The 144,179-nt window shown below is 43.7% G+C and overlaps 3 protein-coding genes across 5 annotated transcripts; all 3 read right to left on the bottom strand.

The window, feature by feature from the left end:
* Window positions 1-58,850: 58,850 nt before the first annotated feature.
* LOC128891738 (keratin-associated protein 16-1-like) lies at window positions 58,851-59,906 on the bottom strand. Its single transcript, XM_054151481.1, has 2 exons — window positions 59,843-59,906; window positions 58,851-59,402 (listed from the first exon to the last, which is right to left on the bottom strand). Exons 1-2 carry the CDS (start codon window positions 59,904-59,906, stop codon window positions 58,882-58,884), a joined length of 585 nt encoding a protein of 194 aa, XP_054007456.1. The 3' UTR covers window positions 58,851-58,881.
* On the bottom strand, window positions 59,249-78,237 carry LOC128887816 (putative aminopeptidase W07G4.4). Of its 2 annotated transcripts, none has more exons than XM_054144175.1 (7): window positions 76,164-78,237; window positions 73,709-73,990; window positions 71,334-71,442; window positions 64,966-65,113; window positions 62,005-62,357; window positions 60,685-60,963; window positions 59,249-60,362 (listed from the first exon to the last, which is right to left on the bottom strand). In XM_054144175.1, the coding sequence occupies exons 1-7, from the start codon at window positions 76,178-76,180 to the stop codon at window positions 59,991-59,993; spliced, it is 1,560 nt and encodes a 519-aa protein (XP_054000150.1). In that variant the 5' UTR covers window positions 76,181-78,237; the 3' UTR covers window positions 59,249-59,990. The 2 variants fall into 2 exon arrangements, with proteins under 2 accessions (XP_054000150.1, XP_054000160.1); XM_054144185.1 differs by lacking the exon at window positions 76,164-78,237 and adding an exon at window positions 74,058-74,130.
* A 139-nt stretch (window positions 78,238-78,376) lies between these two features.
* LOC128887772 (sodium-coupled monocarboxylate transporter 2) lies at window positions 78,377-134,747 on the bottom strand. 2 transcript variants are annotated; one of them, XM_054144095.1, is made up of 7 exons: window positions 134,641-134,747; window positions 130,330-130,496; window positions 92,729-93,131; window positions 89,073-89,247; window positions 87,469-87,620; window positions 86,595-86,735; window positions 78,377-82,295 (listed from the first exon to the last, which is right to left on the bottom strand). In XM_054144095.1, exons 3-7 carry the CDS (start codon window positions 93,085-93,087, stop codon window positions 81,164-81,166), a joined length of 1,959 nt encoding a protein of 652 aa, XP_054000070.1. In that variant the 5' UTR covers window positions 93,088-93,131; window positions 130,330-130,496; window positions 134,641-134,747; the 3' UTR covers window positions 78,377-81,163. The 2 variants fall into 2 exon arrangements, with proteins under 2 accessions (XP_054000070.1, XP_054000061.1); XM_054144086.1 differs by having other exon boundaries at window positions 134,544-134,737.
* Between the last annotated feature and the right edge of the window lie 9,432 nt (window positions 134,748-144,179).

Genomic DNA, 144,179 nt, shown 5'->3' with positions numbered 1-144,179 from the left:
CCTCTCTCGATCCATCGACGAAGACATCCTCCGGAACAGTCCGCCAATTGATCTTCCTCAAATCCCCGGACGGTTCGGAGCAAGATGTGACGAGGAACAGAGGGGGACATGGCTAACGCGGAGAAAAGACGGGAAGAAGGAATGTGCGAATATACTCGAGGGGGCAAGAGAGAAACGATTGGCATGCAGGTCGCGCGGTATGTTGTCCTAGGTCACGCGTAATCCTGCTCTCTCTTTTCTCTCTCTTTCTCTCTCTCATCTCGTCGAAGTCTCTGGAAGGATGCATTCTCCCGCGGCTGTCGTCTTTCCGTCATTTTCATAATAAGATCATGGCAGAAGGGGCAGAGAGGTATCCCGGGGGAGAAGGGGGGGGGGGGCTGCGCTCGTCGCGAATCGGGGAACCGAGTGATTTACGACCGGCAGCCGCAGCGCCTTCGCGGATTTCTATGGTTCTGCGGTGGTTCGTTGGCTCTTTTGCTAAACACGCCGGATGAATATCGATTAGAGGCGAGCCTGAACACCTCGCGGAGGAGACACGCGAGAACGCGACGATAAAAATAATTTTGTGTCGTCCCCTGCCTTCTGGCGCCTTTCGCGTACCTGTTAGGCCACGGAGGAATTTCGGAGCCGGTGGCAGAGAAATGATTTTCGGATTTTTCAAATTTCTATCTCGTCTTATCAGAATTACGGAGGAAACGAGTTATGTAATACGGGAGGAATGCCGGAGGCGGAAGAATGACTCAGAAGTAATACAGCCGTCTTACGCCTCGGGATCAAATGCAATCCGACTTGGGGAAGAGATTTCTACATTTTCGATTCCACGAAGTGTTACGGAGTTTCATGGAGTACTTAATTCAGGATGATACTAGAGGAGTTAGGCAAGGATAATGAGCTATCATAAAGAGAATGCTTCGATAAATATGTTGTATTCTTTAATACACCACTATAAATCTCAGCCTCTTTTATCGATCAAAACAATTGTACAACACACGGGGGGGGGGGGGGGGGGGAATAAAGATACGAGCCACCGTGTCGTCGTACAACTCGCTGAGGTTACGTGAACGGTTTTCGTGAATGCTTCAGTCCCTCTGTTCAGCCAGTCTGAGCTTCAAGGAATTTGGTACATTTTTATCGCGAATTTTCTTCGAAAAAATTTGGTAAAGTTCGAGCAGTTATTCTCATTTGCCCGTTATGAAATATTTAATCCAGAGTAACAAGGAATAATGAACAAATATAATTCAGACTGTAAAAAATGACATTGAAGAGAGTCAGAACATCAGCTATGTTAAAGTCTTAATTACAGATATTAATTAATATAGCCCGACTATTCTTCGAGTCTCTCAACAACTACTCGTACAGCAAACTAGGAGTATTTCCGCTCAATTTCATTCCACAATTAAAGCTCCAATTTCTATTCAACCAGCGAATTCGCGTCGAACTCATACTTCATTCGCTGCTCGAAATTTGTATCTAGATAAGAATTTCGCCGGTGTCTGGTCGAGCGAGACCTGCGCCGACTGTACGGTGGAACGAACGAACGAACGATCGCTTATTCCTGACGAAGAGGGCATGATCGCGGGACCCGCGCGCGCAAACGGGACGGTGAATGCCCAAAACTCAGCTGGTGTCAATGAACTCGGCCATGTGAGGAGTCGGACGAGGCCTCCGCGGGCTTGTACACTCACTATCGGGGTCTTGTCTTTCCCATGGTACCGAGACTAATTTCGTGACTTTGCGAAAGCCTCCAGCGCCAGGGAAGCGCGCTGGGAATCCCCTCCCTATCACGGATTTTCGGGTTTCCAAGATTGACCATCTGTCTATTTCTAACTGCTCGAGGAAGAAATCGAAAGCAACGATATCTCTATTCTCGTCCGTACTATAACGTACGCAGTACGAGCCGATGGATTCTCGAGCTTCTTCGATGGTCTTTACATTCATAATCTCAGTATTAGATCGTTTTTAACAGACTTAGAAGAGGAGGAGATTACTCGATACGACGTGTATATTTTTTTTATAATGTTTAATCTATCGGAGGTGCTTGAGAGATAATTCAGTCGTCGTTGAACAAGCCTGAATTGCGCTATGGAACTTATATGGAAAAATGTAACAGTGGAAGTAAAGCGAGTATAAACGATGCAAAAAAGAAAATAGGAATACCGTATTTTTCCCGACAAGCTAGAATCGAGCTTAAAATTTGTATTCGTGAAAGGACGCGAAGCTCGGCGGAGTTCCCCTAATTACGCGCGGCAGCGACATATTCGGCTCTACCCGTCGAGGGTACAGAGGTGAACGTTCTAGCCTGACGGGGCACCTGTTCGCAGCGGCGACAGGGAAACCTAGCTTCGGAGATGGGTAAATTTTTCATCTAGATAAACGTTTCTATTAAATAACGCAAGACGAACAATTCTCCAGCCATTTGGTTCAATAAAAATCGAGAACATCACGTTATACGAATATATGATCAGTTGCATTAATATTCGTACCTTCTATGTCTGTTAAAGAAATCTATTTGAAACAAACGATAGGTTTGATATTTTCAAATAAATGTTTCATTATCAATATGTACATGAATAAACACTTGTATGTATCAATAATTAAATATTTAATTTAATAATAAATTTAATAGACATAGATAGTACGAATTTTTATGGGACTGACTGTAAATCCATTTATAATAATTCTAATTGAGTGAACATTTCTAAAACGTTTATAAAGACGGAGAGGTTCTTTTATACCTATTAAAAAATTCTGTCCAAATTAAATGATAGGTTTGATATTTAAATAAATTTTACAGATGTGTGTATCAATAATTAAATGTTTAATTGAAAATATCAAGCCTAGTATTTAGTTTAGAGAAATTTCTTTAATAGACATAGAAGGTACGAATATTTATGGGACCGACTGTAAATGCATTTTTAATCATTCCTGAACATTTCCAAAACGTTTATAAAGAAGGTTCTGTATGAGAGATAAGGTATAAATAGGTCAAGCACCAATATGGGATCAGTACACAATCATCTACCTACAATTCGTTACTTCATTTCCATCTAGCAATTTGGCCCCACGCGAAGATTCACAAGATCCGAAATGGAATACGAGAAAAATCGAGCTGGATCGATGGAGCGGAGGTAAAGAATTCGGCTGCCATATGTCGAGGCCAGTATTATACAAGGGACGAGCACAGGTGGTTCTCTCCCAGGGGTGAACCTGTTCCTATCGACAGCGTCTATCGATGACAAGAAACATCGCGGCCGGCGAACTCGCCGTTGGAATTAACGCGTCGAAGAGATATGTAAGTCGAGTCCGCGAAGAAGAAACCATGGTGGAAAGGGACGCCCGATGAATTCCGCGATCGATGAGCCGGTCAGAATCACCTGGACGGTTGAAAGAGCGAGAGACGTTCCCGCTCTATAAATACATCGCGGGAAGAAGTAATTAACCGACCACCTTCGTCATTTACAATCTGGGAAACTATCCGAGGAATATCCCAGTTGGAAACACTCCTCGAAACTCGTGAAACGACGCGGTTAGCTTCGATTGGGTTGTAATGCAATTATACGTTGCAAGTTAAGGTATATTAATATCTTCTAATATATTAATAATAGTTCTTAATTACTAGATAAGTAAATTACTAGATTGAGATGTCGCTACAAAATTCAGGATTTTTTTTAAACTAGTTAGATACACAAAGAATCGAACGGGATCCTCCAGAATAATATTCTCGAGAGCAGCCTGACAATTTTCAATAAGATTCACCGAGTACACCATATGGGGATCTCTGACACGCCGATAAAGTATGTTAATATCTCCCTCCATTCCCTCGTCAATTTTTTTTTTCATTAAAAGTTAATGGCCTCTACGTCTCAAACATCCAAGTCATCCTGCCAAACTTCGTGATTCTCCGATAAACCCCGTCGTACAAAGAATTCAATAAGAACGCAACTCTAATGTAGTTCAATTTTATTAAGATCCCATCCCCGAAAAACTTGATAATTCCCCTCTTCCTACTCGAACCTCTTCGAAACTTCAAATCACATATACGAATCGCTATCCCAAATCTCCTAACGCTTCGATGTTTTAACTCTCGACAAAAGAATAGCAACATTCGTGTATCCGCACAACCTCGCGTACAGAATCTTGTAACCGGTTCTCCTGCATTTTTGGACACGTGAAAAACTCAGAGAAACGCGAAACCGCGGGAGTAGTCGAAGCCCCGACGAATAGGTAAAAACGAATAATCGACTCACCTCTCAGGTGCAGGCGGTGACAGTCGCCACGCGCTCTTCATTGACGAGCATCATCGGACGAGAACGGCCGATGTCTTCCCTTCCGTATGTGGATGCTCCACACCGATCTCCTCAAATTCGAGGACGAGGTCTCCTCTCTGCCCCTCACGCGCTCCATCGTCGATCGAACGTCTTCTTCGTCGTATTCTTCTCGGATAACCAGAGACAGAGGTCTTCAATACTGGCCGGTGGGATCGAGGCCCGTGCTGGCAGCCATGTCGCGACCTTGAGGAATTCTCGACTCTATCGCTTCCTCGTTTCTTCCGGAGTCTCCTCGACCTACCTCTCCGCTTCCTTCAGTACTGACCGGTCGGGTCCAGTCCAGCCATTGTTCCAAGATTAGACGCGTACCAACAAAACCGACCACCGAGGTACTCGAACGATTAAGAATCGGAGATAGTCTCCGTACGTCGGTTCCAACGTCGCGTTGATCGCCTCAGTAGAGCCCGGTGGGGTCCAATCCGGCTGCCATGTCGACGATAATCTCGGCAAAAACGGAAGTGCGAGGTTCGACTCTTCGTTGGTCGTCGGCTTCTTGAACTTGGCACTCCGTTCAGTAGAGACCGGTGGGGTCCAACTGATGAGCCATAATCTCGTCTCCCAGAAATCTCGGACGAAATCCTCGCCTGGCTACTTCGTCCGATGATCAGCGACGACGTCCTGGGATCTCGTGGCTACACTCAGGCTGAGAACTCCACGAGCGATGAATAAGAAAAAAAAAAAAACAACCAGAAACCCGCGACAAAGTTCGACGTGCGTTCAAGCCGGGACGATACCCGTACGGAATCGCCTACGAGAAAAACGACGATAACCAAATCGAACAGGTGGAGAGGAAAAAAAGGAACCAACACGCGAGAACCCGAAAAAAGACCAGCTGCTGCGTGCGTGACCGTGCCCCACAGAGCTCTGACAGCTCCACGGCGAGTGGCCTCGCTTAAGTCTCGGCTGGCCCCCACTTGCTCGACCGGGGGCGACGCTGATTGGTCGACGCCACCGGCTACACCGGCAATCGGCACTCCGATCAAGCTTTCGGAAAATTTCCCCCGATATATCGTCCGTCCTGGACGAGCCCAACCCCCACGAGACGGCTGTCCCCTGGGGCCCACTACGTGGGGAGGAAAGTGGGATTCGTTGGTCACCTCGAGGAAGGGAGAGAACACTTCCCGAACGACGGACGCTCCTCCCGTGGTTCCAGCAGAATATTTTCGGCCCCGATTGGCTACGATCGACGGGGGCCCTGTCAGGGGGAGAGACTGTCATCTTCGACAGGGGGGACGTTGGAAAAATGAGCAACTACGTGGCTAACAAAGTGGACGAGTTGTCCTGGCTTTATTGGCAACGAGAGCGAGGCTCTCGTCTAGTCGCTTGGCGCGATGATCGATGCGAGGAGATGCGAGGTATGGGACGGAATAACATCTCTCCGAATGTTACATCTTGTTTAGCGACGATCGGAACAGGACGAGAGATCGTATTTAGATATTATATTACTTTGATCTAAGACTGGTTAACACGTTAGTCGACACGTCAGCCAGAAATGGGTGACAGGACTTTCCATTAAGGGACTAAAAAAATTAATTTCGAAGGTCAGGCGGTAACAAAATTAAATTTGGTTAGAATTCGTGAATTTGGCGAGGTTGGTGTGGTTACAGAAATTAAATACTAGGACAAGTATTAAATTATCTAATCCTTGATAGTCTCGTGACAAAATTTTTATTTCGCAGACATTTCCACGAGTTTCAGTCTGGCAGCCAACGTGTTAAAAAGTGGAGGGTTTGGTGATACTATAGTTTGGTAAGGAATTTTTACCCTTAAAGTATTACTCTGAAATATTACTCTGAATTTAACCAAGAATTTGATAGGGAGCAAGATATCGTGCTTAGAAACCGTGTTACTTTGATCCATCCTGTGGCTCCAGGAATCGCCATCTTTCGTCTCGCAAAAATTTACGTTGGGAAGGAAACCTGTACAGTTCTCGTATCGTATTTTTATTTGTGGAGAGATTATCATCTTCGACAGTTAGACTATTGAAAAAATGGGTAATTATGTGGTAGCCAGAACGCGAAGAAGTTGTCCAAGCTTGATTAGAAATAAGAGCAATCCTCGCGACTAGTAGTTCGTAGTTGAGAGAAGGATGCAGTCCTCGTGGTTGCTTTCCTTCTTCGATAACACTTGGATGTTATAGTATTTTCATTCTCAAGAGTTTTTCGTACTATATAAATAAATGACTTCAATTAATTAGTCGCTTAAATAATAAACACGTTTGAAAGACTTAGATAGCTTGGGCGTGGATGAATGAATTAAATCGTCGAGTGGAAAAATGACAGCACGGTTGGAAATGGTGGACGACAGAATTTTGCATCGTCGAACGTCAGCGGTAACGGAACGTCGTCTGAACGCAGCGATTTCTGCTGCTTCGAACGGAACAGCGAATTCATTGACCTCGTGTAAAATCGATTCCGTCGTTATCGTCTTGCGACCAGGCGTGCTCAGTCCCACGGGACGGAGCGTTATCGCCGAACTTGACATTTTTTTTTCCCTCGACTCCTCGTTACAGCACGCCTGACGATTAAATCCACTACCGTTCTTCTGTTATTACCCCAACTTGATATAAAATCATCTACAAGTCTCTGTTTTCATTACGTTGTTATTTTTACTCCAAAAATGACATTGTTGCAGGTTGGTACGGAAAATTACGAGTCACCCTACATGCAGGATATTTGCGTAATTCGCGGTTTAAAAACAAATTGAAAATGTGGAGTGAACATTTTTCGTAGCAGGTTTCCTTTCTGAGATAATAAACCTTGAAATTTGTTGGGTCACGTGTTGATTGTGAATAAAATTTGAAGACGATGTTTATTTAGATACTATGTGTGCGTAAAGTGTTTTTCGTACGTAAATATCTACAAGAATTTGCAATCAAAAGAAAGAATAAGCTGATGGTCAATGTGCTCCAAATACAAAAATAAATAATTTAAAATGGAGCCTCGTAACAAACAAATTTATTTTACGTTTTCGTCTCATATTTGTATTAACTAAAATTCTATGATTCTAAAACTCTGGAATTCAAGAATTTAGAAGAAACTTAGCCGTGGCAATTTCTCTAAACAAATTAGAGCGCAACGGCGAGTGCCAGAATCGCATCAGCGACATGCTAATGGCGTGAAAATAAACTCCAGCGGGCATTAAATCATCGGTGCCGCGGCGGGACTAGTCAGTCGCATCCTACGTTCGTCCTACGAACTGGAATTCTGCGACTTCCCTTCGTTCCAGCCCTAATCCTCTCGATAAGGAAGCTCGTTAGCTAATAGGCTCTATATCTCGAATCGACTAGGATGGCCAGACGCTTACGCAATCGCTTAGAAATGTCGGGAAATCGACAAAGTCCTCGTTCCCGAACGATCACACCCCGTGACCTACCCCGAAGATGGACAAAATTCTTCCCTAAATAACAATTACACATAAAGAGCTTCTGTTTTATAACAAAAACAAATTAAAGTCTAAATTGTAAACGGAAAGTGTAATGTCACGAAAATAAATTAACGTTTCTCGTTCAGGTATTGCTGGTGGACAGGCCGACGATTCTGACGAATACCTGGAGGACACACCAATATATTTCCAAGCCCATTATTCGTCCGGTAGACTAAATAATATACAACACGAACAAAATTTGCGTGCGCCACAAATTTCCTGCGGGGTTTAAATTGGTCCCAAAATGGACAACAATTGTGTGGGCTATGGAACGGCGAGGAGGCGGCGACTCGAGGCTACCGTGTCACCGATGAAATACGAGCCTTTCACGGTGTAACCCTTTACGTTTAATCCCCCCTGGGTGGCGTGACGACGCGCGACGTTCGAGTAATAAACACGTCGGGGCGTTTTCGGGGCCCTCTGACCCGTTCCTCGCCGTCCAAAGACGCTTCCTCGAGTCAGGTACGAACAATCCACGTTGATATTCGAATACGTGGAAGGATCGCGGATCGCGGATGGCTGAAGCGTTTATTGCGCATCGCAGCTATTCTTGAGTGCCGCCACGGATTAAGGGTGTGGCCCACCGCAGTTACCGTTCTGGCCCCATTAAGACAACAGGCGATGCCGTGGCTCCTCGTTTGAACGGGAGACAATGACCGGTGGCCCCAGACGGCCTACCTTCCGCGTCCCACCTCTGGAACCCCCGTATCGGATCAGGGATTGCGGACTCTTGGACCTTCCGATCGCACGAGACCCCCATTTCGCTTTGTGCAGACCCTAATTCGTGTCAAAGTATATAGCGGACGCGATCCAATTATTATCCTTCAACCTAGAATGCGTTCGAGTTAGTGCCTTGTCTTGCCACCTTGGGAACTTGGGTGTAAAGTTTGCTATTTTTGAGGACACGTCTTTTAAGTATCGCAATTTTTTTTTTTTTTTTTTTTTTTAGGGGTAGTGTACTCATTTTTACGTTTTTCTTACCCAGTGTAACAATTCTTAGATATGGGAATTATTTATTTTATTTTTTTTGGGGGGGGGAGGTCATTATAATGATTTGTGTAACAACAGAAATAAATTGAAAGTGGCTAGTGACTAGCACAGGTATGAAAACTAATTTTAGTTTAATTATTCCTCACTTGTTTAAAAAGAGATGCTATTCGTGGCACGAAAGTTGATCTCGCACAAGAGCTGCTGAGACTCGAAGCTTTTGACCGCGTTGACCTTCTTCCTGGCTCCAGAGGAGCTCCTAATTTGTATTTAAGGAAAGAACACATGGCTCGTGATTATTCGTGGAACATGTTCGGAGCCTTTGACCGCGCCGAACATTTTTTTTTTAATGTACTAGTGGTAGAAATGGCATTAAAGATTCAATTTTCGTGCCAAGTTTTGTTTTCTTACGGGTTTGCTGGGGACTTCTGACCACGCACCATTTTTTGTTAATCATAGAGCCATCAAAAATTGCACGAAGAATATAGAATATTCCTCTTGATAATTTTTGGAAACACATGGCATATAATTAATTACTAAAATAAACACAATTTCGGAAGCCATATCTATGAATTCCTGAGTCCACAACGGGGGGTTGGAAGCACAATTAAGGATGAAATGAAATCAATAACGGAAAATATTGACCAATAAATTTTCCAGGCCCAAAGCAATTAATCACGAATAAATACACCGTTTTACAACAACCCCCCACGATCAGACCCACTTAAAAATACAATTGCGCAGTTGTACAAGATGCTCGACAAATTGAGAAGAAGATTATTATTACGCGATAGAAAAATAAAAAGGGGAGGGGGGGGGAGAAGGAAAAGGAAGGGACGCGATGAACATCTGATCGGCCGATGCAAATAAAGCACAGCCCCGGCCAATCGAGTGGTGTAGATATACCGCGAGAACGTGCAGTTTGTAGTTTGTCGCCCGTCGTCGCTCGCGGCTACGACTTCGTGTTACTGGGATAAAAGGTGAACGACTCGTTGGTACTCGCTTTGCTCGTCTCACCAGCAGCATCCCGCTGAACGTTTGGAGGGGTAGCGTCCTTCTGCGAAGTCTAACTGAGAGATACACCTGGACACGAGGGGCAGGGAGGGGAACGAAGAGGGGCAGGGGAAGCAGGGAAAGAGCGAGAGAGAGAGAGAGAAGGAGACGAAATGAGGAGCCACGGAGGGAGAAGGGGGAACCATAAATTACTTGATCATCCTCAAGGTTCGATTCGCCGACTGCGTGCACCTTCTCGCTGCGCCGCGCGGTGTCATTAAAGCGATTTTTGCCGCGGAAATGTAAATTCCCCCGGTATTGCTGGGCTTGACCGTCGGTCTGCCACCGCGTGGGCGTAATCGATCCACCCAGTAACCATAATTTCATTGTTTTCGACTGCCACGAAGGTGGCGAGCCCTTTCAATACGCCTGAATGAAGGAAGCACTCGAGAATAAATGAGTCATTTATAAAAAAAAAATTCCTCGATATTGATTTGAATTAGTTTGGATTATTCATATAAAAATAAGCCGAAAATGTTAAATGCATTTTTCTCGTAGGATTCTTCGTTCCTGGGATAATCGAGTTTGAAACTGTGCGGGGCACGCGTGTACTTGATTGATGGACTTTCCCATCCTCGACTGTCTTCTACTTACAATTTATTTTCAATATTCCAGTGTATGAGATGAGGTATTGTTTAAAATTACATCCATTTGATGAGATCCGTTCACTCCAGAACCGCTCCACGCCGGTGCTCCAAATATATTCAGAATTAATTATCTTAGGAAGGTATGCCTCTACGACAACATTTTATTCGACAATTTCGGTTCATATTTTTATGAAAAATCAGCCCATGTACGGTTCGATCAATTATTTGTTAAAGATAATATGTTGACAAACAGAAAATATACTCCCAATTAAGACTGACGCAATAATTCGAAGATTTACGTTGTCCTTTGTTCGATACAAAAGATTTTCATTGGAAAATGATCGTTTCTCTTGACGGGAGGCTTTGACGCAGTTTAGTTGGAAAATGGAACGCAACGGACAAGGAATTTTTCATGACGGTAAATTTTTTCTAAGGTGACGACAACAAGCAGAATTTCATTGGTGGAACTGTTCGCGAGTGCGGTGTTGCAACTGCTCCAATACACGGGAGTACGATGGAAAGGATCAACTAATCTTTTTCTATATGCTGAGTCACACGGTGGATTCCTTTACTAGACAGTAAGTCACAGTATTATATGTTCACTAGGTCAATAATAATTTTTCAGATTCGATTTATTAAATTAAATGGTACTGGTGAATTGGACGCAAGTCACTACACAACTTTATTCAGCATAAATTAAAAAAGGATGTAGAAAAGTGGTCAGCTGTTAAAAAGTGAATAGACAGTTATGTGCTGGTATTCCTGAACAGGTTTAACGAGTCTCTGAATTAGACATTCACCAGAAATATTAATTCAGATGGTGCATGCTTGGCCAGAAATTATAACACTCGGTAATTCCAGTCAAACCAAGTGAGATAACCTTAAACATTTCGGTCTTACTAGATAGTTAATAAATTTAAAAACTTTCTTGCTTTATAGGCAAGAATAATAAATATGAATTTCAGTTTATTTCTATTAAAATACATATTCACCGTGAAACTCCCAGCTTGTCGATTTTTATCCCGCGACAAAATTAGTATGATTGTCATTCGTTCCTCGACACTACCCAAAACTGTGTTGCGAGTTTATGAGGCTTAAGAACCATAAAATAAGGACAAATACGCGTCAAAATTGGGCATAAATATTCCCAAATTAAATACTGAGCATTTCGTTTCTATTGCGTACAATTTACCGAAGCGTCCGCAATCCTAATCCCTCGATTGTTTGCAAGAGGATAATAGCACCCACCATGGCCGTACAAACGAAGAAAGGGGAATGGGTATAATTCAGGCTCCCTCTGACAGGTTACCGATTTCCGTTTTACAGCCAATGCACCGAATGTCGAAATTTCATTAGGCTCGTGGACTGCCGCATAGTTCCGAGGTATGCTATGCCACCACGATCAAGGTGATTCGTTAGTCTCTTGCAGCCGTTCGGAACTTCCTTTTTTTCTTCTCGTCTCTCTGTCCCTTTCTATCTTATTTTAACGCGTCAGTGCCGTAACCGTACGACAGAGAAAGATTGTGCAAGAAACGAACAACCTACCTACTTATCCGTTTGCGCAACCGGACAATTTCGAAAAGACGTTCCAGCGTGGAGCTGGTCTTCTTCGGAGAATGCAGCATGCGCGCGTGCAGTCGGACACTTGGGGCCCACATCCCGATTGGGCCCTGAGCAATTAAAAGAGGGAACCTATCGGGTCGACGAGGAATCCGATATTTGGAAATTTTTTCCGAAGACACCGAATGACCAGCTTTAATAGCATAAACGTGTAGTAAAAGTACACGCTTTGAAGAGTATTTCTGCCAATTTTCATTGGACTGTGTTAATTTGTTTAGAAAGCATAATGTTCTCGTATGAGAGTGTATGGAATCTTCTAGTCGCAGAAAATTAAATGTAGTAAATTCACAATGGGAAGCAACAATTCTTAAAGAGTATTTTTAAAAGTGCTTCCAATGAATTATATAATTACTATATTGAATCTTTCGATATCCAGATATCTCATTTAGAAGCCCCAAACCCGGAACGAATTATGTAATTTATCGGAGACGTGATTACGCTTCTAGAGTTAAAATTCTGGAGGCGTAGTCGTGTCAGCAGCAATAAAATGCTCGTTAAGAACCATTCCGTTTAAGTGTCGAGATTATTATTCCGTGAGTGTAGCTCTTGGCTGAACCAGAAAAAATTTGAACAACTTTAAAATTTCGAAAATGGCAGCACTTCAAAGGGATGAAACGCGACTTGCTGCTTCTGCGAGTTAAATACTCGAAAACGGTGACTTCAAAAGTACTGGTTGCGCGCCTCTGGAGAGGTCTTGTTGGCCCAGGGGTCGATCCACGTAGCCGATGAAACGACTTTAATTACACCTGGCTACCTACGGTTGGCCCCTTTGTGCCCGTGGCTCGTATACCATGGTTTTACTTTGCGCGTTGACAGCGTGGACAGCCCCATTAGACGGTTAATGACGGAGCCAAAGGATGGGCGCCAGACCTGGGCGAAATTCTTGTTTAAATAAAAATTTCGAATATCGAATAAAGGATAAACAATCGCGTATCGATCATTTGTTAAATATTTCGAATAAATTATGAATCAATTCATATGTATTTTCTTTATTCGTTATTTGAATAAAATTTTACTTTTGTAAAACTTTGTGTTTTAGAATGGCTAATAAAATAAGAAAAATTATAGCGATGCTGTTACGTCTCTCTCGTGGTCGCGAAAAAATGGTCAGGAAAAAAAAATTGCTCGGCTCCAAGGAGGAAATATTACGATCATTCGTTTCAAGGTTACCTTTTTCGAGATTTGAAAATTTATGTTGACAGAGAGCAACGTTCCGAACCGGTTGCCAGCAGTTTCCAAAGCGTCACTTCAGAATGTCACGTTGTGGCGATATTTAATTTTTACATTCAGTGTCATTCGAAGGTCGTGTTCTTATAGCTGGTCGAATTCCTCTCGCAGGCAAAATAGGCGTTGAGATCCGAGTCGAAGTTCGTATTATTCAGAAGTCGTCGAAATTTTTAATAATTATTATCCACAAAAGTGTACAATTTTTTCATCGCGAGTCATATAGTTACTGCCCTACTTCGCCACGCACCCTAATCACTGGCTACGAGGTAAAGATGACCAACTTCAGCCAAGATTCAAAATTCGTTCACCTCTGAAAATCACTGCAACCACCCCTAACCATCGAGTATAATTAGAATTGCAAAGGTAGCTGAAATCTTGGTAGTATTTAGCCCTCGAATCAGAGGGTTCCAATGAGACTTCAAGCACAACCAAATTGTACTACCAGTGTTTAGACGAAAATTGCATTGCTGGACGGAAATAAACACGTGTACCTAGTGTCTCAGCTAACGAAATCGATTGGCATTGAGGAAACCTGTTGTATTTCGGTGAATTCAAGATTTTGTGTATGCTACTCCACTTTTCGCAAAGGGTTCAGGAGAAAATCGCACCACTGGACGAACATGAACACGTTTATTTAGTGTTCCAACGAACGGAATCGTTGGGCACTGAGGAAAACTATCGTATTTCGGTGTATTCAAGATTTTGTGTATGCTACTCCACTTTTCGCAAAGGGTTCAGGAGAAAATCGCACCGCTGGCCGAACATGAACACGTTTATCTACTGTTCCAGCGAACGGAATCGATCGACACTGTGAAAGCTGTCGTATTTCGGTCTATTCTAGAGCTGTGGTAGACCCTCTATCCTCACCCAAAAACTTCAGGACCACGACTTCTATAAAAACTCTAGCCCTCGAATCAGAGGGTCCCAGGCAGATTCCAAGCGCAACCAAACTGTGCTACCAGTGGTAGACCCTCTATCCTCAACCGAAATCTCAGGACCACTACTTTGACCAAAGCTTCTCCCCGAGTACTCACGAGTCCTTGAGGACCATGGGGGCCATTAGGGTACCCCGAGCCAGCTGGAAGGATTTTGGTATCTGCCAGACGGCGTACGGGAAGCGGCTGACCAACGATGGCTCGAGACGAGCCGAGTCGAGCCGAGTCGAGAGAGGCGGAGTGGTTAGGTCAGGGAGAGCCCAGCGCAAAACTTTGCCACGCACATCGGCACAATCGCCTCGACAACTCGAGCGAGTGATTCTCCTCCTCTTCCTCTCGACCATCTATCTCACGTTCCCTCCATAACCCTCTCGCTCTTGTATCGTACGCTCCCGACGTCCTGCTCGCTCTTGCTAGCACACCCTATCTCTCTTCAGCGTTAGGTTCGCTTCCTCCTGTCCTCCCTCACCTTCGCACCTTTCCACCGACGTCACCCTCCCGCGTCGTCTCCTCTTCCTCGTTGCCTCTCTGTCTCCACGGTCGCGATGTCACCCTCTGTCTCCGTCCCACGAACTCTCCCCACCCCGCGATCTCTTTCTTTCGCATCCTCCTCTCATAGTGTCTTTCACTTTTTCCCAGCCGCTAGTGGAGCAAGCGGAGGCTTGCACGGCTCAGCGTGACGGCGTTACCGCGCGCCACGACTTCCGAGTCCTTCGACGACCTAGGATCACGTCCGCGGCGCGCGATTGAGATCGCTGGCTCGCTTCTTCTTCTTCTGCTTCTTCCTCTTCTTCTTCTACTTCCGCTCTTTCTGCTAGCGCCGTTTTTTATACCCAGTTGGGACTTCTTCGCTCGTCCTCTTGTTTGGTCCCATCGGTTATCATTATCCGAGGGTTGGCTGGAGAATCTTCTGAAAGCCTCTATAACATCGATGTCCCATTTTAGAGAAGTCACCATGATTGATTCCATGATTTTCTAGAGAGCGAAATGCACAGAAAGTCAGAAGTCAGAAGATCTTCTCAAAACTGCAACGACGAGAAGTCACTCCAAGAAGTTTAACGATCTTGCTTAGCCACTTTTGCTTCGATTGCGAGAGATTTTAACGATAAACTTAAGCCGAACACGCGTGTCGATTGAGAGAGAGAGAGAGAGAGAGGGAGATTGCGAAGTAGGATGCGTAAGCCGTGACGAATCGAGAATCCTGGCTGTGACGGGTTCGCTAAGTCTTTGAGTAATTAATTCCTGGAATTAATTTGTTGGATTAGGAGGCAGTTTATTCGGCTTTGCTTCTGGCCATTTGTGCACCTATTTTTAGAAGAACTGAGAGTGGCCGTTTTGTAACTGTATATAAACATTTTAGTGATTCATGCTGTGCTACAAAACAGTCCATCGCAGTCATCGAGGTCACACGTGATAGGGTCTCCATTATTTGCGATTAAAATTAGTCGTTTCCGATCAGTTTGGCGAGGGAATTAGGGGAACGCAAAAGTACCTGACTTACGATCATTAACGAGGTTAGATTGGACGTGTCGGTATCTCGATTAATCGAAATGTTAGGACCTTGGATGCAAGGTGCGTGCTACAATTGCATCGAATGTATTGTTTCGTTAATGGTAGAATTTCAATGATTACACTGTTGTCAGGAATGCAACGATGGCAAGTGCAACTTTCATTTCCAGATGGAATTATGTATTCTTCTTTGAACGACTTTAGCGTCAGCGAGAAAGGACTCGTTAAAAAAAGTTGATAACTCGATTGAAAAATTATTTAAAGTTCGATTCTTCTTGGGTCCAAGGGAATATAAACTTCTGAAGCATTGAAAATTTATGTTATTGTCGGACGCTTAGCGAATAAGCAGCTGCAATGGCCGAAAGAGGCGCGAACGAAACCCTAATTAGGAAGTAGAGACCGCGACGAAACGTCCGACCGCGGCGTTCCATGACGAGAGTTTCTCAGCCGCGATGATTCAGGGTTCCTAGCGCGTTCGTTTAGCGATCCGTCAGATGCTCAAATTTCTCCGTCGTGGCAACTCCCTCGAATCCCAGCGATCTCGCCTCGCTGTGGGCATCAGCGAGCCAATTAGCCCAATTGCTCCCAATTAGACCCTAAATAAATATTCTTAATGAACCATTTCACCGAAACAGACGTTGGAAGTATACCGAGTATAGTGGAAAAGGCCAAGAAGACTAATTTTAAGAGCAATAATTTTTTTGCCCAATGCAATCAGTCAGAAGCCAGCTGATAATAATAACTGAGTTTAATACAGCAGCATCAATTAAAAAGTTTAAAGCTTGAGAGTATCGAGCTTCTGATAACCTCTTAGGTTCGAGGACCGCTGTTACCATTTTCTCACCTCTAACCGAACAAATCTAGTCCTCTGGAGGACTTGAAGACCAATCCAAGACTTCAGTGAGGAGGACCTTCTCTCTTATATCGTGAAGTGCTTGCAAAATCAAGCTCATGTCAGGAACACTATCCACACGTCATCGTTAAAGTAACCGTAGCGGCCGATCTGCTCGCAAGACGAACCATTCCTGCCCCATCATCTCTCGATGGGACTGAACAGACCCAATAAGTGCTGTAACATCTTGTAGAACTCGTGGAGTTTAATACAGCACCATCGAGGGTATGACCTTTCGATGGAGGATGGCGAGAGTCGACGGCGTTCGTCGGCCTACCAGCCTTCCAGGCTCCATTTTCTCAGCAGCTTTCCCGGAAGCGGGTTTCCCGTCGATTACACGGTCGCTCGCGGCGAACGGGCGAAATTCGATCGAGTTTCAGCATTCCCGGGCACGAGTCTCGGGCGGATCGTCGGGACAGGGTGAACGGCCGACCTAGAGGCTGCGCGCTGCGTCTTGCTGCGCGCGACCGCCAGGCTCTCGCGGGAGTTTCAGTTTCGAGTTGGCCTGGAACTGCTCCAGCAGTTCAATTTTCCAACATTTTATGCCCACTTGAATATGCTTTGAACATCTGAGTACTCGAGTAGTACCAGTCGAAGGCTATTTAAATCTTAAGTGAAGGTGAAGTTCAAGAAGGAGCGATGAACATGTTGATAGCATCGCACTATTCAAACATTAAATTGGCCAAAAGGTTCGGTTGGATTTTAACGTATACAAAAACAGCGATTTTTCTTAGACAAAAAAATATATTTACTCTATAACATATTGTTTATTTTGTTGTATGAGTTTTCCACATCTTTTGGGCAAGTTCACGATTCCTCGTTTCTGGAAGTCCTCATGGGAGTTAGTAACTATTCGAATTGCAACCATCACGACAACCCAATGAAGATTTTGGTCAATCTAATAGTAGGGACATGTAGGTACTTGGTCACTGTGTATAAAATGCTTGAAGAGGTATTCGAGTAGTGCTATTGAAATCGCCATGTATTTGAATAGTATTCGAGTAGTCAAGTATTAGAGTGGAATTTCAGTACTCAAGTACCTAAACAGTATTCGAGTAATCTTAATAAAATCGCCAAATATCTGAATAGTATTCGAGTAGTCAAGTACCTAAACAATATTCGAGTAATCCTATTGGAATCGCCAAGTATCTGAATATTATTCGAGTAGTCAAGAATTAAAGTGGTGTTCGAATAGTCAAGTACCTAAACAGTATTCGAGTAGTGCAATTGAAATCGCCAAGTATCTGAATAGTATTCGAGTAGTCAAGCATTAGTGCCTGAACAGTATTCGAGTAGTCTAGGCTAGAGTGGCGTTCACACGTCAACAATGGCCGAGGAAGGCGTCCAGATTCAACAGAGGCTGACCCGCTCGTCGTTAATCGGGGTCCGGCGGCCCGATACTCCTTTTCAAGGTAAAAAAAGCTCCTGACCGTGTGATACCTTTCCCCCACCCCAGCGTACCACCGTCCCCGTGCCCCGTTGTCCGCCGAGCGGAGCCCGTTTCTTGCGAATCGATTCCGCTGGATCAGTGACCTGACGCGGGGCGCCGTGCCGTGTTCCATCGATAGGGGGCTCACGAATTATCACCAATCCTCTCTATCTCTCTCGCACTCCCAATCTCTGACTCCTCTTACGTCCCAACTCACACACCGGACTTTGATTGTACCAGCGACATTATGACACCGACGCCTAAAGGCTGCCTCTGTAAAAGCCTTCGTCGCTTTCTGATAGGGAAGAGACTATCACGAAGAATAGGGATTGAGTTTATAAACTTTGCATTGTTTTAAATTTCATGGGAAGTCATGATAATCAGGTCTCTCTTATCACGGCTGCGTTAAAATAGCAAGCCCATTGGACTCTCTTTTGATACTCTACCCAGGGACACTCAATCTAATAAACTTCTCGGATTAAGGAACCTTCGGTTACTCTATTATTTATAATCAGATCATAGGATACTTCATCCCCTAGCATAGCCCCCTCAGGGGAACTCCCAAAGGAACAGAAGATTTCCCGCAATCAACCAAGAACAAAGGCACTTTACCTATTTAGCTCATCGTTACCTATCGAACCTACATTACCAATCTTCACTCATCATTGTTGAATTACCCACAGCTCAAGATCTCCCAGCGAGTCCATTCCTGCTCCCATCATTCTCCTCTCGATGGGACCGAAGTCTCGTCTAGACCCAATAAGTAGCCTTTCTGAGCGACGCCCGCCTGTCGGGCAGCTTCGTGGGTCCCGGGCGAAAGGAACGCGTCTCGATTCACCAATTCGGGATTCCACGGTCGGAGCGGGTCCGTGGAACTGGCGAATAAGTGACGATAAGTAGGTAGATGGGTAGGTAGGTAGGCAGAATGGATAGGTTGGCTGGCTGGTCGCTCGTTAGGCTAGGTGCGTTGACCCGCCTGGCGTGTTCACTGTTCAGCTAGAGACAGATAGGCAGAGACTGAGAGAGCCCAGGCGGGGGAGAGCAAGAGAGACGCATGGGGATCGGCAGATAGCGATAGACGGAGAGGGCCCGAGCCCGCGCGAGGAGGAGGGGGGTTGCCAACACGTCAAGTCCGCGATCCTCCTTCCGCGGCCCGATCGCTCGAGCCGAAAACCGAACAAAGAACGTTGAACCCAGGCCCTCTTTCGGGCCCAGCGTTCGCACGTTCGACCCAACTCTCCGGGGGATACGGTCATCGTGTCACGATCGAGGCCACCGGTTCTCCCAGCGACCGGCACGCGTCTCTTGCTCGACGATCGCTTCCTCGATAGGATTTATCGCCAGCTACGAGATACCTTGGCCTTATCAGGCCTTCCTCGGTCACCAGGAAGCGACTTGTACCTGTTATCCGGGTCTTGGACAGGAGTTTTGGGCCCAGTGGCCAGGAATGGATGAATTTTTAACGAAACACGTCTTTGGTTTCCTGAAGACACTTCTCGAAGATGTCGAGGACTAGCGACTTTTGAACCTATGGAATTTGCATTTAGCGTGAACTGGGATTGAGAGTTCATGAAGGCTATATATAAGAGAAGAAGAGTCCACTCAAAGGAATTTTTCTTCGATAGAGGAGTTGGTCTTCACTATGCTTTGCACCCTTCAGGAGTGGTCAATTAAAACACCACGAAGTTTGGTACTGGTAACGCAAGGTGTCCTACACAGGTGTGATCCTGCATCCACGAGCCACCAGTCTGGATTGAGAAATCTGAATTTAAAGCCCTTTTTTCCAAGTCTTTAATCGCGAAAGATAGACGCAAGTGGTGTCCGAAATGAGGTGGCTTAACAGTTGACGCACTCCAAGGACAGAACCGTCGCCACCTGGAAGGACTCACTTATCAATTGGCGTAATAACCGACGACATGATGCAATACCGCTACAATTCTGACTAATGCAGTTGAATTTCACACGTCAATGTTACCATTGATCGAACCTAGATTTCTGACTCCAAGGTCGTTTCGAGATTGCAATGTATCATGACGTTAATCACGATTTGACGTCAGCTAGTTAACTACGAAGTTAAAAATACATGAAGTTATTTAATATACTTCAATGACATTTAAATAACCTTGGCGATAACGCGACACAGAAGATCAACGGAACCACTTTCTTCCATGACATTTCTCGTATCTTCTATCTTAGCAGAGGTATAAAAGTATCCTGTTTCTCGTAACTCATCTTGCACATGCTGGCCTCTGATTCCCTTTGTATTCCTGGAGTGCTTCGTCAGGTCATGTAACAGTTTAGAACAAAATCTCCATCCATGTCTCGCATATTGATAATTAGTGTCATCTATCTCGTTTTACATCTCAGTAGCTATTAATCAGAAAATCGTAAAATTTCTCATGCTGACTTCTACAGGCCCATCATCAACGTCGCAAAATTACCAGAAAATTTGATAAAAGGTGGGAATAAACATACATACATCATAGTTTCCTTTTCAACGAACAATTACATTCAACATCACTAGTTTCATAAAATTCAAAATAAATCGTAAACCCATTCAAGTTCATCTCTTCTCTTGACTCGACAGAAGCGTACCGCGAGCTCTCCCACGGCCCCTGCGTTTTCCCCGTGGTTTTTGTCTCCGCGAAGGCCCCGTAGGTAAATTAGCGTGTTCCATTTTATTAATGGGTAGCATCGGGGCAGGCCTCGCGTCTGATTTACGCGACAGGTAAGAGCAGCGGCGAACAAGGTGAGCACGCGTGCAGGCGTGCAGCCGTGCAGGCGACCGATTTCACTTTCCCCGACGTGGAAGGTGCCTCTCCCTCTATTCCGTCTCTTTCTTTCGCTTTTTTTTCGTTCTCTACTGCGCGGGGAAAGTAAAAGAGAACCGTGAGATATAGAGACGGAGAAGCGAGGTGTTAAAAAGTCGATCGTCGGATACGCGGAACGGACCAAAGCGTTTCTCTTTCACTATGGGCGACAGAAAATGATCGGCTGTCCGCGGGATCGCTTTCCTTTTACGCGATTAGACAGTTTCGACGTCAGATGAGGATCAAAGTCGTCCGTGGGCTTCTGCGTGTGCTGAGACCCATTACGGTTTAACCCTTTCTTTACTGGCGGGACTTATAAGTCCCGTCAATTTCTCGTGGTACTGTAATAATGAAACGCTTTGAAACCTATTGCGACCTTCAAGTCTACGTCTATAAAGTTCGTTTTTAATTGTGGGATGGCAGAACAAGCTTTTTTCTTTTGGAAGCTTGTTAGAGACAACTCTGTAAGATGATATAAGACCAAAATGGACTCCTAGATTTAAAAAACTTTTGAGAAATTCAGCGAAGAAAGGGTTAAGTTTCAAGTGTTGCATGTATCAAAGTAGATAACAATATTATTCCAGATCACAATTTTGTAATATTTGAACGAAACGCGTTCTTCTACTTTAAAACGAAATCACTTAATTTTCTTTAAAAAATTATTCAGGTTTACAAAAGCGAAGAAATGGTAAATATTTCATCAAAACGATAACTTTATACAATTTTACAAGAATTATTTTATCTTAAACAAGCAATAGTAAACAGTGATTAGTGCAGCACCTTTTCTTCACCGATTTTTTCCCTGTTTGCCGTCGCCATTGCCCAGGGGTTTAGGAAATCCTGATCCTGCCCTGTGTGGCCGCTAATTGCTAGAAAGTCCACGCGAGCTGGAAATTGCCCAACGCTCGCGTTATCAATTTTATATTGATCCGCGTTCGTATTTAGTCTAACCGTGCGATTGGTGACCACCCGAGGAAAAAAGTCGACGGTTCTCTAATTTATCGAGCCTATCGCTGGTAGGCTTGCCCAAGATCCACGCAAGAAACAGTCAGCTCGATCGCGAATTCCAGGAATCGCCGACAATCCTGATTTTCTTCGCGATCGCCGGCCCAGAATTTGTATCGCTTAATCACCGTGTCTCGAAGCGTGACTCACAGCGATCCAGAGTTTCCGAGTGATCGATCCTCGGCCAGCAGAAGCGTCTCTGGGTGGGATCACCCATCTTACGATTTTGTCATGAATGGACAGCGACCAGCGTAATGCTCCACTTATTTAAAAGGACTCGCACAAAATAAATTTGATTCTCCTGAAAATTTGTGCTATACATGATAGTTAGTATTTTCAAATATTATAAAAAAAATGAAATGAAATGATAGTAATTACTCAGAGTCTCAGTTACCACTGAGTGACTTTGAGTAGTAAAAATCAGGCTCCCTTAGCAATTAATTTAATTTAAAATTTGGGCAAGCTTCTCTTCACTGGATACCTTTTCCTACCAGTTAATAACCGATTATAGCATCCACTTCCCCCTACTGGTCGGGCAAGTATTACGTGACAGCCGTCACATTCATCGCGTATACTCCGAAAGCATCTCCTCTCGCGTGTCTGGGACCATTTATCTCCCCTTCGTCTTACGACGTAACGTCTCCACCTAACGTCATTCCCATAAAACGACCATCGAGCGTCCAAACTTCCGTGAAGCACGAATTTTCCCATAATACTCACGGACGAGCGAGCAACCAAACTTGATCGCGCATTCCTATGGAACTGGTAGCGGCGAGCGTCGAAGAAGCTACCTAACGAGACTCCTGCCAAGCTAAAGCGAGAACAAAAACGAAAAACTGGATAGACATTTTCATAGAAGCACAAACACCGAATACTCAATCTTCCCGCAGAATTAATGGAAAACGATTGAATCCTCCACGTACAGGAGAATATTTCTATGCGCTCATCAAAGATTTCTAAGTGTGACTCTAGATTTAAGCTCTCTATTTAGCTATCGATCTTAGCTTCAACTCTAGGTTGCGTAAAAATAGGGAAGTTATTCGTTATTTTTCAGGCAACCTTTTAATACTCGAAATAAGAAGTAATTATTCCATTTTGTTTTTAAACTTTCAAGCGTTGGATAATTTCTCGTTCGTATATAACTATTTAAACAAAAATTCATTTAAATAGTGGCCAACTCCGCTGGACAGAACCGGAAGCACGTACCAAAAGCTCGACCACCATGACAGAGGGGTAGCAGAACGTCAAGCGAACGTCACCCCTTTCACCCTTTCGAGGCACGTCCGCGCGAAGGCGAAGTCCATGACTCAGAACTGTTGTGCAGCGCGCATTTGCATTTCGACGGACGTGTGTGAAGCGGGCGTGCACGTGTGCGGACGTAGCCGGTCGCGTGCAACGACGCGCGAATCGTCCGAGCCGATGGTGTGCGTGCACTCGGTCGATCGTACTCGAAGACTCGAACGCGTGATCGGCACGCGAGTTGAATCTCGATCGAGCACCGCGCGTGCGCTTACGCTACGCGACCGGACAGCCGACCGCGAAACAGGGTCGACGCGAGCGCGGAGTTCGCGATCCGCGCCGCTAACGATCGCCATTGTACGAGAGTGAAAGAATCAAGAGTATATTTCGCTGTCTAACTTTTCTTTACCGTTTACTGACCTTCGCTGTTGCGACACGGTTAAAATGACGAGGTTAATGGCGATCTTGAAACGTAGATGAAGAGTTAAGAGTGGGTAGTGTTTGCTGAATTTGATATGAGTTGGATTGAATGTGTTTGGGAATGAAGGGGCTGGATGCGAAAGCATTTGGTCTTCTGATATTGAAAGGTCTGAATCGAAAGATCTTAATTTCTACAGGATTGCAGGGTGTGATTTTGATAAAAAATGTAGACTTTTCCTTGGAGACCAATTCCTTATGTTAATACGAATCGAAAAGTTCTTTTTCATTTTCTAATCAAGGGTTTTGTTATCGAGATATGAGCAGTGTGATTGAGCGTGTGCGCGGTGCGGCAAGGGATCAGCTGACTGCGATAAAGATGGCGCGCGCCGAAAGTCACATCAGTGAACTTGAATTGCTTGTATCTAAGCAAAGGAGCTTCAGATCGCAAAATGGTAAATGACTTTTAGATTGATTTTTAAACAAGAAATCAATCTTGATAGAAGATTTGATATTTAAGTTATCACTCCATATTGAATAATTCATGGAGCATTACAAGACCCCACCTACTTCTTTTTACATTGAACTGGTGACTGGACTGACTGTGATTCTCACATTCAGCAAGAATTTCTATTCCCTCTCACCGTCACCATTCGATGGTTTCTACTATCAACGCCAATTTATAAACAAAAAGAAGTCGCAGCTGACATGGAAAAAGGCAGCACCAATTACCTAGAAAGCACCCGGGGGTTTCTCATCCCCGTACCAACTGGGTTGGTGAAATGGACGACGGCTGGAAGAAACAGAATGAAAGTGCGCGGATTTCTCGCACGTCGTGGCGAGAAAAAAGAATGAACGACCGCGGTCAGGAGGCACAGAAAGAGATCGCCGTCCAGTCTAGCGAAACTGGCACAGTGTCAAGGTGCCTCGCGGGCACATTTGCGAGCAGGCGACGCGGAAGAGGGGGCGCCCGCTGGAGAAGGGGGCTCGTCACCCCCCTTCCTCGTTTCTTCGATGACTGGAGCTGGAGCGGTTCGCTAGGCTCCCTTCTCATCAACTTTCACGAGGGCTTTCTTCTTTCGCGGCCGACTCGCCATCATGTGCCACTATTTCGCGTAAACAAGCCCGAGATATCCACGCCACGGCTCGCGAACACGCCGTGCACAAACACGCCGTTTCAATTGCCATGTCCGGGGTGAAAGGCAAAAGGAACGACGAGTCGATGGATTTTCCATGGAAATGAAAACCCGGTGACGCGTTCCGGTGACGCCTTTCTCCGGCAATGCGATATTCGCTTGCGTTTCTTGTCCCGGCTTCCACTGCACTTTCTTACTTTCGTTTTGTAATACTTCGCCACGGGGAGTGGACGCCGCTTCGGGTGGCTTGGAATGCTGACAGGGAACTGTGTTGAAAATCCAACGACTCCGGGTACATAAGCCTGTTGGCACCGGTGGAAGCGACTGTTTCGAGGATGCCACGGGTACTCGTCAGGGATTCACGACGTCGATTTGTTGGTACTGGGGACGTGCGATGCTAGGTCTATAATTTTAACTCCGACCAGCGCGGCACGTCGCTTTAGAATCCGTCCTCAGCGTCGCGGTAAGGAGGCGCGCTTCGATAGAGGTGGAATGCTGCTACCTGGGAAACATGTTGCAACCGTGGACTGTGCAGTCAGGTTGACACGTGGAGGATGGTTGTTTGGAAGGCATCGTCAGAATGTAGTTGGCGGATTATCTATGAATCGGATCTTGGTGGGTGGAGTAGTTTTATTCTGGAGGACATGGTCTAGATGGACTATGAACGCAAATGGATACAACAGACTAGAAAACATGTCGCAGTCTTAGACAGTCTTAGACTGAATTAATACATTTCGATAAAGAGATGCAATTGTTTGCAGTTGGGATACTGCTACCTAGGAAGCGTTTTAAACGTAACAGTTTCGTAAACGTTGCATCAGGTTGACACGTGGCGCTTAGTTATTTGAGAGACTCGCGAAAGTCGTACGGAGTCAGTGAGTCATCTTCTGACGTGGTTGATGATGGTTGCAGTAGCTTGAATCGCACTTTCTATTGCACATAAACCAAATAGAATTTCTACCTAGCTAACTAAATACTCTACATACATATATTAGCAGATACATATATTAGCAGTTGACTATGCTTATCCATTATTCGAGGGATTCACCTATATGTAACCCTTAACTCAGGTGATAATAACCAGGTTAAGTCTTTTAGAGAACACGACCAACGTCAGTTCCGCATGTTACAGTAAATGGAACGCGATTAGTCAGAGATGCCAGAGGTCCCAGAGTCCATCTGTGACTACTGTTACCTGTGTTCACCGCTGAAACCACACAACTCGCATCAGAGTGACGCATCAAAGCCTCCAACTCCTAATCGGGGTCACGCCGGTACACTGAATCTTTCACAGAACATAACCGAAGTCTGTTCTACATATTCCAGTAAATATGCACACTTACTTACAGACAGAGTCCCGTTACTCTATCCTCGATAGTAGGTCAACTTGTCAGTTCAGTCTTCCGCAGGACATCGCCATCAAGTACGCAACGTCTCGTAAAAATGATTTGAAAGGCTCGCTCGAACGTATCGAGCGAGACAGGGCTCAAAGTTCATTTTCACGAACAGCCCACACAATGGGAGGAGCAAAAGGAAGAGAACCTTAGGGTCGAGCGCCGTTAAAGGGACGTCGTCGCGGCGTGGACTCAGGCTGCGATAAACAAGCCAATTATCGCGATGCCTCACGGAGCGGCTGTTAAAAAATTCATATCCAAACATGCCGCTGGATGCGACTGCGTTCCGTAACGCAGTCACGTAACGTCCTCGAAAATCGAATTCTTCCGTGTACCGTCGCTAAAGCATTCCGGTCGTCGTACCGGTATGTCATTCATAAAGAAATTACACCGTCCCATTACTCAACCATTATTTATAGCGAACGAGCGTGCGTAGGTAAGCCTGCAGCGACTTCCTCGACCCTTAGGGGCCCAGGGGACGAAATTCGACGTGCAGGTGCGTCGCCCGAGTGCACATGCGGGGGCACAAATTTGGGGAACGCAGGGCAACGATTCCTTGAATTCGAGGATTCGTAACTTTTTGGTCAACGCACTCTTCCCAAAGTTCTTCGTTCAAGACTCAATTGGGCCCAATGCTGTTTATCCTCAAATCAATTCAGTTAGTTTGACTACTATTTGCTAAAAAACACATCAAGGGTACGAATACATTTCCCCACAGTCCAGTAACCACGAATTATCGAATGACGATCTGAGGTTATCAAGCCCCAAGAGGGCCAAGTACATACCACTCTAATTCGTCCCTAAACTTAAGCATCTAGCTCCATCTATCAAATCCTGATATACACAAACATATCATCAATACTCTATCCCTAAGCTCTTGCAATCATGAGCTCCAATAGTACCATTACTCCTCCCCCTGCTTTCCAACGACACCACTGTCCCAATCCTTCAAATCATGGGTCCACGAAGTTTTTCGTTCTACGTCCTTCGTCTTTCGTCCGATCAACCCAGAAATTCGCTCGAGTCGCTCATCAGGTGCTCGGCTCGTATGTACCAGCAGAGCCCGTTGGAAAAGGGGGAGGCGGTGCGGGCCCCTGTTAAGCGCGGCCCCGCGGTGCCACGAAATGATATTCAGCCGAGTGTTTCGACAGGCCGGGTGTCGTTAACCTCCCGCGCGGTTCGTTCCCCGCCCAGCCGGGAAACAATTGTCCGTTCTAGGACTAGCGAGGCCCAGTCGGGACGCCCACTCCCTGGGGACTATTTCAACGCCGCTGCCGCGTCCCGTAGGTTGCGAATTGGGCGTTGGCCTCCGCCTGCTTCCTCCTGATGCCGGGTCGAGCGACGAGCATGCGTGGAATGCCACGTGGGACCCGCGGGGCCCCGAGAAAACCTTTTTCCTCCCACCTTACCGCGTCGATTTCGGTGGGCCCGAACGCTGGACGAGACATCATGCCCAGTGGCATGCGAGGAGAGGGGAGACGGGGCTCGCGAGCGAGCAACTGGTGCTCTGAAAATTCGAATGTACACGTGGACTGCTTGGGAGTGTTGCAATCTTGCATTCAGGGTTTACCTTCTATGACTGGGCCTTACGAGTCGCTCTTCGGTTCTTCGCGTGATTTCTTAAGTGATCAGAGCACACTTCTATGCGAATTGAGTTTTCTGGGACTAGCGAAAACTATGATTAGTGATTTTGTAGATGGGCCTGGATATGTTTTTCCTAAATACTAAAAGTATGAAGGTCTGAGGGAGCCAAGGCAACCAGACGTAGGCAGAAAAGAGGTGTTTGTGGCTCTGTGGTTGAGAGGCTCATATCATGCGAGGAGCTATTTAGCGGTTGGGTACCCGGCAATGGTAGCGTTTAATGGACCATTTGGAATTGAGTTTAGTAGATAGCTCTACTTGTGACCTCACTATTTAGTAGTTGACGCCCCTTTCGTTTCAGACATTCTGGACTGATGTTTACGATATGGTTACATTGCACAGTTATGCCATAGTGGCGCTACACTGTCGCTGTGTTTATTTCGTCCACTATACCATCCAGGTGATTTCAGGTTCTTTGGGCTTAGTTACGTGCCTCGATGACGTAAATCGATTGTCGGAGGCGTGTCAATGCGTGGATTGTCGTTCGAGGTCTGTCCCACGTATTTGGGACAGCATCGAGTTGAGCTTCGAGTCAATCAGTTTGAACTTAAAATACATCGTACTTACGTAGAGTACTTTTATAATATTTTTCAAAGAGTAATGATGGCACATATCGATGACTTATAGTCTTTCGAACCAAAAAATTATCGTGCCTATTATCTGGATTAGAATGTCTACATAATAATCAGAATTTTGACCATCTTTAATCCTGCGTGAGTTCTAAGTTTGAAAAGGTGGATTAGCAGTTTGAGGATCAAAAGAGGCCAAGAAGGAAGGAGGACACCGTTAGGTGCCCTTCTTTAATTCCATCCGGTATCCCACATTTTGTTCAACTTGTCACGATAACAATGTATAGTAATTTTTAAGGTGACAGAAAAGAAAATACGCGAGACAGAGGTAGCAGGTTCAGGTTAGAGCAATGCATTGTGCAACAAACTACTTGAAACATGGAACCTCATCGTGTGGAGGGGAGAGGCCGACGAAGAAGTCGTCGATGTGCTTCGAAATCAGTTAACGGTACAGTCAAAAAACATTGCTTTTCTGAGGCAGTCGAGGAACTTGTTAACACTAGAACCGAGAATAATTGTCGTTATTAATGGTGACAAAACATTGTTAATAATCCAGTGATTTTAAGAAGAAGTTCGATATGGTTAAACTGTTTGGTAGTATTAAATATTGTCAAATGACTTGTCTCTATAAACAATGGAAAATCAAAATTCGTGAAAACTTGCTATCCTCGAGTGACTCCTCACACTTATCGCAAATTTCCTAAATGTATTACTTAACATCCTCTGGGAAGCAAATATTCGATCATCCTAAATGCATCTCTCATTTCTCCTCTTCTCTTCGCGTCAGAATCCTGACCCCATGCCAATCCAATGTCAACACCTTCGCCAACAAATTATTTCTGAACTAACAGACTGTCACTGGCTTAGGTACTAAATTTCAACTAGCAGCCAGCTCGAACGCACCGTTCGAAGGCAATGCGCCTTGTGTTTACGCGTTCCGCAATACCAGTCATGGCAGACAGGTCCGAAAACCGTTTCAAACGTGAAATTTACGACTGTGTTTCCCAGACAGGACGGTAGTTCCAGCGTTCAGAGGCGATGCACAGTTGAAACGTCACGCGAGACGAGCTCGACTGTCCGTGGCAACGCGCGATAACTCGCGGCCCTGATCTACGGTGTCGGGGTCCGTGGCCGACTGATCGCTCCATTACCTTGCGGATCGACCGTTGAACTTCCTGTCCCACTTTCTTGAAAATTTGCTTCTAGAGACAGTGAAGTTCGCTTTGTTCTGAAGCTTGGTTGGTTGAGATCAGTCGAGGATTTTACTATTCCAGGAGCTGGAGTTGTTGAAAGTTCCTTTGGTTGGAAGTCACCTTTTCTCCCGGTTTGTTACGAAACTGTTCAAGTTAAGATTCATGTATTTTAAGGAGTACTTGGTCTATGGGCTTGACTTTCTTGGGATTGCATGGACACATGAGCATCTTTCACCCTTTTTGTTACTAATAAGGTAATTAATAAATCTCCCTATTTCTCAGCTGGGGTAATATCTAGTAGTTCTGTAAGTTCAGTTCCCCGCTGTTTAGTTTCAGTGTAAATACACCAACGGGTGTACTTTGGTTTACTGAATAAAGTTTTTTAATCTACTCAGTTGAAGTCATCGTAGGGCTTCTGGTCGGAGATCACGTGCTGTTCCACTTTGGTAACAACCGTTACACGTCTCCATTTCTTATGTAGCCGTGCTGTGTGTGGAATTTAGTCGTGGAGCCCCTCGACAGTGTCAATCGACGTCTTTACACGATACTCAGAAGTGATCCTCCTCACCTCCCCGTCACCAAAAACTAGACCTAATCTCTTCAACTCCTCAGCTCAACAGCCTTTTAAGAACTACCAAACTCCAAATCGAGACAAATGACTCCGATGCTGAGACCCTGACCCCTGAGACTCCGACTCTGAGTCTGAGATTCTGACTCTGAGACTCAAACCTGACACTCTGACTTTGAATCCGAGATTTTGATTGTGAGACTCTGACCCTGAGAGACTGTCTCTGCTCCTGAGCCAAACTTGTCCTCAACTTCCCAAGAGTAACGCATCTTCAATCCTCCCGTCATCGATCACCGATCCTCCGAGGTCAGCTGGCAATATCGATCACCGAAACGGCCCAAGCAAGCGCGGAAGATGCACGCGATAGCTGGCGGCCGGCGCAAACGATGTTCCCCCAGATACGTATGCAAATGACCAACAGAGAAGCGAACCGACCGAGACGGGACGAGAGAGAGGTGCCCCTCTAAAATCTGCGCGGAGGATCAGGCGGAGCGTGCAACGGTAACCCATTGTATCGAACAGCCGGTTCCTTTACGACGAGTTTCTCACGATCGGTCAGTCGGCGGATAACCCAGAGGCGAGCCGAGGCGATCCCTTCTAGCGGAGGATGTACCCCGTGCGTGCAACTGGGTTTACAGCCGGATGCGGCCGACGACGAGGTCGCGGGATGTAGCGAAGAGGCGAGCGTGAGTGCGCGCGCTCGCGCCAGGGCGCAGCCGGATCTCCTTTTTTCGTGCGGAGAGCTCAGCGCGCCAGGCGCTCGCACGCGGCTAACTGTATTTTGACTTTGTGGCCTGAATTGCGGTAACACGGTAACTGGCTCCACCGCGCGCGACACCCCGGAGTAACGGGCCCATATCTCGATGCCGCGCTCTTCTACTTCGGAGCCTTTACGCGTGTAACGCTTCCTACGTAAAAGGAGCTCTCGACGCGCGTAAACCGGGCCCCTCTTGTCCTGGTGCGCGCGGACACTGGCTCCCGAGCACGGCCGCGGCGGAGATAAATAGGCGGAGGTGCTGGGAACGAGGACTCAGGCCATTCGGTTTCACTGTGCGAGTTTGGCTGAAAATGGTGGTCGAGTTGCGGGGATGTCCCACTTAGGGATGAAGGTGAGGTGTAATATGGTAGGGGACGATACGAAGGGGGGACTAGGTTGCAGAGAATTTGAAATTTACTGTGGGAGTTTGGTTTGAGATTGCGAACATGTTTGAAGGATGTTCTTGTAGTTTGTGGGAAAGATTGGATGACCCATGGTTGGAGAGGATAATATAGGGCACGAGAGTCTTGTATTTCAGTGAATTTTTTAAAAAATTGTTAAGAATTCCCTGCTTTTCAGGGTGCCACGAGACTTTCATTCTCCTACCAGTCTACGACACAAAAAGTGAAGACTGAAATCACCAAAAGGTTACAAATAAAAATTAATTTGGTTTTAAAAAGGAATTTTCTTTAGTGAGTAATACCCCTATTTGTATGGGATAAATACATTTTTAGGTAAAAAATGGTCCAAAAATATGGAAAGGTCGGATCAGACCTAACCACAGTAAATGTGTGATCAGAAATCACCGTAGAATAGAAAGGTTAAAATCAAGAATCAACAAATACCAAAACACTCCATTGTCACAATACAGTTCGCCTAATTTCAACATCAATTTTTGAAACTCCTTGATCCCTTTACCGACCCCAAAAATCCTCCGGTCGATCTTCCACCCTATCATTTCCTCGTCCAATTTATCCTTTCCTCTCCCACAGTTTGAAATTCGTATCTGGGCGATGAGTTTGTTCATCTACGGACCAGATGCCCCCAAAGGTGGGACGGAGATGCCCCGCTGGTAGTGGAACGAGGGGACGAGGAACCCGGAACAGAAAGAGCAAGAGAGCGGATAGGAGGCAGCGCCGTTTTCAGCGTGTGAGTTCGCCGAGCTGCAGCGGCGTGAGTGTAGGTACAGTTAGGTGGAAGGTGGCCACCGACTCTGTAGGTCGGAGCCGCGGGACGAGCGGACCGACTCTGTATATCCTTCGCATCCGGGGGATCGCCTTCGAGACGACAGCAGGACCTTGGGCCTTAACCCACTCTTACTCGGAAAGGGACTAGCTGTCTAACGCTTCCTCTTCTTCTTCTCGTCTTCGCTGCGCGCGATCTTCCGCGTTCGCCGTCTCCTGGACGCTCCCTCCACCGGAGATCCTCGTACGCCTTCTAGGATTCGTGTGTTTCTTACAAAATGACGATAGAGAACGAGTATGGATCCTGGTTAACGAAACGAGTTGGGCCTGGTGACTCCAAGGTTCGTTTAACCCTTTCACTCGAGGACTTTTCTGGTAGCTATCAGCAACTCGAGACGCTTTCTCAGCATTCTATTGCCAGGAATGCTGAGCTCAGATGAAACTAATTTGAGATTTGAAAATCAGGTCGTCTTTACCTCATCGACAACCATTTTATTCGCACTTCGAGTTCCAAAATAATTAAAGCTAAATAAACATTGCTGGTTGGTTCACTGCGTCGAATCTAGTGGTGACCGAGAGTCACCTTTCGAGAGCAAAGGATTAATAATGAAGATCTTTGTCAGATAAGTGTCTTCATTATTCATAATGTACTTCACCCTTAAATCCCCTGAGTTTCAAATTTGATACCTTTTAAATCAAATTGTACACTTGCAATTGGTTTGTTTTTAATATTTGGCTGTATGTATGTTACCATTGCATAGTATTCTTTTGAACAAAAGTTAAAGAAATAAACGTCAACTGTAAAAATTGTTCAAATAATAAATCCATCGAAATTTCTTTAAATTGGAAAATCAGGCTTCAAAGAACTTATGGCGTAGGTAAAAAAATAAAGAGACTACTGAAAAGAGTACTTCTCTAACAGGTTCGCCAATATTTGATCTTTTGTCTACCTTGCCTTGCGATTATAGTCTTTCATAGTGCCAATATGTAAATACCTCAGGGTCTGAACACTTGCGCGTATCCTACATGAAATCTTAAAAGATATTTCTCTAACTTTTGGTATACGATTAGGCAACTGAACGCAAAGAAAACTATCAGAAATTTTCCCTTCATTTCAAATTGTCCAGCTTCCGCTTACCTAAATACCTACAATTTTTACCTACAAATCACCGTCAAATTCCACGCAAGCTATTTTATAAAAGCTGACAATCCCAGCACAATCGAGAAATTCGTCGAGTCTGACCAACAAAAGGGTCCTCGAGAGCTCATCCTCCTCCGAAAAAGATTTGGAACGCCCGGCATGACGCAACGCGGTCTTTCTCCTGCTACGAAGAAAGAAACTCGGCGAGGTAGCATTCGCTGAAAGAGCCCGCCGTGAATGGACGACATAATCCTTCCCGATTCTCCAGGCATTGTCGATAGGGTCCGCGAAGCGCGACGATCGACGTCGACGTCTCGCAGAGGCGTGCCGGGCGGGACGATCACGTGCCACGGCACGCGACACGTGACTCCCGTGGTCTCCGACGATCCGCAGGAGGATCAGGAAGCGCGGACGAAGAGAAAGGTATCCTGTGTCCCATGGTGCACGCACTCGTCCCTCCCTTTCCACTCTGCTCTTCATTCACCCCTTTCTTTTAGCGCGTCTTCCTGTCGGTGGAAAAAGGGGCGCAGCTGTTTCTCCCGCTTTCTCGAGAACCCTTTCACGAGCTTTCTGTCCGTGAAGACAGCAGGCCTTCTTCCGGGATCCCGTATTGCATCGAACTGGTTTTACTTCACGAAGGAGGGGGATAAAAGTGAAGGAAAAGGAAAAGGGAAAAAACGATGTTTCGGGGGGGCCCGGCTTTGTTGTCCATATGGCGATCCACGCCTCGACGGGACGACTCCACGGTAGACCGGGTACGCGCCTCCACGGGATCGATTTCTTCCTGGAAACGCACGAATTTGATCCACGTGATCGACAACCGAGCTGGAGACCCGGAAGTCGGTGCACGCCACCGCGGCCCACGCGACGCTAGACCTTTCAGCCGCGGGGATGCATGCTCGTCGCAGCCAAGGCGGAATAATCATCGGAGATATTCGATCGAACGCGTTCCGCTTTCACGACCGCGCCTCGGACTCGGCTTGCGCGTCTCTAATTGATAGACTTTGCCTTCCTCGTCGTACAACCTATAGGAATAGTTTTTAGAGGAACTGATTCTGAAGAAACGTCGCACATTTTTTGAAACATTCTATTCACAGAATGTACCACGTACATGAAATCATTCAAATACATTAGAGCATATATCACATTTAGAGCATGATAAACAATTGAATAATGCTAGTTGTCAACCATTCGTACGCAGCAGCAATTCCTCGCTCCACATTCTTACAAATCGCCAAACCCAAGGTGTTCCTCCCTCCTTTCATAAACTGGACACCGGTATACCATACGCTACCAGAAGGCAGCACAATTCCGCCATAGAATACGACTTAAAAATATATGAAAAAAATTTCTGTTCATGCAGGACCTCCGTCGATCCTCCCCCGTGGACTCGTTGACCAAAGAATGATCGAGGAATGAAAGAACCATCGTCCAGCTCGATCGACGTCCAGCCGTCCCGGAAAATCGGTAGGCAGATGTCCACGGACGAAGGAACGGTGGTCAGTCCACGAAAAATGTCTTTTTAATTGGCAATTAGCCGCGACGTAGACCCTTTCGCATCTGTCATCCTACCCTCCGGGTGATCTTTCACCGCCCGCCATCGAGTGTGTCCCTTCGACTGAATGGGGGACCAGGTTAACTAAAAAGCCCACACAGAAAGTCCAGGCATTCTCCGTTAATCCCCGGGACACGGTGCGGTGTGTATTTTTCTGGCGAGTGGCCACGCGAAAAAAGAAGAATGAGAGTCGAAAGTGGCATGAAGTGGAACTCGCCGCGGTGAACGATGGACCGTGGGCATTTTTCATCCCCTAATTTGACGGACGGGCGTGCGTCCTTTCCCTCGATAGACGAGAGAGTGATTCAGGAGCTCGTAGCCTTTTCAGTCGCGCTGTTTTACATGCCGCCGCTGCATTTTGTTCGTGCTCGCTTTCACAAGACGCGATGCCCGGGAAAAATTTTGCTAAGCTAACCGGCCGAGAGTGGCGAAAGTTTTGACGACGTTGGGTGATAGCTGTTTAGCGATAGGAGTACGTGGGGACGATTAAGCGAAGTCTTCGGATAACGTACTGGTTACTTCAAAATGTTTGGTCTAGGATTAATAGGACCGGATGATAGAGACGAGGACATATGCGGGTATGGTGATTGTAGAAACTGGGACAAGCTGTAGCTCCTTTCTAGGATATGTGAAAGATTGATGCAGAAAGAAGTTAAATTTCCACTTCATTAATACTGTAGTCAGGTTCTGTAAGACTGTGTTCGAATTAGAAGGGGGTTACTGCATGCTATCTTATATGGCGAGGACAAGGAACTGGAAAGAGTATTATTGAAAAGAGGATTTCCCTAATAAGGTTCACTATAGTGATTAATACTAATCTACATTGGCAACAAAATAACTAGTCTTATCAACTGTGCAGCGTACGTTATCACGCAGCAATCTGTTCTATCGACTAAGTGTTCTGCACTGCCAACAGAGCGACCTGTCCTATCAACTACCTGTTCTACACTACCGAGGCATGAAAGAAACAACCATTACCTCCGAATATACGTGACTTCAAAGAGAATGTACACACAAACATCGTTGCATTGAATTTACAACTCAATCTTCAACATCCTCGAGTACGTCACACTGTCCCTATGGCAAACAAACAAACTATGTCTAAAATCGAGGACACCTAAAAAATTTCAGAAGACTGCCCACGCGTTCCCATGCTCGATGGAGAAAAGACGCTGGTCCCGGAAAAGCGATATCTCCAGCACGCGTGTATAGCAGCGCCCGGCGGTCACCGGTTCGAGAAATATCGTCGAACGAACAATGGGAAGGAGCGCTTGCTTAGGAAGCGATAACAGAATCGAGGCAGCATATCACGGACCTTGAATTGCGCCTGGCACACCTCCGTTCTGCCATTACGCGGCCACTTGGCACCGACCACGGTGTGTGCGTCTACCAGCCGCATACATCGTGCTTTTTACCCCTAGTGATCTATGCGTTCTACGATTACGCGACGTTCCTCTCATTCTCGAAACGTAACGACTGTTCCGCCTGGAAGAGAGGCGAGTCGCGTCCGCCATTACCGCCTGCTTGGGACCAATCCAGGTGGCCCATTAATGGTGGTGTGGTACCAGTCCTCGAGCATCGTGAAATTGATGGTTAGGTCTGGATTAGGTCTGGAATTATAAAAAAAAAAAGTTTGATCCGAGAAGTTCCTCTGAATTTTTCTCGGACCAGTGCTAACTGGAGAATTTCCACTTGCAATGGAATCTAGTAACAAACATTGGGACGAAGCTACACCTGGTAGCTATAAGTCTTAGTAGACTCAACTTTTCTTTTTCTGATGGTCTTCAAACTCTAGCGTCATCCTTTCTCCCACATCCGCTATGAATTCCCCCCAAAACCCTGTCGTAACCCATTACCACCTCTGACATTTCAAGAATCTTTCAACGCCTCAAGCCACATCACGAAGGAACTGTATCCCTGATCAATCAATGCAATCTCCTAGATCCATCTCAACCGTTTCGCTTGGTACAATAACTTATCATACCCTTGGCCCAAAACTCGCCTAAGCGTCGAGGCGGAATGCAACTCGACGGCAGCTAGAATAAACACAGAAAGGCGACGTCTATGGCGAAGTCTAATTTCAAACACTTGCGCGACTCCGCCGAGGCGTCGCGGGAATCGTTAATACCCAGCAACGCCTGCGTGTCTTCTTCGTCCTTCTGTTCGCCGCACGGATCCGTGCATCTTCGTTCGTTTCGCAGTTGCCATCTCGCTTCCCCCACCGCCGCCAACCCCCTTCGCCACCTTATGGTCGGTCGGCTACTTTCTTTCCTTCGTCGATTCATTCGGACTGCCGATGATGTTTCGAGAACAGTTATGTGGGAGTCTGGGTCACGAGGCGTGGCTTCTATGGGGACACCGTCCACTGTCCCATAGAACCACAATCCCATTGGCCAAGAAACGCTCGCGAGGCACGACCGGAATAATTATGTAACCTGCGCTTCGCGGTACGCGTTCGCGCACGAGGGGGGTTGCAAACCACCTGGGTGGGGGCGGTAGGGGAAGGTGTCGAAGTCGGAGAGGGGGCAACGACGGCGCGAGGATGGGAGGGAGGGGAACGCCGTGACCCTTGAGCGCGAGGAAAATAGGTGCCGGTCTGCCCACGTGCGCCTCGTGTTTTTCCTCTTTTTCCTTTCTCCCTTGGCCTTTCGTCGTCGCACGGCATCGCCGACTGTCTTCTGTCGTCTCAAATGGCAGTTCGTCATTCTCTCGCGCGTGGACGTTGGAAACGATCGACGTGACCTCGCCGAGGATCCCCCGAGTATTTATTGTCTCCGCGGGCGCGCTCTTATCGACGATGGATTCGTGTCAGGGAAAAGGTTAATTATATCCAGTCACGAGCCAGGGCGGAGGGATCTTGGCTAGGGAATTGACCTTTCCGGAGAGGGGTTCGAGAGGGCATCCCATGGAGGATGAGAATTCTGGTACATGCATTTAGGAATTTTTTTTAGCGATACTTCCATACAGGGTGTCCCGTAACTGGTGTTACAAGCGTATAGAGGGTGATTCTACGTAAAAAATTGAGAACGTAGAATAACATTTTTTCATACGACGCTTTACTTTCGAAAAAAAAAAAACATAATACTACACATATGCACTAATTTTTATCAGAATATTTTTATTTGTCTCGTTACTTGGAACTTTCTATAAGAATGAATGAAAATAATAAGAATTGTAGAAGTGCTGCTATAAAATCACATCGCCACACTAATTTCTTTTTCATATCATTGTGAATGCTTTTCACTATCAATGAATATAGTATACAGTATAGTCTTATAAAACATAATTTCATTCCATGTGTAAAATTAAAATTCTACCCAATACCTACGAGTAACAAACTTTTCACCTGGACACCAATCTCGCTCGTTCCTGGCTCGGCCTACGTGGATTCCGCTATTTTCGGCCGGGTTCTAACCGGAAACGGGTAAAAAAGTGTCTACGATTACCGTCCAGAAGAGAGCAATCGTTCTCCGGAGAGTCGATGCCATCTGTGTATTTCAAAATCGACGCCCACACGACGGAGGTTGCATTCCATTGATAAACTTCCGCGGTGATGGTACAATGAATCGCATACACTCGCACGCAGGATATTATATCCTCTTACGTCAGACCGGCAAATTGATTCCACCTTTTCACGGCGAAAGACTCCGCTTGTAGCGAAGGTTCTTCCGTAACGTAGAACGAAATAAGTTTCGCGCGATTGTTGTCCCTGATTATACCCACGCGATAGTTCCTGTATTAGGCGCAGATGTTACGTGGCCAGAAGAATTCTAATTGCCATCGGTTTTCGTCCGCTGCCCGTTTCCGTGTTCCATTATTTTAACGTTACGCTCGCGCTCCTTTCTTTTTCGTTATCGATAATCGTCATCGACTTCCAGAGTCAACACTTTCCTACGAGAAAGCTAACGTTTGTATCAGCTGGGTTTCAATTACTTTATTTACTACATTCTCTCCAGTTACTCTATGTGTCGAATGTATTCGTATGCATTTATTGCATTTGTTGCATCCATAATTTATGAACTGATATAAAGTTCTTTTATTACCATTCATCCCTTATTCCTGGCTCGTTTCAAGATAGATTTAAAACGATTTCATACCAAATTGTAACAACACTGTACCAATGGTACGATTACCATCACTTCCTACTTCCCACTACAACACTTTATTCTAAACATAAATAATTTAACTTCCACACAATAGCCATTGGATTTTCCCAAAATATATTTAATTTGCATCCATATACCTTGAAATATTACTCACCTTTACCAATAATAAGAAAGTGACCACACCGGGCCCCTGTCAATATAAAACAGGATATTCCACCAACGAAAAAGAAAGGTAAAATGGTCCTCGAACGTTTCTCCCATGTTTCCCCGAACCATGAATCCTCCTCCTTTTCAAGGAACAGAAAATTCAACGGGAGTAGCAAAATGGCTCTGGTTCCTGGAGGCCCCATCGTTCCCAATTATCGTGGCTGAGGATTTTTCGAGGCACGGCCGTGCCTAATGCCCCAGTAACGGGATGACGCTTCCCTCGCAGCGAAATTTGCAATTCAAATAATTAGCGAACTCGGCGAAAAAAACGTTCTCGTTGGTCTGCCACCGACGAATGCACACAACGAACGTCTATTGGTGGCAAAATCGGACGTGGGTCGAGTCTCGCCAAGTTCCGCGACGAACGGCGAGCACACAACAGTGACTTTTTGACCTAAATTCTTTAACGACCGGCGAGAAGGTGACGTCAGTGAGTCCTTGACCGTAACCGCCGATCGCCCATGCTCCACCACCACCGCTGCCACCATCGCCATGGGATCGCCGGTGACCCTACCCGGGAATTTGATTCGCGCCAGCACTTCCTGTTTCGCGTATCTGCTCGTTTTCTCTCGCTTCGTCCACCATTTTTACACCCTTCCCCTCGTGAATGGAGAATTTTTGAAAGTTCAGTTTTGCAGTGAAAGAACATTCTTGATTTCATTTTACTTTTATTTATGCTAGTTATTTAATTTTTATGTTAATTTTACACTTGTCTGTGCCTTTAATGTACATTTCCATTTTTATGGTAACGTTTCGTTTTCAATTTTAGAGCTATTTTTTGCTACATTTAGTTATTACGCCGATCCTTATTTTTCTTACTCTCTTACCACCTTCTCATTTTTAATCTCATATCGAGCGTCCGTACGTTTCGATAAAAAATAAATATGGATACTATTGGAATTCTTACGAAGTCCCGTGCAATGGTAATAATTTATGGCAACGCGTGTTCTCCGTCCAAAGTTCGCTTCCATTATCGCGGCAGGGTTAACCGTGAAAATTGAGTTCGCAGATTCCAAAGGGTGATAATTTGACAGGACGCGATAATTTCACGGTAACCCGGTTCTTCGGGTTCGGGGAACGATTCGCGAAACGAGAAACTCTTTTTCTCGCGGAACTTGACCAGGATCCTTATCACCGGGCGAAACGAATACAACGGCTGCACACGTGCAAGGGAATAAAATACTTTTATATCTCCTGCACGGTCGGATCGAGCATTTTATTTAGTTCGTGTAACGTTCTCCTGAGGTTAAGTTTGTTCTTAGTACTCTTAAAAAATGTAGAACAATTTGAAATATTCATTTACAATTTGCATATATTAAAGATTGCTTCGAATTTCCAAAGTATTTTTCGGGATGGTTCAAACTGTGCAATTGAGTATGTTGCATGGGACATATAATTTGTTCTGTATTAGATTGGAATATCAAAAGAATGGAGACGAATATATAAATATACGTGCTTGGGTCATTTATAACTAACGTAACGAGTATAGTGTGCCATGCAATTTGTTCTTCATTCATTTTTAAGGATCAGGAAATGAAAGCATTCGTATTCCCTGCACAACCAACACCTTTTTTCGCGTAAAAAGGGGAACGATGGTCAATCGATTGCGTGGCAAAGTGGCATGTTTGATGGTTATCACTGCATACCTCGCACGGATCCGTTCAAATCCGTGGAACGTTCGCCGAACCGGTATAATTATGTCGCAGCGTGTACCACTGCGACGGGATGTTTACTTATTGAAATTGTAGGCCCACAGAAATCGGTGAGGATTACACCGAAACCGGTTCCGATTGTGTAGCTATTTTCGGCGGTTCGCAAGCTCGTAAAAGTCTTTTACGAGGACCGATGGCCTGACGCGGTCGCAGAACTGTCCACTGGACGAACCGTGTCCCTTGGAAAATCCTTTGTCTTATATCTTTTGGGCCAAAGCAGGAAAGAAAACTGAAGAAAAATTCATTAAGAACCTGTATTACGCGATTGAGACGTTTGTCATGCGGTAAACGTTTAGGGGTGGCAAATCTTCCGAAGGTCTGAAGTATTCAAAGCAAAAGAGCCTTCGTAAGTAAATGTAATATTTATACTACATATATGTAAATTAATTAATTAAATATTCATCAGTATAAAGAAGTATATAAAAATAATCAAATAATATCAACGAAATGTCAATATCACGAAGTTGCTTCAAAATGGAAATGATGTATTTTAAAAGAACGATTATTTTTTATTCGAATCTGACAGGTAGATAGAAATTGAATTCCAATAATTACACGTAATTCATGAAATCTGGTTATTATACAAAAAATTGATCCAAAAATTCTATCGTTAAAACGAAATGGAGCTTCGAGATATTCAATTATTAAGTATTGATTGCTCTAAAATTATGAAACGAATTTCTCAAGGTGAATCAGACCTCAAAGGTGAATCTGAGCCTAAGAAGACTCTACTTATCAATTACGTATCCACTATCTACTGTACCAGGAATGAATAAACACAAACCCATTGCCAACTACTTAAGCAATAAATAGACACTGTCAACTATCACAACATTCACAGAAGATTCTTGTCAAAAGTTCGTCGATAACCATAGAGGGTTAAGGTCACATCGTCCAGTGGCGCTTCGAAGAGCGGAGGGATGCGTCCCCGTCGAAACGTTGCACGCGCCAGCCGCGTAACACGAGATCCAGCGTAATCGAATACGCGACAGAGTACTCGCACAAAGGGGACCACGGGACACTGGAAAAAGAGAGGGTGGCGTATGAAGAAAGAAAAAAACGCGACGCACACACACACACATATGACGAACGGATAGGATGTTACGCGTAGGAGTGTATTCGGACTGGCCAGGCCGATCGGACGGTATCCGCGTTACCAGAATGCTCCGAGAGGTCAGGGCACAGGATGCATCGATTTTTTGCCGTGCAACATTTTTTCACCGCCGTTTCTCCCTGCTTCCCTCGTTTTTTCCTGCTTTTTCGGCCCGCTGCTCGGCCTCTCCTCCCTTTTTCCCGCTGGAAAAATGCATAACGGGACGCGCGGACCGGGTGCCCCACGAGAAACATGGCTGAACGTGCGCGGCATCGTCAAGCTGGCGAAGTTCGGCTGCGTCCTTCTGCGGAGGTCCTTCCGCGTTGGAAATTGGAAGGACACGAGGTTGGGAGTCACGAACGTTGAGGGTGTTCAGTACTGGTGGCAAATATTGAGAATGAGAAGGAACTCGGAAATTACGAAATTGTGTTTGGGGGATTTAACGAGGAGAACTATTCGCTCCTTTATAAAATATTGTCTTTGTTAAAAGAGATGGAGTGGAAACTTACATAGCTATTTTATCGAAAATTTAGATCCTTTTGAGATTTATTTGGGACACATTCTGAAATTGTCGCAAATGAGGTATGTATATCAGAAAAACAACAAGAATACTAAAAAAATAGAAACTCGTATTAGATCGCGTCGCTTCAAGAGTTGTACAAGTCGATTCATTCCATAAAAGAAAAAGTTGAGGATTGCCATGAAATGGCCTCGGAAATAAATTATTTATTATTGAATGGCAAAAAAAAAATGTTGTAATGATGTTAATCTTTATTATTCGGGAAAGTTATTACAAATATAAAAAAGTTATGACTACACCAAACGCCTCGACACTTAAATGTAAGGTTTTTTTGAAAAGTGGAGTTAATCCACTTTGTGCACTGCACCTCCCCTCGTTCCAAAATAACCAGTCATCCTGATTTTTCATCCCGAGACCAGGAACTACTCTACAGGATTCCAAGGAACGTCCACGCGTTGCAAAACCTGGATAATTTATTTTCTCATCGGATGCGTCAACCAGATCGACCTCCAAGGTTTCCCAGAGAGCAGTGAGTAAGCAGCAGATAATCCTCTTTCTTCCACCGCCATCTTGCGTCAATCAGTTCCTGTTGGTTGGATACGAGAGCCAGGAAAACACTGTGGAAACGTTCAAACTCTTGATTCCAAGATTACACGGAATGCGCAGCTAATTCCGAGCCCCCTTCGAAGGAAGCGCAGCAGCCTTTACCACTACACGCCAAACGTTCATTGTCCGGGACTTATCTACGGTATACGTATCGAAGAATTAATTTAACGAAGGTATCTCAACTTATGTTGTTCCGAAGATCTCGTCGGTCGTCTGTTTGATGTATTCGAATACACGTATTTTCGAATTTACCAAAGACAACGAGGAACCAATGTTGCCCAGAAGAAAGAAAAAAAAATCTCACGCAGGGTCACATTTCCTTTCATCGATCAGGGAACGCGTGACACATGGAACGGCTTCGGAGAACGTCTGCGCTCCGAACATTGGCCAACCCCTCGAGGAGCGTAGATTATGGGTGTAAAAAAAGTAAAAGAAAAGAAGATGCACGGTTTCCCGTGAATCCAGAATTCGAGTGAGCATCGACGAGTCCGCCAGGTTTCGGTGTTATATGCACGAGGTAGGCCCGGTTGTTGTTGCGCACGAGGAAACGTGACGCGAAAGCCGAGTCCTTTTCCGTGCATCTCATTAGGACACCCGGAGGAGCCAGGACCTCTGTCGCTTATCAGGATGGATATATTTTACGATCGGGAAGTTGGGGATGCTTCCTGTTGGCGGCTACCTAATTGGACGCCTCTTCCTGGTACGATTGACTCGGGAATGGCCACCACCAACAACAGAATTCTTTTCAAGACACTGGGTATTTTTCAAACGACAACGTAGCGCAGAATCTAATTAAACGATATACATTGATTGTTAATGGTTTCCTAGGCTGACACGTAATTTCGTTTGATGTTTACACTGTTATTTGAAAGTTGTGATTATTCACACAGAATATGTACAAAATTTTCACGTTTCCATCGTCGTCGTCGATATCGTACTTTGTCATTATTAGCGTCATCATACATGGTCATCGTCATCGTAGACACAATTCATAATCGTTGTCGACATCCAAAGTTTTCACATATAATCATCGTCATCGATATCATACTTCATCATTGTCAGCGTACATCATCATACATGGTCATCGTCATCGTACACAAAATTCATAATCGTTGTCGCCATCTAAAGTCTTCATATATAATCATCGTCAATGTCGTCACACAGCCACCCTAATCGCCATCTCCGTCATCGTCCATAATCATCGTCATCTTTAACATACACTACCCCGATCAACGTCACCATACAAAGTAGTCGTCGCATTACACACCATAAGCATCATAAACAGTCGCCATCGTAGTAATGGTGCCTATTCATCATTTCACCCTCGATTTTAGCAAACCGAGCCACACAAACGCGGTTCGTCTCGTTCCATCTTCATTTTCTCGTCTTCATTCGCGTTCAGCTCCCTCTTTGTCTGGCCTTCCTCTCTCGCTTCCGTTGGTTTGTTATACGCTCCTCTCTCGACCTTCCTTCTCGCCTTCCCTCCGTTCACCCAGGGCAACGACGAGGAAGCCCAACGCCGTGACGCGAGGCGCGGGCCCGCGTTCGCTGCGCATCCGTGAAAGTGAAACGGAGAAAATCAGGTTTCGAAGACCAGCCTTCGAACCTCCTCCTGGACGACGCTCGAGACAGGCCGATAGAGCCCGAGGAGTATTGTCCATCGGTGAATCGAGCTAGAGTCAATTGGACGCGATCCAATCAACAGGGAGACGTGAGTTTTTCTTCGCGTAGCTGCCAAGGCTGGGGATGTCGACGTTAACCTTGGTTCGATTCGAATTAGGGCGGTAGCCATACGGGTGTTGGAAAAAATACGTAAGGAGAACTAAGAATGATTGGAGGATGGACTCATGAACTGTGGAAAGGTGGTATCCTGAAGGTGGTAGGACCTATGCCATAAGTATTCAATGCTAAATTGCATGAGGACTTCTCCTGTGAATGAACGAACGATCATTGAACCCATGTCCCACATGACCAACACCGATCCAAAAAGTAACAGTAGCCACTTCCTAACCAACTAGCTACGAAGTCATTTCCTCATCAAGTCTCATTAGAGTCCAATGCCAAATCGGACAATTTGTTAATTTAGTCTGAGGTTAGCGCTAAACCTACCACGATCGGTCAAATTATACATAGTCAGTCTCATAAATATTTGTACCCTCTATGTCTATTAAAGAAGTTTGTGTAAATTCAATGATATATTCGATGTTTTCAAATAAATGTCTTCGTTATAAATATGTACATGGATAAACTTTACACTTGTATATATACAACGAAAAATTTATTTGGAAATATCGAACCTATCATTCAATTTACACAAGTTCCTTCAATAAACGCAAAGGGCACGAATATTTGTGGGACTGTAATTGTTCCATGTATTATTGCATTTTGTATCGGGTGAAATATTTATGCACCCGTTTGAAAAAGTGCCTTTAAGACCAGTCATTTGACCGATCACGATACAAATAGGAACAAATGAAATGTCGATAGGTTTAGTGTTACACGCGTGAGCTAGTCCGTCGATGCTAATCCTGCTCCCATAGCAGAACATAGCATACCTCCTTCCAATTTTATTTACAAATAAAGAAATAAAAATATTACATTGAAACTATAATACGTGGGTCTAAGACGAGTTTCCATCCCACCAATAGCAGCGACCGCGTCACCCGGCGTGTTTGAATATTATTCAAGCCTGGCGAAACCGAGAACGACGCTGTCAAGACGATCGGAATCGATAAACGTCTCCCACAATAGCCCGACATGTCGTCTCAGCTGAGAGTCGACCGTGGTCAGCTGACTTCGAGTGTTCCCTGGCACGGGTCAAGTCTCCCTCCTACTTTCCTCGCTGTGCCCCCCCCCCCCCACGAGCTTCGACTTCTGGATCGTTCAGCCGTGGCCGCGAACGCCACGAGAAAATCTCGAATTCCTTCTCGAGCGGGCCCCTGAAACTCATACCAAAAGACCTCCAGTCGTCGATGAAGCATACGTAGCCCTTCGAGATGCAGACGAAGAAACAATATCTCGAGGGAAGTAGTCGATTAATACCCTGTTGAAACAAAGTGTTCAAAGAGAGAGGATGATCGTTACCACGGCTTCGGTTCATAAACCAAGAAACCGCAGCGTACTGCTTCCCGTCAGGAACGCGATAGTTCCTGTCGGGCCCTTCCGCAAACTGTGCCCAATTTATGCAATTTCTTCCTCAGAAGGGATTTAGGAAGGGTGGGAAGGAAAGGAAAGGTCAGAGGTGCGATGGAAATGTCCTGAACCAGTTAAGCAACGTAGAGCGATATATCCAGCTCTTAAGAAGGGGAATTTGGGCCCCAAGAACTTGAAGACGGGGATGGTGCCCTTTTCACGGGGATAACTTTGCGAGTAGAGAGTTACTTGGCTGCGGGTACTCGACGTTTTTCGTTCAAAAATCTTTTTTTGGAAGAGATCAAAGACCTCGGACGATCAGATCCACAGACCTCGGTCCGTGTCTGCCCATTTACCGTCAGCGTCAAGTACTGGTATGATTCAAACCGTGGCATTTAATGCAAATTCAGTGACACAGTACGAGAGCACGTCTCAACAAGCTCGATCGTGCTTCCTCTTCTCACCAGACCACTCGCACCGATTGCTTACTCTTTGACCGCTGGTTACACCCAACTACTATTCACACCGCGACCCTTGACCTTATCATCATCCCTCCATCCAATCATTCGGGCTCTCCATCACTTGCAAACTCGGAGAACACATTAGTTCCTCATCTTTGATCACCTGTACTTTATGTAGACTGATCAGGTACCCTTCAAATCTGAGGATGGAGGGTATTCAAATCTAAATAATATTCTCTAGGATACCCTGTGGTCTCAACCTTTGTACCCATTCACCCACATTAATCGAATACGTTCGAAAACTAGGGTGCCGAACGACATCAGGCCCCCGAATCGGGGGCGAAACTCGAGTCGGGGCGTGGGCTACCGAACGCTCGTCGCCCTCCTCGGTCCCCGCCGCCCACGCTTCGCCGCGCCATCAGCTGGTTCATCTTCTTTCGTCCGGCGCGAAATCGTGCGAATCGATCGGCCATGGGACAGAGTGCAAGGAGGAAGCGAACGATCGAAAAAGAGCAAACCGGGAAGACGAACGCGGAGGATGAGGCGGCGGCGGCGGCGACGGCAGAAGAAGAGGACGAAGCGGCGGAGGAGGCTGAGGAGGAGGAGGAGGAGGAGGAGGAGGAGGAGGAGGAGGAGGAGGAGGAGGAGGTTGAAGAAGGCAGACGAGGCAGAAGACGAGGAGAAAAGAGGACGAAGAGGCGCGCAAGTCGTCGGTACAAACCGAACGAAGGTATAGAGGAATCGGTAGGCGATACGGGAGCGGGGGAGGTCGAGCGTGCGAGGGAGGGAGGAGGCGGCGGTCCCTGGCCACGGGGACTCAGGCGAGGAGCGGCGGCGCGGGGCCCGGTGAGGCGGGGGGAGGGAGGCTCGCGGGGCCACGGACGGAGGGAAGTCGGTATCGCGGATGGCGATGGCGATGGCAGAGTCAATGTCCTAGCGCTCGCACTGGGTCACGGCGAGTTGCGGCCAACGACCCAAGGCAGAGCTCCTCTTTACTTTGCACAGAGCGAGCGAGAAAGAGGGCCCCCGGGGTGAGGAGGCAGGGACGGAGCGGGAACGAGCGACAGAGACCGTTTCGCTCGGCCAGACCTGGGACGAGCCCGCGAGACAGAGAGAGATAATCCGAAAGGGGAGGGAGAGGGCGAGGAACGAAGATAAAGAGCGTGTTCCCTGGTTCCTCGTCTCGCGGTGTGTATACTGGGTGCTCGAAGCGAGAAGACGTGGATCCTCCGCGAGGATCCGCGATTTTCTGGCCCTGGGACCATCGTGGCCGCCTTTGTCTCTCGCGGCTGACCTAATGGAGGAGGCGGAAGCTTGTTAGAGGTGTGCTCGAGGAGCTAGCCGCTTTCGTTATGCTTTTTTTTTTGTTGTTGTCAGGAAGGGGGATAAATCAGTGGGCGAGGCTCCGGTAAACCGCCGATTTGCATTGGGGCTGCTGGTGTGGGCCCGGAGGCTGGAGATAGCGGAGCATTGTGGCTCAATCTCGCTCGATACGGCGTATGTAGCGCCATACATTCGTCTGTGGACTTTGTTGCTCCTGCTGGGCTCTTTCGCGTGGAAAATGGTTGGTCGAACCTGCGGGCAAGCCTCTGGGGAAATTGCGTTATGGATGAGCCTAGAGCAGAGAGATAGCAGAGCCACCTCATGGCTCAATCACGGTATGTAGCTCTGTATACGTATGAAGGTTCGTGGAAGGTTTACTAGGATGTTTGCTTACTGACCTTTTTGATGAGAAAGAGTGTAAGCCTCTTGCTACAGGTTTAGAGCCTAGATACAGTATAGATACCTTGGATGAAGAAGACGTCACATTTCCAAAGAAGACAATTCTCATCACTAGTTGCAAACTAATTTTTAGATCTGCATGCAAGCCTTCGATAAACTTCTGGAGTGTACGGACCTGCTGATTCAGGCACAGAGCCTGGCCCTGCAGAGTCACCTTGAGCAGCCTATGCATTTAGGGGTTTATGGCTCCTTCGACCACGAATCTGGTTGACAGCGGATGGAGCTTTCGTACACCGCGGCCACGTTGGGACCGCTTTACGACTCAATCACTCAATGCTAAGTATGCACAAGGGGATTTATTGGAAAATTGCTTGCTGATTCGGTAGATCAGGACATCAGTGTTCATCAGGACAGTCTTCCAAAATTTTTATCCTTCGTGCACGATATCTTGGAATACGTTTGCTATATCCCACGCTCTAGAACTATATAGATCCATAGATAGCTGTCTGGTAATCCCCAGCATTGACTTCTTTCTGCCTGCAGTAAGAAGTGTGCTATATCCAAGCTCTAGACCTATACCCTAGACCAATCTATAGCACTTTGATTACCTTCGAAACTGAGCTCCTTTTGCCTGAAGAGAAACCAGGCTACAACTTGCTACATACGTGCTATAACCAAGCCCTAGCTCCTCTATTGACACGTCTACACCAGTTTGTTTACCCTCCAGATCGATCTGCTCCTGCTTCAAGAAGAATCAGTCTAAAATTTGCTGTATATTCGCTATGTACGTGCTATATCCAAGCTCAAGACCTATATAGCCGCCATACGAAACAGTTTGCATACCCTCAGGATCGATCTTCTTCCGCCTAAAGAACCTCGGCAAGAAGACGATCGGCCAAAGCCGGCTTCCTGGCCGCGCGGGGACTGGAGGAGAGCCCGTTGTCGGGTTCTTTCGGAACCAGCGTGCTGGCAATTCGGCGACGGGACGGGACGGGACGGGACGGGGGGAGGGGGAGGGGGAGGGGAGGAGGGACGCTAAGGGTCCCGATGAAAACTGCTTCCGGCCAGGGGCCGCGAGGCTTCTCCCTTCCTTCTCGTTAATCTTCGAGACTGGGACCGGTTCCGCGATGTTCCGCGATCGGTATGACTCCTCTTTGTGCCAGGCAGCCTCGGACCGAGACTAATAGATTACATTCTATCCGTCTGTCTCACCCGTTCCGCGGACCGTCTCTCCTTCTCGGCCGTGCGAGAGCTTCTTATATAATCCCTCGTGTGTCCTTCCTTGAGGAATCGACGAGACGCTCGGAACACGGGACACCAGGCGAGATAGAATCTACCTGGCCAGGCTGGCTCGCGAGAGAATTCGAGGAAAGTCGATAATGAACGTTCGATCGCGGGATACGCAGATCCAACGCGGGGGAATAGATAAATCCTCGAGGCGTCTGGCCAGTCGCGAACCATCGTGTTCCGCGCGAGCCTGAAGAATGGAATCGAGGATTCTTCAAAGACTATGGCTACTTTGTTCGAGGAAGCCGGGGATCGACTTCCACTCGCGGCTACCAACGGCTAAAGGCACTGGAAAGCGCCGAGTCCTGGATACTATGCGAACGAATCGCGAATTTAAATTCCGAGGAGCTCGGATTTCAGGGAATCGGCGTGAATCGGGAGCTTCCTGTTTAATAACGTAGGGAACGAGTTGGAGCGAAGCTGGGGGGGAATTAATTTATCGCGAAGACTTATTTTCTGCCTGTACTCGACGACTTGAAATAAAACTTCACCGAAAGCGGACGCCTCGATAACGTTGTCACCGTGGAGTTAATTTTTCTGACACCCTGCGTGCAAGAGAAGAATTTTTCTGTGCTCATTGTGCATGCATGTAGAGAACACTTAACAATCTTCGTCAGGTAATCAATATTGTTCGCTGATAATGTAATGTATTCGGTCTAATCTAGGCGTGACATTTCTGCGACCATGTGCGCTGAACGTGTGTGCCTGCAGGAAAACACTTGTCCCTCGCACTTGCTACGAAGTAGCCAATAATGTTCGCTGATAATGCAATGTATTCGCTATGATCTACGCGTGACTTGTCGACTGCGAACGGGACAATGTGGCAACAGAACCTCCATATCGTGTACGAAACTTTCTAATCTCAGTGATATCTCATTATCAAAATTAGCAACAATCGTTGCACTTCCGCAATCCTCCACGAGTTGTCAATTCATTTAAATGTAGTCATTCGAGTCGTAGCGGAGTAGTGATTTTTTTTCTAGAGCGCCATTCAAACTCTGGTAGAGTTCTAGTTCACTTCTGTAGCAACCTTCATACTCTATTGCACTATTCATTTATTTCTATAGTATCATAGGTACTCTATTAAAGCATACGTTCACTGCTTTACGTACTTTGATTCTGTATAAGGGTAATAGATAATTACTATAACGACAATCAACCATTAATAGAGCAGAAATTTATTTCTATAGCAACATTCGAACTCTAATAGATTATCAAGTCACTTCTATAGCAGAATGTAAACTTCATTAGACTACAAATTGATTTCTGAAACGATAATCGAGTGCCACTCCATCCTTCAACTATCTTGAACCCTAGAAGAGAAATAGCGCGTTACTATATCAACATCCATGCTCTAGTGTAGCACACTTTCATTTCTATAGCAACATTCGAATTCTAATACAGTACCAATTCACTTCCACGCCACAATTGAAACTTCCCTAAAGCAATCCCTGAATAGATCGACTTCGTATTTAGTCGATATAAAGTCGACCATCCCCGATACTCGCGTGGTGGTGCACGAGGCGTATCGGGCGGTCCCGTGCGAGCCTCCCCGAATAATCGGTTCGGGCGCGATCGACGGCTAATTAGAGACGCAGCCAGCGCGAGGAGACACGAAGAGAGCGTCGATCTCGCGCGATACACCCGGCACTCGCGATAAATTTATTCGGCCAATTACTTCGGAACTGACGCGAGCCCATGGCGAATCATTGAGCGTAAAGGTCAATAGCACGTAGACTCTGACTCCGCGCCGCGGAACAAGTCATCTGGGCTCGCGTATTCGCAGCGACGCCGGCGAAGATTCAACTTCTCGAGCGATTACATTTTATTCTCGTTAGCGCGTCGAGGGGAGGACGGAGGAAGCTAGGGCGAAATTTTATATGCACATAGGGTGGGTCGGAAAAATTTTAACACTCGGGTGGTGGTAGCTTCTTCTATAGCTTCTTCAATCGAGCTATATTTTATCCACGGATGATTGACATTTTAATATCTCATTGTGGTATAGTAACACGGTATAGTTTCATGAATATGTTTGGTGAAATGTAACGAACGGAGGTTAACTGCTTTGGAGTGTCGAATGATTATATTTGATTTTAATTAATTTATTGGTGGCACCTAACAGAGTGAGGAAGATTAATTATTCTGTCATCTGTGACAGATATAGGAAACCCCACAAAAAATTCAAATATTCTTTCACAAGTTTCTTTAATCTCTAAAATAAATGCTTCGAGCAAAACTGTCACTGAAGCGAGTCCTGAACTCATCTTCGCAATACATGAGAAAAATACCAATGACCAATCACACATATATCTTAAAAATCCCTGTGGATCTGGTTCCTTCAAACGCCATTCTAACGCTTCAGAGTTAATGCTAGCTTAACGTCGACATCTCCATACGTGTGATAATATTTTTTCGAAGCACCCTGTATATATATTTTTATGTACTCCTCGCGTATCCATATGTGCTCACTCGTTCCCTTTGGGATACGTCTGACGGCGGCTCCCAGTTAAATATCGCGGAATTGCTTCACCCTGTTATTATCCGTACCACGGTCCCTATACATGTAGGGATTAATTAATCGCGCGATTAATAAGCGCGCTGCGAATTTCAAATATTTATGAGAATGGAATTCAACTGTACGCGGCTCCCGGGGAAAGCCGCGTGGGGGAGATCGCCGATAAGCGGACGGAAAATACAAGAACGAACTGGCGTTCGCTCGCTTATGCGAGGTACAGTGAGAAGTGAGCGGCGATTAAACTTCGCTTGAATTACATCGGATCTTCGAATTTCTGCGCTCGCTCGCCGTGGCGGCAGGTGGAAAAATAATTGCGGCCTCGTGGGCCCGGATTAATGATTCGGTTACTCAATCGATCTTCCCAAGGTCCGAGATCTTGATCTTCGATGCCCGGTCTCCGCGAGCACCGTGTAACCACGCGCAGGAACATCGGGAGCTGAGAAACTATGCCACCGGTGCTCCATAAAATTTATCGCGTATCACCAGCGGAAACGTGACGAATGTAATCCATTTAGTCGATTATTCGCTGCTCAAGGGTGACGAATGAATCGAAGCATCGTTCCAATTTACATTGAGTTGCAGACACACCTTTAATTCAGAAGTATCTTAATTACAAGTAGGTACATTTTTACTCTTTGGCCTACAACGACGAGTGTAACTCGTGGTTCTTCGTTCGGACTTCATACCTGTTCATTATAGCCCGAGCAATCAAGCCATCGTCATCGAGTGACGGTGTCACCTGAAAGTTACCTCAAAGTCTTTCCATTGAAAATAACACGTAATAATTTAAATAACCCAACACGCGCATCAGAGTAATTTCATCCCTCTCTCCTAAAAGTATCAGAATTTAAAAATAGAATTCTCACCAACGCCCCGTACTCAACTATTCCATTTTTCCAATCGCAACGTCCATATCCACAACTCCCAGAACTCGACGAACACTTACAAATCCTCTCTCCGCTCCAAGTCGGTAGATTCTCGGTCCAATGGCGCCATGAATTATTCCCTGGACTTCGGCCCTGACTATCAATCCGCCAACCTACGTTCACGATGGAGGGGGAGGGCTTCTTTCCTCTAACGCAGACCCCATCGATTCGTCTGTGAGCTGCGAGTAATTATGCGCCCCGGATCGTACCGCGAAACAACGAGTTCAAAATTCGTCTCGCGTTCCATTCGGTCTGGGAATATTTCAACGCGGTCTCGTGACTTTCCTGAGAAGAAGGCTAATTCGCTAGTGGCTGGTTCAGCAGAAGGAAGGGGGGCACGCGTGCACGTGACGCTGCACGCTCGAGGGACCACGGAAACCGGGCCCGGCAAGAACAGATTCGACAAGGGGGACACCGAATAAATCCCAAACGCGTTCGAGCGCCGCTGGATCCCTGCTCGGGGATGTACCGTTATCGCGTTGACCACGAATAGTTCGCCATGATCGAGAGAACTCGATTTTCCCCCCTCCGGTCGACCTCCCTCACCTACTTCGCGAGCCATCGAGGGATCGTTGGTCCAGCGTGCTGTTTCGTGGCGTTACCAGGCAGTTTTCTGTTTCGATGGACGTAACTAACTCTTCAGGGCTTTATTAGTCGAACTATTTGAGCTGGAGAAGGGTCCTCAGGTCCAGGAATAATGGACTCGGTAGCACCTTCATTGATACTCGAGGAAGGGCCGTTTGAACTTGTTGACTTTGATTATTTATTAAGATCGCGAAAATCTTTGCTCCATTAACTCCAGAAAACAAAAAGTTGAGAAATGCGACGAAATAATGTGCATTGGTTCTTTAAAATTCCCTTTATAATACAAATTTAAATAAATCTAGGAAATATAGGAATATAGGAAAATATACGAGAGGCGTCGGAGAACTATTTCTGTTGTGATGTTTCAATTGTTGCGGATGTCGGTTCGAGGAACTCCAACACTGAATGGAACAGGCAACGGGGGAGTGTGAAATTGAAGCAGGTAGTAAAGCGCGAATCGACCCCAAGGCATGTATATGAACAGCGCACCTTTCCCCCTCTGACAAGGCGCGAGGGCAATCCTACAAGGATCAGCGCTTAATAACTCCCAATTAGCTGAATGAAGTCCACTAGTGTGAAACGCTTACATTTGATATAATAATATAGCGTATGGTTTGCCTATACATTTACTATATCCAAGCTCAAGACCTCTGTAGACCCATTCACGAGACTCTTTTCTATTTTCTTCATTATTTCTAGCCCTCTTATACCTCTTCTATCACCAGTCCTCTCAACCCTAGATCTTCCGATTTGGAATCAACACATGTTCGACCAAATCCATTGCATCCGTAAAGGATTAAAATTATAATTCTACAAAATACGAGTGAAAGCTTTCCAACTCGTCGCAAAAATCCTGATAAAACACCGCTAATCCCCGTCTCGAGTCCTCCTACTCCTCCTACCGCGACTTCCCTCCCCCGAAAGCCCGAGAGTTCTCCAGCTCGTCAACAGAATCGTCGTTATAGACGTGGTCAGGCATCCCCGGCGAAGGGCTTGAAAGGAAAAGTAGTTCTATGTCCGAGGGAGAAGTACAACCATGGGTCGGAAGGAGAGAAACCGTCCGCGGGTGAGAAAGAGGCAGAAAAACAGTGGGAGGCAGAGAAAGAGAGCTCGAGGGGGGAAAGGAAGTGAAAGTAAGAGAGGAGGGCTGCGTTGCTGGCGCATCGGAGATTTCGTGCTGTCGTTCCTCTTTCGTTCCTTCCTCCTTTTTCCGTCGCGAGGCAGCGGAGCCGATAATTTGTCGGGTTCGCCATTAACGAGCTGAGAAACCAGGAAGAGGCCTCGCGCGCAGAGAGGCAGGAAGACGCTCGGCTCTTGGGAAGGAAAGTGATTTTCTTCCAGAAGCACGCTGACCCCGAGACAACGATTCAGATCGGCGTTACGCAACCCCATCGACGGTCTTCCTCGCTTCCACGTCCCAGCGTCGACCCTGATGCGATTGCGAGCCGACTTACAGCGTAATCCGTTATCTAAATTATCGCCTATTCATCTTGGCGACGCAATCGATTCGACGTGTATTATGGATCCGAGTCAATCCGATACCATTGCGTGGGCATTACCTAACAATTTACTTGGGGGAGAAGTGGCCACTTGCAGAATTATACCGATATGAAAGGGTGATACGAAAGAGAAGTCTTTGCACTTGGAGTCATCTCGTTGCAGAATTGCATAAGGAGAACTTACGACGAGGAATCGTAATTTTCAGTCTAATTTCATCAGGTAGAGAGAGATCAACCCTCGACAGTATGTATATGTATATTTATTCTCATACTCCCGTAAGGGTTGCATGGCCTCCACTTACAACCTCATTACAAGATATTGCTTAATCTATCCTTATACTATCCTTATTCTATCCTTAATCTGTCTTTAGCTTAACAAACAAAAAAGAGAGAGGACGCAATGCGCTCCCGCTTCCCGAAAGGGTTCAGGGCCGAATCCCTGATAGTAAATATATTCTTGAAGAGACTAAATCAAACATCCACATATAGACTGGAGCAGACCCACTAGAACCCACCCCCCAAATCGAAAGACACAGAGTTGAGAGTACTCGTCCATCAAGAAACCAATAAATAACCTCTAACTATCCACCCCCTGGCCTCGAATCCCTGGACCCGATACTCGCAGTTCCAATCGAAGCTGACTTTCCGACCTCCAATGTGCGGCTCCTCGCCCTCGATTCGACCCAGCCTCTCCATCCCGCATCCCGGCGGGGCCAGCAGCGCGTGGGATAAATAGTTGCGTCCATCCGCGGCTGTTGCCGCTCGATCACTGAACGAGCCTCGAGCAGAGGCGGAGCAAGGAGAAGGACGAAGCCCGCGGAAGAATGAAAGAGGGAACGCACGCGGCTGGCGTGACCTCTCCGACGAGAGTAGCGGCCGCGGCGCAGTCTGCGTGGCTAGAAAAGGGTGAGAACGAGGGATAGATAGACGGGGACGCGGCTCGACAATGGTAGCGATGGTAGCGAGGTGGAACGAGGACGGATGAACCCAACGTGCTGAAGCGAGAGCCTGAAAACACAAAAATGGTGACGAGCGGGAGGGATCGAGGAAGGGAGGGTTGTTTCGCGCGTGTGGCGACGCTTTCGCGTGATCGACAGAGAAGGAGAGGACGTTGACGTCGGGTAACAACAACAACCAGAACGCACCGCTGATAAAGAACGAACGAACCGAGCGAACGAAGAGGACGAAGTGGAAAGAAGGAAGACGACGATGGCAAAGACGATAGAGACAGCGCGCCGTGGAACGAGCGCGAAGGGAACACGCGGAGAAAGAGGTGCAAGGATCGCTGCATAGGGCGGCCAGGGGCGCAAGGGGGGACGACGGAGTCGAGATGATGCAGTTGTGCGTTTGCAAGGAAGGCGGAAGGAGGAACCGCGGAGGGAACCGGTCCCGGTCACTGGGCCACCAGCCGGCCGTCGAACCCGCCACACTGCCCCCTACCACCCCCTGCCCCTCCGTTGCCTCGCGGTTCTCCCTCGCTCGTTCTCCAGCACGTTCGTACCTCGCGAACGCCATCTCCGTCGCGCTTCCCTCGCCTGACCGCCGCCCGCGGCCACCGCGGGCAACGCGTTCCCCACCTCGCGAGCCTTTCTCGCCACTTGGACTCTCCGCGACGACTTTGCTCGCTTCAAGTTCTTCAAACAATGTCAACTCGCGTGTAGCACCGCAACGCGCGACCGCGCCACGACCGATAATGCCACCGCCGTGCCACCGTGTTTACCGGCCTGGGGCTGTATGCTAGCCGAACCATGCTATTCCCGCCACGGACGACGTTTTAGCGCGGTCCTCGCCGAACGGCGCGGAACGATCGCACGGTTTAACGGTGAGAACGAACACGGGTCGGTGGTTGGACGGACGGTTCCGGGAGAGAACGTAGGAGAGAACGATCGGTTCATCGGGGAGCGTTAGAGGGGAGGGCGGAGGACTTTGTGAGCTGGCGAGCAGGTAGCGCAAACGGAAGCTTGACTCGTACACGGTAATTTCGCCAAGATACGCCAAACATTTTCTCTTAATTAAGAAAGGACGTGGCCGTAATTACGTTTCCCTTCCACGTTATTCTCCGCGCCGGTTTCAGGCTCGAGCGTTGCATTCGCTCGTCGGCGTCGTCAAAACAGAGGATTGGTTCGACGACTCGTTGGGAGACTTATAATTAACACTTCGGAATTGAAGATATCTTTTTGGCAGAACGAAGTGGCTAATTGAACGCCATTTCGGAAATATTTGGTGAGCCTGGAACGGTTGGTATTATAAAATAAATTTACACAGGAATTAATTTAAAAAAAATATCGTTATACATTGTGATATTTTATATAAAATTCATCCAAGCAAATTTTTACTTGGGAGTCAAGGTCATTCATTAATAACAATCGTTAAACAAGGTTCGAGTCCAGTCACGCGGATAAATTAATTTGCCTCCTCGACAGTTCCATGGTGAAACTGCAACTCGTAATTATTCATGCCTAGAACGCGACACCAACAACACTAACCTCCCATCCCACGATAAAAAATTGCAAAGCTCCGCGTAATAGCATATACGAAGTCCTCAGAAGTCGTTCTTCAGCAAAGGATTCATTCCGAGAATTCAACTTGATCCCGTGGCGAGCATACGTCGCCATTTCTCCGCGGCTATCGCTCGCGACAACGCTATCGGTCTGGCGAAGCGTTAATTTAGCAATCAGCCAGATAATATTACAATTCTGTCCGTCGAGTCGAGGCTTGTAGTCCTTGTCCCCTTATCAGGACTGGTCGATCGACTTCCTGATAGGGGGACGAGGGGGGACGCGGCACGACAATACCGCGGCGCGTTATCGCGAATGTCGCGCGCGTTTCGACGTTGGGCAAAGCGTTCGTTGCGGCTCTGTCATGCGTTTGATCGACAGTCTGGAAAGTTCGATGATTCCCGTGCCCGCCAACGGCTGCTTAGATTGCATTCCATAGATTGGCCGACGGGGGAACGCCGTATGCTTATTGGCATATGTCGCGGCGTGTCACGGTTCCAAAAGGAATGCGTATGATTTCTAATTTTTCAGCCGATCGCGTGCTTTTCCTAGCGGATCGCCCGTGAGAAGCGTACGACGCGATCAACTGTGGGAATATTGACGCTACTAAGGATCTATATAGAAGGATCTGCGCTCGAACGCGGCTAAAATGTCATCCGAACGCTGCTACATTTGTTGGATGTTGTAACGGTGCGTTGTTGCAACTTTGCGTTCTATTACCTTGGATGCGTAAAAGTATTGCTGTTGCCTGGTCGTAAGTGGGACGCTTTTGTCTGTGCAATTTAGAACTGGAGTGTGCTGTGTGCCAGGCGTTGCAGGTGTCATCTTTGCTTTAGTCTGTTTTGCTTACATTAGGTACGAAGAAATTGTTTGATGTACCTGTTTTACTTGTAGTTGATATAGAAGGAGGTTTGTACTGTTTTGCCTACAACAGGTATCTACCTTAACTACTGATGAGCCTACGTTTCCCACAGTGCAGCTGAAGACATCCTTGGTGGGTAAGAAAAGTAGTACAGATTCCTACCTTCAAAAGTATCACTCGAATAGCTTCAAAGCTCTAAGCTCCTTTTTATGCAGAGTATAAAATATTAACCGAAAGCCCAAATTATGAATCGGTAAAACAGGAAGACGATGGGTAACTCTGCTCTTGCTTGGTAACCAAAGTAGCAGAGATTCCTTCCTTCACAACTGACAGTAAACCAGCTAATACAGGAATCTCCTAATCTCTGGTAGAGCCAATCAAAAAGCACGCAATAATAAAATGGTAATCTTCATGCATAACTTATCCTCTACAGAATAACATCATTCTTCCGAGAAACATTTTTGTTGACATTTTTGATAACAATAAAACCCGTCAAAATCATTCTTAAGGTCGCTTTATTACCAAGCCATAGCCTCAAGAAACTATTTTCAACCGCACACGTTCTTCTGAACATTGGGTTTGCATATGGGCTCGACGACGGTCACTGGTTCGACGCCACAGGGCGGGCAACTCGGAGGCATAACGCAGGGTGGGCAAGGCGGGGCTTGATAACAGTTTGGTAAACAGCAGGGGTCGCACGGGGAACAGGGGACCTTGACCTCGCACGGGACAGGGCATGGCGGGCAAGGTTGACAGGGTTGCAAACACACTGGCTTGCAATCCACCTCGCAGACGTACTGCATTTCGAAGGGGAGGTCGTTCCTGACCGTCAGGCACTTGCCCTGAATGAGGTAGCAGTAGGACAGTGCCAGGACGGGATTCCCGCTGTAGGGTAGGTGGTGAGGCTTGGGCAGATGTCCGCATATGTCGATGTGCGTGTACTTTAAAGGGGAGCAGCTACAGGCGCCGTGCTGAAATCGATACGAGGGGGGTGAGAAAGGATGCTGGAGGGAGAAACGGAGAGGAAGGCCCGATAAACGAGGCTTTAAATGTCGTTGTAATGGAAAAGCTTTTTAATCTGCCATTAACGCCTCCTCGCGGTACTTGTGCTAAGCTGATCGTCTATAAAAAATTCATCGTTCTTTTATGGCGGAAAATATGTTGACCTGCGTGAAATGTTACAGAGGGTTGGGCGCTATGTATTAGGTTGGTAAGAAATTAATGTCTTACCAACCTAGTAATATGATTAGTGCGACTTCCTTTCGTGGGGTTCACGAGTTTCAAGGCTTTGAAGACTATCTTAGGTCAGAGATAGATTGGATCACTGACGGATGACACGTTTTGTCACCAGAAATGCCTAATCAGTAGGCAGGATTATTCTAACATGTAACTAGGGCCTCTCAGGGATGAAGAATGAAAGTTTTCAATCCGGAAGCTAGAACATAAATATCAAGTCCCTTCGATTCCTCGACGTGGCAGAGGATTTGGCCAGCATCGGAATTGGAGCACCTGTTGGCAGAGCAGGAACGTCGCCAGCGCTATCCGTAACTTCCAAGCGACGATTCCCAGGCATTTCCAATACGCGGCTAGTCATTATTTTTTTACTGGTGCCTTAACCCTCTGTAACCCAATTTATGTTCGACTACTGAAACAAATTCTATAACGGGACCATCGATGAATACCGATAACGGTATGCAAATTGAAAAATAAATTTTAGGAAGCACAACTTTCGATATGCGTCCAATCCAGTCGGAGACCTAGAACGAGGGTAACAAACGAGTTCGCGTACGTGGTCTAAGCCAGACGCCAGGATCAGAAACGCGGACGGGCCTTGATGGCCCCTTTCCGTCCCCGTGCACAGCTTGTCACGGTCTTGGATGACGTCGTCACCCTCTGTCAGACCTTCGTGGAACCGAAAGTCCTCCCTTCGTATCCTCGATATCTCGAAGGGATCGCCCATCGTCTCACCCGACGCCTGAAGCTTCTCCGCGTTGCTGACCAAACGCGCCACGGCGTTGTCCATGGCGATCTGAAAATATTACAAATTTCAAAACGGAGTTAACGATCCAAATGTGATATTGTTGCGACGGCACGAAGATGCTTCTTTGCTATCGAAGAACCGGCGACTATATTTGAACGATCAGAATAGCGAGAAGCTTCGAACAGTTCGGACGTATCGATATACTTCACCTTCTGTTGATAAAAGCTTCGAGTTGTTGTTTGTTTAATTATCCTGTTTTAAGTAATGAGTACCTCGCGAAGCACCACTACCCCGGCGCAACAATATTTATCAGTAATCATCGACCTTCCCTAACCAATCTTGACCCAAAGACCTGATCCTTCCAACCTACCGAGTATCCTCGACCAGCGGTGAGCACAGCGGCGGTAGTGAGCGTCGCGACGGTGAATATGTGGGGATTAACCGAGCACAATGCCATCTCTTTGATGTGACACAGCGCGTCCGCCATCGCCATTCGTCCCTCGGCGTCCGTATTCCCCACACGTACCCTCACTCCGGATTTCGCCGTGATCACTTCGTCGGAAACGTAAGAATTCTCGCCGATGCTGTTTCTCACCACGCACAAAGCCGCCACCGCTTTAACCGTCGGCGGTTGCAGTAAATTCACGACCTGCAAAAGACGTGATTTCACCCTTAGCCCGCCCGCGGACACGGGGACGATTAACCGCGACCCTCGACCGGGGGCGGCAAGCTTCGTCGCGAGTCCTACAGTCCATTTCTTTTCCGCTTTACACGCGGCTGGCGGCGAATGCTGTCCAGGGGACGCGCGGTTTTACTGCTCTGAATTACTGGCGTCACGCGGCGCTTCTGGCCGCGTACGAGCACTAACTGTGTTCATGGTGGTTTAACGGTAACTCTTGCTGCGCGATAAAACCATAACAGTTGGCGTTGGCGAGCAGCGGGAATCGTTTGCGAGGGAATACGGTGAATGGACTGCGGATGCCCGAGCAAATGCATGTCTTGGATGGGGAAAGGATGCGGTTGAGCAGGGTGTACGCAAAATGGGCAGGTATATTCGTTACAGGAATCGTTATCGTATGTAATCGTTGGCTTATTCAATGTCTTAATACGTAGACGTTTTCGTCGTTAATTTCATCGTACGTAGCCTTTGTTACTCATCACAGATGGTCATTGTTGGTTATTGGTCTTTATGCAGACATATTCGTAGTCACTCCTGTCGTACATAGTCACATTCATAGTCATCCTTGTCGTACATAGTCATATTCATAGTCATCTTTGTCATAGATAGTCATATTTATAGTCATCCTTGTCATGCATAGTCATATTCATTGTCACATTCATAGTCATCCTTATCATATATAGTCATATTCATAATCATATTCGTAGTCACCCGTGTCATGCATAGTCATATTCGATGTCATTCTTGTCATAGTCATGTTCATAGTCATATTCATAGTCATTTTTGTCATACACAATCGTATTCGTAGTCACCCTTGTCATACATAGTCACATTTAGTCATCATTGTCACAGATAGTCATACTCAGCGTACATGATCACATACGTGTAATCATCACATACATTCGTCACGTATATTGGAAAAACAGGTAAACATCTGCGTCGTGGGTTTACCAGTCGTACAAAAATGACATAGCTGGGGAATGAACGACGACGCATGGGATATTAAAGTACCTGCATGAATCCAGCGCACGCAGCCGCCCCACATTTGTCCCTCGACATGCCGAACATTGCGCCCTGGATTTTGAGGTCGACGCCGCCGGTGTCGTAGGTGACACCCTTTCCCACGAGCATGATCGTCTCCAAGACGCAGGCTGGATTAGGAGGCTCGTAGGTCAAGAAGATGATCCTCCCCGCGTGGCGGGGGATCATCGAGGCGGCGCGATTCACGCACGCGAACAGGGGATACTCCTGCAGCAGGGTGTCTTGATCGGACACCACCTGCATCGTCACGTTGGAGCCGCAGAACAATTCGGCGAGGTACTCTTCCACTCTTGGTGGCGCCATTCTTTCGGGATCTGCACCACCTATAGCAGAGATTATCGTGATTAGAGGGAGTGGAAGGTTTTGTTGCGAGTAAACGTCGAAAAACGGGGGCGTTGAGTTTCGGGGGAAAATTGAGCTTTGGATTTTGTAGGAAGTCGAGGTATTGTTGTACTTTAAATAGGACAAAGTGAGTTGTTGATTTTACGAAATCAACGATTATGGGTAGTACCGTGTTATCGTTGTACTACCAAACATAAAAAATTAAGTTAAAGTGCATCGAGTCGTCCTTACTCTAAAAGATACAATGTTATGATAATTGTACAGAAAATATTACCAGCCTCCGAGTAATATTTCAAATGAATATCTAAGTAAGAATTTCGCCCGTCTCTGTACGCTGTGCTATACATTCTGGTTTCCCAGTAAAATAAGAAAAATGATTACGTTCCAAGGCGAGATCTAACGAGGGGCGAGAATTTCCTTCAGATGTGAATTTACACGATCTCCAACAAACGCCGGCAAGGTGCCTTTCCCTGCGCCATGATTTTTCGTTTTAATTCTGTCGCATAAAGGAGTCTTCAGTATCGCATTAAAACTAATTAGAGACGTCGGTACATTCACGTGTGTTCTTGGGAACCGTCCACACATACAAAACAAAAATTGTCGAGAAACATAATCCCCCTTTATTCTGAAAGGAACATGTGTCTGACCACTGACGATCCTTCTCCCTTTAATATCGCGTTCCTCGCGAGCGAGCCGGTGGAAAGGATCAGTGTCGCAGCATTTCATGCTTTAATTATATTTAATGCTGTTTGGAATTAATAAAAACTTCAAAACGAGGTGCAATGGTAGTCGCTTAAACTCTTTGAAATTCTTGAATTTTAACTCAGATTACATTATTTCATTCATAGTTATTATGTTCTAAAGATTGAAAGACGACTCGTTATTGAAATTCAAAAGTAACTCATTCGACTACGAGTAAAAACTTATGTAACGATATATTAATTATGCAGAGCTTTGAATAATTACGAACGCTAATTAAATTTATGTGCGCGATCTGCAATGACCGAATTCGTTTGAAAACAAGAGATATTAATAATTTTTTTTTCTATTTTCATTCATGCCAAAAAGAGCTTTCTCTTTCTAACAAAGGCATTACTTTTCCACAATACCATCCGCATTGTTTACTCTATCGTCACAAAAAAAAATATTTCCCACATTGCAAAAGTATGCAAAACAAAGGATAAATAGTTGAAATGTATTGACTCTACCTTCTATACGGAATAAAGTCTCCGAAAGTGCTAGTTATTCAATTAGAAGAAAAAACGACTCCAACGTCCACCAGCTTTTTTTTTACAGATTCTTCCTTAGCGGTAGCAGACACGATTTATGCGGTAGAAAACCGGTCGGGGTAAAAAAAAAGCAGCGCGGAGCGTATCATGCGCATAAATCAAGAGACAGGTGTATTCGAAATTTGCGTCGAAGAACACTCGATCGTTCATTATTTCTCGTGTATTCCGCGCGGAATATTGCGGTCGCGTATTTCATAAACGGCGGGTAACGCATCGGTCGCGAAATAAGGAAATGCACGAGGACGGAGGAGGAAGAGGGGGGAGGGTGTAAAGGCGTCCCGACGCAACGTCGCGAGGGCGAATGCACACTGTACGCAACTTTTTCTCGCTTAATTAAACGCCCGAGATTCTTGAGGAAACATGCAACTGGGGCGAGCTGAAATTTACATTCCCCTACCCGCTTGGAACGCGCGGAAATGTCAAACCGTCCGGCCCCGTGGAAAAAGAATTCGGACGACGATTCCGCGGGGAATCGTCTGTCGAGGGATTATTCGAGACAAGGAATTCCACGGTGGTCGAGCTGGAACAAAAGCTATGCGAGAAATCTTTTTAAACGCCATTTTCTGAAAGGGAACGACCGCGGTGGACCAATTGGGGTCACTTCGCCGGAAGTTGCTCCGTGAATGTTGATTGTTTTCTGAAGAGTGGTAAGAATGTAGAAAGCATTCTCAGATTCGAATAATTGAGAATGTTTTATGATTATCATTCAATACAATAATTGTAGTCCTCTTTGTCAATACTATCATCATTATCGTCGTCTTCATATTTAGACGTTTGTACGTGTATACTGTGTCTCCATGCAATTTTGTTTCCGTAAATGCACTTTCACAAACAAACACACACACAAAATGTTTCGTCTAACGGGAAAGTTTCCGCGCGCGTCGAGGGCTGTTTCTTCGCCACTTACAGGATCGCCACCGCCCTCCCGGAAACTTTGCGTCCGAGTCGTGACAAATATGAACCCTGTAAAACATCCCCTTCCTCTCTACATTTCTGTCTGGCGAGCGTGCGGTTCGGTTTCCCGAGTTGCAAAACAAATCACTTTCCAGGGCAACGCTTCGAAGGAAACTTTCGAAGCGGTCGAATCTGGGAGGACCGTTTCACTGAAAGCCAGGCGTCCTCGTAGGTGTCGGAGCGTCGCGTTCGACCAGCTGCGAGTCGAAGGAAACCGCGAGATTTCGACACGTTTCGTGTCCTACTTCAGGGTTGAAAGATCCGCGAAACGAGAGCTCGGTGGCCACTCTTCGCTGATTCTGTTCAACAAAGCAACAAGAGTCTCGGCTTCGAGACGGGGACTCACCGATATCCCTAGCGACGTATCTTCCGCTCTCGAGAGCAGAGGCCAGCTTCACGATACCCTGGAGCTTCTTGCTGCAGATCGGACTCCAGACGGCCAACTGGCACGCCTTGTAACAACGGTCTGGGCAGATCTCTCGTACCTCCAGTGGCTGGACAGACGGAAACGCAGGATAAAATACGGGGAAGCGTTTGCATGTGACGGCGATATTAACCCTTTAACCGGCAACAACGTGTGAGACTCGTGGTACAAAATTTAAGTAGAACATGAACAACACAAGTCAGACACGTCGTGTGAAAGGGCGCAAGAAATTTTATACCTGATTATGGCATTCACGATCCTACAGTAAATCGTAGATCGAAGGGTGAACTATCATGTGAAATGGCAAAAATCATTTTTTGAGATGGGAATATAGGTTGTATGGGAATATACGAATATGCAAGGTGTCTTAGAATTAGTGTACGAACCGGAAGTAGGAGGTAGGTGAGACGATTCTGAACCATAATTTCCATTGTAAAAATGTCGGGTGGTGTTTCGTTTTTGAATTATTAACGAAAAACCACCAAGTGAAATGGCAAGAATTGCTTAGGAAAATAGAGCATGTTTCATAAAACGTGATGGTTTCGTAAAAGTTACGAATCAACCTACGTCTCGTTTTTCGCGTAGACGTGAAAGAGGAGTGCTCAGGACTGCGTGGACGTTTCATTGTACTCTCCCTATCAAATTGGAAGGAACAATCCGCCGCTTACAAAACCAGAAAAATCGATTCTACAAAGGGCACCGTGTCGCGGGTTAAATGTGAACATACGGCTGAACCTAACTCCTCCCAGAGAACAAGAGAGGAGTACGAAGGACATCGAGGAAGACACCAGTTCCGCTGGAATATTTCACGAGCCTGGGAGACTCAAATTTTCGCTGGTTTCTCCACGTATCGCGCACGTCCCGGGCAAGTCGAGTTCTCGACGCAGCTTCTTAGCGACTCTGTTCCACCGTACAGAAAATATTAAAGCGGATAATCCTCTTACTGGATCACCGGGAGATGTATGTTTCATTCGAGAGTCTTCACCGCGAATTAATCCCCTTAATAATTCACCCAGGCTTATCGCTGGTCTCTGTTTTTCCTTCTATTTTTCTCTTTCTGGATGAAGGCGCCGCAACAAGCGTTTCTTTCCTCGTACGTTTCTATCCTACTTGATGCTCATTTTTTTTCCACCGCAGTATGGGATTATCAAGGATGGCTCGTTCCTCGATTTCAGCGCATCTTCGGTATCCGTAGTGTCGTTGTCAGTGGTACTGTCAAAGCCTAGGAGTCTATCGCCTCTCAGACCTGAACCACGCTGGAAAGTCTCATCCGTGTGGACTCTTGTGTGATCCAGTGGACTCTGATTGCAACACTTAACCCTTTCATTGTTAAGTTTTCTTTTGTGTCATATTTTACTACTAGAGCTTACCACCCAAAAGTTTCTAAAGACAGAATGTAACCTTTACATTCCACCTCTGGTCTGTCAGTCTCAAGTGGAAGTCCTCGGTAATTCTTGGAAAGACCCTGCTCCTTTTATTCCTGGGGATTTCCCGTCCCCAGTTATCCCTCCGTCCGACGGTCGATTCACCTGAATGGCCGTTGCAGAGAAAATTGTGTTCCACTCTTTTTTCCTCCTCGAGGCTCCGGTCGCGTTGTTATCGAGACCGGCGCGTATTCGCCAACGTTTCGTTAAATGCTCGCCGAGACAGTGGCAACAGGAACGTCTGGGGCCGGGCTGTTGGTTACGTCGGCAATAATCGACGGTGATATTGGTTTCCCGAAGACCGCAGTGCTGCGGGTATTTCCAGTCGCGGAACGCCGCATTATTGCTGCGATTAACGAGCTTTATTCGTCCGACGATTGTTCGGCGAGATGATTTCGTGGAAATGTTGGACTCGGTTCGTCCCCCCTCACCCCCGGGATCTCATTGAACGTCAATTTGAACGATGACAGAACATGACTCACTATCCATCACGGAAATTTCACTAAATACTTCAGAAATCCTGATTTCCAGTTTCGTAGACCGTAAACATTCCCTCTCGTTCTCACCCCCTACATCGCGCAAGCTTCCCAAACGAAGAGGAATCTCGGGACGAAATTAAACCGAGCAAAAAGCACCCCGCTCCTCTCAAATGGCGAGACAAAAAGGTGTCGCTGATGTCTCTGTGTAGTGGGAGCCGTTCTTCGACGCGATGCCGGGCGATCATCGCGGGAAGAAAAGTGACGCGAAGAAAGCGAAGAGGACGGAAGCTCGCAGAGGACGAAGAGGCGACGATGACGACGGCGTTCCGATTACGCGGCGTCGGAATTCCGACGGCGTCTTCCGGTATTTGGAAAACGACGGCCCGCATTCGCCAGGTCCGCCAGAGGCGCGGGGTTCGAGCGACGTAGGAAGCGCGGCCGTAGAAGACGAAAGAAGGAACGAGCCTCGTCGTCTCAGACGCAGTGGATGCGGAGGGGAACGAGGGGGGCAGGGGCTCGAGTATTTCGCTAATTAGGTCGCCCCGCCGACCGTCAGGATTTAGGAACGCGAGGCATCCGCTACTCTTGCCAAGTCGAAACGCCCAGAAACCAGCCCCCCTCCCCGTCGTCCCCTCTCTCGCCCCGTGCTCACGATGCTGTTCATCGTGGAAGAGGCACGCGTGCTCCTTCCTTCCTTGCATCGGCGGGGCTTAAAGTTACAGCTTCCAAGCACGCGGGAGACGAGAGCTTCGTGTCGAAGATAAGGGATGAAAGTCCCGTGGAATGTTCCACAGACGGGGGATGCATCGGTAGGGTACGTTCGCTCGGTGGAGCTTATTGAGAAATCGCTGATATCCCGGAGGCACCTCGACGCTCACCATGGCAGGCATTTTGGTCCCGTTATTAGGTAAGACGAAATTAGAATTCGGGGCTCTTGGGTGGTGTCTTTACGAGGAAGATATTCGTCGCTGCCGCTGGGCCGGGGGTGTGCTTGTGGAAGCACGAGGGCGAGATTGCAAGCTCTCGTTGATTATTGATCTTGACGCTGGGTTAGAGTTGGCGTGAATTTAGAGGCAGTTTATTATTGCGTTGACAGGTGGGAGGAATGGTATGTCTGGATTAGGTCTGGTCAAGCCTGATCAGTTCAGGGCTAGATGCACGGGGCTGAGCCTGTAAGTTTTCCTTAGTTATCAATTTTGACATTGAGTTGGAGTCGGCGTGAATTTGGAGACAGTTTGTTATTGCGTGGGAGGAATGGTATGTCTGGGTTAGGTCTGGTCAAGTCTGGTCAAGAGTGGTCTAGCCTGGTCAGATCTGGGCTAGACGCAGGATTAACATTGCTTATCTTACAGATCTCCAATTTCAAAATATCTTTCGGTTGCAGTTTACATAAAAAAGATTCTTCAATCTCAACTGCCATCAACTCTGCAATTATGCATTCAACAGACATACGCAGTATACCATAGGGAACCGACATGTCTTCCCCTAGTGGATACGCAGAGACGGTTAAGGATGAATTAGTGGTTCCCTAGGAGACACTGCATCGCCCAACAGTTGACAGTACATCAATAGATGCCGCCTTAGCTGCAGCTATTACAAAGGCTAGATTAAATGCACTTACGAATGGACATCGAGCTAAACAAGAACCCTCGCTTCTCAGAAACTAACAAACCTCACCTCGGACTGCCATCAGAGGAACGGGAACACTTTACCAATCCATCCACGTCATCCATTCCCAAACCTCGTCCTGATACCATCGATGAAATATTGCGAAGCTACGATTGATCAGTGTTCGAGGACACTTCATCGGCATTATACAGCCCTGGCTAGACACTCTCAATCACAGTTTCCATCGCCTGGAGCCAGCTACGTCGACTTCTAATGGACCGTGTCCGAACGCAGCTGTGAAGACATCGATGAACAATGGCCAGCAGGAGTCGGCCGGGACTCTGGTCGTAAGACACACTTATCAATCAGTCGCAGGTCGCGCTGGCGTTGACAGGTGTTGTTTAATGGCTCTGTTGACCGCGCGTCCCGCCACTGATACCTGTCACGCGCCGCTGTTTACTCAAAATGTCGTCGAACCGGCCAGCGCGTGGGATTCCGTCGGCCTCAGCCGCGAAAACAATTGGAACAGAGGGATGGAGCGGTCCAACGAGGGAATCCATCATGGTGGGACGGAGTCAAGATTGATATTAAAACGACAGAACGACGTGGAACATCTGTTGACGCGCGAGAATGCGTTAAGGAGATGGCCACGAACTCCTCGCAGATGTTTTTTCGCGAGAAGCTCTGGAGGACACGTATCGACAAGTAGGCGGTTGAAACCCTAAAAATTGACAGAGTTAGAAGACTCAGATAAAATGCAGTATCAAAGAGAAGTGAATTTTAATTGTACTGTACAAAGTTCATTCGAAACACTTGCAGAGCAGGAGTAATTAAATATCAGGGGTGACCATGTCGATAATTGTTTATTATTTATCAACTCTCTATGCACTGATTGATTTTTATCGATAAAGTATTGAAAATTTACACACTGGATGGCAAAAGATTGTTGGTAACAAGGACGATTACAATGTTGATTTAAAATAAAAATATATTATAAAATATAAATATATAATAGACATTACTTTCTGGTCCCCCTAATATTTGAAGCTTCTATTATATTTTGTACTTGATTCCACATTTTCGATTCTTACTCATATCGAATATTTGCAAGTTTGTTAACTGAGGAATTTTCTGAAACTCTGGAACTCTCTATTCCATATGCTCAAATTATCCTATCATCTTAAACGCCTTGCTGGCCCTTTCGTAAACCACCTAAATTTTAATTACCCTTCCAGTCTTCGGCCTCTAACAATACTACCCAGAACGACTCTAGTATCTTTCCACAAATTGCTCGTGACGTTCCACCCCGTGGATAGCAGTAAAGCCAGAAATCGAGCTTTTTAGCGGGATTGGTTTCCATTTGGCAATTAACGTGGACCATCTAGGGGATAACGAAGTGTATCCGGAGTGTGCGCTTCGCGTCGGTTAGGGTCGCTCGTTTACCTTGAGACTAACGGAGAGCAGCTTGACCAAAAGTTTGCTAAGTATTACTATTTCATGTAATGAGGGTGACTCGAGAGCACACTGGCGTCATTAGTTATGGATTAAGACATCGTTGGTTGCTCAACTGAGCTCGATTTAGATTGTTTGAGCGGGGGAGAGTCGACCAGCCTATCAAACTTGCCACGAACAGAACAACGTGTCTGAATTCTTCAGGAAAATAGTTCTCGACTTCTCGTTTTCGATGTTACTGTTGCTGCTGTTGTTGTACATAGCTGTTATTGCAGTCATGTTTGCTATGCACTTTTCTGATGCGTACTACTGTATTATACTAATAACTATTGTATTCTAATTGTGGTAGCAGTGATTGCAGTTGCTATAGCTGTCGGTATACTATAAGTAGCAACCATCTCCCCATTCCTCTCCTCGTATAGTAGCAGTGATATCCGTTGCAGCTGTGGTTACCGTGTTTTGGTAGTAGTAGTTGACGCTGTTATTGCCATTGTATCGTAGTGATAGTAGTCGCTGTCTAGCCTGGTCTAGCACAGGCTGATGGTGCGTTCTGAACCCGGGTTGTCACTGTTTGATTGGTTTAAACGGCGCTTCTGCGACCGCAATTCGACCCACTATCTGGGAAACGCTTTAACCAGCTGTGTTGCCTACAATTGAGCGCCGCGCGTTTATCAGCGACGTTGACGTTCACTAATCTTCATCCGCTCTACTTTCCCTGGAGGGAATTCGATCTGTCGAATACCGAGGCCGACCACCCCTTCCCTTTGTTTTAAATTGTTGTCCATAACGGCCGGCGGGCAGGACTGCGAAGACAGGGCCCGCGCAGGCATTTATTTTATTAATTTTATCAATAATGACGGAATCTTTAAGTAATAAAATTTTAAAAATTTGAGATTATGAAATTTTGGGGTTCTGAGATTCTAAGGTTCTGAGATATTGAGGTTTTGAGATTTTGAGAGTCTGAGATATTGGGGTTTCGAAATTGTGGGATTCTGAGTGTTTGAGAGACCGAGATTCTGTGATTCTGAGATTCCGAGATTCTGAGATTTTGTGATCCTGAGAGTCTAAGATTCTGAGATTCCAAGATTCTGAGATTTTGGGATTTTGAGATTCTGAGAGTCTGAGATTCTGAGATTCCGAGATTCTGACATTCTGAGATTCTGAAATTCTGAAATTCTGAAATTTTGAAATTTTGAGATTCAGAAACTCTGGAATTCTGAGACTTTCAAACTTTGGAACTCTGGATCTCTGGATTTTTGAAACTTTGGAACTCTGAAATTCTGAAAATGTAATTATATCGCTCTATAAACGTAAGTTGGACACTCACCACATACAGACCCTCTAGAGCGCCGAGCAGCGTGACGAGTTCGACGTTCTCGAAGCGGATGTCCGGCAGAAGCGCGAACAGCGGACACCTGACGCCGGCTTTCAATGCTCTGTCGATAGAAATTCTTGGTCAACTGACATTGGCGCGTGGATGTCTATCGCGTCGCAGAGAAAAAAAATTCAACGACAGAAATCGAATCTCAGTACAAAAGAGTCGAATAAACCGAAAGACTGAAAATACCAACGGAAACCCGCGTCGTCCATTACGAATCCGAAAAAACTACAGTGCATCAATGTCCACGTCAGTGTCGACGTCAATTTCCCACGTGGAAACGAGAAAATTACGATCAATCTCAATACTCATCGATCCATGAACGAAATCAATCCCTGTCCTGGTACGAAAGCATCTGGCATTAGTATTCGAATTACCAAACCATCAATTATTCCCAGTGGAAAGGGGAAACATTGCAAGTTTACCTCACTTCGACAATTTTAATTGTTAACTCCTGGATGAAGAGAGCCACGAGGACATCGATCATCGTACAAAGTATTAAATAATAAATCTATAACATTTAGATAGACCAGTCTTCACTAAATCTGCTTTCCCCACTAAAACAGCAACTACTCATAAAATTAATTAGCAGAGTGACCAATCTTCGATCCACCAAACTCGAAGATTTCGCCAAACCTCAGACAATTGATGAGATATTACTACCGCGTTTCCTAACAGCCAGCAATCCACTGAACACTCATTTCCACGTAAAACATTCGCTATAAATAGAACAATATCCCATTCCGAACGGAAGTTACGAACTCCCTTCCCTCCCCAGACACACTGTCTTCCCCAAGATCCTTTATTCGATGGTTGGACGACCAACAATACCAGATGTCGCTCCACCCCGTCGCTCGGAGTCAAGAAACGGAATCAAAAGACGCAACCAATATTGGAGAGGAAGTGACGCGCAATGCGGAGCCGCGGGAAGTTATTCTTTCCTCTTCATTTCGCGACGGTATTGTGCCTGTCACGATCGCGAGTGTCGCAGACGTACGCGAACGAGGAATCCCCGTGTAAGATCACGACAGCTGGATCCCCTACATCGCGGAATTTCATTTTTCAACCTGAAATTCGTGCGAATGCGACACGCGACACGCGGGGAATTTTTGTTCTTTTGTACGCGCAACCGTGCTACCAAAAATATAGTACCCGATGAAATAGGTTTCGCGATTGAAATTAAATGTTCGTCGGGGAGAAAATAACTGAAATTATTCTAGTTGATTCGAGCAAATGATTCATTTTTGGGATAGTCTTAACCCTTTCGGATCTGAATTATTTTGTTTCTCGTACTAATCTAATTCAATTTTTAGGGTTAACTTTGACTAAAACTAGTATGGAAAAAATAGAAACAGAAATTATAACAGCGTCTTTTAGAACGAAAACTGGTCTTTCTTCGTGTGCACAAATAAGGACATGCGCCCTAAACGATAGTTCGTCGTGATAGTAAATTTTGTGTCTTCGATTGTGGACCCCACGTCTGAAAGGGTTGAAGAGTGCTTTGAAGTGCTCAAATTTGAACTAGGTCGTGTTTTGACTCCATTTTACAGGAACCTTACGATAACCTGCGTAGTATGTGTAACAATTCAAGGGAGAATACCTATTGCGATACATATTTGAGCCGTTCATTGCACAAATCGGTTAACTCCATCAAATAAAAAGTTGAGATGAAATGGCGATGAAATAAATTATTTACTATTCAATGGCCAAATAAAATATTGTAACGAAGTTAATCTTTATTATTCAAGAAAATTAAAATAAATACAAAAAGTTATGACTACACCACGCGCTTTAACCCTTAAATTGAAGAATTTTGAAAAATTGGAGTCGATCGATTCGTGAACGGCTCATTCGGACATCTTTTATTATAGTCTACCGACGAAGTGCCGTGAGTTTCGACGAATCCAGGCGGGATTTTCGCGAAAAAGAGCGATATTTCTCGGTCGAACTGGTGATTCGAGAACTCGCGCGACTCGTTAGACGTCGGTTTGTTGGTGAATTCAGTTATCAACCCCCTCGATGAGGTCGCGCGAAGGCGCCCTTTTACTGAAGGCAAACATTCGGGACGACGTTAACACGGCGAAGTTAACCGCGTTATCGAGCTGGTGAAATCTCCTTCGTTATTCGGCAAACAAGTAATCCGAGTTTCGCCTAATGACCCTGCGTTCTGATCCCCTCCAATTAAGCCGCCCAATTAACCCTTTGACTTAGGACGTGTATATTCGTCCACGAAAATTATACACAGACACGAAGAGTAGAACGAAGCACGCGGAAATCCATATTTTTCGAAATACTATATAAAACTTACGTTTGGTGCAGCATACCTTTGGACGCCCTTGGTGGCCGCTTCGGCGAAGCTTCTGACGTCGTGGTAATCCATGTTGAGCGGGCCAGTGGGACTGTAAATAAGCCTTTTGGCAGGAAGATTGATGGGCAAAACGGCTCCGATCACGCCCAGAGCGGAATCGATCTGAGCCGCTGCGTACAGGACCGTTTTGAAGGGTTCAGGCTCGTCGAAGCCGGGCGCACAGCCCGACACCAGGATTATGCCGTCGTAGTCGCAGCTGCAGATGTTCAGCTCGATTTTCAGCTGACATGGCATCCATCTGAAACGGTATACGCGGTAATCCTTTTCTGCGTCGAAATAATTATTCCGCGCGGATGTAAAGTTACCTGTAGCCTGATTAGGACAGGCGAACCGAAAAGAATCCCTAGAAACAAAGCATTCGATTTCTATTCTCTCCGGAGCTGATTATCAGAATTGAGGTCCATTCTAGAACCTTTGCAATCGATTTCAGTGATACTTCAAAGTTTGAATTGTTGTGCTTTGGTAAAAAGAATCTGGCCAAGAATTCGGTAGCTCAATCGATCGAAAGAGATTCGTAGCAGCAAAAGGAGTCGAGAAATTCGATCCTTAGAATTAGAGTGGAATAAGTGAAGTACAGTATCGATTCGACATCAAAGTAGAAGAGTAGCGAAGTTACGGCGCGGACAGTATTTCGTGGTTTCTTGTTTTTCAACAGGACATTGATGCAGAGACTAAAAGAGTGGATGTCGACGGAACGATCTACGTCGATGTTAAACCGATACCTTTTACCCAACTTTGACGAAGCGATACGAATCTCGCGAAACATAAATCCAATGTATTTCTCGAGTGGTCGGGGGAACAGTTCGCTAAGTGAGTGTTCGGCTGAAAGGATCTCCCAAAGATTTACCACGAAACACGCTTCGAGTCGCGCATTTCTTGCATCGCTTGGGAACTTCGGTAGTCGTCATCTCTGCTTCAGATATTTTAGCTACGAATCCTCCGTTCGTACTACTTTCTTGGAAAATTGTATACTCATTGAATCGTTGTTCGGTTAATTTTTTTTTTTTTGTTGGAGTATTTTTTGAATGCTTGTAGAGTTCAAGTAGGTACTAATCCTTTGGATACTCGAGGATTCTACTATTCGAATACTGGAATATTCGATTATTATTCTTATTACAACTCGTGTTGTAGCAACTCAAAAAATTTTAATTTTGAGGAAATGTACACAAATCTATGTACACGAATCTACTCGAATACTGGAATATTCGATTATTGTTTTTATGAAAACAAACAATGGAACATCTCAAAGAATATAAATTTTCAGAAAATGTACACAAATAATATAAACTACTAGATAGTTCGAACAATAATTGAATATTCAAGGAATCTACTACTCGAATACTGGAATATTCGATTACTATTTTTATGAAAACAAGCAATGTAACATCTCAAAAAATATAAATTATCAGAAAATGTACACAAATATAAGCTACTAGATAGTCGTTCGAATAATAATAAAATCCTCAAGTATTCGAATACCACGAGTATTCGGGTGCCCTCATATTATTCATCCAATCGAGTATTCGAGTAGCATTGAAAGAAATGGGAGAGAACTCCTTAACCGCATTTTGAAATATAAATTGGAGATTGTGTTGCCTGTCTGAACCACTCCCGAGGAAAATTCCGCGAGAATGGCTGGCTTTCTAAAAGAATTCTCGTTTATTTCCGCGGAACGAATCCCACGCGGCGTGGTTAGACGCGTCCATGACGACGTTGAAAGAAACTTTTCCTGGGACATTTTCGCGGGCCGCGGAACAGCCTCGCACTCAGGGGGCTCGCGGCATCCTTTTGTGCGACGTAAGTTTGCCAAGCGAATCGCTCCCGTGGGGCAGGGACATTAAATCGCACCTCGACTCGCTGCATTTGAAACATTTTTGTCTTTGTCGCCAATCACGAACGAGACTTTCCATCCTGGAACCGCTGGGAACGTTCGTCAACTGACACAAACTTCAACAATACATGGTGGACCATGAGAACTGAGTACCCATGGCGTCTGATTCCGATCACACATTTTTTGGTGGAAATTGTGAATGATTTCTGGGACGTTGAACCCGTTGAATTCTGTATTTCTCGAGGATATATAATATGCATTTGAATGTGAATTCAGTTGCATTTTTTTTTTTTCATAATGGAAGTAATGCATACACCAACTATTTCAATAATCGAACAATAATTACGTCCATCGATCCTAACGAAATATTTCGTCTTCCTTTAAAAACTAAGAAATACGTCAACCACTATTTTCGAGAACCTGACACACACTCGATCTCCTGTAACTCTGAAAGTGCCCACTTCGAAGCGCCATAGCAATCATTCGATAAAGTCGAGCCATTCTCGAAAATTTGCAAATAATTCCCTATCTCCATCTTCCTTGGACGTAACCCCTCGATCGCGGTCCCCGCACAATTTACCTCGACTCCACCGCCATGATGTGCCACACTGTGTCATGGACGTCGTTCCCGAGTACTCTTCTCTGCTTTCCAGAGATCAACCTTCAGCACCAACCGCGACGACGACGTGAGATCGAATCGCAGAAGTTCGATCGCGATATGAAAATCCTGGGGACCAGAGGGACGATCCTCGGCGTCGAGATGAGACACGGAAACCACGATCTCGAGATCTCGAAACGTGGCCACGAACCGTGGAAAACAGAACAGCGACGAATCGACGCTCGTCGCTCCATGCTTCAGACTGAAGTGATCGTTGCACTTGGATCCTCGGTTGCTCTTACTTTCCAGTTGACGGAAAGCCTCGCGATTGGCTCCTTTCAGAGGTCTCCTCGCCGACGGCTCTTTGGGTTATCAGATTACCTGATAGGAAGGCCTCGAATCGTGACTGCGGCGTCGGCGATCACTTATTCTATCTACGATCGCCTTTTAACGTAATATCGGTGGATTTAATTCGTTGCTTAGCTTAAATGTACAGGAAATGGAATGATCTTTTGGTTTATATTTGTGGAGGCTCTTCAGTTTCAGCTTGCGAAATTGTTATACAGGGTGAATTGTTACGGCGCGCGTGGACTAAATTATCGTGGACACAAGAAAGTCTTGCAGGAAAAAGTTAGAAGGTTCGAAGGGACCTGTCTTGTATAATCACTGCTTTTCTTGTGATCCAGATACTGAGGGCATACAAAGGCCACCGACATTTTTTTAAATGGAACAATGGTATTTTGTTTGGACATCATGAAAGCCGACGTTGAGACGAAACCATCGACCTATGGTACATAGTCATTCAAGGTTAAACCTTTTTTTTTTTTAATGCCACTGGCCTTGATGCAGCCTCAGCATCTGGACCACAAAAAAAAGCAACAGTCACATAAGATAGACCCCCTCGAACCTTCTAACTTTTTCCTGTAAGATTTTTTTTATATCCATGATAGTTTAGTCATTGCTCTGTAAGAGCTTAGCTGCTTCACCAGCTGTATATTATTTGACGTGTTAAAGACAACTAAACCTTGCGAGAAAATTATTTACTCGCCATCGAAGGTTGTCGTAAAAATAATGAATATATTTTCCTTCTTTAGTACAAGGAATAATGAATACATTCATTCCATCAGCCCAAATAAATATGCGCCACCCTTTTAAATGTCAATAGTAAAAAACGGAGTTACCTTAATTTATCTATCGTGTGTCCTAATAAATTTGTTCAGAAGTACATGGTTCTCCTATATCGAATTTTGGTATCGTCGCAGTGGACGATAACGCGATTAGTTTCGTGGATTCTGACAGATGGGCTGGTTTCCAGGAGCTCTTTGTCGATCTTCTGGTGAACCGCCTTGAATTCGAGCCCTCTATCGCGACACTAAATTTGCAAGTTGAAATTTATCGCTACCAACGTGCTCGATAGGTCTGCGGTGAGAAACTTTCCTGGCGAACTTCGACGATGGTTCCCGTTCCCGATTTAAAGCGCGCTAGATTGATTGCGAGTTCGTGGTCGGTCTCGCCTCTCTCGACCAATTTGACGCTGATTTTTAATCGATGCGGATTGAATGAAATTTAATGCCGGAAATTCGATCGAAGGGATCTCATAGTGACATACTGAGAGACGCGTATTGAATACAGTTGGTCGTTGAGGACAGGCGACAACGATATCTAATCTATCGATCGATAACTGGAATGTAATTACACACCGAGGTATTTAAATACTTAATCTCACGGTCGATAAGATTTGCCAGATCTTTCATCTAGAAATTCTCCTTTCTATTTCACTAAATTTTCTCGTTATCACCCAGAATATTTCTAACTTAATGGCATGTTCTCGTGATCGTTAACTGTCACTATACGTTCCGATATAATTTATGAACAAATTCTTATTTCACGAGTAACGTTTATAACTACCGTCGACGTTTATTCATAAATTCCTACGCACTAAACAAACACTATTTCCATACAAAACTGTATCTATGATAACCGACAGAGTAAACCACGTCATTATAATTCATGTTTTCTAAATAATAATGATGAAGCATTAACGAAACGATATTAACTACCGCCCGAAGCCATCGTCATAGCATTAGCAGTGGGAATTTGAACCAGGAGCGCAAAATTTGTGAAATTCACACAACGATTCTCTAATGAATTTAACAACAAATTATTACTGAATCGATGAAAATAAGAAGACGGAATTTCTCAACAGAACACTTATAAAACGTTATATATTTGTATGCAAAAAAGAACAAAATAAATATTCACAGTATTTCGTACAGATCCATACGCAATCTACGTCGTTAACGACCGCTACACGCTACCGTTATAAAAATAGTGCCTAGCTCTAGGAAGTACATATAAAACTTAATAATATCGTGAGAACGGAGCCCCCCTTCCCCCTCCCATCGTCGATGGCGGGGGCCGCACGCGAGACACACGCATACCGAAGCGAAACTTTGTTCCGCGTCATCGCGTTTCTCGCACTCGTTTAGCGAATCATTCATCGCGAGAAACTCTGACCTTAAGAATCTGAATTCGACGCATTAACATCCACTTGATTCCTCGCAACCTTATCACGATTCAATACTTTCATTACACGCTAACGCGGGGGCGGGTCGGGACACGGGGCTGCACGGAAGACTGCGTGCTTCACGTCGGGAATTCTATTACTTGAGACCTAAATCCAAATGTCAATTCCTTTCGTGTCGGATCCATCGAACGAAGAGGAAAGTATTTCTCCTGTAAAGAGAATCCCGTAGAACGTGACCCTTTGTCGAACGAAAGGGGTTGAATCAGTGTTGCAGAGATTTCATTGCTATAAATTATATTATCAGCGCAAATGTTTTGGTTATCAGAGCGAAGAAATCTAAGCGCTTCGTTCGGGCACATGTGACAACAACGTTCGCCAAGGTTCGAGCACATGTGCCAACGTTCGCCAAGTCACAAATTAATACAAATCACTTTCCGCTTAATTCTCTATCGTGTCTCCGGGGCGTGGAGATTATTTGGCACACGGTAATATTCTAAATTCCGGGGAAGCCACCGACCCTGTCCCCGACTTTGAACAATGAGTATTTCACGCGCGTGTACGTATAACGTACAGTGTCCGTATGGCAATATTTGCGAAAACAAAAATAAGGGCTTCGCAAACGTTAAAGGGAAGTTCCTTGAACTCGAAACTACGTTTTCTTAAGTGCTCCGCGTACGAAGTTCGTCGATCGAAGTGGCCGTCAGTCTCTTAGCCCAGACGAATAAAAGGACGTCAAAGGAAGAGGAAACGAGAGGGTGGGAAATCGTGTCAGCGGTAGTCGCAGCGCAGCGCGACGCCACCGTTGCGCGCGCCGATAAATGCCACCGTTTCTACTGCAAGGACCTGCAAAGAATGCATCTATCCAAGAAGAACTGTTTTCCTTTAATTTGAACGTGTTTTCGCAGGATGGTGGAGCATGGATCTCTGATAGGATACCTGGAACATTAGGTGTAGATACTTGATTAATTCATAGATGCGCGAACTCTACTTCGATGAAGGTAATTACACAATTTACATTTACGCAACTATTAATATACAGATACCACAACCTAAGGAACATTGAACTTCCATTATTAAAACTATGGAGTATCTACATCTAATATTCTACATATACCGACACCCCGCCACCCTACAAAACCAGATTGAAATCGGAGGGTAAATGTCAGGTTCTATCCTCGCGACTCCAATCCGCAATTTTCTATTTTCATAATAACAATACTATTAATTGGTGCCTAACTAAATTCTGAGCAAAATAAAATATGTTTCCGAGAAACGTTGATGTCACCAAATTCTAATCAGATGCAATTTCTTCGGATCCCCAGTATATTCTGCAGCTACCGCGATACGGAGACTCGGATAACTGATCGAGCCGAGCGAGCGTAGTCCTTAGGACGCATCCTTCTAGAAATCCACTTAACGCAATTACTCTCTTTAAGTATACGCGTATGTACAGGTTCTGACATCGTATGCACGTACACGTGTCAGCTCTTAAGCGACTCGACGGGCCCCGAGCCCCGTCTTTGTACTAGCGCCTACCCTGTAACATTCTGCTCGTAACGTGTCTAAGGATATACTCTAAACGAGTTAGGATGACCACGCGTGGATTCGCTTATCCTCGTGGGTCAAGATCTACGGAGCGATTCGACGGCAGCGACCGTCAAAGAGGGTGAAACGACGGTACGGGTTGTAAACATACTTGATGTCAGGTTTATGTAGCTTCAGATTAGAACCATATACAGTTAGTTTCATAAGTACTCTATGTCTATCGAAGAATTTGTGTAAAGTAAATTATAGGTTTGATGTTTCCAAATAAATGTTTCATTATAAATGAGTAAACTTTACGAATGTATATTCGTACCTTTCATGTCTATTGAAGAAGCTTGCGAATGACATCATCATCATCAACATATTTATACAAGCATACACTTGGAAACATCAAACCTACCATTCAATTTAAACAAATTTCTTCAATAGACATATAGGGTACGAATATTTATTGGGCCGACTGTGTGTATTTATAATGAAATATTTATTTGAAAATATGAAACCTATCATCTAATTTAGAGAAATTTCTTCTATCGACATAAAGGGTACTTGTGAGACTGACTTTATGTCCTTGTAGCTTCAGGTAAAAACCATGTAGCATCATGTGATGTCCAGAAGGCTCCAAATCAGATTCATATAATTTCAGGTTATGTCCACACAGCTTCAGATCAAATTCAACGGTACCTTCATCCCTGAAAACCGCCACACCCTTTCACACCCCGACCGCCGTCGACTGTCCTACTCTAAAAGTGTCTCAACTACCAGAAACTAAACCTAAGAAACGCCATCCTCCACAAGTCCTGGCCTCATCGCTCCCGTATCGCAGCTACTTAACAATGTTCATCGATCATCACAGCAGAGCCACAGAGGCGAACAATCCCTGAATCATCCCGAGTCACCATCGCGAACCTCACAGCCGTGTACCTTTGTTGACCTCGTTGGTCACGTCCAACGAGACGGCCTTAAGAGCATTGAGTTTCTCGATGTAACCGTTGTCGATGTGAAGCTTCCCATTATCATCCACGATCCCTTGGAGAGTGCCGTTCTTTTCCACCCCATTCGCGATCGAGGTCACAGAGGAGGAGGAGGTGGCGTTAGCCCCGTTGCGCTCGTTCCGCAACCTGGTGCTGCTCGCGTAGAGTCTCCGTCTTCCAGGGAAGTATCTCGACATCTTCACCGCAAGGGGATGGAGCAGGTGCTCCTCGTACATGTCCCCTTTGGGGTCGGCGGTGATCAGGCTGACTATTATGCCGACGATTACCGTGGACATGCTGCCTATCAGCGCATAGTACATGTAGGATATACTGTAGAGGAACTCTATGGGACCCATGGTGTCCATTGACTCGGTCAAGAGGCCCGTCCTGTTCACGGACACATTTACAGCACCGAAATCCATGTAACCTGGCTTCGTGATCCAGGGCGAGAACGTGTCGTTGCGACAGTTCTCGGTCGACAAAGGCAACGTTTCCACGGTGTTGGTCATCGTCAGATGCCCGAAAGTGATCCAAAGTGTGGTCACGTGGCTGAAGATCATCCCAGCAGCAGCGCCTTTCCAGTTGGCGCACGGTACCAGCATGGCCAATAGAAAGACGCCCAGCAGCGGGCCGGACGTCGCGGACGTCATCAACATCGACGACTCGATCACACCAGACAGCATCGCCACCAGAAAGCTGACGCCCACTATCAGCACGCCGTAGATAACGCTGATCAGCTTGATCACGTGCAGCTGCTGCTTATCTTTCAGATCCCTCAGCGAAGGCATCTGACCGAAAAAGTCCTCGAACGTAACCGTAGCCAGCGAGTTCAGGTTCGAGACCGCCAGGGTCAGCGCGCTGTTGAACAACGTGGCCATCACCAGACCCAGCAATCCAGGAATGTTCAGGAACTTGTCCTCCACGTAGAACGGTACGATCTCGTCGAACTTGGAGATGTAGCCGAGCGACAGGGGATCGCAGTCAGCGTAGTTGGCGAAGATCACCATTCCAACCACCCACGAGAGTGAGAAGAGGATGAAGATTATCGGCATGTTGGCCATCATTGTCCTGAAACAAACGTCGTAGTTAAAAATGGTTAAGGAATGTAAGTTAAGGGGTTAAGTGTACTTTCGAAGCGCTGTATAACTTTGGTGACATTCTCGATACACACTGAGATATTATTAACCCTTTGTTTTAAAACTTAATGATAAATTGTGGGCAGTGACATTGGCCGTTGGTTTCGAATCTCCGTACCCTATTTTTCGTAGAGTCTCCTGCATTAATAACTAATATAATATTAAAGAAAATGACATGAAAAAATTAATTTAGTTTCTTGACAAGTATACCAATAAGCATAGAAAGTTTGAATTTTATGTGTTTTATGGAAGTTTTCAGGAAGAAAATCTCAATCACTGCCCCTTGACTCTACACATGAGGACACGAGGGTCTATAAACGTCTTTTATTGTTCATCAATTAAACAAAATTGTACAATAACCGTCAATTTAATACTTTGTACACATATTTATACAAATGTAAGTAATCCATGTACACGTTCTTGAACATTAATGACTGTTCGTTCTCGAGTAACTAAATTAAAAACGATCTCCATAGGCGCAACCGTGTCAGCGAAATTTCCCTTTCGCGTGGTACCGATATAGAGCGATCAAATTGTCCCGTATTGCATCGCAAATATAATTAATTCATAACCACCGCGAATCGATATTTATTTTCGTGCAACAAATCAGGCGAGCTCCGGAGGTGAGTAGATTTTATCAACGGGAACCGTATGCCGTTCCTTATATAGTCGAGTGCTGATAGTGTTGACCTTACTCGGGTCCAAGAGTATCTACCGATAAGAGTTTGGCTGCGTGCCATTTAACCCCCGTTCCACCCCTATGCAGCGGGAAGGGACTCATTGAATATGTGGTAACGGGAAGTGCGGACAGAAGTTCGTGAACTGGAAACCTTTCCAAGGAATTCCTATATGGGACTATGTGATATAGACACGGCACAGATCGACGTCGTTTAGGCAAACGAATTACTCGAATAAACAAATCGAATCGGGATACTTTATCATCGATATTTTTTTTTTTTTTAATTTGTGTGCTTGTGAAATATTCGAAAATATTAGATGGAAATTGTAATTACTTTTTCCTTTGATTAATGATTATTTCAGTTCGCAGAATACACAAATAAGGCTAGTTTCAATTTGAAAATTGAACGAATCCCAATGTATCGACGGATGGGAAACTCTCTGTGACTGTTTGTTACCGGTGGGAAATTGTATCAGGAAACGCTTGGGCAATTTTTCAAAACCGCGCAATAAACTGACGGAACGGCGCGTTTCGCGATTATAGTCTAATAAAAATCCGTTCCACGGGACATTTTTATCGCGAGGAAACGCGGGGACATGCCGCGATTATATTCTAATAAAAATCCGTTCGTCCGAACGTTTGTACCGTGACAACGTGCGCCGCGACGTATTTCGCGATTTACACTCTAATAAACGTCCGCGCGGAAAAATTTCCGCGTGCCTCTGTGGCGTCGATATTTCACTCGAAAAGTTGGAATAAATTGTTTCTGATCGTTCGGCCGGTCGTTGCCTCTATCTTTCTCTGCTTTACTCTGTAAACTTGCGTATTTCATTCTAAAATTATATAACGAAGCGTCGACGAGACTGTTAAACATTTTTATACAGTAATTTCCGTTAACGAGTAATCCATGAAATTACAGGGCAGATATAGTAACTAAAAAATTTTGTTCGTAGTCTCTAAGACGCATATAAATATCGTGGAAGAAGAAAGTTCGTAATTTGTTTTCATTTCCTAGGAATTAATTGTCAAAGAAGAAGCTTCTGGAGCGATTCGATCGGTGAACTCGAGGAAAGTAATCGATGTGTTATCGAGAAAGTGCCATGCGGGGGACCAGGGCCGAACGGATAGGGGCCAATCGGAAATGAAATTAACGAGTCGATATGTGTTACGATTTGCATAATTCCGAGTGACTTGGTTATCATGTAACGTCACGCGACGCATGCCACCGGATCATAATAATAACCGATAAGATAACGTGCGGCAGGCAAAAATTCTTGCGCCTCGACAGCGTGACGATGACTCACTTCGAGAACTCCCCCGCGCACAGTTGACCTTTTAATTGAAACTCAGTCCAGACGACCACTTCAAGAGTCACGCGGGACAATTGACTCTTCTGCGTCGGAGGGCAAAGTGAATCAAAGAAGAAGCGCTTGGCAACGTTACTGTAGAACATTCTCGATAACCCACTTTGCCTATCGACGTGATTTCAACTTGCAAAACGATACATCGCACCCCTCTTACGCGTATCTCCCACGCTATCGATTAGAAAAAAGAAAAAGAATTGCAGGCACTTTTCAGATTAAAACTCGAGGGCACTTTGAGTTCAGGATAACACAAATAATTCGGTTAGTACTAGAATGAACTACGTGCAAAAATTCATGTCGCGTCTTTGGAAGCATTTTAATTAGTAGACGAAGTTTCAATTGAATATCTCGGGGACATTTTAAGAAAAAAATTCCAGAGTATTTAACTCGTGACTGTAGAAACTAATCTTCTCGGTATCGTTGTATTAATAAGTTGTTTACTATCAGAGTAAATTTCATTAAAAGAAAATCGCACAATATCTCTGCGGATACACCAAACAGTATACAAAATTTCAATTCGGTATATCGGATACTTTTCATCCCAAAGAAACTCGAAATATTGCTCGTTTCTCATAGGCAATTTCTCACGTAGAATGATCGGTAAATGCTAATTGTGGCGATCACCTGATCGCTCCAAAATATCGTCCAGTCTTGAGAGTAAACAGAGGAGTACGTTGCCCGTGGTTTTTGTTGGGCTATAAAGTTTTCCGAAACGGTGGTTTTCACGTGCGTGTTCCGGCGCTAATCTTTGCACGTCGTAACACGTCGGTTTATCTCCCCGCGATACTTGTTTACATATCTGACGCGTAAAATGCTAATGTTGTGCATGCTTCGAAGCCGTACAAGGGGGAAACCGTGGCTCTGGAAATTTCTGTATTCACGGCCTGGCCCCGAAAGCCGTGTAATTTCGGGACGAAATTGCGGATAGGACGGTGCAGATTTCGGATAAACGCCCTCACGGTTCCTCGAAGAGTTTTGCAATTTTACCGTTAATGTATATACCCAGTGTACGCGATAGTGCACTCTGAACGGAGGAAAGGAATGTTTATAGTCAGCACTGGCCGAGGAATTAATTTTGACAAGAATTGCGAGCAACGTTCAATTTAAATTAAATACGTCACTGTTTAGTCGTACTTATAAAAAACATAAGCGATTGCATATTACCGAGTAGTCATTTTTTATTTTATTTTATTTTATTTTATTCCACCCTCTTTGTCAATTATTTTGTCAAAATTTTTATGCGATAAACCTCCACTATTATTATGTCTTTTTTTTTTTTTTTTTTTTTTAATCCTGTCAGAGCTGATACTATTTCATCGTTTGGATAAAGACTTTATTTCCATTGGCGATATTTGAATAGCAAGTGAAATATTACGTTTCAGCCATTGAAAAATAAAACAAGTTTCACATGTTACAGGAAATATTCGCATAGAATGCGGAGAGTATGTTGAATAACGAAAAATACAGTTGGAACGGTTGCGAGGAACAGCTAATATGTATGATGCGCAAGCTAGGCTGTAAAATGCGGAGCAGAGTATTATTTACCTTTTGCACAAAAATATTTCATTTCTTTCGGTTTCCAATACTTTGCCCAACGCGTTATAAAACAAACATGCACACGTAATACACATTGGCTCATCCTTGTAAACATCCCAACTGCACTTTTGTTATTCGACGTACTGGTCCAATAATGCCCAAATATTTACTGCAGTATCCTATTTTACCTAGAAAAATATTATCGTTTGGCGATTTGAACAGGATATTTGGAAGAATTTCTTACTTGTATATTGGTTGCATTATCCTCGCGAGGGTATCAATGAATTGGTGGGGGTATCCCAAAGAAAATGAGTCCAAACGCGACCCCATTCGTGTGAATTCAAAGTATAGGTTGTTCAAAGACAGAAACAAAATTTTGACTAAAAATTTCCAATTTCACAAAAATGGAAAGTAGTCCGAGTTACATGGTGTTTGGACTCATTTTCATCGAGTAAACCTCACCAGTTTATTGGTAACGCTTCCACTTGGATGGTATACCAATAATAAAAACATTAATTATCACCAGAAAATTTGGATTCTCTGTTTGCCTTCGCGTGTCAAATGATCCCTCATGAAGTGTTTACTATTACCAAATTCCACTTATTCCATGTTAATTACTTCATACGTTTCCACAAAAGAAATGTCTACTTACTTGACAACTTTGCGCTGACTGGTCATGCTGCAGTATCTCTGCACGAAGTTCTGCTGGCACCCAAAGATGGACAAGCTCATGAACAGCTGGCCTAACGTCGCCGATAAGGTCGTCACTCGCAACGTAGGATCCAGATTCATGCTGAAAGTAAAACGTTCCCGGCAATTAGTAGCGAAAATACTCGGATAAATCCTCTCTCGCGGGTTCACGTGAACGGTCGACCTAAGACGCCCCGATACAGAAGGCTCTACGAAGAGAATGGCCGCAATCGTTTTAGCCATTCACGAAGTTTCGGAGTAAATGTAGACCGAGGCTAATCCGCCAGGTACCCTATTCATTTCCGTGCCGTAAATCGGGGTTACTTTGTTCCTCCTCCTTTGTTCCCTCGTACGAATGGTGTTTTGAACTGGAACGACGTGATGAATGTCGGGTAATTTTATTACCGGTCTTAGCGACAACTGCCGCTCGGTTTTCCGTACCTAAATGACGGAACGACAGGGAGGAACCCACCTCTACTCCACTACGAGTGCAAAGTCACCCCCGTTCACTGCACGAAATTCATACATTCAAACTCGGCTTAATTTTCCCTCATCCCCTGGCACTGCATAATTGAGTACGAGCAAAAGATAACGAAGCATATATTTCTACACGATTACCGTCACGTGCATTGTTTAAATAATTTTCCAGAAGGTCTTGCTTATCAATTTTGTTTTTTTTTTTTTTATTTTAAGGTAGAAACCTATTATTTCATTTCATAATCTTATAGTTCAAGAATCAATTATTACTTAGTTTTTTCCGTATAATGCCTTTACATAAGAAAGGTAGTTCTCGAACCTCAAGTTCAGAAAGACGATTTGTATGTTTGTACACTTACTCGAAGAAGTCCAGTCGACCACGCTCGTGCGTCACATTCACGACTTTATCGGGGCCGATTTCAATTGCGCCATGAATGATTATCACGCACGAAACACCGATCATCGTCAGGCCTTGAATAACGTCTGAGAGGATGGCTGCTTTCAGTCCTCCCTGAAAACCAAAAGTGTTAATTTTCTTCTTTTAAACAAGGAACTATTTTATAATATCTATTATATTTCTTTGAGCACGTGACCCAAACGACTTAAATTTCTTTGATCTTTTATTTTCTAATGAAATTAAAATAATTCATAGATAACGTTCTAGTTCAAAAATAATTTTTACGCTCTCAAGACTGCATCATGTTACGCAATACAATTTCATCGAAGGAAAAAATCTGTCCGACGTAGTCTACAGTGCACCTGAAACGGATCATTTTCAGTTAATGGGACAAAATCAGCTGAAAGTGGTCGAACTCGATCCTAATTCGATTAACAAGATTGATAACCGCTCTCGATGACGCACGCGAGCGCCGATTTGACGTCGAATTAAAATGTGACCTCGCGACGATGCGTGCGAATTAACGGCGTCGCTTTCAAGTTACGTGTTCTTTCCGCGCCGCGAGAAACTTTACGCGCGTGTCGTATTTACGAACCTTTCCACCGGAAATGCCCAACGAACGCTGCGTCTCTCCTCAATTTTTGAATAATTGATGCCTCGTAAATGTGGCGCGAACGGTTTCAAAGTTTCATGGTCGTGCACTTTAATATTTAATAATGATAAACTCTGTAAACTTGTATTCTATACAAGTTTCAGGAAAGAGAGAGGGAATATTAGAATATCAGTTTGACTCTAAAATTATATTTCATGTTATTATATTAAAATTATATTTCATTATATTTCATGAATGAATAGTCTTATTCGTGACCCACAATGTATACATAAATCCTTCGATCAAAAATGAATCAAAAAGTACTGAACCATTTTGGATGATGAGTCTTCATTCGGGAGATATGATTAATTGAAATGAATTGCTGTGGCTCATGGGTTCGCGCCATTTCCCCAGTCAGCTGATCACGTGGCGCACGTGCGCGCATTCCGTGCTCGTGACAGACACACGCGAAAACTTTAACTGCTCGTATTTTGTAAACGAGTCTTCAGATTCGAAAATGGTACAAGACTTTTCGGTTGCTTTTTGAGCCAGAAAAGTATATGTTTGGGTTGTCCCATTTTTTTGAAACATTAAATGTTCTTATCTCTTTCCACATTTTTCATTATCGATGCCCCTTATCAGAAATAATCGCCGATATGCATTTGCCCAATGAAACTTTCTAAAAATTAATTTCCACGTCCAGTTTCTCGCCGCTCGAGTTCTCCAACCACCCAACCCTATCTAAACTCGTCGCGTTAAGGAATTGGAGACTCCTCGAGTCTCCGTGTGTCCCATAGAATCAAAAGAATAGATTTTCCGTCGCCTCGGCGAAATTTTACTGAAGTTGGCCGGAGTGTCGGCATCAGCAACGCTCAGGAAAAAGTTTCCAGGGGAAGATGATTCGATTTTCTCGAAGGCGCGGGTACGCTCGCGAGGGACACGCGCAAAGTGTTTCTGTTCGATGTCGTACATACCATGATGGAGAAGATGACGGATATCGTCGTGATCCCGATGATGCTGGCCCAGTATGGCAGCCCGATCACCGCCTTCAGAGCGACGCATGGCGTGAATATCGTTACCGCCAAGTTCAGCAGGCTGCGTATCACGTAGGAGAAGCTCGCGAGACATCTGACTAGCTTCGACTTGAACCTGCGGGATTAGCATAATTGCAAGATGTCTCCGGACATAATCGTTAAGCGCTAAGACGGTCTCAAGGATCGCGCGCAATCGAACCATGCTGGTCAATCTTCCACGACGTATTATTTATTTTTATTTTATGAAAATTGAATTTATTCGAACACTTCAGAGTGATACATTCTGATTTCTGTGGTAGATTGAAACAATACAAAATTAATAACAACGGCATTTTAAGAACAATTTAATATTGTTGGTTATTTTACTTACATATCTTTCTTCAAAAGTACAGTAATTAGTTAAATTTGAATAAGGAATATTTATTACGAGTAGCTCTTAAAAGTGGCTGATTATAGATATTTTAACTTATACAATAGAGCTACAGATAAATACAGTTGAACTGTCGTGGTAAGTAAAGTTTTACAGAACTAGAGTTAGTAATAGTAAGTAAGAATAAATACAGATATACCGAGCACCTACTTCATTAATTAATCCAATATTTCGAATTTCATAAGAACTAATTTCCCTCGAGTAGTTGATACATGTATGTACATCTCTCCTTCTAAATTACTTATTTACTTGCACTCTCGTAAGCAAGAAAAATTAATATGGAAAGTTACATTGTCTCTCAGCGTTCAATAAAATTATAACAAATAAAGAAGTAAAAAAAACTCAACAGAATTATCCGCAAGGTTCCAGTTCATGTATTCGGTTCCTTTTTTTTTCTTTAACTAGAGGTTAATAAAAATCAAATTTGTACCGCAACGAATGTGGGTCATTCCTTTCAAGAAAGCAATTATTGTAACTGTTATTATGTAAGTTTCGACGGCGATACGAGACGATTTATTTATGCAGAGGAGCTGTGCAAACATATCGTCCGCACGGCGAAGGTTGGCTCGATTTATGGCTGCGTTTCGAGACGAACAGAAAATGTAAAACAGTTTCGATTTTGGAGAACCGAACCCGGTATCGCGCAGCACGAGCAACGCGTACGCGGTGAATGTAAATTTTTCCGCGAACCGTCACGTGTCATCATTTTGATAGAAAAACAGAGCGAAGCTAGTGGATGGATCCCTTTCCCTCATGAAAGTTGATATCTCGATCAGAATTCCGCGCCAGCGAACGGAAGATATTAAAATTCTTTCAGGTTAGATTAACTTCGAACACTTTGGAAGCGAGACGTTTGTAAATTTCGCGAAGGAATTCAGTTTGAAAAGGACGAGATTTCCAAGCTCTGAACGTTGGTGTTATTTCTGTCAACCATCGTGATATTCCTTCTGCTATCGTGCCAATACAGACATGTCCGAAACTGTTACTTTTATATAAATAAAAATTTTAAATAATAAAAAATAAACAGCGTTCCGTTGTTCGTACGATGGAATTTGCAAACTGATTTAAAAAACGAAATCGAATTGGATTTTCAAGGGACGTATTTAAATATTAAATGAAATTCTGTTAAATTGTGACCGTTTTTTAATGCAATTTTCATCGTTATATTTCATCTACCGTGGACAATGTAACTTCCATTATTGTGAAATATTGAAGATGGAAAGTTTTAAAGCAATTTGTGTGGGAGATTACTTGTGCCGGAGAATGCAAACTGTACCATCTACTATTTTATTAATTTACATGTAATTATAGCGTCAATCAAACTTGGCGAAATATTCAAATGGAAAGATGAAAACAAACTGGTAAAGGTTTCTATGTTACACCGTATAGTTTATAGATCGTGATGATTGTGCATTTTTAGAATAATTAAAAAAGTATTACATAAAATTTCAAGTTTCCTCTATCTTTTGGGACCAAGAACTATGCAAATAAGAGGGAGCCATTTCAGCGAAATTCGCAAATAGATCGCATTAAAGAACGCATGTACACGATCGCGCAAGCTTCGCGCCACTAAAATGAGCAGAAATAAAGAAAAAGCAACACTTATCAATTTTTCTAGCAAATTAAAATCAGATCTCGTCGCGACGCGTGATTGAAGAGTGCTATTTTCAAATATTCTCCTCTTCCTTCGAGAATTTATTCTTCGTGGTCATTAAAAGGTCACGGGGTGAAACTTAATCTAATACTTGGACATTTTTTTAAAAGACGATTACGGTATTTACATCAAATATTTATCTGTTATCTAAGAATATGTACAGCGAGCTACATATCGATTAAATTGAATTCATAAAAATAGCAAAGCTCGTATAGGACTGTCCAATATTTCTCTTTACTTTTATACAAGGTTCTCGATTTTAATTGCGAAATTTTTATTTAAGTGAAATGATTCATCGCGTGGAATGTCTCAATAAGATCTACTCGACACACCCAAAAAGAAAATATCTTATCACGAAATTATTCACAAATGACAAATAAGAAACTTCTATAATCTGCATTAGTGATTATCTCGTCATACTTAAGTGTTTATTTTAATCTCTGTCTTTCGATCGTTGGAACCGATTTATAATTGGACAATAGAGTTCCCTCTGTACACGATCGGAACCTTTTTAACCACAAAACAAAGAAAAAGTGTACAATTTTGTAAATAAATATGTTTCAATATTTTACTTAAATATAATGAACAATTTCTGGCCAATCTACATGGTCAACCACAACATTCACAAATATTTAATAGATTTTGTAGCGTAATATACACATTTTTATCTAATAGACAAACAAAATTATTGCATTGCTTACAGGCCTTCGAAAAACATTTCCAAGAATTATGTTACTTTTGAGTTCAATGTATGCGAAGTAACCCCTTATCACGTTCACCGCTATATCATGCATATTATATATGGCAATAATGTTTCGGCAATTGTGGTGTCATGTTTAAAGACATGCTATTAAAATACGAATAACGTTACATAAAAAAAAAAGTATTGTAAATGTACTGTTAGAGTGCTCCAGAAAATACTCAGCATTTTATTATAATCACATTAGTTTCTGTTGCTTTTCAAGCGTATTCTTTAAAGAAATAAAATAAATATTCAATGTTTGTACAGTACGCCAAATAAATAAATATACCAAAAAATCTTCAAATTCAATGATATCCTCTTAAAAAAAATCTCCAACACCCTGTTAACTGAGGCCTTTCAATCACGCCCAACCCAAACTGCTCCAAAACACGAAATAAATAAGGGAAGCTGAATCCACAAAGCCATTAACACGTTAGCCGCCACGTCACCCATATACAGATGACAGAGCTTCTCGCTAAGGAACTTCAACGATTCATTTTAAAAGCTAAGTGTTGACGAAATCAAATTGGGATAGAATTCGTAAACTTTTATGAGAATACAAAAATAAGTAATACGACAAATGTTAGATTCTACAGTCTGTAATCGTTTCGAGACAAAATTTAAGGGCTGCAGACTGAATCGGTTCGGCAGCCAACGTGTTAAAAACTGGAGCTTCCGCGATGCGTAATATATTCTGGAACACCCTGTCGTCCTCCATCCGCCCCATCCCCTTGACAGAGGAACAACACGATTCTCAAGTAGATAATTACCTCATGTCTAGGTACTGATAGACGGACGTGATGCCGAGACTGTAGTAAACAGGCACGAAGACGAAGCACACGATGGGGTACGCGAGCAGCATGCCGTAGATGGTCTCCCACATGGCGCTGCCCCTGTAGTAGAGTTCGGATGGGTAGCCCAGGAAGGATCTGACTCCCAGCGTTCCTCTAGCGATGGAGAGCATCATGGCGCCCATGGATACGCTTCCTGTGGCGAACACATAGTCGGCCTTGGTGGTTTCCTTGCGACGACCCCGCAACTTTCCCCACAACGGTATGACGAAAGAGGCGATGATGCACGCGACGAATATCAGGTAGTCCACCACCATGGACGACGCGGTGATCGTCATCCTGGACTCTCCTGCTGGATCGCCTCTGCCTTATTCCTCGAGTCCTTCGTGGTACCGAGAAAACGGAGGGTGTCGATGTTAACCGCTGCCGTCCAGCTCGGGTTTAACGACTTCGTGTTTGAATCTACCGCGTGACAACTCGAACGACTTGGCTCCCGTCCGGCGGGGAATCGACTCGACTATTCTCGACGGCTTGAAATTTCGCAGAGTGTTCGACGGTTTCACGCGAATCGGCGTTAAGAGGCGCGCGGATTGGTTTGTGTACGAGCGTCGTGCGAGATTGCACGTTTTGTTTGCGTTCGTGTGCGCGCCCGTGTGCGTGTACGTGCGTTATAGGAGACCGGTTACGCAATTTTGCGCGTCCCTCTCGATACGATCGATGCGACGGCACGAGTACTGACTAACGCCGACCGTTAACCACGTCACGTTATTATGCTCAAGACTCGAAGCGAGACGGAGATATCGTCGGCTGGAGCGAGACGAGGACGGACACGCTGACTATCATGACGGAATGAAAGTGGAGGGGCGCGTCAGGGGTGAGAGTGGTAGGGGACGAGCTTTTTCATATCGCGTCTATCGCGATATTGTTTATCAGCGCTTTGTCGCGGCGGTTCGTGTGAACGTTCGCCGGGGGCATTTGCATGTCGTCAGCCTCCCCTGGATCTGGCGAGGATCGTTAGTCGGTCCCGTGGACGTGGACTGAGCGGTTCGGATCCAGGGACTTGGGGGTCACGGAGAATTGTTCTGATGCTTTAGTATTCCATGCCGAGTGAACCGAAATGAAATTGAATATTCCGAAAATGCAAAATAGCTCGATGTAGTTGACGATGATTTATTAACGGTATGGTACAAGGTATTTTTTTTTTTTTCTACAATTTTGATCACGATTTATCTCGCAGAATTTTTTAATTCTTAAAAGGAAAATAAAAACTCAAACATTCACAGCATTCGAGTATCTGTGACGTGTATGTAGTCGAGTACTCAACGAAAATCTGAATAATAAGATTTTACTTGTTTCACAATCACGCGTAACCTTTTTCTTGTCTACCATAAACATGAGTTTCCAGACTGCTTCGAATTTTCCAAACCGCGCTGAAAATATGACGGAGCATCGGATACGCAGAAAATTGAATTTTCATGCTTCCCGAAGGAAAATTCCTGTCCCCGTCGTTGACTTTTGTTACGGTTCATTGCGAACGAATTGCAGTTCACTGTTAAAGAGACCAGACAAAGCCAGCGCAATAAACCTTCGGAGATTATTCCCAATTCACCTCGAATTTGGATTTAAACAACGGACTTAAGGCCACGGGCCAACTCTATTGTTTCGTCCCGGCTCATTTCCGAAATGCGTCGAGGCGAACAATTACCGTCAGGGAGTGGCAGAGCGGGGTGATCGAAAATTTTCCACTCGACCGTTACCGTTTTCGACGATCCACCTCTATTAGAGCTATTTGTGTAATTTAATTTCTGAATATTTTACGATTATTACGAACGATGTTCGAGTTGTTCGATATTTAAATATTATTGCTTGAATATTGTTATATCATATAGTCGAGTATTCGAGTAGAAGTCAAACGGCTAAATATTTTAATAATGTTCGAATAGACTTTTCCAATGATATGTAGGTAGCATTGAAACAGTAAAATCTTCCAGTAGTAATTAAATAATTAGATATGCCAATAATATTTTAACAATGTATGAATAGTCAAGTGTTGCAACAGTATTTGAATAGCATTCAAATAATCCAGTATTCGATGTATATTCGAGTGATATTTGAACGGTATTCAAATAATATTTGATTAGTACTTGAATAATCAAGTATTCCAACAATGTACGAGTAATATTCATCGAATATTTGAAATCGCTGTAACAAACGAATATTCAAAAATTCTTTAAGCATTCCCAACTCATGCGTGACGTATTCTCGAGCTCGACTCTTCTCGTTTCCGACGTTACAATGCGAAATCAATCGCGGCTATTTACCTTGCTGCGTTTAACCCATTTCACTCGGCCGATTGACCCAGCGAGTGTTTTCAACGTGCTACCCTGTCGAACCGTGGGTATTCCATACGTGGATCATAGAATTCTCGATGCAGTATTCCCTCGAGTACGTGCGATACGAATCGATAATCGAGAGTTCTGTTATTTCCTTTCAAGAAAAAGTATTTTTCAGTTCAATGTTTTGATAGGTAGTAGAATTATTTAAATTCAACTCTATTATTCTAAAATTATATTTTCAACAGTTGAAACTCGAAGAAGAGCGGACAATAAGTCGATGTTACTTCAATCATTAATCGAGAGTTTTGTTATTTCTTTTCAAGAAAATGTATTGTTCGCTTCGAAGTCTTGATATATAGTAAACATTTTTAAATTCGATTCTATTACTTTAAAATTATAATTTCAACAGTTGAAATTCCGAGAAGAGTGCAAGATAAGCCGTAGTTGCGTCACCTCAAAACTAGACATGCTCCTTAAATCTCCGAAGAGAACTTGTTCCCTGAATTTCGATAAGCGAGAAACAGCTGTCTGGACTTGTGCGCGAAACTTCGCGCTGTTAGAGACAAGTCGAGGATACGGTTATCGGAGGAGCTCAATTTTTCGAGAGTTGAGGATGCTTGTGCATCTCGATTCAACTGTTTAATGTCTTAACGAGACAAGCTGAATCCTTCCAGATAAAGAAACTTGGTTACCGCGAGTGCGTGTTATTTTTTTTTTCTGGTTCAGTTGTTCGTGCTGGTCTTTAAACTTTTGCATATTCACTCAACGATAGAACCTCGGGTACCTCCATTGATTTCGACGACAGAAGGGAATGCATGAGGAGGAAATTCTTTTCGAAGAAACGATTATTGAGGCAATAAAAATGTCTGAAAATCATTAAATTCCAAATAAAAACAAATAAGATATATATATATATCGAATATTTGAAAATTTTTAATGAATAAGTATAAATAATAAATATATTTAAAAGAAACAAACACTTTTATAAATTACTGCAGTGTTAAAAATAGTACGTCAAATAATTTCTCATCTTTCCAAAATAATAGAGACGTTACTGGCTCGATTATTGTGCAACTTAACAATATCTAAATGCTCGAATATGTAACAATATGTTAATTTCAGTCGATGCGTTGCATAGAAAACACAAACCAATAGCGATTAATAACGCCGCATAAGGAAATCATCCATAAGTCCTAACCATCAATTTTAAGTATCGGATGGGATGCATAAAGTTGGCATGTTGAATAATTATCAGAATTTTAATCATAGACTACAATCTCAATAATCGGTCGATTTCAGGGTGAATTATTGCGCGAAAATCTACCATATATATCCATTACACGTTAAGTTAATTTTTCCTGGAAATAGAAGATACCTACAAAACCGCGTGAAAATCGAATGAATGCAAATACGTATAAATATTTATTCCGTCGATTGGCTTGTAAGTAAAATCATAAAACATAGTATGTTAAAAGAAATTAAAAGAAACCACCAAAAGAAAGTAATTATGAAATCAAAAAGGACTGATTAAAACAGAAAGAGAATACGAGAAGAGATAAGGTGAAAGAGAAACGTGAGAAAAACCACATTTTCGTTAAACATTCGCAATTCGTCCTCCACCCCCTGCGGTGCAGATACGAAGATCGCGAAGACGTGACAAATTATGCAAATAACGATACCATAACTGGATTCATCTGCTCCAGTTCAGCTGATACATCGGTCTCATAAACAACCCAGCGAATATCTCCCAGTGGCATGTGACACACGAGCCACTTGTTTTCTGCGTGCCTATCGAAACTCGTTTAGTATGGTAATTAATTCTCGAGCCTCCATCGCTCGATGAAATCATCGGAGAAAGACGATCGAACCGCGAACGATTAAGAGAAAAAACTGAGGAACACTTTCTCCGAACAAAGGAGAAAAATGAATATGTCCTTCGATACAGAATCACTGCAATTTTTCTACAAAAGCTCCCATGTTATATTCATGCGAAATTTAATAGTCATACTAATTTCAGTTGGAATTTGAATCTTTCACGTGGTATTGAAGACGTCATATATTTATAGATGGTGAAGCAATTTCTGTCTGAGGATGACTGTTTAGGTTGAAAATACTCATTCTACTATATGTATGATATAAATAAACGTTAAGAAGTTAAGAAGATGCCATTTCTTTATATGATGAAACAATTTCTATGCCATACATGAGTATCACTGTTCGGGGCTGAAATATTTATTTATAAATTGTTTCTGTGACGTCAATGAATATTAGAAATGTATTAAAAAAGTGCTCCTTATGCGTCTATTAAAAATTGACCTTCATTGTTTTCTATTTTCAACCCCTTTCTATAAACATATAAAATTCTTTTTTAAATAAAAATTATATTTGAACCAGTAATGGATTCTCCATAAATGAATTTGGAAAGATTGTTTCTACAGTGTTAGTTCGATCCTGAAACTTCGATCCAAGTCAATGGGTGTCTTTCCTGGCTTTAATCGTCTCAGCTCGAACTCACAAGTTAGCTGTTCATGGGCGCGTTAACGTGAAATCACAAGGAAGGGAACGAGCCACTTGTGCCGGCCAGACGCAGACACGACGAAACGCATGGCGCCACGCTCGACTCTGGTCTGTCCGCACAGGTATCAAGGTCTGATTCTACAGCCGAGCGACCAGGCGCCTGCCTTCTACTTAGACGCGTGACTGACACGCGGCGCTACACGTGGAAATTTCTCTGAAAAACACTAATCTATCGGCGCCAGAATTCTCCTACCCTATTGCATTCTAAATCACTTAATTTCCCTAATTTAAATAACTCTTGAAGCAATTATTGCGTATTACACATTTTCACGGAGTTCTAGGTAAGAAGCATCGCTGTCTTACTTTCTCGCAAAGTGATTAATACCTTCTCAGATTTTTTTTTTTTTATGGAATCCGTAATCCTTGTACGAGAATGAAGAAAATTTGAAAAATATGGGTAGTTGGAAGTATAGGAAAAAACAGAGACGCCAAGAAAATATACATGAATGTCTCATGAAATTTTCTGAAATTCCAGGTTCTCTTCCTGCTTCCACGATCAATAATTCTTCGTGTTTATAGGATGAGTTGAACAAGTTAATTTCTCGGGAGATTTATAACGTGGGCTCTGACAAGCGAAACTATTAATGACTTCTTGGTACCAAAGATCTTTTCAGGAAATCATTGTGAAGCTTTATCGCTGTCGTGACTCACGTCGCCAAGGTGCACTGATGCAACGAACAAGCGAGCAGTCGGTAAAACGGCACGTAGGACTAATCATTAATGATACGTCATTGTTAGATACTAGATACTTTTTCTGAATTATCGTCGACATCCGAAAGATTCAGACAATAAAATATAAGGCTTCTTAGGATTGACAGTCAGTCGCGTAAGTATTCGTACTCTCTATGTCTGTTCAAGAAAGTGTTTTTTTTTCACGTTTCCAAATAAATATTTCATTATAAATATGTATGTATTTGATATTAAATTGATTTGAAAACATCAAATCTATCGTTTGATTTAGACATTCTTCAATAGACATGGAAGGTGCGAATACTTGCGACTGTACTTGTTTTGTACGTGTACGTGACGATAATGATGAAAAAAATACAGCCTCCACAGTAGTATAATATAAGAATACCTAGATCAAATACAGTTGTACTTGTTCGACACTCCTTCAGCCACCTCGCTCAATTATAATTCGCCTGAGGATACCAATACACTTATGGCGAATGAAAGTATGTCCTAAAAATGCAAGAATACATAAAAATATCAGCAATAATACACCGTTCGGAATACAAGACATCTTTCATTCGAGTTTCGATGCTTCCTCGATACCGAAACGGTAAATAAAGAAGTTACTCGGCTGGGCTGCTGCGAGTGGCGCGTCCTGTACGAGCGCGTGAGCGAGAAAGGTTCGCTGGCTGGGAACAAAAAAGCTTCACACAGACCGATTCGCGGCAAAGTGGCGCGCTATCAGCGCGAGCGCGAAGGTTTTCAGCTCCCTTGTCTTCGTGTCAAATGTAAGAGGCGAGGAACAAAGGGCGCAAGAAAAATTTTACGCGAGGAAGGTGTCGAAGGGCGAAACGGTGGGTGGACTGGAGAGGAGGAGAAACGGAAGAGACAAATGTCCGCGAAGGAGGAAGGCCATCGTTTCATTGTTCCAAAGTGCACGTCACAATGAACTCCAGGTCGCATTATCCAGCGCCGCGGTTGGCCATCTCATTGGCTGCTTCCTCGCTAAAAACAACCGCCAACCATGTGAGTCTTTCGTCAGCATTTCGCATTGTGCGGCTCGCATTGTTTCGGTTGGCGTGAGGTTTCGTGAGGTTCAAAACAACAGGCTCCGGCATGGGTAAGAGATGAGAAACGCACGCTGGGATGTGCCGTGTAAACCCCGAATTCGGATGTACACTCTGTTGCACAAGGACAGGAACACCTGTCATTACGAGATGTCTCGCGTTGTGATTAATCTTTTTCGCAATTGTACCGCAACTCGTCGCTCGCCGTCCCAAATACCGGCGTGTTCCGGGGCGATAGGAACACGTAGATTTAGGCTGTTCTACTGTAGGCTTTCTACGTGTAGCAGAGTGGGTGTTCGAGTGTTTTCGAGATAAATCGATCTGGGATTCATCCACGAAGCCGAGCCTGGCAATTTGTGTAATGTAGACAAGGTATCGTTTCGTCGGACTTGCAAGCTGGTTTCTTCAAGGGTCAAATGACACTCTTATTTCAAGTCGAAGCATCGGTTCGTATGACTGAGACGGGGAATCAAGAGCATAGATGAGTGGTTGGTGGGGAGGAGATCAGGCTGTTAGACTATCGCCTTGGCCTGTGGCTAGCGAGTGCCATCAGATACTGTTCCAAGCAAATAAGACTATAGAAGGATGACACGTGAATCAATTTAACTCGTTGAGGTATAGATTGGATAACAGGCTACTACTTTCAGGGATAAGTCATCCATCGACGTCGCACCTCTCACTAGAGTCAACCATACTGCTCGATACTTCTTCTAATCTTCCAGTTATACACACGTTTATCCCTTCCCTTCCCTTCCCTTCCCTTTCCTTCCCTTCCCTTCATTTGTCTAATTATCGAAATTCTTCTACGATAGTTTCGCAAATTTTCATGATCCTGAAATGTTCCTTATGTCAAGAATTCTTTATGCTAAGCAACCCAGCTCGTGTCAGGAAATAGGATCGCCCATCTCACCCATATATGGGCTTTTCACTGAAGAACTAAAACAATTAATTCTGACAGTCAAGCATCAAAGGAAACGAATTTAAATAAAGCTAATGAATTTTCGTGAAGTTACAAAAATAAATGCTATCATAAACGTTTGATTACGTAGTGTCCAATAGTTTAAATAATATTTAACCCTGGCAGAAATTTTCAAGAATATATAGCCTGGCAGTCAACGTGTTAAATACACGAATACCATAAAATTAATATATATTATACATTCATAAATTATATAAATTATATGCATCTGTATTTATTACAGTTATAAATTACAATTTATAAACGTGTTCACAATTCTTGAATCCACACCACTCTCAGAAGTGGCCAAAGAGCTTTAACCAATCCTTTCCTCGAATACGTTTCTCTCGGTCGCGTTTGCGTGTTTTCTTCGAGAGAAGTTCCCCGTGAGGTTTCTGTTCGACGAAAGTCATTTTAGCGATTCAAAGGAACGCGAACGATGCGGCCCCAATGGGATACGCGCGCATCGTGGCTAGATCAAAAGCGATCCGATCGAGCGTGCAAATCGCAACGAAATGTTTTCAGAGCTGCCCCCGTCGGAACTCGACTAGCACGTCGGACTTCACTGGCAGCCAAGTCGAGCGAAACGCCTCTCGACGATTATTCCGTATGTATCGGCGCTGGCATCGCGTTCGTTGCGATCTTTGATCGCGGTCGAGGGATCAGCAAAAACGCAGGAACGTCAGCGATGCACAGCGATGCACCGAGCTCGGGGCTACTTGCGAAACCCACGAATCGCTCGAAATTATCGCGCTGAAACGCCCTCCGAGCTGTATTCACAAGAAACCGGTATAACAATTTTCTTTATTTTTGCGTATTTCTAAAACTGTTCACCCTTTGAGGATTTTCATCCATTTCTGCGTGCCCACAATTTTTCTGACTCTCTGTAGCATTTTAATTTTTCGTATTTCCCTTGTTTCCCTTGGTTTTCTATTTTTTCCAATCCGCGGCTTTGTGTATAATAATGTAATGTATAATAGCAATTTCTTAAATTTTCCTAATTTTGCCCAATTTTCCTGATTTTCTTCTTCCTCTTACACCTCCTGCTTTGCCATATTTTCCTATTTTCAAACGTGGGAGTCGTTTCCTTCGAAGTATTTTAAACTCTGAAAATCGATGAAACCATTTTCCAAAATTTCCTTGTCACCGGTAAGCCACGACTTCCCAATACGTGATCGAACAACGTATTTACTATGAGAGATTCTAATGGTCCCGAAGGTCTTCCGAGAAACAGGAAAAAGAGAAAACACGAAGATTAATTCCGCGTTGCAGATGCACCGATGCCGCCCGTACCTTTCCCGCCCATCTTTTTCAATTATTTTCTTCCACGTTTCCCGACGTCCTCGAGCAAAAGCGACAGGCCCTGACGAGGTATTCGCGGGGAGGCGAGATGAAAAGAGACGCGCACGTGACCGACGACTCTTTCGCAACGCGCGATTAACTGAAAACTGTACGATAGAGGGAGAGTATGAGGCCATCCAATTTATCATGCGCGATAAAACACGTTTACAGTAGAAATTCGTCGTTCTGTCCCCGTACTCGTCAAAAGATTCCAGATCTACTCGAGATCTATTTCATTTTTCGTGGCTATAAAAACAATTCAATTCGCATTTCCGATAATATTATTTTACTATTACTCAAATTATTTCATTCGATACAATTAAACAACGTTTATTTATATGAATGAAAATGTGCGAAACTATGACCTATGCCAAAAAGGCTACAATTGATAGACACGAATGATAAACATTATTCGGTATGTATCAAAACTTGTAAAATATATATATATGTATATTGTTAAATATATGTTAAACCGTTAACAATGATTATGCGATATAATTATGTTCATCCCAGGAATTGCACTCTATTCTTACACAATAAGGACTTCGATAACTATCATAATAAAGTAAATGTGAAATATTCCACACGAACCTATTTGTACAAAAACGAACCAATTTGTATTGTTCGCTTATTTCATGTATTTTCTGTTAGATTGTGTTTGTGCTCGGTAGCCATAAAGGCAATGACGAGGTAGAATTTAGGGGACCGGTATGCATTAGGCAACTCTCCCCTGGGCTCGTTAACGGGGAAACTTTCCACTATTCTTATCGATAATGTCAGGGGCCACGGGCAAGTGAACCGGAAGATCACGCGCGCGCGTGCACCGTGTTCTCTTGGCAAACATTGGCTTAGTTGGCCAGCGATTAAGACCCCATTAGGAGTCTCGGTGGATCAGAAATATTCTCCCCGTCTCATCAAAGTCATGGTGTTTCAATCAAGATGCACACCTAGCGTACTTCGATCTAAATTATAATTCAGATGCACAGTATTACGTAAGCAGCACTGCTACATCAATTCCAATCATTCACTTGCAATATAAAATCAATAATGCTCTCCTTACGCCTAAGAATCATACCTAAAAATTACTATAAATCCAAAAAATATACACACGATCCAAATGCTATCCTCTCGTTCATTTTCTTATACCCTTCAACAATACGCTTAACTCGATCCTTACTTTTTCGATTCGTTAATGGGATAGGTTGTTGCAGCACCGGTTTAAAGTGACTCAGGCTCGCGTAAGCTCCATCTCGACGATCACAGAGCGACAATTCCGCTCTATGACCGGCCACGCTGCTCTCGCGGGCACGTGATCCCCGTTGACGGAAGCCGACCGGTCACGAGCACGGTAGTCACAAGACAAACAATTGGCGGGCCGCAAATTTAATCCATGACTCGTCGCCTGCCCGTTTCGACGCGGCTGGCCGTTTATTGCGATTCATTGGCGGCGGGCCTGGCCGACGCAAATTTATTCGAGCCGCGTGATACTGATCAGCTGCCCCGACCAATGACACTTTTTATCCGGCCCATCCAGTGACGTGGCGTTACCCGAACCTCGTTGCCAGCAGAGTTTCTCCAGCACCTCGTCGAGAAGGTTCGACCCCTGACGGAAACGAAGGGTGAGCGGTTGGATCTTGGACGGTGGTTATTTTTCTTTTGCCAGAAGGGTTGCACTGGGGGTGAATAAGCTACTTGATTTTGGTGAATAGGGGTTGACACTCGGGTGCTTAGTTTACTTGGATCGGGGTAGGAGTTGATAGTTTGGAGGTTTAGTAGTTTGGCGTTGCGTGGGATTTTTTGTAAGGGATACTGTTGAAAGCATCGATTTCAAATTTTGTGAATAGGCTTGTTTATTTGTTACGTAGATGTGGGAATTTTTGTCAGGTATTAGCAAGTGAGTTTGTTGGATTTATTACTAGTTTCGGGTTGTTTGGGACTTTTTTTAAGGATACTGTTGAAAGTATCGATTTCAAATTTTGTGTATGGCTTTGTTTCTGTTATGTAGATGTGGAAACTTTTGTCAGGTATTAGCAAGCGAGTCTGTTGAATTTATTATTGAATTAGGTTAGCTCTTAAGGGGATCTCTAGTTTGAAACTTCGAGGATTGTATGATATTTAGGAACTTTTTTGGAGGAATCTATTGGGAATATCAATTTCAAACTTTGTATGTGTTTTTAATCATGTTTTGACAGGCTGCAGGAATTTTTTCGAGTATAATTAGTTTATATTATCTCTCCCTTGTTTACCTCTTGTCATCCTACGTTTTTTTTTCGAGGTTTTGACACGCTCGCTGTGGTCATGCCTATCTTCCTGTACTCTCTGTCCCACCTACAACTATCAACCTTGACCCACCTCCGCACGTAATCCCACTTTTGCGTTGATATCTGTCCTCTCTGTTCGAACACGTTCTATCTAATGAGAGTAAAGTTACACACAAAATTTATTTTTATGTTTACACCTTATTTTCAGTCTTCGTTTAACGAACAATGTCGTTAGATAAATACAAATATATATATATATTGTACTTAAACGGATTAAATCATTAATTTCTTTTTAAGTAAATGGTTCATGACGACGCATATGTACTCTATTCGGAGTTGATTTTCAACAAACCAACACATTTTTCACTCGCGTAGACTGCAGGAATTCAATTAGAGTCGTTCAATGAAACTAGTTTTCCATGACAGCGCGTGGAAATTTTTCCGCGTTACTTTCATCTTTTACCGTATTGGGGAAAACTTGCGGCCCAGTGAAAACTCGCGGAAACGTTTTCTGTTATTCTCCGTTCCTATCGAAGCGTCGAGGGTTTTTGGAAAACTACCAATTTTTCTTTGAGCTGAACAATCAGAGAAAGATTGAATTCGACTGCTTACTTCTGGAGAAATAGAAAACTTTCGGTTTGATTCTCTATTTTTCATTGTACGAAAAGGAAAATCAAATGGAACCCTCATTTCTGAACGAATACAGATGCTTAATAATAAAGATAGTAATAATAATAATAAAAGATACCTCAAGTTGAATTTCTCATTCACACGAATTGAGAAAAGAAATCAATTTGGATTCTTCCCTATGAATATTCTCTATGAATTAAAAAACAATGGAGTTCCACTCTTATTTCTCAACATTCAGTTTGGACTTTCTCTATATTAAAAAATCAAAACCAATTAAAATTCTTAGACCAAACCGAATCGAATTCCATCTGAATATTAATGAAAAATCCATCCTGTATCCCTATATCAGCAAAGCTCATTCAACTCGACTTGGCGTTGTCGAGGGAACTGAAAAAGGGACAAATTAGAAACACTACCTGTGGAGGGTTCTACTTCGAAGTCGCACTTCGCTGGCTTGAACGAAGCGGATGTCCGGGCAAAGTGAACTCAACGCGAGGGAAAAGTTGGCGAGAAAACGAAAATGTAGCACGAGGGTGGCGGGCGCGAGCAGGAACAATGGGAGAACGTCGGCCAATGGCGGAACCCGTTTAACGACGAAAAGTTGGAGGAGCAACACAGACGGCGAAGCGGCTCGATACGTTTCACAGCACTTCGCTTTTAAACATTCCAATTTTTCGCCGTCACGGTTGGCCGAATGTTGCGGTTCCGCCGCAAATGGCGATCGCTTGCAAATTTAATTGAAGCTTTCTGCAGGCATCGGTTTTTAAATCGTCGCGTCCCTTTAACGGGAAACAAAGGGAGAAAATTTACGCTTTGAAAATGGCGACGGCTTTCACATTAACCAGGAAGGAATCGTTGCTCGACGGGGAGGGATGCGGTGTTTCTCGAAACAAAGGATAAAGAAGGAAATATATTTTGTAGGACGAGGTACAGAATATGGTTACTTTATAAATTTGGATTATTCGATGTATGAAGAAGTAACTTGGATTTTTTAAATGTAATACGCAGAAACAATTTTGGGGAATAATTATCGATGAATGTATATGAATGTATATCTATTCCAAAACTCGCATTCTTAAGATACTCAGTCAGTCATGTTTAAAAAATCAAATAATAAAGTTTCTAAATAATATTCAAATTTTATTCAAATAATCAGGAATTAAAATAGTCAAGCACCCAAATACTTGAGCACTCATCCACCTATTCGAATGTTTGGACATTCGAGTATCTCGAGTAGCTTCGAACCACCGAAGCACGCGAATGTTTGAATACCCAAAAATTGGCAAGGCTCCACCAATGACAGCGGCTGACAAACTCGACGAAAAAGTCTTCCCCGCAACGCGCACGTATCCGCGTGCGCGCGATGATAGGTGTTTGTAATTGGCCCGCGGAGATTAACAATAAACCATGCCAAACACTCGAGGCTTTACTGGTAGATTGTATGCATATTGCATGAGCTTTCATCTTTTTCTTTTTCAAACCGGCGCCAGCTACGCATAATCAAAGCGCTTTCGAGAACAGGATCACCGGCCAACGAGCATAATTTCGAGAATCTGAACGCCTCGAATCGGCTCTCTGATTTATTTCGCTATTATTATGACGACATTTTTTTTTTTTTTTACTGCTACTAAAATTCAATTCAACATTGTGTGATAATTACGGTACGAAGTTGAGACGTGAATGAAAAGCACTGTAATTTTTTGGAGACCTTTACGCCTCGACAAATGATTAAAAAAGGTTATACAAACATACATTCTACCAGTGATAGTTTTCAATGTTTGAGTAAATACAGTATCTTACTGCACTGAAGCATTTATAACTAATACTACCTTACTAATATACTTTGCGAAGAGTTTTCATTGATTACCTCTCGTCACTTCAACTTCCGCGAAGTTCTACTATCACTTTCGAAGAAGATATAAATAAATCAAGATTAAAATGGTTGCAACTCGACATCAAGGCCGAAACAAAGAAATGTTTATATAATCCTATTTATTATTTCCATGTACTGATCTCATATTTGAAGTTCCAAGTGGCACGAAACGCTCCCGCGGTGACGACTTGCCGACGAAAAGCGCAACATGTGCATTTCAGATTTTTAAACTGCGGCTCGCGGTTCTCAGAAAACAGATAAACTGTTATCGAAGAACGTTTCTCCAAAACAACTGCCAGAGAAAGCGGAAAGGCGTCTCCGGTAGCAATAAACTAGAGAAGTCTAGATCACACATCGTAGCTACAGCGTTTAACAGTTAAGCATCTGTACACATTCGTTAAATCATTCTGCGTGTGCATTGTCTTTGGTGCATACGCGGTACTACCGTTGACGCAATATTTAGGCAACAATATTCCGTAGAAACATTTCGTTTATGGTGGTGTTACGCACATCGAGGAAAACTGGGAAAAAATAAACGACACGTAACGAGCCTTTCAGCTGATGCTCTTCAGATAAGAAAGCAAACATCAGCGGGTAAATGATTCCCACGGAGCGTACGATTCTCTCGTTTATCCGACAAACGAATAATATTCCTGTTAGAATAATGCTATTGCCGCGGGGGAATTACAAACAGGTGGAAAAAAAATCCTTTCGAAAAATACTGCGGACTAAATTTATGTTGAAAAGTGTCGTGGGAATTAACTTGTCGCGGTTTAGTGAAAATCACGTGATGACAATTGATTGACCGCTTTTAATTAGAAACTTGATCAAATGTGTAAAAAAATAAAAAAATAAAAAAATAAAAATGTACTTTTATTACCATTGAAGTTTGGAAAATTATTTAAATTTGGTGGTTTATGGAATATGAATTTGTACGTGTGTGTTCTAGTTTGAGGAAAATAATGCATGGAATAAATGGAATGTAAATGGAAAGTTTGAAAATTTTAGATTCATATGTTGACAAGATTGAATTAAAATTGAAAAACTCAGCAAGATGAATGAAAATTCTAGACGCGAGAAATTGAAAATTATTTCTGAAAATTTCTGAGCTGGGAAAAATGGCCAAGGACGCCGATGCAATAAAAAATTAGCATGCCACATCCGTAGATTCAACACGACTGCTAGGGAAACATACATATCACTTTAATTAGAGACTTCATTAACGCCGATAAGAATATTATTCGAGCACCATTATGCTCGCGCGAGATCGAGGATCTCGTTGCGTCAGTAGCCACTATCAATCACGGGATTCGAGCTAGCATTAATCAAGAAGTCGAAACCCCCCGGTGATAAACACTGATCAACCAATTAACGATATTGTTAATGCCGACTGATTGTACGTATTTTCCAATGGCGTTCCCTTGTCTCGAATTCATTGCAAAAACTATAGGTACGTTGATAAACACTGACGGTTGACCAGTAATTGAAAGGTGAACTTTGATAAACACAACCTATTCAGAAAACAAAGAATATTATATCAGAGAATAATTTACCTACTTCATTTCTATAGTACGAAATTTTTACAGATATTTGTTAAGAAAATTTATTCCACGTTGCTCTAATTTCTTTGTCGTCAATTATTTATAGAAGCTTGTCAAAGGAAATTTGATACAATATTTCCAAATAAATGAAATGGTATACACAATTAAATGATATTCTACAAATGAAACTGTACACAACGGCGCGAATGATGAATAGAAATATTGCCAGATGAATTCATGTAATAAATGAGGGGGAACGTATAAAAAATTTGGAATAATTAACAACGTTGTCAATAACAGTACAGGGAACTCTAGTATCGCTGTAACGGGGCATCGAACGGACAGAAAATTCGAGACGCGTCGGTTGCAGCAGCGCCGTTCTGCGTCACGGGCTAATGAAATTCATTGGACAATCGATGACCTCCGCGCGCCGCTAGCCGACTGGCTACCGCGAACGTCGATTTCCGCGGAACGAGTCGAATCGATTCTCGGTGCATAGAACGCGGAGAGTCGGTACCGTATATTTAACGTGTCGATACTGTTGCCAGAACGTTTATTTTCGTCGGTTGAGCAACTGCAACGTAATGATAGGCATTCTTCGCGCCGTGAAGCATTTTCGATTATTTGTGCTCCGAATGCGAATGGTACACATATGCGGATCTACATAGTCGCTCGCGTTTCGCGTGCTCGAGATAACGCGTGGAAGGATTAGCCGAACTTTTTTTACTCTGGAATACTTTACTTGACACTGCACATTTAATACTTCACTTTTAATATTTCTAATTCAACGGTGATTTTAACTTCAACGTTTCCATTCTCAAGAATAACTCCATATTAAATATTCTCACAGTCAGAAATAAATGTAGTCATTTGAAATATAAATGCTCGATGAAAAATAGGTGGGTAATTAAATAAATAGATGTATGCATGTATAGCGGGAGTCTTGTAGTTGAATTTATTTATGAGGCAAAGAATGCTACATGTAAATTTATCCTTCGGGGTACGAATGTTAAAGTGGAAGTTACTTTTAATATTTTCAGATTCGGAAATAAATACAGGGTGTCCCAAAAGTCGGGGAGGAGCCGGAAATGGGGGGTAGCTGAGACGATTCTGAACAACAATTTCCTTTGCAAAAATGTCGAATGGGGCTTCGTTAAGGAGATATTAAGCGAAAACCTCGACCAATCAGAGCGCGCGTAGACCGTTCGAGCGGCCGCGGTAGCGAAGGCTACGCGCTAGGCGGCAGCGTCAATGTCTTTCGATGCACGTCGAGTCACTTGTTCGCGTACAAGCGCTGCCGTCAGCGCGTAGCCTTCGCTACCGCGGCCGCTCGAACGGTCTACGCGCGCTCTGATTGGTCGGGATTTTCGCTTAATATCTCCTTAACGAAGCCCCATCCGACATTTTTGCAAAGGAAAAAGTTGTTTCAAATCACCTCCCGAACCACCCCTTTCAAGGACCTCCAACATTTTTGGGACACCCTGTATATCCATTCGAAATATAAATGCTCAATGAAAAATAGATGAGTATTAAATAAATAGATGTAGGCATATATATTGGGAGTGCTGAAGTTGAATTTATTTATGAAGCAAGGAGTGCTGAACGTAAATTTATCCTTCGAAGTACGACCATTAAAATGGAAGTGTTATAGTTGAAGTTATATTTGAAAGTAGGAATCTATCGACTTGTACATTGGTCCCTTCGTCAATAACACCTCAAAAAGTACCAATAAACCCACAATTTAGCACAAGTATTGTTATTTACCTAATGTAACCTACGAAGAAAAATGGTAGCCGACGACACTTCTCCGTCGTGTATTATTCCCTTAATCCTTGCGATGCACCACGGCACATCGTTGCGCATCGCTGCGTCACACTGCACTTGGCTGTCCTCCAGATGCACTAGGGACCCATAGTGGCCAGATCAAGCCAGAAAAGTTCGGGTTTGTCTCGACTTTTCGCGCTGCATCGAACGTGATTTAAATTCCCTCCCTTGGATCGAACTCGTAGCACCAGTAAATTCGTATTCACCTATTCCAAGCAATGCGATAGCGTTTCTTCATCGATGGGATTAGCAATATAATATGTTCAGATACCACGTATCGATACATTGACGTCAGAAATCGATCCGCGTGTATTAATCCATTAAACGAAATAATTACGAACATTTTGAGATCCAACGAGACACGGCACTATCGTATCGATACCAATCGAACAGTGCTGGATAAAATATAATCCGTGATTATGGTTACTGAATAATCAGACGCGATTACCTGCGATCGATCGCAAATTCCTGATTCGCCATTTACTGATTGCCCAATCGTGTTTGTTACTTATTAGCTCGATCGATTTGTATGAAAAAAATTTTTAAATTTGTAGATGAAGAAGTACGATAAAAATTGGGAAAAACAATTTAAAGTATTCATTTCTCATTTATAAACGTTACCGCCTACAACTGAAAAATTGAATGAGAAAGAATGAAAGAGAAATTTGTTTAAACGAATAGAGCAAAACTTGGAGTCACATGGTTGTTAGTCATTATTTATGAGTGTGTCATAATTGATGGTAAAAATAACTAAAGAACCAAATTAAAAATGAATCAGACAGGAAAATCGAACGAAAAGTTGACAAAAAATGTAATAGATGCAAAAGTTTGAGTCATTCAGCGACTTCCATGGTGGCTAATCGTTATTAATGAGGGTGCCGTTGAATTGATCTAATCACCCATTCATGAGACGTGTGTAATTTCGACTCGTCCGCGGAGTAAGCCGCCTGGCGACTTGTTTTCAGTCGATGACGCCGTTAATTATACACGAGAGCGTTTTTGCAGGTAACCGATGCGACCGTATTCCGCTTCGACAATTAATTTGTCGACGAGAAATGCTCCCATATTATTTACGCGATGGGATTTATCGACGCCACGCCGAGATCGTATTTTGCATCGTTTACTTTGGTCGACGTTCGAGTCCTTTTGGTCGACCGATTAACCGAAAATATTCATTCGCATAGCTTGCATTACCTAGGAAATTAGATGCAAGGATTAAGGATTCACGTGTTTGTGATTTCATTATAACTCGCACTATTTTTGTCTAATGCAGATGAATCTCTTTTCTAATTGTTCGTTACGTTTAAATTTAAAGTATAGATTGCATTTATTTACAGAAATGTTAACTGTAATCATTTTTATTTTAATAATATTAAATTCAGAGTATGTGTATCCGTGACGTAACCAATCTAATATTGTTCGAAGGAATATAAATGATTCAAAGTGAATGATGATTTCCTTCCTTCCCCTTTTCATTCCTTTCCTAATATTTTATTTTTGTTAAATTTTCACGGATCCATGGGATTGCACCATTTTATTTCCAAACTGATGGAATCGATTCATCCAGAAACGAACAAAAATTAACTCTGTTATTTATAATGTTACTTCTTCTGCTCCCGCTGTTAGGCTTTCAGTCATCCTGTCGGCTGTCTTCAGCTACAAATATTTTTCCCGACAGGAAAGAAAATTACGCTGCTCCCCTGCGTCTAACCGACGAAATGAAGTGTATGCCTGCGCCGTGGGATGAAAATGAAAAATTGGACTCGGTTACATAGACGAAAAGTTGAACGTAGAATACGCGTTACGTACAGGGTCGCAGTACGCGTGACAATGCCACTGCGTTATCTGCTAATTTGAATAACGGCAATACAAATATTGACTATCATGATTTATAGAAAGCATCGCGACGTTTGAGTAACGATACTAGGTATAACTCGTTCAGACTATTATGCTTTAAAGCATTTTCATGTAAACAATGCTCGATGTTATCATCACGTTTGAAGTTACACTAATAATCCAGTTGTTATAATTTACTAATTGATTTTCCTTTTCTGTTTCTGACAGTTACAATCGATATATTTCGCTGGTGGTCGCAGTTTACGAGAGATCACTGTCATTCCCACTAATATGACAGTGAATAGTGTAAAATAACAAATTCAGTCAGGCATGTTATTTACCAAATGAAAGAAAAAATATTCTATAATCCCATGAAAACTTCGTAGCTCTTAGCTACTTAGTACCAAATAAAAATTTCGACTCAGACAGTTGTTCATAATTGAAATTTCTCGCGAATCAATCGTCCACGATAATCGAATGAATTCATTCGGCAACACTTGACGCGCGTCGACAGCCGCATTCTATGATCATCGACCGCGTATAAATGAATTCGAATGGACGTCATCGCGCCAAGTTTTTCACTCGGTGATCGTCAACGAATCGAGTCTCCGTACTTTTTGCTTCGAGGTGCGATAATCACGTGTGCGATAACGATCGAGCGATGTGGCTCACGTGCGCTGTTCGATCTAAATGGCGTCAAACCGTGACTCTGTTATTCGTTGCGATTTCATGGGAAAATAGAGATCGGTCTGCGGTTTTCAACCGTATCGACTATTATGGACTTGGGAAAAACCTGAGATGGGCATCGTCTAGCAGGATATCTTGTACATAGATAATTGAGTAAAATTACTTTATGTGCGTCTGTTTTTTTCGAAGAATGTAAACAAATTAAGCTATCGCCATCTAACAATAATAGATAGTAATTGAATAAAATAATTTCATCTGCGTCCGTTTCGTTCGAGGAATAAGGAATACGCAACTCTATTCTGAGAAAATTTGAGCGACGATTTAATAAATAACTCGAGAAGCATTTATTCGATGAAATATACTTTTCATGTTTCATTCGATTGTTGGAATTTCGATTTAAACGAATACCTAGGCTATCTCTGGTCTTAAGAAAATTTTGCTGCCCCATTGAGCGGACTTCCGCGACTTTCTCGAGGAACCACCGAGTAGCACGTTAATCCACACACCCACGTTCTTGCAAATATTTGTTTCACGTGGAAGCTTCGTCGCGTAATTCTCGTGAGGAATTTCAGGTCACGTGGATCGGAGGCAATCTTCTTGTTTACCGAGTTTTTTATTTTTGTCGTGAAACTGGCATTTCTGCGGGTGAATCATCATTGAATGGCTAAACAAACAATGTTCAAAGTAACTCTCTTACTGGTTTCGACAATGATGGATTTTGGTCCTCCCCCAAAATAGGAGTACATATTCTTGTTGTTCCACTAGAGAAACTAAGAAAAAGAAATTTCAAAATGTAACCAGAAATGAATGAGATTCCTATTCGAATAACGAATACGAGATAATCGATTGTTTATTCGTTTCTCGTTAAGTCGAAACTACATAGAGTCGGAGAATTACATGTTACTCGGGTCTGGGAAACATGTGATTTCCTCGAGTGTCGTTAATATCACGTTGTATCGTGTTGCCTATTCAGTAGTCGCAAATCTTATCTGCGTTTCGCGGTTAATTTGCAATTTAAAATCGAGGAGGCGTGGACAATATTGATTTATCTCGGAACGAAAACTCACGCGGAACGGGACGCTCTTCCTGGAACGTTACTCGTCAACGTATACGCAACGTGAGTGGTCTTTGAACTTCTCCGAGAATGCAAATTTCTCAATATCGTTATCAGGAGATTGCATCGAAAACGAAACGTGCAATGTATCCACTGTGAACTCTGGGATTTGTTTCTTTAAGCAATTATCTCGAGTGAAGAAATGGAGAAAGTAGATATCGAAAATCAAATTGTGAGATCTGCTGGTAAATCGAGAAACTTGGAATTTTTGAGCCAGATGAATTTGATGTGCAGATAACCTTTCCAGAAAATATTTTTTATCTCAAAATGCACCACTAAATGGGTGATAAAAATCTCGAGTAAGTCCATCGTGTCGTACATTCGAAATAAATTCCCAATAGTGCTCATTTCTCAAACCAGGAAAAACAAGTATACCCTTACTGATTGATGAATAATGTTAAGTGAAACGAATGATTATTTACAAAATATCAGGTTTGAAAGGTCGAAAAGCCATCCAAGGCAAAGTGTTTGTAACAGTAGACTATCGCGTGCGGTGTCGATTTAAGTGAACGTCGCGATTCAAGCAGAAACAGCCCAGAGTGGAAAGGCCCGGTCCATGATCAGACCAACTACGTAGCGGTTTTATATTATGCAAGTTCAACGTATTATAACAGAGTGATATCACGGTATTTAATCGACTCATTCCCTGGTAAACACGAGCGTTGATTCATTATACCGTCAATAATTAGTTATCATACGAGGTAATAAATCGCCTAGTAAACTAGAGAATTAAACAAAACAGACCTCTCTCTCTTTATATCTCCTAAGTCGTGCAAACAAGGTCATTTATCTAAAAAGTGCACATTGGTGGTATTTACGTGGGAATTTCGCTGTAAATCAGTAAATCATCGGTTCTTTCACGAAGGACGCTACCCTGGGAAGAAAACCTTCACGAGGTGTTGACTGGTGATTTGTCCTCACGAACCTTAACGTTCATTTGTTTATTATTTTATTGCCATAATAAAACAATGAAATAAACTGTTACGTTATAAATTACGTTTGTTAATTTCGATTCAAACATCCCTTAGCTTTATCCATCTAATTCTAGCCAACAGACCATCGTTCCAAACTTCCGTCATGCCTTCCACGAACTTCAACACAGCAACCCTAACTTCTATCGACACATCGCGGATTTCTGTTCAACATTTCGAACACGCTTTACCCATTTAGACGTATCACACTGTCCACATGTTTTTCTTATCAATCGTCCTATCCATCTAGCGGCACAAAATTTCCATCGTCCCATTGGTAAACAAATATTTATCCAATATTCCAAACTTTTCCGATCTTCAACAAATGTAACGAGCGCTTGTTTAAAATCAACGAATGTAACCGTTCCATCTACACTTTATCCATTGACGTCACACATCGAAACATACTGTTTATCATAAGACGATAGAACCATCTTTAAGATTACAATGTAATTAAAACTGTTTTCGATTACACCAGGTGACTTTCACGTGTTCTGATGCCTATAGATGACCTTCGAATGTCTTTGAAGCCTCGAAGTAACCTTCGAGAGTGCCTAACGCCTTCGAATGTCTTCGAAAAGGTTCCAACACACTATTTATTGACTATAAATAATTAGTCTCCTGCTGTGCCAAGGAAAGAACAGAAAAGTAACGCTATGCTGATAATTACAAGTAAAATGGGTTGGATATAGCGAGGAATTGGTTCTAAACGCTTAGTCGGTATTCGTCTCAATACTTCCTAGCGCTCGAATCCACGAAAGGAGGGACCGCTTGAGAAAAAGTATCCCGAGAAGAAGCACAAAACGGAACAAATGGATTCCTCGTCCGCGTGATCCTCGCGGCGGGGCATTTTTCTGCATTACAGTTATTTCAAGAGTAAATCATACGGATTGATAAAAATGGTCCGAGCGGTGTACAGCGCGCCACTTCGTGGCGCCGCGAATCTGCCACGAACGATGGAAGAATATAAAGGACCTGGACGGAATTGGACGATGATATAGCTCTTGCTCTTCCCGGCCCACCCTTAACAACGATCTTCGTTGATTTACGTTCATTTTGCGAAGCGATTTCGTCCACCTGACGTTTCCTTCTGCTTTTTGCAATCTTCCGCCGACAATCTGAACGAGGTTATCTCTGGCCAACGGTGTACCGAACCGATCCGTGTTAATATCGTTAGAATTTTATAGGAGGAACTTGTTTGGAGGTTTCAAGGATTCTTAGAGATAATTTGAAGGGGTTGATCAGAATATTAATTAGAAGTGACATTTGAAGGGCATCTGAAGCATTTCTAAGTCACGTGGTGGCTTCAAAGGTACTATGAGGTCATGTGGAAACATCAAGGTTGTTTCAAGGACCCCTGAAGTCACCATATTAATTCTAAGTCGGGTTGAAAGTACCAGCAACACTTCAAGATCATCTGGAAGCATAAAAAAAATTTCGTTGTCACTTCTGTTAAAGTTATTCACATTTTTCTTAATCCAGAGTGTCCATGATTCATTAACGCGACGCTATGGTATAACGCAACCTTCAAATAACCTCGCGATGTCATTTCCAACGATGACAATAAATATCAACGGAGATGTACAAATCTTGATGGAATTCTTTCATACGATCAAATATTAACCTAGACAGAAATTTATTGCACCTCACCGGCGCAAGATCTTTCTGTTAGATCTGTGGATCAACGATGGCTGAAAAACATCCTCTTCGCTTATTAGCTTACACATTTTCGAAAAGGTCACAGCAATAAAATGATTCCCCGAATATTTACATTCGCGCAAATATTTGCCATTAAATACGAAACACCTCGATGTTGCAGCCTTCGAGTTTGCAAACATAATTCGTATTCAACCTTTCCTTGCACGCGGTCCGAACTTCGATGCAAGGTGATGGGGAGACTTTAGTGTCATTCGTGAACGTTGTTATAGCGAAGATAATACAGATTCATAAGTAGACCGGGTTAAATTCTCGCAGAAAATTCTACATTTCGATAACTAATATATTATTAATATCTCCACTTCTAATTTATTATTTTATCACTCGAAGCACTAAATCGAACCATGTCCTCCAGAAATCCAGGATCCCCTGCCCGAAAATTTCCGGGGTTTCGTTTAAAGTGCTAATTCCGAGCGAGTTTGTTTGGACAGTTCGCGTCTTTAAGGAAGCGAGTCCATCTGAATTTCAGATCCCACGGGACACCTGGGAGAATATTAAGAACCGACCTTTTATTCCCAGACGAAGATTCGAGGGTGCTTTTATATACGCCGAGCCGGTGTATGAATTATGTAATAAATTTATCTGTTATTTGGGGTTACGTCCTCGGTAACCCCTGGCAAATGAAGAGATTAATCGTTCGGGGGATCGCATCCCTGTGGAAATTAACCGCGACGTTTTTGAATATAATCTCAACCATTTGTCGATCAAATGGAAGGCCTGAACGTTGTTCTGAGCAGACTATAACTTCTTAACTATTAGTTTTCTTGTCATCAAAAAATTTGTAGTCATTCTTCAATGACGAATAAACACGATGATAACCATTTTTTCTTACCATGTTCATCAATTACTTTTATATAATAATATAGAAAAATAATTCTGTGTCTATGTGTGCGATGAATGTAATAATAATAGCATTACGTATTTATTATATCCCTACAGAAGAGAATGAATTCCCAATTATGAGATTTCTCGTCCTTTACCCACACATCTGAACGCGATTCATTATCACAGTGCCCCGCAATCCGTACAATCTAAGTCCTACACGCAACACACCTCGTCCGAAAAAAGAACAGAACTGATACGATCTGCACGTCAGTCAGTTCGAGCGATTATCAGCTTTCCCGTACGATAAAAATAAATGGAATGATTCACCCATCCGCGGATGACGCGTGCGCGACGCTTAAAAGCCTGGGAAAGATAACGAGCGCGCTAGAGCCTCACGATCGTTCTTCGCCATCTCATCGCACCTGTCTCGGACTTCATGGTTAAAGATTTTTTTTGAAAAGGTGATCATTTAGATAACGAACCGATATTTACTTTAACCACAACTTCAAGTTTTGATGAATGAAAAGTATGGAAATTTGACAGGTTTCCTTCACTTAAATATGACGTAAGGAATTTTAGCAAGAGTATGCGGAGTTTGCTTTAAGATTCTTCGTGTCACTATTAATCGAAAAGTTCTTTTCCGTTTTACAATAGGAGGCTTCGTTATCGAGATATACGGAATTGAAGTTTTCAGGCGTGTGAACACAAGCGCATGCGCGCGATCAGCTGACCGATGGCAGAAAATAGCGTCCGCCAAGAGTTACATAAGTCAAATTCGATTGCTTATATTTGGATAACGATGCTTCGGATTTAAACATAGTAAAGGACATTTTCATTTGTTTTTGCATGATATATTGATCCCGAGAAAAAGTCTCTCACTTATACCAGTCATAATAATTTAAAATATATTTGATTCTAACACTCGTGTCCAGAGAGCTTGTGCCTCGAGTCCAAGCAGGTTGTACTCGTTCAGGGGTGAATCTCCTCGGTCACGAACAAGACAGGTACAAAGAACCTCAAACTACTTAACTCCCTACTATTAAAATAAAATAAATATCAAATTGATACTTGATTGTAATACTCGCATCCAGAGAGCTTGCACCTTGAGTCCAAGCAGGTTGCACTCGTCCAGGGGTCAATCTCCTCGGTCACGAACAAGACAGGTACACATAACCCCAAACTATTTAACTCTCTACTATTTTCATTCATCTCACCCCTCGTGTGCGCCCCAAACGATAAGCCAGGTTTAAAATACACGTCCCTAAAACAAAACTGCTACGACCGATTAGCCTGTCAAGGGGTCTTCAACGATTATTCACATCCAATCTAGCCCGCGAATGAGTAAATTCTATCCCAAAGGCTCGCGATCAAGATCTCCCGGGAAAAACAAGGAAAAAAGGAGACAAAATAATTCCAGCCCGGATGGGGGGGGGACGGGGTTGGGGTAGATTTAGCGTTCCTTCGGAATTTCGTGGTGCACCGTGGCGAATTCGGGACGACGGCGGCCGATCCGACGCGATAACAACGGCCGCGACTTATCTCACGCTTCTCCGCAAATTACAGCGTGGCTCGCGGCTTCTCGGCCCGAGGCTGATTAGATCTAGGCGCAGGCTCGAGAGTGGCTATTTCACGAGGAACTCGCTAATTTCGGAGTTAATACCGCATGCAGCGGAGCCTGGTTCGATCCACGAGGATAGAGTTCCGTGAGGCGGGTGGCACGGTTCCCGCTCACGTGACCCCTCCATTAAGGCGGGATTCCCATTAGGTGTGTTAGAAAAAGTCTATTCCCTTTTTGTATCGAATTTCCTGGAAGCAGGCGCACCTGCAAACACGTATTCAGAATTTCGTACCGATTCGTGGGAAATTGAATTATTAATCGGAATAGATGCGACAGAGTTCTGTAGACGTTCTGATTCTCCAATATTTATCATTGAATACCTTAGCACGGTTCATTATTAATTAAAAATTTTGCATGAAACTAGAGTCGACTCTTATTACAAGTGGATATGTCAGAGTTCTAATTTTATGATATTTGTCATTAACCGCCTTACCTCGGTTTATTATTAACACGCAATTTTGCCTTCGGCGGATTGGTATTACGAGCTTGTTTAACGGTGGTCAAAAGTTGCTTCGCGATCCCGATAGGAAATTCTGACACGAAGGGACGAACGACTCAAAAAAGGGTGAGGCGACGAGTCGGTTGAATAGCTGCTGACGAGTGCGATAACAAGGTTTCACTTTTCGAAGTGTACACATAGGCTTGGGACACCAAACCTGCCCACCTTGAATAGCTTGTAAATTATGAGTTTTACGTAGAATTGTTATATACGAAAGTTGCACGGCTTCTGAGGGGCCGTTAAGTGAAATGTGAGTTTTCTTTCTGGGCGTCCTTACTTTTCCCACTTTCAAGCCCCTCTATCGATGCACGGGCTGTAATCGGTTCCGTTTCCCTGGAAATGTAGCATCGATACGAGTCTTAACATTCTTCTGAAGCACCCTGTACTTCACTGAGATAAACAAGTGCCCGCGAGCGAGAGCTAGCTATTATTTGTGACTTCGACAACCGATAAGGCGCCCCGTCGCTAATGCGTGAAGAACGATTCGCCGTGCACGTGATTTCGTGCGTAATTACGGATAAGATCGACATGTTGTTATCGATACTTGCTGCAAACGATCGTGCTGCGTGACCCGATTCGATAGGAGTCATTGCCCTTGTAAATCGTCAGGACAATTTTTCGAAGAGCTTCGAAGGACTCGTGACAACGATAATGCAGGAGCTTTTGTTCATCTTTCGTTCATTAATATTAATTCAAGGAGACTCAATGTCAAATTGATAGTTTTTGTAGCTAGACGTTAGGGATTTTTATGATGTCGAAATATGTTGTAATCTATATGATATTGGGGGGGGGGGAGGGTTATGTCATCATTTTTCTGTAGAGCGAAGTATGTTGGCTTGTAATTCATCTCAAGTTGAGGTCGATTACCATAGTTCAGTTAATGACGATTCTATTGGGTTTAAAATGTAATTACACTAATTATAAAATCTTCGAACCAAAACGTAATGGATATATTATACCGTTCCTTACTGAATAACCAAGGAATCACGTCTTCACATTATCTTGCGTATTACTTGACCTCAAAAAACTGTATACAAATTCACAAAAATGATCAGTTTGAGATGCAAGAAGTTCTTCTTTGAAGCGATGACAGCTGTGAGACGGGTGCAAAACTATTCATACTCTAATGGCTCTGTTCCGCTCTGCCCAGAAAAAAAACAGTCGGTCTAATCGTTAATATACAGGGTGTCCCCAATTAGTACAATCAAAATGAAAGTCCTCTTACATGCAAAATCAAATTGAAAACGTGGAATAAAATCATTTGTTTTCCGAAGCTTTCTTTCAGAAAAAATCGATTTCAAATGTGAGTACCTCGAATTAGATTAATAACAATTATTATTGACAAAGGAATCTATGACGATATGTCTTCGAAACGATGTAATTAATGATCGGGTACCAATGACGATATAAAAATTAAAAATAGAGATCTCAGAATGTTTCGGAAATGATTTTTTTATCCCATCTCTGTGGGACACCCTATAGTGCGTTCACTAGAATATTGCGCAACCCGCGATGAAATCCGCTCGAAGCGACGAGCGGTACGTCGCGTGCCGCACTAAACGTGTAATTTGAGTTCTCCGAGGCGCAAGGTTAACGCTACTTCTTTTTATTGCCGTTCCGTAGATCCTTTCATAGAATGCCACATGTCCATCGCTCGCGAGGCTCCTTGTTCATTGATCTCTGCCAGAAACCTAAGGGCCCCAGGAATATCCCGGGAAATATTGCATACATCAAAACTTTTTCGTCAGACAAAATTTAATATACTTTCTTTTGATAGACGGTATAAAAAATAGCTACAAAAAGAAAGTGAATGAAATCGCGCAATATTTATTAGGCCAGCCCAATCGACGAATCTCCGATTTGCATTTAGCAAGGTGATTCGATCGACGGCTAAATAAATTTTCACCGTAGGACCACGAATGGGAAAAGAGGAATCCAGGAACGCCCCTTTCCACGTACACCATCAATTTCGCAGCTTTCTGACTCGTTGATGGATCGTTGAACGTGAGAGCAGCAACTATGCGCTTTATGCAACGGGGTGAAGACTCGGTGCCCGTTTGCAGTAACACGTTTCGTAATCGTAATTAATCGGCACGTTGAAACGATCGAAGTCGATACGAAAAGTTCGAAACTCTCGATATTCTCGCGGAAAATTCGATATTCGTATTTCTGTTTACACTTCTGGAGTTCAATCGGATGACTGAATCGCTGACCATTAGGATCGACAGCATATAATTGATGATAACGCAATATTAAGCTGCGATTGTGTCAACGAGGGCTCTACACGCACGGATCCCCGGGGTCTACGCGCACGGATTCCTGTGGTCTAGGCGCACGAATCCCTGCGGTCCACGCACACGGATCTCTGGGAACTACAAACATGAATTTTGGTGATTAATATGCAATGATTTATGGGTTTTACACTCGCAAACTCTCAGGGTCTCCATGCACGGACGTTAGGGGTATACATGATCGGATTGCCCATTGTGATCATGAAAAAACATGCTTAGGACGAGTTCAAAGCTGATTAGATATAAAACGAAACTTGTCGATCCGTTGCGTAAACTAAATGTGGCACAACAATTCCTCAATGGAAATTCGTTCGTTATAACTTCGTTTAACTTTTTAATGGCATTCTAAAAAGATTGAAGTCTGAAACTTTTTACGCAATTTAATGTCTTTATCCGAGAAGAACTGCGAGACTGCCGCGAATATTTCTCGAACCTTGTTCGATTCTATTTTTCAAGCGACCAGATCAGGAAATTGAAGAATGGAAGCATCTGGCTAGTTGGAGCGTTTGTTATTTTTTCTTCGAGTTCACATTACTCCGACAAGATTAATTATTTACACCTGATAAAATTCTTGTAGCTTTACAAGATATAGACGAATACCTACAAGTCACTGTAATAAGTATTCGTACAGGAACCATTTATTTTAAATTCGTTACCGTACGAATACTTCTTACACCGACTGTATATCAATTCTGAAGTTAATATCAGGGGATCGAAAAGTAATCAAAATTTTATCAACATTTATTCACTAGAGAAATTTGAAATACTAGTCAAAAAAATAATTCCCATCATTTTCTAACACTTTTTGCCAGCGCGATGGCGGTTGTTCGATTCCCTTTCTAAAGAAGTCTTTCGATTTTTCATTTCTAAACTTTTCCAAATCGAAGACATTTTGATTACTTTTTGGCTCCCCTAATATATTCAATCACTTTCTTCGAAAAAAAAAAATCTTAAATCTCAAATTTTCAAGAACTCCAAACTAGCCAAACCTCCACCGTACTAAAAAAAAATCGCGCCTGCTCGTCGTTCCTCGCGTTGTTGTCGCTGCCAGCCAACAATATTTCCGGTTACGTGACGAACTGTTTATCGTTACGGGAGTTTACGCTCCCGAACACGAATATTAGAAGTCAAGAACAACAGAAAAATTCCCGCCGCTTCAAGAATGCAAACACCGGTCGCGCGTGTTTACGCAGCTGCGCGTTTCTCGAATCAGTTCACGGGGCGGCAATATCGTCAGAAATGAGCACGGTTGTGCGAACGCTAGGAAAAATAAACAATAGTAAACCTCCGTCTTTGGAAAATCGTGCTCCGCAAGTGACGAAAGATTTGTTACGCAAGATAACCATCGTGGACACAAACGCTTTTCCGTAGCACAGTATTCCACATACTTCCTCGAGTTAGACCCGCATGAACCCAGCACGTGAGCGTTGAGACTCGACAGACTTTTGCGCTTGCTTCGCGATACTTTGTAATTGTTCGATTTCCATCCGTTCCACTCGCATACCAACAAAGTACTCGAATATTAAATTGTTCGAGCAGTTCCATCCCTAAATGCATCCCTTCGAGCAGGTGGTGGTTGGGGGTGGTGTAAATGAGGGAAAATTCGCGGATGTATTCAACCGTACGAGGTACGAACTTTACAATGCAAATTTAATGGATTAAGATTGGACCTTGTTTCTGACGCGAATGCAAGTTCAATAGGTGACTCGTTTCATTGATAATGTACATCGGTGAGCTTCTCATTGTTCGATGCATTTCATGTTTTTCTCTGCGCTCCATTTATTTTATTGCGGTCGTATGAGAGCTGCAAACGAGGTTTTGAATAGATTATTTCGATTGAAAACACTTTTAAAGCACTCAAACTGATATTCTTTATTCGAAATGGTTTTGCTTTCGCGTTAAAATTTTATTGTGTAATATACAGGATTCTGACAATGTTGATTTTGATATGTACGGAGAATTGATCGAATTATCTTTAGACAAAGTGCAACAAATGGGTGATTAAGGACAAAAGAAATTCTTGGCTGAATTTGATGCAGGAGCTACTATACCTTTTAACCAACCTGTTCTTTCCCCGACGAAATAACATGAATTTCAAATAACGCATTGTCATCAATTATTCAATAATCGGGTGATCTACTCTACAGATGGTCGAATATGGAAAATAAACGCGCGTAATTAATGAATATAATGCTGTATAAATGAATTGATGCGATTATGAGGCACGAGTCTATTTGCACGGCAATATAAACAATTACCTTGGCACGATTCCTCCTCTGTATATTAAACGAAAATCGTATACACTCCTGTTTCGAATTTCCCGTGTGTTTAACCATGTATTTTCGACGAAAATATATTTGACAACGTCCCGAAAGGAGGGAAGTGAAAATATTTGATAGATAGTAAAAAGTCACTGGTTTGTTTGAAAGTTGGTCGAGTATTTCAAGAAGAGGTTCTTGGCAGACGGCCAAAATAAATGAAAATTACTCGATAGGACTGTGTAACGAAAGAAAGGCAGCTTCAAAAATTATTTGCTGTCCTACTTGATTCGGTAAACATTCTCATAATATATCAAACGTCTCCAAGAATTTTTCGTGTTGAGCTGATAAAATACCGTCACGTGAAAAATCTGGTGGCATGCCGCTGTCCGATATTTTTCGATGCAAATTTTTTATGATACTCCGCAAAGTGCATACACTTATGTATTCAAATTTGAAATTTCCATGATGCATAGTTTTCATGTTAGAAATTTGCAAAAATCACCGCGGCGGGACGTGATTAATGTGCTGGCTCGACAAAGAAACAAGTCGACAGTTGCTGTAATTTCCTTCGATTCTCGTCGTGGGCTTGCAAGAATCGTGAATCGCGGCACGTACGCTCGACTCGCGATTTCGATGTCCCGCTACGAGAGCAAATATTTGCTTGCAATCGCTACCGCGTCTATCAGTCGATGCAACATTTATTTCACGAGAAATTTTGATAATTCCTCGACGTCGTCGCTTGGTTGTTAACAATTTTAATAGGTTAGTATTCACGTTAATTGTCAATGTATTGATAAGACTTGTGCGATGAAAACGAAGCCAAACACGTGGTACTTTGGACAATTTTTTATTCCTAATATCAGGTTTTGCAAGAAAGTGTATTTTGTTAATATGAACATTACTGTTGGAGTAGTGAGGTTTGCCCAATGAAAATGAGCCCAAACACGACCTAATTGAAACAATTTTTAAGCATATCGAAATGTCACATTTTTTTCAAAACTTTTTTTCAGCCGTCCGACGTATAATCAGAAGTAGTCCTAATGGGGCCGTGTTTGGACTCATTTTAGCCAGGAGAACAACTAATCTAGAGGTAATAAAATCTGATCGTATTGATTCGATTCAATGTTTCTTTCCTAACGATGAGTAAACCTGCTAAAGAGCACTTTTATGTACGATGTCAGGCCGACATTAAAAACTCGCCACTTTCTGGACACTTCAAGGGAATTCATTCAAACACCGGGAATGAAAGGAATATTTCGTATTTAGTGTACCGAAGCCTTCAAAGCACTGGCTATAACGAGCGAGAAACTCATCCAAGTGGATGATCCTCCAACCATTTCGAGGCCTCGCCCGGCAAAGTTGGTAAAAAGTTAACGCCAGACGTCACCCTTTCGAGTGCGCACGTCCCAACGTTGAAATCGTCGCTGTTGTCCTAATCCGTCAACTCTGTAACTCGGAGATGACGGTGGAACTGTGCTTTACCGTTTTAATAAACAAGTCCCCGTCGTCGAAGCTCTTTGCGCAAAAAGTTGACACAGCCCTTTTCGCGTCGGACAAGAAACAAGCGGCGTTCTAATTAAAGGACTAAGCAAAGGATTAAATAAAACGAGGGGAACTCGGCTTTCGCGCGTAAAAAGCACGAGACAATAAGAATCAAGTAACTACGAAACTGCCGGAGGACGCCTAGGACGACGCCGAACACCTATACGGACGATTAATCACTCGGTACGGGCGTAACAAGTACGGAAAATCTAGATGAACTCGCTTTTAAAACAACAAAAAATTTCCCTAAAATCTTGGCGTTGATCAAAGAGAAAATTAAAAGAAAGAATTAAAGGACTTCGATACTCAAGAGGTAATTTTCACAACAAGTGGGAGTCGTTTAATTAACCATAATCTAGGAATATTTCGATTAAAAGAATCAAATTGAAGTTAATATTTTTTACACTTACGGTATATCATGAAATATTTTCGCAAAAGTATTGGCAATAGATTCGACAAATGTCCCCAATGAAAATGAGTCCAAATAACGATTCGAACGACTTTTAATTACACGTTATTGACTATTTTTTTTTTTCGAATTTTTGTCGCTCGATCAACGCATAATTAAATGTAGTCCAGATGGGGTCGACTTTGGACTCTTTTTCGTTGGGGAAATGTTGCCAATCTATCGATAGATTTTTCATGAATATTGACTAGGAAGAATAAAAGCATTCGTTTAGAGTGTGATCAAAACGGCTCATTCGATACCGAAACTAAAAATCGTCATATTTATCACTAGGCCTTCGGAAGAGTATTTTTGACGGGTTCGCGACATTCGCCTGATAAAAATGAGTTCAAGCGCAACCTTGTTCGAACGATTTTTATTGTCGCGAATAGGCAAGCTTTTTTGGAACTTTTTCCTCATTCGAGAATCATAGAATACAAATAGATTGAATGGGGCCGTGTTTGGGCATATTGTCATCGGGTAGTCGTCGATCGATTGTTATCTTTCGCGAAGATAGAACGATAAAAATAAAGGTGTCATGAGACCATTTTGTTTTGCGCCCGAAGCAATGGTACGATACATTTCACCCGCATTTGGCGTATAATTGCGGGGAATGTATCACGTGGCGCAGGAATCTTGTAATACGAATCCAGTCTGGCGCTATAAGCAGTGGGGAGAACCGGGTATCTTGGGTCCCTCGCGTAAAAAGAAGCGCGAGGAAGGGCCGAAACAAAGAAGTGGCAGAGGGAAGGTACGCTGTAACAGCGTTTCTTTCACAGCCGCGCGTTAAGGACTTTTTGATGGCGTCTGATGCTCGTTGCCCACCTTTTTATAGACGATTATTGCGAAAACTTTTAGGTGATGGGGTAGGGGAAGGCCGAGAGCCCTGTACCGTCGTTCTTTAACGCGACCCAACGGCTGGAACTCGAAGAAAAAAGTGCCGCTTTGGAAAGTATGGATATTAGGGAGGCCACGTTACAGAAGATGAAATCTGGCTGGGTGCCGTTATTAGAATTTTTTCTCATTAATATCTTTCGGTACCATCAAATTCTTGATCTAGTTCGTGATGTAGACTCGGGGGTGAGGTGTTTAAGGGTAGCAAAAAATGTAATTTTACGATCCCATTCCTATTACGGAGCATCTGGTGCCTTATTAGTTGATGTTGTTGGTTTACTATTTTCGAGGGAAAACTTCGAGGGATTGAGTATTATGTATTTAAGTAACGCTGTACCAGTCAAATATTTAGATAGTATTCATATAGTATTCAAAAAGTAAGGTATTTAAACAGAACTCGGTAACTATACAAATAGTGCTCGAATAGTCGAGCATTTGAATGGTTCCTAGTATTCGAATAGTCAAGTATTTGAATACTACTCAACTAGCATTCGAATATTTCGAGTGCTCTCGAATTATAATATCCGAATTATATTTGCCGAATGCTCGAACGATCGAGGTGTTGAACTCTAATACCGAAACATTCGACTAGTAGTCCCCCGGTCGACCTCCAACGCGACTGTTGCCACCGTGCGCGGAAACAAACGAGTTAATTCGTCTCCCGGGACCAGGACAAGGCTCCACGGCGTCGGCGGGAAGTTCGTTTCCACGCAAACCTGTTTTCCAATAGGTAGAACGCGCCCCCGTGGAGCGGTAAACAAGTGACGCGCGAAGGACAACAGTTTCAAACTCGACCGTCTATTTCTCGAGCGTACTATATCGATAACTATTTTTACACTCGGAACGCAGACTCCTCGGTCCGTTTGGCGACGATCTTGAACTCGCACTATTCGAGGCAGCGCACTGTTGCCCATTGCTTTGCCCGAAGTCTTTGTCGCTTTACAACAAAGACTGATGAAACACTGCTTTTGACAACAGGTGAATAGAAATATTTATTCGAACGTTTTATTCGTACAGTTTCGAATTAATTCGGGTAAATTTGTACCCGGTCCATGTAAACATTCAAAACATTCAAAATCTTACCACGTTTATTTCACTTTTTATAATTTAGACTTATTTTAAATAAGTAATAAATGAAAACACGTTTATTAGAAGCTTTTATCTAGACAATCATTTCGTCATTATAGGTGGTACTACTGGCATGCGGATGATTCTTGGTGTACAAATATATTGATTTTACAAAATACAGTCATCGAGTCAAACGAGGCCAACGAGTCATTCTGAATGAGAAAAACGAATTTGAGAATCCGTTAAATACGTGTACACTGGACCGACAAATTTAGAAACCTGAGAAACATGATTCTCCCTCACGCGTTGATGAATATTCATGACGAAGACGATGATCCAAGACAGGTTTCGTTTTCAGAAAGCTGGCACTGTATATACGTGCCTTATACGATTCAACGAGAAGTATCAAGGAATGTTTCCTATAATTTTTTTTTATATAAAATTATTAAAAGCTCCCGCGAAAGTTCATTCTCATTTTCCTATTAACGTCACCGATACACGCTTTAAAGTGACAATCCTTATAGTAGATTACTAGTGGTCAATATCCTCCACGACACATTTTTAATCAAACACAGTCACTGTATCACTGTACACGTTACACCAATCACGTCCCCTGGCCAACACACGTGCTCAAGACTTTCCCGCATATTTACAGTCAGTCCCATAAATATTCGTACCCTCTACGTCTATTGAAGACAGTTGTTTAAATTAAATGATAGGTTTCATATTTTCATTAACATGTTGATGTATATATAAATATATAAATATGAAAAATTCATTTGGTAATACCTAAACTATTATTTAATTTAGTCAAACTTCTTCAATAGACGTAGAAGGTACGAATACTTTTGGGATTGGCTATACAGGGTATCCCAAAAATGTTGGAGGTCCTTGAAAGGAGTGGTTCGGTAGGTGATTTGAAACAACTTTTTCCTTTGCAAAAATGTCGGATGGGGCTTCGTTAAGTAGATATTAATAAAAAACCCCGAACCAATCAGAGCGCGCGTATACCGTTGGAGCGGCCGGAGTAGCGAAGGCTACGCGCTGAGCGGCCGCGTCAATATCCTTCGATGCACGTCGAGTCACTTGTTGGCGTACGAGAGCCGCTACCTAGCGCGTAGCCATCGCTATCACGGCTGCTCCAACAGTATACGCGCGCTCTGATTGGTCAGTGTTTTCTGTTAATATCTCTTCAACGAAGCCTCGGACAACAATTTCGCTAAGGAAGAACTTGTTTCAAATCACCCCCTGAATCACCCTTTTCAAGGACCTCCAACATTTTTTGAGACACCCTGTATATTAGAGTACAATGACTTTCAAAATCAGAATCTTGCATTAATTAGATGAACTTTCCAGATTCTTAAAAATGAACAAAATTATATTATTCCAACAATACCAAGGTTGCCGTTTCTCGACATTGCCCTATAAATATAATTCAATCCTCCCCTAGCACGATCGATATATCACCAACCTGTTACCCCGCTTTGAAGTGACGTTCTTAAGACTTGACTACTCGCGACGACTCCAGAAGTGAATTCGAGCACAAAGGGTACGAAAAAGGAGCGAGAAGAGGCCTGTTTTCGATTGGTGAAACGGGGAGGACGAGGGTTAGGTCTCCGAGACGAGACGTCGCTACGCGTCATGCATTTCCAGAGGGGCTCGAGTGATCACAATAGAAAATCACGCGACGCGAATAATCGTGGCCTGAAATCGGGACGGCTGATCGCGTTCTCGATGCTAATGGTTAATATCCGAGCGTTTCCTACCCGGAATTCGTATCTACCAATCGAACGAATCTGCGAGTATAATGAGATCCGTAGGTACGTTCGTTTCGTCCCGAAGAGGCGGCCGTGCACGCGTGTACGCGCGTAATGCGCGCTCGGAAATAGCTGGGCTGCACGCGGAAGAATCCACGGGATGGAAACCCATCAGCGTTTCCATCGCGAAAATCGAGCGTTCAGAATTTAAATGGTTCCCCGGTTTAATTCCGTAATGCTGGCGTGCGTTCGCGGAAATTATATAACAGAACACGTGCAATTATTCCTTTCCCATTACGTTAATTTTTCTCGTAGCTCGATGAAGGAAGTTCGACGACCTACGCTAGCCGAAACCTCGTGGCTAGCTCAGGTTGGAGTTGAAATTTTCTGACTATTTTTGGTTGGATTATCACGGATTCGATGACTGTGCGACCTTCTACCGGTTTTGACTCGTGAAACTTTTTAGTTAGAATATATTCGATCCGAGTACAGTTAGGTTACGTTGGATTAGTACTATTGTAACGACCTCGAATTGCAAAAATTTGTAGTTAGATTGCTGTAGGTTCGATAAACTGTCACAGGCCGATCTTTAACTTGTGTAACAAAAGTGTCGCATACAAAAAATGTTGCACGTATTCAAAGTACTGATTCTATGAAATTGGAACACATTATCTAAAAGACCGAAGCACTGATTTTATGAAATAGGAACACAGTTACTCAAAAGACTGGTGATGCTAGAAAAGAACGATACTAAAACTGTACTTTCTAATGCCTCGAACACAAGGAAAAATTGAATTTAAATAATAAAATACTCTCTCCACGTCAGACTCACCGTCACCATTTAAAGTTCCGTCCACCTTCATCCCCCTGTTTCGCTATTCTATTTCACCGTCGCGTAGGGTATTTTTCTCACACTAATTCGGCTTCCATCGACCAAGCCACGCTCGACTCGCGAAAGGAAAGAACGGAGAGTTACCTTGCGATATCTCCTCGGTCCAAGTTCAACGTCTCTACGCGCCCAATCCTCTCATTCCCGAAGGCGCCTTGCGTCCAGCAGCCGTTCGACTGACAGACCCACGCCGAAGTGACGCACCACCGCTGCTCGCAGCCTCGCAGCAGCGTCCTTCGTCGACCTCCAGGTATCTGTGCACAAAGAAATTCGACTTGACATGTTCCACCGATACCTGAACGTCTGGCGAGGGTCGTCGCGGTCCACGATTTCCATTCGGTTCGTCGGTTAATGGCCCGAACCCTGTGTCCTGTCCGCCAGTTTCGGTGTTTAAAACGGCGAAATTTCACGTGACATCGGACAAAGCTGGCTTACGCAGCGAATTATTGCGTTAACTATTCCGACGTGTACCCCTGACTCGATTTGGTGCGTTTTGTGTGACGAGATTTCACTCCTGGTCCAGAGGGCATGCTTCGATGTTGCAGCACGTTCAGCAATCTTTGATAACCGATGATACTATTCAAAGGGAATTAGTAGATGATAATCGACTCATTTTAGACAATTGTGTTGTAATTTTTCAGGAGGTATCGTTTCACAAATTTCTCACACGCTCGTGCACGACACCGTTCAGAAGAAAAATTAGAGGTAAGTATGAAATTACGACTCACTTTTCGCAATAGAAAAATTTCGACGAGATTAGAAACGCTTGCGTCAGCACGAGTTTGGCGCGTGGGCGAACTGAACTCTCGTGTAGCAAAAAATGGAACGAAAGGAGCAGAGAGGACGCGCGAAAAAGGAATGATACGATGAGAAGGAATCGAGGTGGGGGAGAGGAGTCAAAGAGATAGAAACGGAGAAGAGAAGATCGACTTCAGTGGCGGACTACGGCAAAGGCCAGATCGGAGGCTTTGGTAGAAGAATTAACCAATTGTATTTTCAACTATTTCCAATTCAGATTGAATCTAATTAATTAGAAAAAAGGAGTTCTATTATTTCATGAAAGTATTTTATGGCATGATTAGTTTGATTGAATGGAAATGGTGTTCATCGATGAATTGAATTGAACCGAGTTAAAGAAATAAATAGAACTGACTTGAACATGAACTAGAATTCGATTCAACTTGCACTCGAAGTAAATTGAATTAAAAGTTGAAAGGAATTAAAGTCATCTACTCCTCTTTTAGTAGGACGCCAATGATGACACCTGGCGCCCCGCTATTTTTCAATATTTCTCGTCGAAAATTTCACCAAATATACTTCAAAGTATACATGTTCATGTATTCAAATTGAGACATTTTACGCTGTATACTTTTCACGTTAAAAATTCTCTAAAATCTGCCAGCGTCTCCTCGATGTCAAGTTTGTTCGCGCAACAAGGGTCAGAAAAATATCGTTGTTTAGGGCCCCGTGGAGGGTAAATCCGCCACTGGTCGTCAGTAGGTGGACGAAGGAGGATGAAACTGGACTCGTCCTCGTTAATTCCCTTGGAACAGAGGTGCTCGACTGGTTCGTTAGCTCGATCAAGTTGCGTTGCAATAAGCAGCGTCGCGCTCAAGAATCGGGCGAGACCGGAAGCGCGTTTATCGAGAAACGGTTTCGGTCACGACCCGCGATTGTTTTCAAAGGCAACAAAGAACCTTTTTGCTTGGCTGCCAGCGAAAAAATCCCATTTCCAACCAGCGATCTCCATTCGCCGCTTACGGGAACAAACGGCTGGGACTTGTTCGCCAAGTCATGGGGAACGGTTAACGCTTTATGGTCTGTCGACGACAGCGACGGGGTGTGGGAGAGGAGTGACAAACAATTATTTCGATAAAATTGGTACGGGAATGGTAGGAAAGTTCTGTGTAAAATATTAACCAACCATCGACTCGGTTAACCGTGATTTCAATTTCAATGGGAGAAGCTTTTGATGCTTTGGAGAAATAAAAGGGAGACGAGAAGAATTAAACTTTTTCGTTAATCGTCAAGCTTGAGCATTTTTTATAGCCTTATAATGAATGGAATGCAATTTTACTGAATTGAAACATTGATCGAATCGAACTGGAACTCGGTCGAGATAAGCAATTGGACCGAACAGATGATTTAATAAAATTGAATTCGATTCAGTTCTATTTAAAATTAAATTCAAGGCAAGTCAATTCCATTTACCCTTCAATTTTATCCTTCAATTTAACCTCCAAGTAAATAATATTGCTTGAAATTTTAATCCGGATAAAAATTTCGTCCATCTTTGACGCCAGGCGTGGGAGAGGAATGTTTGTATCCAGTGTTCAGGTGTTTGAAATTCGAGTAGAGGGAACGTAGCGTCAGAGAGTACGATCATATGTGTAGCTCGGTTGTTCGAGCTGAGTCGAAAAAAAAAAAAATGGAGCCGTAGCTCTCTAGTGCCCATGAAGCAAGCAAGACACGGGTCACCGAGCAACATTTTCCTTCCACGAAGCGTGGAGATCTACATAGAGCCAATTTGTTATTCAGTATCACACGCTTGATTCATTGGACGGGGTCGACCTTTCTCGATAAGATCGTTTCTGTAGCTGAGTGTACTTTATTTTTACGTTTCTTACAACGCGTCGTATTCAAAGCAAATTATATTCAGGATTGAATTGACGGCCAAACGGAATTGAATTGAACCGAATTCAGAGAAAATGAGATGGAATCGAATTAAAATCAATGCATAACCGAATCGAATCGAATGGAACTGCGAAGAAAATGAAAATGGATTGAAAAAGTAAACGTAATCGAATTTAAAATTATTAATAAGGCACGAAGAATATTTAAAGTTGCATGAAATTTATATTCATCGCATCGAATGTGGGGGTTGAATGTCGCACGAAATTTCTCAACTTTCCGAAGCAATCGATCGACAGAAATTTTCTACTGAAAGAAAGCCCGACGAATTTGACGGATATTAATCACCGGCTTGGTAGTCGAGCCCACTTTACCCGATCCCAGACGCGTTGAATCGGAGAAAGGGATCCATTATCGATCTCTTCCGGCGAGTAATTTATGAACCGACTGCCGATAAACCGCTTCTTCTGCGCGAAATCGCGTCACTATTCTTCTCCACCGTGACCGTAATCGTCTTCGATTCTAAGTAAGGATGAACAATACTTTATTTAAAAAATGAAGAGCAAATAAAATTGAAAATTGACGTTCAAGTTCGTTCAATTCTCAATTTAATTCCATTTAATCCGATTTCAATTTCAATTCAGTTCAATTCCAACGGAAGCGTTTAATACCGAAACTCAGATATTAATATTAACCCAATGAGTAACGAATAAGAGGTCCTTTACCTTTTACCCGTTACTCGAAAACGATTATTTAGAATAGAATCATGCCCGTCTGCGTTTCCAGGAACCATGATTTCATCGACGATTTGACGAGCTCGTCCGCTGGTTCTTCGAACAGCTCGAAAATCGTCAAACGACAGACGGGACCACGCTAGCTCTCGACGAGCGAATTTATGAGTCGCTGAAACGTTATGGTGGACTCGAGCCAGCGAATGTTTTCGCAGCTGAAGCCCGTCACGGTTATGCAAAGCGGCAGTAAGCGTGAAGCATAGAAGCTGAATCGCGATGTTTGATTGTCAGAACAGCTTGATTCAAGCGAACTGTCGTCTGTCACTAGTCTCACTTCTTTCATTGTCATGAATCAACGCTGACTCACAAGGGGAAGGTCAGTAGCAGGGATATACGAATAACGAATGAAAGATAAACACCGGCTCGTATGTCGCTCGTTAAATACACATTTGGAATTCAAATTGGAGAATTCAATATTTCGGTGAATAAAATCAAGCTTCGATCGAAGAAATGTACAATGGTTTCATTCGTCGCTTATATTCGTCATCATTCGAATACTCGAAACGTTTACTATTTTTATTCACTTCCAAGTAGATGACGACTTAATAAAAATCTGCAGTAGTAAGCTGAACATTTCATTGGAATATTAGACGACGAATGAAGACGTCGTACATTCATTTATTCATCACGATTATTCCATCGAATCCCAATTCACGAGAGCTCCGAATTCGTCCCAGACATACGATTTAATTTCGTAATATAAATTCCAATATCCGTTCGTGCGAATCTTTCCTTCGTTGTTAATATTTATTTAAATGAAAATTTCTTCACGTCTCTTTCACGGTCACGTGACGATCACGAAGACAGCTCCAGGCAGAGACGTTTACGTTCACGGCTGGACCAGGTAAGTTTCCGATCGACGTATCAGAAATTACGTACCCGCAGAAGATTGATACGCTGGCCTGATTAGAGGTACGACTGATGACGAAGAGAAAGGTGGGGGGTGTGAAATGCACGAGTTGGGAATGAAACGAACCTCGATCGATTAAAGCCACGGACGGCACTTCCTGTGGCGCGATCGTCTAGCGATTCCCGCGGATTATAAGACGTGCGTCGTGGTCAGTCGACGACGTAATACTGGGAAGTCGAGAGAGTTCGGCTGGTGGTATATTTAAAAAGCAGAAACGCTGCGACGTTCGCGTTACGACGGACCCAACCGTACGGCTGACAAGCTTGCCGCGGTGCAATACTATTGGCACGTACAGTCCACGAGCACATGCTCCCGACGTGCATTGTTTCCACCGCGGGAAGTTAAAAATAAATCCCTAACGAAAACCGCGGGGAAACTCTCCTGACGTTTAGGCCCCTAACGAATCCGTCTTGGCCCCATAATGGATCGATATTAGCACCAGTTCGCCGAATACTCAACTATTCGAATATAATTCAAATACTTTCCTATTCAAATGTGATACCAATCGTTGGCTATTCGAATTTAATTCGAATACAGTTTTAATACAGACTTGAATAGTTGACTATTCAATAATTCGAACGCAATATTACTCGAATATAACCACCACCATTTTGATTTGATTTTACTCATGGAAATTACGGTATATCTACGTCAAATATACTTTACACACAAACGACTACTTCAAGTATCATCGAATACTCAGGTATTTAAATAATCTAATATTCGAGTAATTATTTAAGCGGTCAAATATTCGAACAGTATCGAACTACTCGACCAACTTCCGCCGAATATTTTATTTCCCCGAATACTCAAATAAAAAAAGATCGCCCAAAAATGTCCCAACCGAACACAGGGCCCTTTTCGCAGCAATCGTCAAAGTTTCCGAATCAGGAGGGGGAACAACAGTCCGATCACGAGATAAAGGGGAACGATATGACGGGCGCTCTTCGCGGTGAATTGCGGCTACGATGAAACCGAACACTTGTTAATCGAATTTCCGCGCCTTTGCAGAACGGCGATTTTTAACACGTCCAGATATTTTTTTTTTGTCTAGCGCGTAACGATCGCACCGGCGCGGCTTCGCGTGAAAATGGGTAAAACGATACGTTCGTCGCGCGAGCATTGTGCGATCGTTCCGCCGCTACGGCGAAACGAGGACGCGTCGAATGAAAAATCGAAGGCAGACTCGCTGTTCAGCGACAAGGAGAGAAAAAAAAGGATACGCAGTTTCCGGGAATCTCTCGAGTAAATGAGGCCGCTTTCCATTTTCGCTGGCCGATTAATTAGCTCGAACGGAGGAACGTCGTTCTGCGGTTAGGATAACGCGTTTCCACCCATTTTCTGACTATTTTATTCGTGGCGACTTTTAGGTAACACCTGCAAAGCGTGGAAATAGGAAACGAATTCTGTTGTGAGCATTATGGAATCAGTTTTTAAAAATAACTGTCCTATTTCGTGCACGTAGTGTTCTTCAACTCTTTATCTTAAATTCAATGGAATTGACTTGAAGACTGGGATGGAATTGTATTTGATTGAAGTGAACTGAATTAAACTGATTCGATAACTAGTTTGAATTGAATTGTCTACGACCAATGTTCAAATGTTCTAGAAACCCAAAGTTGATCCTAGAGAATATTGATGAAGACCTGTAATAATCACATAAAGTATTTAAAAATAATTCCAAATAAAATGAAAAATTCATGTCATATATCGATAATGTTAATCGTTTCGAAGATCTATTCTTCTCTGCACAAAGCAGCTTCATTTACGTACGCGGATCACAATAATTAAGAAATCTATTGGCACCAGAAATTACATTTGTTGAAAACTAATTATCAGTGACGAGTAATTATTTTACCAATAGCATCGTTATAGTCGATTATTTCTTTTAAAGTTGCACCTGTGCAGGTGCGAATCCTTTTCAGCGTCTATAATTCCTTCACCTCAACGCGATCGCTCAATATTCAACAGAATTACAATATCATTCGAGTAGTGTCTTCCATATACAATAATTATTATATCAATTAGTCTTACAACTGCCAGCAACCAAACACGCGGCTGTCATGTTGCAGGACGATCAATGCCATCATTGATCCAGAGTCTGTTAGAATTTGTATTATTTGGCAGAGCATACGTCTCGATTTCAAGGTTCTGGGGTAAGTGCCATGCGGTTTGCCATAGTCCTCTTACCAGAAGGCATCTCTGCCTTCTCTAGATCCTTAGGAACAAGACCCCCTTTACCAGTTCACGAGAGTGCATGGCTTACGTCAAGGGCCTATTCAGCTTCGACCTAATTATTAACCTACAAAAAGCGAAATAATGTCGTGCAAGCTACCATTGCAACTTGAGAGACAAAATTCGTTGCAATTTTAGAGAATAGTGCTATTTTCACAAACACTAGATACATTCCGAAGTTGATGTTGCCATAAGCTTATGAAATAAAAAAATAAGACTTGAAAGAATTGAATAGTCTTTATAGCCTATTGGGAACTCTTAACCTAGAGCTTTCCTCCAATGAGCAGGGAAAAGCCCAACCAATCCGCCATTACTGATACAACAAAAAGGCACTCATCGTTGAAACTTGAGTGGTCTCACTGCTCCAAGCAGAACACTGTAATTTTCTTTAACGGTCTCGAGACCATCTCCAAAAACAATCTCAAGATATATCTATTAAAGAACTAAGTACGAAGATCAACCAGCCACAATTGAGCCAACCTCTGACCTAGAATCCCTCTACAGAAGGAACAAAGCTGATATCTCCATTAGACTCAGCCAACAGCAGGTTCCCTTAAAAACAGACTCGCCAAAGAAACTCTCCGACGAAGTCCTCCGTTCCCCCTCCTCCCTCAAGTCGATGAAACTGCAGTCCAGGACACGAAAGTTCGCTTCGATTAACAGATGGGAAACACGTCGTTAGCCCGGTTCAGCGATCGCTCACCGACCAGTCTTCCATCGATCACCGCGCAGTCGAGCAAAGGGTGGAAGGCGGTTGATCTTTCGACGGTCGTTGTTTGCTCGCAGCTAGAGTCTTGGAACGGCCGCAGTTTCCTCGTGGGGGCGATCCGTCAGTATCACGTCCTGATCGCGAGCGAGACCCGGCGTCGTTTGTTGCGCTCCGATAATAGATGTCCCGCTGGAAGGTAATCGTTGCGGTAGTTTCTCGCGGTATCGATTCCTCAATTGGGGACGGATCCGAATTGCGCCTTGCGTATTTAACCTTCCAGTTGGGGTTCTCGTGCTGGCTGAGGCCCTTGTACCTTCGCTGGATAACAACCTCTCCGTACACGTGGTACACGGAGGCTTATGTTCGTTAGAGGACGTCATCTAGGGTAGGGTATTTGAACGTGATCTTCGGAGACCTTAGAACGGGACTTTCGATGGGTCGAGGGGGTTGAAGTATGTTCGTTGGATTGTTTCTGAAGAGGAAGGCAGTAGCTATGTTTTTTGTAAATCCGAGCTTCGAGGGATTAGTAGCTTTTATATTGATAGGCGAGCGGCACCGCTTCGAAGCCCTTTCAGGGTGCTTTTCTGTTTACAACACCTGGTTATTTGCGTTGACAGACCAAGCTGGAGGAATGTAAACTACGGTTGGTGTCACTCCATTTCAAGTATCCCTAACGCAGATTTCTTCAACAACCGAGGCAGAACCAGTATCATAGTTGGGCGTGATTCTCTTGTTACTATGAATGTCCACTATGTCTTTTGAATGCGAAGAAAATATATTGCGTTTCGTTTAAAAGAAGGAAGACGACCTTCATATCTCGGAGCCGCCTCCACCCAGAACAAAATAATTACCGCCACCTTTTTCCTCCCACGAAACTTGTTACTTTTCGTCTGAACAATTTTTCAATACGATTTCTAGTTTTACAGATAATCGAGTCGGTCACCTTATAAGGATCACCCTGTATACTTCTGTATATCTAATTAAGATGCAACTGATCTATACCAGGCAGCGTATAATGTATTCCAGCGGGGAGCTTGTTAAACCTCCGCTCGCCTACTTAGGGGATAACAGAGGCTTAGTTTGACTGATTAATAATTTGACACATGGAAACATTAAGGATATCGTCGGTGCGCGGTATCGACCACGTGGAATCTGTTGCAACTCGAAGGACAGAGTGGCGATGAATGATTGAACGAACGGGATTTCACGGATCACAGGATGAACCGTCATCGCGGAAATATGTTTTCCGAGAGGATTGCTTTGAGCAAACTGATGAGGACCCGGCTTTAGTAAGAAGCTCAGAATTCCGAGGAAACGTAGCTCATGAAATAAACGGCTGAATATTAGCAATGCATGGTTGGTAGGTAAAGTACGATCGGTTAGTAGTGGAGGGTTCAAGGGATGATTCAGGATCGTCATGAATATTTGATCGATATCCAAGGTACCACCGTAATGAAGAACAGAATAATTGTTGTGTAGAAACTAGGAAGCTCCTCGTATTGCCAATAAATTACCAGTATTTTCCCACGAAAATGCAAGATCAGTGTCTTTACGAGATGAACCTGGGACTATCTCTTCTCTACAACTCGCGGAAGAATATTTTTCTACGGTAACGGATGAGCTCAAAGACTTATTTGCTACGCGTATTTTCCTTTCTCTGGGAAACGGAAATTCCACGGCGCTACTCCGCTCCTAAGATGCAGTCTGAGCCTCGGTTAATCGCGTTCCGATTGTTCTCAAGCGTGACGACGTCGACGCTCGCAGCGTCACGTACGCGTCTTCACATCTACCGGTTCCTCGCTCACCACTTACGTAATCGCGTGCACTCCACGCTCAGCCACCGCGGCGCGGCTCCCGATAGAGCTGCGCGTAGTAAAGTGATTCATCTCGAGCGGCCGATAAAGGCCTCGTAAACAAATGCCGCCACTCCAACCGCGTGACTGCGCGATTTTTTACTTCAAAGCGACGTGTCTCGATGTCCCAGCTTCCTCAATCTTTCTTTCAGCGATCGAATACTCGAGTACTCGAATACTTCAGTATTTAAGTATTCGAATACGTAAGAACTTGAAGTGTATTCAAATAAACAAACCTCCAAATACAATCTCAAACAGTCAAGTACCTCAGTAGTATTCAACAGCACAGCTTCTCCAATCGTATTCGAATACACAAGTACAACAGTCAAACCTTCCAAATAGTATTCAACCGAACAAGTACCCTCAAGTATATTCAAACAGTCAAACCGTCCCAAAACAGTCCAAATATTACGAATGCAAATCAAGTACTCCAACAGTATTCGAACAGTACTGCAATGGCGAAGTATCCAAACAATATTCGAATTAAATTTTCCAAATTTACAAACCAACCCACGCCCTACAGAATTCAATCAGTCAAGTACCTCAAGTATATTCAAACGGTCAAACTGTTCCAAAACAGTCCAAACACTACCAATGCCATTCAAGTACTCCAATAATAGTATTCGAACAGAACTGCAATGGCGAAGTATCCAAACAATACTCGAATTAAATTCCTCGAATTTTCGAACCCACCCCTGTCTTACATTCTCGAGAAGTTCACTCGCTATTTAATCAACAAAGGACCCATTCTTCGCTACAATCACCGGGACGTGCCTCCTCCGGCGAAGTCTTCAGAAATACTGGAACGCAGAGGTCGCCGAGACTCCCCCACCCCGTTTCGCGAGCTCGGGAATTCTTCAGGCTTTCAGAAAAATATTTAACTCGATCAATTCCCGTTGAAGTTAAGGAGTTGATTTACAATAGCGGCGCTACGCAAGCCGCCCACCGATTCCAGTCCGTTACTCGCTGCGCAGGAACGTGACCGGAACGTGAACCGAGAAAGCGAAATAATATTTGATCGTGCCTCTGCTACATCTCCCGTCGTAAATCAGCGGGATTCCGGCTCGAAGCTGTTTGCCTTTTCTTTGCTCGTTGATTCTTTTTTATTCCACCGATTTCCGGTGTCTCCGTCGGCAAACACGTCTGCGGCAGCGCGCCGCCCCACGTCGAAACGCCTGTTTGACGTCAAACCTTGTCACACGCGTGTGTGCTCGTATCAGGATGAATTATGCCTGTAGAGACATCGTGGTATCGCGTAATCGAGTGCCGTACACGTGAGACATCGTCACCTACAGGTGCGTGAACCTCCACGCGGATGAGTTATGCGATGTTTCGTAACATGGTGCGCCGGGTTATCGACGTGGGACGCTCTGGCGTTCGTTGTTGGGGAGAACTAAACGGTTTGTCAAGAGTAAGTCACGATAGATATTTAAACAAATTCGTTTTTTACGTTTATTGCGATTGTGTATACCTCCAATTGAAATTTCAATATATATTTTATTCTGTATGATCTTGGGGATTTCATCGCACGTGTTTATGAACAAAAATGGCGGAACATGGCCGACTGGTTATGGGCTAGAAATATAGAGACAAAGGGTAATGTTTGTCGGCGCGGAAGTGAGAGAAAGAAAGGGGGTCGGAGACAAGGGTGTCCTTAGCACATGGCTGGAAGGGATTCGTGGGGTTGTAAATTACGTCTTCAGCAGACCCTAGTCGATACGTTTACTCGAAAGGTATAGAGGGTGGTCCCTTAAGTCTTCGTGCTGCCAATTATGATATAATACCGGCTATAAAGAAACACCTTCTTTCAGGGAGATTTATCTAGTTCCTGAAAAAATGGAGCGTATGTGGCGGTGTGTTCCATAATAATATCGAAATGGGGTGGCACATTTCACGAGTGGTGCAGTGTGTTCAATCGCAGATGTTCACACGGTATAACATATAATATATAATTTATCATGTGTTGCGAATGGTAAAATATAATATACATACTGTTTCGTATAGTTGAGTATTTTAATAGTTTCCAAGTAGTCCTAACAACATTGTATGGTACCTTGTAGAGAGCCCAGTCTAAGAGTCCCTCTCTAAGAGTCACCTGGTTATTCCCATGTCTTCTCGAAACAAATATAAATCCTCGAACTTTGAAGAAATACATGTGCAATACATACTCATCTTGATACCATGACTCGCACACACGCAAGCGCCACTTAAACAGGCCCCTCTGTACTCTGCAGTCTCACCACCATGTATAATCGCATCCCTTACGCCATTCACGTTCCAGAGAACACTCTACGAGAGCCACCTTCGGCGTAAATAATTTCAAACCAACCGTGACCAGTGGACGATTCGAATCGTTTACGCTTCTACATACAAAGGCGCTCCTTTCCAAAATACCAAGGTGAAAAACGAGGGATGCTTGAGGGAGACCAGCATCCAATTCTCACACGGGTAGCTGTCGCTGGCACGAGCGAGATTCGCCTACGGTGGGTACAATTCCGTTTAAACCTTGCCCTGATATGCGAGCAGGAATGTGTGCCAGGAATTAATCTTTGCTTTCGGCCGGAAACAGCCAAGCACCGGAGGTTGCGAGGTAGGGGAGGGGTCGAATGCCACGGGGAAGCGAATCGAAAACAGTGACAATTGTAGAGGGACGGGAGGGGTCCCGGGCGCGAAACACCGAAATTCAACGGTATGCACGGCTGCATACGTCTGAATTAAACTCCGAATGTAAACGCGGCGTAAGTTCGGGCGCGGGACTTGCTGATTCGTCGAGGGAAAGTGTCTGCCTCGGTGGGATGGGGTCGTCCGTAGCCGGAAGCGTAGGAGAGGAACGAACGGTTTCAAACGTTTCTCTCGTGTATTTGTCGCGAAACTATTTCGGCCATCCCTTCCGTTACGCCAATAATAAACTTTTATTCTCTTTTTCCTCTTGAATCGATCAATATTGGATTAAGCTTCCCGTGCGGCGGGAAAGAGACTATTGGTTGTATTTTTCTGTGTTGGAATAGTCGAACAGTTTAATTCGGATACTACTTGGAGCTATTAAGGTTTTTAAATGAATATGAATAGACGGAGTTTGTAGAAATGTGAGATTTTGGCGGAGTTCAATTCTTGCCGCAATTGTGAATAAGAAAGTTCTTTTCCATTTTCCGATACGAGACTTCGTCCTCGAGATATGAAGATTGCAAGTTTTTTCGCGCGTTAATTTCGTGGACACGTGACCCGAGCGAGTGGAGGGGAGCAACCAGCTGACTAGGGTCAAAATGGCGTTAGGAGTCACATCGAACCTATCGTAATCCATGAGATTTTAATTGCTTATATCTAGGTACCGAAGCGTCAGATTGGAAAATGGTAAAGGACTTTTCCTCATAAAATATCCCATATTGGTATTAGCTGTCTGTATATAAAAAGAAAAATCCTGTTTTATATAAGAAGTCTTGTTTTAAGTGAGGAGAAAGAATGATACGACATTCACAAATTTCTAAATTTCACAAATTACTAGATTTAATACGATTAGGCATATAAACGTGTATAAATGCGCTTGAGTGGAAAGTTCTCCTCGTTCCTAATAAGAAACTGAAGATGAAAAATTCGTCTCGATTATTGGCACATTTACAAATGCACTCGATCGATTCACTTAATTGTTTCCCATCTCCTAGCGACGATTCTTTATGCAAGGGACGCGAATTAATTCAAGAGGCATCACCTCGACTGCATTACGAATCGATGCCTTTATAGACACCATTGTAGAAACTTCTAGGGGCTTCGGTAGTTGGAGTAGTTCGTTGAACTAGCTCCCGGCCGCTAATCCGTGTTTCCGTGTAATAATTGTACCACTTCGGGACCCTCGGGGCCGAATAAAGCACCGCTCGAATGAATATAGAGACAGTAAGTGATTCTATTAAGAGCTAAACTCTCGAATCCAAAGAAAAGAGGAGCCCGTGGCTTCTCGACGCTCGCAGAATGTTTATTGGGAATTTCCCTCCGAGGGGTGAAATCGTCGTGCTCGGGCGTCGAATAGACAGTCCCCTTGATTATTCATCAGACCTTTGATTTTATTCGGTGTCAAACGTGTTCTCTGCTGTTCAAATACTGCGAGCGCTGCAGAATTTCACGTGAAATTTCACTGGCCTCTCCGACGATCTAACTTTTTAACGCCACGGAATACAGTGGATGAGAATAAACTGTTCCTTCAATACAAAGTCACTGTAATCAAGATTGACGAGAATGGAATCGGTTATGCATTCAATGTGCTAACAATTCTAATTCGATTCTTAATGTCTTTTTAAGGTAACCGTGGAGCTCGATCAATTTTGATGCTGGATTAATTCGATTTCATCGATGGAATCGCACTTCGCCTCTGTATAACCCTTCTTCGCCTCGTTGGTTGGTTTAACGTTAACTAGGTCAAGCCGATACTATTTTATGTAGGAATTGTTGGAAAATGTAGTACAAGATACTGAGATCAAATTCTGATGAGAGAGTTAGGTTTAGAACTGTGCACACAGAATCTTCTCTGAAATGAAAACAGGCACAAAGGGTAAAGCTTTAACAGGGAGTTTTATTCTAGTCGCAAGAATCTTTGATAAGGTTGTACGTAGTTTCACCATAGCCACGGGCAAAACTGAAACGATCTACACAAAGGAGCAGATAGGTAATCCAGAATTTGCGGCAGAACTGGGGATTTCTGGCGGAAGCCAACTGTGGGAAATGCCACCACAGGCGTTGGCTGTTAGAGAACCGATCCCGATAGAAACCAGAAGACCAGTTCCTAAGCAGCAGTTAGGCAACATACAAAGACTACGAAA

This window comes from Hylaeus anthracinus, unplaced genomic scaffold (assembly GCF_026225885.1).
Source record: "Hylaeus anthracinus isolate JK02 unplaced genomic scaffold, UHH_iyHylAnth1.0_haploid 0, whole genome shotgun sequence".
NCBI lineage: Eukaryota > Metazoa > Arthropoda > Insecta > Hymenoptera > Colletidae > Hylaeus > Hylaeus anthracinus.
This window is presented reverse-complemented; position numbering and strand designations above follow the sequence as displayed.

Excerpts from the sequence above, each read along its gene's own strand:
- LOC128891738 (XM_054151481.1), bottom strand. The coding sequence starts at position 59,906 with ATGCCTGGGAATCGTCGCTTGGAAGTTACGGATAGCGCTGGCGACGTT. Across the intron at positions 59,403-59,842 it reads CGTTCCTGCTCTGCCAACAG|CTTTTCCATTACAACGACAT; the intron begins GTGCTCCAATTC and ends CAGATTAAAAAG.
- LOC128887816 (XM_054144175.1), bottom strand. Across the intron at positions 62,358-64,965 it reads ATACGTCGCTAGGGATATCG|GTGGTGCAGATCCCGAAAGA; the intron begins GTGAGTCCCCGT and ends TCTCTGCTATAG. Across the intron at positions 60,964-62,004 it reads CGTGCGCTGGATTCATGCAG|GTCGTGAATTTACTGCAACC; the intron begins GTACTTTAATAT and ends CGTCTTTTGCAG.
- LOC128887772 (XM_054144095.1), bottom strand. The coding sequence starts at position 93,087 with ATGACGATCACCGCGTCGTCCATGGTGGTGGACTACCTGATATTCGTC. Across the intron at positions 86,736-87,468 it reads GGTCGACTGGACTTCTTCGA|CATGAATCTGGATCCTACGT; the intron begins GTAAGTGTACAA and ends TTTTACTTTCAG. Across the intron at positions 82,296-86,594 it reads AGTCAGCGCAAAGTTGTCAA|GACAATGATGGCCAACATGC; the intron begins GTAAGTAGACAT and ends CGTTTGTTTCAG.